Source organism: Ambystoma mexicanum, chromosome 8 (genome assembly GCF_040938575.1).
Source record: "Ambystoma mexicanum isolate Mex_15411 chromosome 8, UKY_AmexF1_1, whole genome shotgun sequence".
NCBI classification, from domain to species: Eukaryota; Metazoa; Chordata; class Amphibia; order Caudata; family Ambystomatidae; genus Ambystoma; species Ambystoma mexicanum.
Window position 1 is genome coordinate 800,881,827 of NC_090929.1, and position 144,179 is coordinate 801,026,005.

Sequence of the window (144,179 nt, forward strand, 5' to 3'; positions counted from 1 at the left end):
TGGTTGTTGGGCTCAGGGCTGGCTGACCTAGATGGATTCACTCTGCAAGGTAGAATATTGCAAATATGATGACTAATCACGTGCAGCCGTTAAGCTAACCTAAGAGCAAAACGCACATTCTGACAATCACCGATCCAGAGATGGGGCTGTATGTGGATGTTACACATTTAGTAGATGAAAAAAACAAAGATCCTGGGAGAACAGGAATGTCAGGTTTGAAGGTTTGGGTGCAGGGTATGAGGACGTTGATGGAGGAGAATGAGGTAGAAGTTAGACTGAGTTGGGTCTGAAGGCTACGAGTGAAGGGGAGGACAGTACATTCAAGTACGAAGGGAGTGAAGTCAAAGTCAAGTCAAGGGTACAGGCCTGCGTCTGAGAGAGAGAGGGCCCCCCGAGTGTGCAGAAGGGGCACCACAGGGTGGAGAGTAACAACTAAGAGGGGAGAGCTATCAAAGTGGAGCCAGCAATGAAAGTGGTTATTAACATAACCGGGAGGTTGGGGGGGGGATTTTACAATAGCAGGCAGGCGTCCACTTAATAGCAGATGACTGTGCGCAAAGTGAATCGTCCGTCTGACATTATTTTAGACAGTTCACTTGACTGAAACACAAGTGCCATATAATAACACACACCATCACCTGCTTCTACCTGTCGCGCCTTGAAACATTTGTGTATGGCGCCTTATGAATGCCATATCATAGCATATCACATGCTCGTCCATTTAAATATAGCCAGTGAACGCCATGTGGCATTTAAACCTTGCGAATGCTATGGTTTGACTCATGATGAGGGACAGTCAGGGTGGCAGGGATGGGGAGACAAGCCCTGTGGGAGGCGCTCAGTAAGGGGAAGGGTCCAATCTGGAAAGCATGGCGTGCCAATGCAATAAGGGAAGGGTAGGGCCAAAAAATCAGACTGCTCGTGCTCTGCTGACCAGGGACATGAGGCCTGCTGGGGAAATCTGGTTAGTTGGTATCAAGGCAACCATCTTCAATGGGACTGCTTTGTCCAGGATGCCAAGATTGAGATTTGCAGGAGGCTTAAGTAGACAGAGCAGCAAGAGTGTGGCGAGGGATAGCGGAAAAATCGTAATAGTGCCCTAGGTGAGCATGGACCAATAAAGGTGGTTCTCTTCATTCACATCTGCTCTCTGGTACCTGTGTGCAGCAAGGGCTAAGCCAACCGCACATGCAAATGGACAAAGTTCTGTACTGTTTTTAGAGAGGATGTCACCCCCTTCCTTAGGGAGTAGAGGAAGATGTCCCATTTATGTGAGAATGGGTGGAGCCAAGGAGCCCTTCTCTGGGTCACATGCTGGGCTGTAATTACTTGCCATCCCATCCATTTCTTTGGAGGTTGAGCCGTGCCTCACAGTAGCTTCTCAAAGCCAACCCCTACACTTTCTAAGTTTGCTGCTCAATATCTGCATTCAAGACACAACAAACACAAATAATAGGATGTTAAAAGCAGTCTATTCAATGTACATGGTGATTGCTTGTTTAACCAACTGTAGAATTAGGATAATCATTCACAACAAGCTGCATGCCCACAACAAAGAATTACTAAACGCACAGCTAGTCTTAAAGTAGGCCAGAAGATGTCCATTGTCAGGTATAAACTGTTCAGTAAATTCTAGCTTTTAAAAACTCACATGCATCACTTTACATTCTGATACTTGTAGGATTACACGTTACTGGGAAAAAAGAAAACACTACACAGAGGAAATAAAATGACACATTAAAAGCCAGGACCTGCAAAAACAATCAATTGCAGAGCTCTGAAAGGTCAATGGATGAGTTTAGGTAAGTGGGTAGTAGTTTAAATTCCAATAAACCTAGTAACGTTGACAAATTGTCTTCCTTAGCAGATTACTACTGTGAGTGAATTTAACCCAAGGGACCAGGCCGAAGTAAAGGAAGTTATGATGCTAGATGGGTCCCCAGTCATTACCATTTCACATCCTGGCATGGTACCAGCTTCTGAAACAAATCCTGTCTGTGTCTGGGAAGGTGTTCGGGGGGTATGATTCTCCTAGCACCCTCTACATGGCTTTGCCCTTGTGCTAGGTACACCACATGCTAAACAGGGCCGATATTGCCTAGGTGCGACTTCACACACTGGTGCCACATCCTGTTGATGTGGATTCTGAATGCTCATTATTCCATCACTATTTTTTTTCGGACTTGCGCCCATCCATGCATAGCTCTCAACTCACACGCTTTTGGCGGGTGTCACCCGCCTTGCAAAGAGCTGACTCACCCGCCAATCCTCCTGCACGCCCATTCATTTCAATGGGCTCTCACCCGCCAAAAACAAATTCGGGTGTTTTCACCCGCCTTTGCGAAAGAAATGGTTGAGACCTATGTCCATGCAGCCTTCACACCCTCCACGTGAGAGGAAAACAATGGGTCCTGCAGGTGAAGGAGAAAGGAGTGCAGGGAGACAGAAGCTCCTGGTACTAGAGGATGCACATGGCAGTGTGTTAAATAGGCACAAGATGCCACAGAGTGGCTAATAACACTAGCGAAGCCACATGGTCTCACACAGTGGCCCACAATAACACATTTTGCCACAGACCAAAAAGAGCCTGCCTAACATTACACCTTCATCGCTGAAACAGTGCTGAGGACGTAGCCATACTGCCCACCTCGATCAGGCACAGGGTGGACTGGCCTATAGGGAACTCTGGAGATTTCCTGGTAGGCCTCTACACACTGGGCCTCTTTTGTCTGGTAAACTATTTTATTTCCAAATGTTCTCATAGGAAGAGGGCTGGGCTTGCTGAAAATGTGTAATATGGAGCCACTTTGAAAAATGTTTCCAGGGTCTGTTGGTTCACAGTCCACCCCTGACCAGGCATCCACTGTAATGTCCTCTAGTGGTCCAAAGCAGGGTAAAACAATCTAGGCCCAGAGGGAACAAATTAAGCTTCTGTGAGGCACCAAGGGAGCAACCTTCTGTGAGGCACCAAGGGAGCAAACCAAGCATACAATCAGCCAGCAAAAAATAAAATAAACGCAGAGATTGTATCTCGATGTGGTCAATATATGCAAAAAGGCAATGACTTACATATTTTCGACTTTGCCTTGTCTTTAGAAGGTGCTTCCCTACGATCACAATTAACAATAAAGAATCTATTTAACCCAAAAATACCAACAAGGTTGACACTTCACTACACTACAATGCACTGATCTATATTTATTCATCTGCACAAATTACAATTTTTTCGGGAAGCTACAGCACTAGTCTCGAATGATGATCCCAGGAAGCGCAAATCAGACTTCATTTTTCCTAGGACAGGGGTCCTCAAACTGAGGGGCTGCCCCCTCCCCTAGTGGTGAATCAAAGGGTGTCCAGGGGGGTGCCCAGACTAAAAAGGAATTAAGGTGACTGTTTTAATGTTAAAAAGGATTAAGGTGACTTGTTTTAATAGAAAATATAACCAGTAGAAAATCTGTTTATATTTTAGTGAGTGCTCCCCTGGACATCCTTTGGGCACATTAAAGGGGGTGGGGGAGGCAAACCCTAGGCAAGGTTCCCAGTAACAATATTTTTACTCATAGAGGGATTTGGTTTGAAAAAGTTTGAATACCACTGGCCTAGGGACACAATCTATTTCCACGCTAAAACTAAATCTTCCACCAGCCCTGCGTCTAGTTACTGCCAGCCTTCATCGTGCATGATGATGTCATAGCACGCACACTACACACCTCTTATATCACGAGTCTTTCATCATCAGTAAACAGGGAAGTGGAATCGCCACAAGCATTACGTGGTTGCTGCAGCTGCCATTGTAAGTACGCATCTTATGTTGTGCCTAAAATATTGTACTCCATGCAATCATGTGGGAATTGTTCGGAGGTGCAGAGTGCCGACAACTCAAGGTATTACCACCACAGGCTTGAACCAGTCCCACTAAAGAGAATGATTGCTAAACATGACCCCCCACGCTACCAATGTGGGCCAACCACAGGCTGTGCTTCTGGAAGTTTCTATACTGGGCAATGCTGCAGGGCCTCCCCAAGCGAGGCAGGGTAACTGCTGATACTATCAGCAGGCCATGGAGAGGGGCAGCCCAATCTCTCCCCCTCATCTGCTCCTCTCCTCCTCCCTGGCTGCAGAGATACGCAGTCTGTGCAACACAAAGCTGTGGAAGGGTGAGGTGTGAACCATCACCCACCCCCTTCCTCCAGGCAGCAAGGTGCTAAGCACCAAGGAAACCAACAGTCATGCAGGGCCCAGGTTCAAAGACCTGCCCCCTCCAGGGGGCCAGACAGTTGGCTATCTGGCCGGGGGCTGGAACACAGCAGCCCCCACCATTATACATAACAAAGACTCAAGTCCTCCCTGGGTCTTATAAATACGGAGCAGCATGCTCCAAGAAAACACATCATTTTGTGGACCCTGAACGGGGACCCAAACTAACAGGAGGTGCACTGTTGACTCAGCGCCCTCCAACCTTTGCTTCTTTAGCAATCTCCTGAAGTGTGTTGCATCCGCAGCGTCTATTTCTACTTTGAACATTGCACTGTTCAAAATCTACGCACGCCCAGGCAGGGAGTGGCGAACACTGAAACAAAGGGAATCTCTGAGTTGCCTTGGATGTGCGGAACGAAGGCAGGACTCCAGCCCGGGCGAAGGAAGGAGAGAATGGCAGAGCAGCCCGGCGTAGGCGGTGTTTGCTGCAACTGTCAGTTTCAGGTAAGCCGCCACGCCAGGGTTTGTTTGCGAGGGAGAAAAGAAAATGCTATTGTTTTTAACACGTGCACTAAGGTAAACAAATCCACGGGCAGCCGCTGCCAGCAGACGCGGAACGCGTGCTACGCGTCAATTACATTAGAAATCTTGCAGTATTAAAAAACAGGCGGCAGGGAAACCCTGTTTTCGGGAAAACGAAAGCACGAAGGAGCCTGAACTTACAAAAATGCAATTTCTCTCGCATATTTAAGCATTCTACAGACAACGTTTTGTTATAACAGCAATTTCGCCATTTTCACAGCCCATTCTACGGGCTCACGCGCAACGAGTCTCAGAGGCAGCAAAGCCTCGTGGTACTCCAGAAATAGAAACCTGGGCACAAAGAAAAAGTTATTTCACTTTAATCACGAGAATAATGCTGTTTTGTTGGCAAAAGTCAAATACATTTTCTGTACAACGCACGAACAGTTACCCAAGACGGGTAACAGCTCCAGCAAAGCCCATTAAGCAAAGCCACAAATAATATAAACATTATAGGGGCGCATGTTAGGCGGTACAATAGAACAACAAGTGGAGAGCTCAATTTTGACATCTGTGCAGAGCCTGCTGACACAGGTTTGGATCCCTGCAGGGCCAAAACCCAGCTTTAACTGTTTTTTCTTTAATCAAACAGGCGGAAAAGAACATGGGTCCCAAACAGAAATCACAGGTACAAGCAACACCGGCTCAAAAACCCAAATCACCTCACCTACGGGCAGCCATCGAGGCAGCCGAGCACTACAGTTGGGCATGGGTCAGGGAGAACATGTACGGCCTACCAGGGACAGGGACACCCATACCTCCCAACCAAGATGACGTCACAACACCATCAAAAAGAAGGAAAGTGACAGAAGGCACTAGAAAAAGGTTACAAAAAATTGGCAAAACTATGTGAGAACATGGCAGAGATGCAACAATTGATGCGTGAAATAAGGGGGGAACAAATATCCCACACAGGTGAAAAGGGACCCACAAATCCCAGCATGCCCTTAGAACCGGTCATAACAGTGAGCACACCCCCCCACACCAGCAACAATCCCAACAACAGCCCCAGCCACACCAGTAACACAGGTCCCAACAACGCCGACAGCTGCCAGCACAGCTGCACCTACTGCAACCACAGCAGATCAAACAGGAGCTCTGAAAGCATGGGCAACTCCCAGAACAGAACCTCTGAGACAGACAGGGCAAAGCAAAAGCAACCCAACAGACCTAGTAATGATCTGCAATGCACAATTAGATCTAAAATTAAAATCCTTTCAGGCAGAAATTCTGAATAGATATAAAAGATGTCTCGCATGGAATATTGACACCTCAATGAAAGAGACCATATGGGCCAAAGAGTTCATTGAAATCTTTTCACTCATAGAAGCCCAATGCAAAGGAAAATATGCTTTTAGGGACCCCAAAAAGATAGAAGAGAAAGCCATAGCCAGAAACGCCCAGGTAGAACAGAATTGGGACAACTGGCTATAAGCCTTTGCCATCCTCGCACCAGACTGCCAGCCAAAAATACGAAAGAGTAGCACCAACCATCCCGTTTCAACCACATTGTTGGCTCCAGGCGAAACCCCCATCAACCTGAACAATTTTAGAATAAAACTCATGAATTACCCAGACAGGGAAACCAGCGAAGCAATTCGGCAGGGCTTCAACGAAGGCTTCATCATACCTTTTAGGGGCACAGGGTCACAGAACATTCCACTGAACCTAAAATCAGCCTCTGAAACAACCTCTGAATTGTGGAGAGCAAAGTCAAGAAAGAACTACTATTAGGCAGGGTTGCAGGACCCTGGGACCACATGCCCCTCAAAGAGAACATAATATCACCATTAGGACTAGTCCCCAAAAAGTGAACCTCGGAAAATGCGGTTAACTCACCACTTATCCTACCCCAAAGGCCAATCCCTAAACGACGGCATTCCACACACGGAATCTGCAGTAACCTACACACACTTCCAGGGGTCGGTAAGACTCATACAGGAATGTGGCAGGAATGCCCTGATGGCCAAACTGGACATCGAATCCACTTTCAGATTACTACCAGTCCATCCAGACTCCCAACAATGGTTAGGTTTTACGTTTAACAACAAATTCTATGTAGACAGATGTCTCCCCATGGGATGCGCAGTATCCTGCGCCATATTTGAACAATTCAGCTCCTTTTTTCAATGGGCATTCCAAAAACAAAGGCCAGGGACCAAAGTAGTACACTACCTCGATGATTTCATGGTAATGGGGCCAGCAAATTCTGAAGAATGCAACAAGGCCACGGAAAACCTGGCAAGAATGGCCACACACTGGGGCATACCTCTAGCAAAAGAGAAAACAACCAAACCAGCCACCAACATTACTTTCCTGGGCATCGAAATAGACTCTGCACAGGGTTTATGCAAGATCCTGAAACAAAAAATAACAGAACTCCTGGAAAAATACAAGGCCTGACAACAAGAGATAAGGGCACAGTTAAAGAAATTCAATCATTAGCAGGCAGTCTCAATTTCGCTGTCAGAATAATCCCCCAAGGGAGGGTATTCTCCAGAAGTCTGGAGCTAAACACTAAGTCCTACAGTAAGCCCCACTTGCACATCCGGCTAGGCACGGAGGTGAAACAAGATCTGAAAATTTGGGGTAACTTCATTAAAAATTTCAGTGGGACCTCACTTTGGCAGACACCGTTGAACACATGAACAAAAGGGTCCTTTTCACCGATGCAGCCGGAAGCAAGGGGTTTGGAGCCATACTAGACTCAGAATGGGTGGCAGGACACTGGCCCAACTCATGGCAACAAGCAGGGTGGACTAAGAATATCACCATCTGTTAAGATGGATTTCTTTTTTTTTTTTATCCTTTTTTAACAACACTTTATTAGTTTTCTCATAAACAACAATAATAAGAGAAACAATGTTTCACAGACAGTATAAGCATGAAATGTACAAACTGACAAGATTATCTTAAACAGTTAATTTCAAGCAGAGAACCAACCATAGTGAAACATAACCATCAAAAAGAACCACAACCACACAAGACAAGACAAGACAAGAAAAAAAAAACAGAAAAAAAAAAACGGGGGAACCCCACTCTCTACACCTCGAATACCATTACCGCCAAAACAATGCCATCTCCCCATCAGCCATACAAGGCCATAAAAGGACCCCACAATCTCAAATAATCTTCATCCTTATCTTTATTATGGAATGAAACCTTGTCATACTGTGCCAACACATGTAATTCTGTCAGCCACTCATCAACATTAGGTTTCTTGATTTCCAAACCCTGAGTATTAACTTAATAGCCACCATAATGGCCCTATCAATCCAGCAAGAATGTCTCGCAATTCGACCACTCCTATCTTTACGGGAAAGTAAGATGACATTCACTGCCGACCTCCGCAAAACCACATCAAAAATCAAATCAATTCTATCAATCACTGCCGTCCAAAACTCCAGCACTCTCGGGCAATCCCACAGTAAATGCACTAAAGTACCTCTATCCCTGTTACAACTCCAACACAAATCATCCGGTCGGAGCCCCAATCTAAACATCCTAACAGGTGTCCAATACACCTTCCCAATAATTTTTTGTCGTATTAACCGTAAGCCCATATCAGGACCCAAGTGCAAATTAACCTTTAGAATGTATTTCCAATCCAACTCAGAAATCTCATCCAGGACATCATCAGACCAAATATTTCTTAATCTAGACCATGCCTCCCGAAGTTTCTCATTAATAGGCATAAATTGCATATAAGTACGCACTCCATATTCCGGACCTTCCAATAAGGTAGCAATCTCCGGTTTATTTCCAATAGAACCATCAGCCAAAACCAATCTACAAGTTATCAAATTTTCAAAAGCCAAGTATCTATTCAATTCACTTTGCCTCAAACCATACCTATTCACTAATGCCTCAAAACTCAACAACCTATCCCCATCCAATACATCTGCCAATTTCAGGATACCATTATTAATCCAACTAAGCCAACTCAAACATTTATTATCAATCTGCAAAGCAGCATTGTACCATATAGAAGCATCTCTACTGAATCCATAACTCATATCATTATCCCGAAACCACTCCCCAATTACTTGTCTAGTAGCCACAACCGGGCGCAACTTCAATCTCTTAATCGGCAATTTATCCATACTATATATGGATCTCAAGTCAAAAGGAGCACAAACGCCCCTTTCCATACGCAACCAAATTGATTCATTCACCACTCTATCCCTAAAGTAATATGAGCTTTTTTTAAGTACAAACGCTTTATAGTATTTCATCAAATCAGGGAATCCAAAACCTCCATCTTCAACTTTTTGTACTAGCATGTATTTCGGAACCCGAGGCCTCTTACCAGAACCCCACAAGAAAGAAGAAAAAAGTTTCTCAATCTTAAGTAACTGCTTCTTATACAACAACAACGGGATGGACTGGATAACATGCAAGATTTTTGGCAAAAGAACCATTTTAATTGCATTGATCTTTGCCCACAGGTTCAGAGTCAATCTCTCCCATCTCCTAATCAATAATGACATTTGCGCATTCACCAAATCCAGATTATATTGCTGTAATTTCCTCAAGTCCCCAATAATATGAATTCCTAGATATTTAACCCCCTCTGGAGACCATTTACAATTCCATGAGCTCAAAACCGTATTCACACGCCGACCAGACAAAGGAAAAACCTCAGTTTTGTCCCAATTCACCTTGTGTCCTGACAATTCACCCACTTCTTGAAACATTGATTTTATTACATCTCCACACACTTCCGGATTCGATAACATAAGGAGCATATCATCAGCATACGATAGAACTTTCACTTCAATCTTCCCAACATTAATACCTTTAATAATCTCACATTGTCTAAGATAAGTAACAAGAGGTAACAAATCAAAAGAGTAACAAATCAAACAAAAAAGGTGACAACGGACAGCCTTGCCTCGTGCCCCTTAACAACTGAAATGGATCCGAAACCACCCCATTAACCAACACCCGGGCCTTAACATCATTATGAATACAATCTACCATCCTCATAAAAATCGTGCCAAAACCCATTTTCAGTAAAGTGAATTCTAGACATTTCCAGTTTACCCTATCAAAGGCTTTTTCAGCATCAAAAAAACCTATGACTTCATTTGTGTCCTTCCCAAATCGGTCATCAACCACATTTAACACGGTTCGAATATTGTCATTACCATATCTCCATGGAATGAAACCCACCTGTGACCCATCAACTAGATCTCTCATACATAAACCCAATCTGTTAGCCCAAATTTTTGTGAAAATTTTAAGGTCCACATTTAGCATTGAGATAGGCCTGTAATTCCCACATCTAGTGTGATCTTTATTAGGTTTTGGGATCACCACAATCATTGCCTCTTTCATGGAATCACACATCATACCCGATACAACAAAATCATTATAAAGGTCACACAAAACAGGTGCCAATTGAACATCAAATTTTTTATAAAATTCCGAGACAATACCATCTGGACCCGGCGATTTTCCATCATTCATTTGCGATATAGCCAAACTAACCTCAGCAACCTCGATTGCAGCATCAAGAGAGGTACGTTTTTCCAGAGTCAGGCTTGAGAGTGAAATTTTCTCAAAAAATGTGTCCACTCTATCAGAAGTCGGGTCACAATCTTCTCCATACAATGCCTCATAATAACCTTTGAAGTATCTACAAATATCGCCATTTCTATTTAAAGTAACACCCCCATCAGTTTGGATAGAAGAAAAACATGAATCAGACACCATCTCCCTAAGCTTATACGCCAATAGTTTGCCATTACGATCACCCGATTCCCAGGGCTTCTGTTTCGAATAAAACAAACTCTTACTTGCCAAGTTTTGAATGTGGGTCTCCAATTCCGCCTCCACTTACGCAATTTCAGTTTGGATTGTCCTGAACCGTTAGTAGCACAGACCCTCTGCAAATTTTTTATCTCTGCCTCCAAATCACTAATCAAATGTTGTTTTTTTTTCTTCACATGGGCAGCTCTACTAATCAATTCACCCATCAAAACCGCCTTAAAACAGTCCCAAACAGACTTAATACTGGCCGAGTTTCTTAGGATCTATCTCCTTTGAATCTGCCAAATGCTGCTTAAGCTCAGGGGAAGAAGATGCAAAAATATGTTCCAGCATGACAAGACTTATTATACCTTCAAAGGTAGAAACCTTATAACCTTCGACCCAGCCAGTCAAGTTTTTTAAGAATTCAGTTACATAAGATACCCAAGTACCACCTTCTTTTTTCTTATACTCTCTGAATTTTTTTAAGTATTGGGCAGGAGTCTTTCCAAACTTAAAAATGAGAGTCTGCTTCAACATTGAAAAATCTGCTCTCTCAGCTTTCGACATTTCCATAATGGCACTGCAGCCAGAATGGGGCAGTCTGCTAAGTAACCAGGCAATTTTATCAGCATTGTCAACTTGTTGAACTTCACATGCATACTCAAATGTATTCAGCCAGTCCATAATGTCATTCTTTTCCTCATACACACTGAGCAGATCTTTTGGAAACCTTGGATGAGAGGAGGCCCCAGACCCATGTCCAGGACCCTTGGATCCATTGGCAACTTGAAGCTTGGCCAGTTCCATCTGGTGATCCCTGTCTTTCTGTTTTTCTGCTTGTTCGATTTTTAGTTTGTCCATATTGAAATCAAGCTCCTTCTGCCTAAACAGCAGTTCTTGCTTCTTGAATTCAAGTATGGCCTCCCCATCAGCACTGGCAGAGGAAACATTGGACATTTCATCTTCCCTGTACTCATGGTCGCTGTGGACCAGTGCAGCGGCAGAACTGTCAGTTCTACCAGTGAGAGCAGCCCCACCTCCTTCTGCACTGTCCTTTGAAGCTATAGCACTAAGCTGAGCTTCTTGCCATGCCATGATTCTTTGGATCATTTCCATTTTGGTGCCTTGAGAGGAGACACCTCTCTCAGCACACATCTTTTTCAATGTTTCGGATTTGGAAGCATTTCAAGTTAACAAGGTACTTGTTTCCATACTGTTAGATAGGACTATGGCTTTTAAAAAGTTATACTATGATAATTCACTATGTGTCCTGGTAGGAATAACTTGAAATGCCTTCGCTCGTGCGCAACACTGGATATCTTCAGTCCTATCCCACCGCTGTACACCAATTTGTTAAGATGGATTTCTGAACTCGGTCCTGGAGGGGCAGAGGTTCAGAAGGCCAGCCTAGTTTCTTGGAACAGGGTAACCTCTGGACAAGCCAGACCAATCAGGGTAGCGATGGCGGCGTTCAAGACTAAGTCTCAAGAGGGGTGAGGGTGACTGAAAGACCTCAATGAGCACACAAAGGAAGGACGCTTACAAATTACTCCAGACAGGTGATATATTAAAAATATAGACACATTTATTACAAGGCCTTTGTAACATCGACCATAGCAAAGAATCACATTAATACTAAAGTAAACCAACACATCACAATCAATACAATATATATACAAGACCGAGGGGTATAAGGAGTTATGAGCACGTAATATGTAGATGGGGAGGAAAACAGGCAGTGCAAGTAATCATTAGTCCCAGTTCGACATCAGAAATACACCTAACTAGGAGGAAGTCCGAGCCCTATGAAGAGAGGAGCCTTATGCTCAAAAGTACCTGCACGCGCTTGTGCCAATGGACAAAGTAGGGTCTCTTCAAGGGTCTCAGGCAGTTCAGGAAGGTCAATGAAGTGATGCAGAACAAGTCCCCACTACTCAAGCCAGGCCTTTACTTGTGGACAGAGGCAGGGTGAGAGTGCGGGATAGAGTCGCTATTTCGCAACAGCGGTAGAAAAGAAACGGGCTCATGCGTGAGGGGCCACCGGTTGGGGTATGGACTACTCACCAGTCCCCGATGCAGGCAGACCCAGACTTCTCCAGTTCAGTTCACGTTGCTGGCAGGTTCAGCTGCGATGATCAGGACGTCTCGACACCGTGTAGATTCTGTGTAGCAGGATGCAGGGTCGAGGGTGTCCCAAAGGCAGCGGACGTGCACAGGTTGTTGCCACAGCAGGGCAACACGGCAACCGCGTTTACTCTGGTCCGGCGCACTCGTCTCACTTCAGACCTGGGAATGCCAAGTGTACGAAATTCGGTGTGAGGGTGCCGTGGACGCAGAGCAAGCAGTAGACTAAGTTTTGAGGGCTTCCCTGAAACGGTGGCGGTGACAGAGCAAAGCGTCCTGCGTAAGCTGGTCAGCCCACTGGTTGGCCCAGGGACACTTCCGAAGAGGCTTACTTGCAGGGTTTGATGAAGGTGCCGGGAATAGTTGATCCCACTATTCCAATGGGTCGAAGCGCCTTCGCAGACCTTCTAGGACGATCAGATGCAGAGGGGTCTCGCAGGATGACAGCGGCTCAGGGTGCCAAACCTTCAGCGGGTCACCAGTGGTTCTTCGACTCAGCTTCTTGTTGCAGGATACTTGGCTCATTATCCATTGTTCAGTGTGAACTCCGGAGATCGACATGGTAGTGGTGTTTTCAGCCTCCTCTTATCCAGAGTTCCCTTCGCGCCAAAACGGAGACGACCCAATGGGAGATCTGCTCACAAACACTCACACCATACGTGGACCTATCACGGACCACGGTGGTCCCAGGCTTTCAGGACACTCCAGACTCTCTGGCACCCAGGATGTGTATTGGGAACAGACATCCCAGCCCACATCCTTGTCATGGGCGCTACTCCCGAGGGGCCAGGACTGGCCCAGCGCCCTCGGAAGCAGACCCGTCTTCCACTACTCCGGACCCAGCAGACCCCTACAGGGGCCCTTTGGACCGTGTCCTGGCGCCTTTGGCGCCAGGCTCATGAAGGGTTTCAGTCCCGGCGCCATAGGCGCCGGGCTCATATTGATAAACAGTGTAATAATGCTTGGGTGGACTTACCTGAGGCAGACCATGCTGCATATTTACCCAGAACAATCCAGTCTGGTTGAAGTCCCCAGCCATCAGGGCTGGGAGGAACTATTCCCTCCATTCAGGAACTCTTTTCTTACCTGGGTGGAACCGGTGGAAGAACACACACTGGAAGCACTTCTCTGCTATTTAAACCACGCCCGATGGAAAACACGTGCTTCGCGTTATTCTGCAGCAGCAGCAGGACGCTCACCGAGTCGGCTCCTGCATTCCAGGTCCAGAGTCATCTTCAGCTTCCGCGCAGCAACCTGTGGATGAAGAAAGACACAGAACAATACTTACCAGATCCCGGAATCCAGTCACCGGCAAAACCTGCAAAGAATAAACATAAGGTTAGAAAAGTGCAACTCGCTCGCAGCCGCGCCCGCTTACCTGATCCATCCGTGATTGCAACGGAGCTAACCGCGGCCTTCTCTTCGGCAGCTTCTCTGCACCTGAAAGGCAAAGGACATAATTAAAAAGGGGTTCGGGTGAAGGCAGTCGCATTCATCTTAACTTACCAGTTTTTGCACGCGCAGAAGCGGCCGCATCAACCGCAGCATCTGAAAACTAGAAAAAGGACATTATTAGAGGTGCCATTAAAAGCGGCCAACGAACATTATACTTACGTGCATCGGCACGTGCAGTGGCAACGGATATAAAGCCCGCAGCATCCCGGCACCTGAAAACTAGAAAAAAGACATTATTAGAGGTGCCATTAAAAGCGGCCAACGAACATTATACTTACGTGCATCGGCACGTGCAGCGGCAACGGAAAACTACGCCCACAGCATCCCGAGGCCTGAAACAAAGGAAAAGGGACATTATTGAGGTGCCCATCTTTTAAAGCCTAAAGACTACAGTATACTTACAGGCATCCGCTCGTGCAGTAACGGCGGCATCGCTCTTCGGCATCCCAGCACCAGTGCCACAACTAAGGCCGCAAAAGACTTGAGCCTCAACACTGAACTCATCCAGTGACGTAACTGGAATCCACGCACCCCTCCACCAGACGCAGGATGGAGAGCTCAGCATTTATACGCCTAAAGTGAGAGCTCGCCGAGACAAGTAGAAAGCTAGGCTGTGGGAGAAACTGGCGATTGGTGGGAGAAGGAATCCCATCAAACGGTGATTAACCCTTTTTCTTCCACCTGCAGAAAACTTACCCTGCAAGTCAGACATTCGATAAGAGGAAGCCCAGTCCTGAGAGTCGTCCGAGCTCTACGCTTCTCAATTGAAGAAACGATAGCAGCCCAGCCGGGATCAGCGCCTACGTGGGAATCAGGTGAGCGTTACAGAACGCGAAGCCCACCAATAACCTCCTACCCAGGCGCTATGGAAACTTCCGACACAGACCAACTGGCCCAGTTATTAGGGGAATTAAGAGCTGAAGTTCATGCTGCCCGCCAGGAAACGAATGCCCTTAGGAGGGAATTGATAATATCAAAAGAACAAACTGATGATCTCGCCAGACAGTTATTACAGACACAAGCAGGGCAAACCCCGCTACCTAATTCAGGAGGGAGCTATATCCCAGCAGCTTCAGCCAATCCTGTTCAAATCAACCTACCCGGAAATGTGCCATTGGCACCGCCTGAACGCTTCTCTGGTGACCCTAAAAGGTTTGCGGTGTTTATAAATCAATGCCGATTGCACTTTCTTTGTAGACCTGCAGCCTTTCCGACTGACCAGACTAAGGTAGCCTTTATGCTTTCGTATCTTAGCGGCAGTGCCGCTGATTGGTCGATCCCTCTGGTTACACAGGATGACCCGATCCTTCGTGATTTCCCGACCTTCCAGGCAAATATGTAAAGACTTTTTGCAAGGCATTTCCAGGGGCAGGCCCTGGACAACGAACTCCTTTCCCTACGACAGGGCAATCAAGATCTTTTGGCCTACATTGCATCATTCAATAGGCTAATCGTGGAAACCAGATGGCCTGAGGACAAAAGAATCACGCTTTTTCACAGGGGTTTGCGTGGCGAACTCAAAGACGTCCTTGCCCAGGTAGTGAATCCTCCTCAGGATTGTTCAGAGTACATTGATTTGGTGGTCCAATTGGATCACAGACTACAAAACAGAAAGGCGGATCGATCCAGGTTTGAAACACGAGTGTTCCCTAAGCCTCAAAGTCACACCAAAGGAGTTGAAGCCGTCGAACCTATGCAAATTGGGGTTGTAAAGGGTCCCCTAACCCAGAAAGAACGCGACAGGAGACGACAAATGCAACTATGTCTCTATTGTGGAAATTCAGGACATTTTCTTCGAGATTGCCCGGTGAAACCACCTAAGAAGACAGTGGGAGCTTCTGATAAGAGTTCTGAAAAGCCTGAGCCGGGAAACGACCTCGCCCGACAAGTGTAGAGGTCCGCTTGCCGAGCGTAAAAACCAGTTCTTTGACCTCGCACTTCATAATGCCAATGGTCCTCGTAAACCCAGAGCAACCGGATCGTTTGCATGCAATTAAGGCATACATTGATAGCGGTTGGAAATTATGTGGACCGCGAATTGGCTTCCAGGATGAACTTACCTCTTTGTCCAAAGGTGGTTAAAGACGTCATTACCACGGTGGATGGGACGGAAATCGCCTCTGGACCAGTGACCCATACCACTACTGAAGTGACGATACTAGGCCAAGACGGGCATCAGGAGGTAATTGTGTTCGACGTGATCAAGGCTCCTCAATTCCAAGTAATTCTAGGGATTCCTTGGTTGGAGAAACACAATCCTCAGATTGATTGGCGAGCAAAGACGATAAAGTTCCCAGAGTGCACACCAACTTGTTATCCACGACCCAACATTGGCCTAGCGTCAGTAACGGCTGACGGTCCACAATTACCTCTAGAGTATCGAGAGTTCCAAGATGTTTTTCAAAAGGAACAGGCTAACACCTTGCCACCCCACAGATCATATGATTGTCAGATAGATTTGCTACCCGGTGCAACTCCCCCTTGCAGTAGGATTTACGCCCTTACCGAGCCTGAGAACCTTCATCTGCGACAGTATTTAGACCAGTACCTGGCCAATGGCTTTATCCGTCCGTCGAAGTCCCCTGCATCCTCGGCTCTGTTCTTCGTACCAAAAAAAGAAGGTGACCTCAGAACCTGTATAGATTATCATGCTCTGAACCAGATAACAGTAAAAAACCGGTACCCCTTACCTCTGATCCCGGAACTCCTTGACCAGGTAAAAAACGCCTGTATTTATACTAAGCTTGATCTCCGGGGAGCTTATCACTTGGTACGGGTCAAGGAAGGAGATGAATGGAAGACGGCCTTTCGCACTAAGTATGGGCTATTTGAATACCAAGTGATGCCCTTTGGACTATGCAATGCACCTGCCGCCTTCCAATATTTTATGAATGATGTCCTCAGAGAGCTCATTTATGTCTGCGTTGTCGTCTACATAGATGACATTCTTGTGTACTCATCTTCAGAAGCTGACCATCGAAATCATGTTAGGGCGGTCCTTGAAAAACTTCGCCAACATAAACTTTTTGCCAAGCTCGAAAAATGTGTTTTTCATGTCACTGAGGTCGAATTTTTGGGATTTATTCTGACACCCAAAGGAGTCCACATGGACTCGAGAAAAGTAGACACTATCCTCAAATGGCCGTCTCCTACTTCCGTGAAAGGCGTTCAAAGCATGCTAGGCTTTGCCAATTTTTACTGTAGATTTATTCCAGAGTTTTCATGAGTGGTACAACCCATCATCGCCCTCTTAAGAAAAAATAAACGCTTTGAATGGTCCGCAGAAGCAGAACAAGCCTTCCAAGAGCTAAAGGCTAAATTCACCTCGGCGCCAATACTGAAACACCCACGCCCGGACCTCCCTTACATCGTTGAAACTGACGCCTCCAGCTTAGCAATGGGAGCAGTCCTATCACAAAGAGATCCAGAGACTAACCAACTGCATCCTGTGGCATTCTGGTCTCAGAAGTTCTCGGCGCCTGAGATCAACTACACCATCACAGACAAAGAGCTTCTAGCGATTAAATCAGCCTTTAAGGCATGGCGGCATTATCTCCTCGGGGCCAGACACACTGTCACAGTGATCACCGATCATCGAAATCTGCAGTATCTGAAAACCGCCAAGGCTCAATCCTCCAGACAGCTTCGCTGGGCTCTATTCTTTGCTGAATTTGACTTTGTGATCACTTATCGCCCCGGCAACAAGAACGGCAAAGCGGATGCTCTTTCCCGAATTGGAATGGGAGATAACGTTGCCAATCCAGAACCTGTACCAATAATTCCTGAACAAAGGATCGTGGGTCTGATTTCTTCACAATCCATTGAGGATATTGAAGAAAAAACTAAACAACTTGTAACCTCACCAGACTTACTGAACTGGTTACAAAAAGGAAAAGATTTCACCGTAAGCAATGACTTGCCTTATTTCCAAGGACGATTGTTCCTACCACACGCCGATTTACAAAGACAGGTAATCTCCTGCTATCATGAGTCATTAATTGAGGGTCACCCTGGCATTGCCAAAACCACAGAAAAGGTGAAGAGACACTTCTGGTGGCCTTCGTGGAGAAAAGACATAAAGGAATTCATGATGTCCTGCGGTGTGTGCGCTCAAAACAAGGGTCAGAAGAAGAGGCCGGCTGGTCTTCTGCAACCATTAGACATCCCACCGTGTCCCTGGCATACCCTTTCCATGGACTTCATCACAGACTTACCCTCCTGTTCCGGGTACAACACCATTCTTGTTATTGTGGACCTGTTTTCTAAAATGGCCCACTTCATTCCGCTAAAAGGCTTACCTTCAGCATCAGTCCTAGCCAAAGTATTTCTTGAAAACATTGTCCGGCTACACGGCTTCCCGTCAGTACTAATCTCAGATAGGGGGAGCCAGTTTATTTCCCACTTTTGGCGTAGCTGTTGTCGATTAGCTCAAATCGATGTAAGACTTTCGACCAGCCATCATCCCCAGACCTACGGGCAAACCGAGAGAACAAACCAGACTCTCGAGCAATATTTACGATGCATGCTACAACAGTCGGAGAGTAACTGGAAGGACATCTTTTGGATAGCTGAATATGCTTACAACAATTCAGTTCATTCGGGTACCGGGAAGAGTCCCTTCTACATCTTGTATGGGATTCATCCTCGAACCTCCAACCTTGATCCACCTCAAGATCTTGGAACACCCGCCGTGGATCAATTGCACACCGTTATTACCCAAGCTTTTAAGGAAGCGACTGCACATCTACAACAAGCTAAAGAGAGGTGCAAAAAAGGAGCAGATCAACACCGAAGCAATGCCCCTCAATACCAGGTTGGGGATCAAGTCTGGCTGTCCACCAAACATTTATCGCTTAAAGGGCCTCGCACCTTCAACCCCAAATACCTGGGACCATATCCAATTGCGGCCATAATTAATCCAGTGGCCGTTAAATTAGAATTGCCAACCCATATGAGAATACATCCTGTATTTCCCGTATCTCTATTGAAACCCATGCAACCTGGAACCAGATTGACCAATCCTCCAGAGCCCATTCAAGTGAATGGGGAGCCCGAATTTGAAGTAAAAGACATTTTGGACTCTAAAATCATCAGATCGAAGCTATTCTACCTAATCGACTGGAAAGGCTACGGACCTCAGGAAAGGTCATGGGAACCCTATGACCACGTCCATGCTCCTCGTCTAGTCCAGAAATTTCACCGAACCTTTCCCGATAAACCAAAACCCCCGGGGAGGACAAGTTCGGGAGGGGCCTTGAGGGGGGGTGCTGTCATGGGCGCTACTCCTGAGGGGCCAGGACTGGCCCAGCGCCCTCGGAAGCAGACCCGTCTTCCACTACTCCGGACCCAGCAGACCCCTACAGGGGCCCTTTGGACCGTGTCCTGGCGCCTTTGGCGCCAGGCTCATGAAGGGTTTCATGCGCCGGGCTCATATTGATAAACAGTGTAATAATGCTTGGGTGGACTTACCTGAGGCAGACCATGCTGCATATTTACCTAGAACAATCCAGTCTGGTTGAAGTCCCCAGCCATCAGGGCTGGGAGGAACTATTCCCTCCATTCAGGAACTCTTTTCTTACCTGGGTGGAACCGGTGGAAGAACACACACTGGAAGCACTTCTCTGCTATTTAAACCACGCCCGATGGAAAACACGTGCTTCGCGTTATTCTGCAGCAGCAGCAGGACGCTCACCGAGTCGGCTCCTGCATTCCAGGTCCAGAGTCATCTTCAGCTTCCGCGCAGCAACCTGTGGATGAAGAAAGACACAGAACAATACTTACCAGATCCCGGAATCCAGTCACCGGCAAAACTGCAAAGAATAAACATAAGGTTAGAAAAGTGCAACTCGCTCGCAGCCGCGCCCGCTTACCTGATCCATCCGTGATTGCAACGGAGCTAACCGCGGCCTTCTCTTCGGCAGCTTCTCTGCACCTGAAAGGCAAAGGACATAATTAAAAAGGGGTTCGGGTGAAGGCAGTCGCATTCATCTTAACTTACCAGTTTTTGCACGCGCAGAAGTGGCCGCATCAACCGCAGCATCCCGGCACCTGAAAACTAGAAAAAGGACATTATTAGAGGTGCCATTAAAAGCGGCCAACGAACATTATACTTACGTGCATCGGCACGTGCAGTGGCAACGGATATAAAGCCCGCAGCATCCCGGCACCTGAAAACTAGAAAAAGGACATTATTAGAGGTGCCATTAAAAGCGGCCAACGAACATTATACTTACGTGCATCGGCACGTGCAGCGGCAACGGAAAACTACGCCCACAGCATCCCGAGGCCTGAAACAAAGGAAAAGGGACATTATTGAGGTGCCCATCTTTTAAAGCCTAAAGACTACAGTATACTTACAGGCATCCGCTCGTGCAGTAACGGCGGCATCGCTCTTCGGCATCCCAGCACCAGTGCCACAACTAAGGCCGCAAAAGACTTGAGCCTCAACACTGAACTCATCCAGTGACGTAACTGGAATCCACGCACCCCTGCACCAGACGCAGGATGGAGAGCTCAGCATTTATACGCCTAAGGTGAGAGCTCGCCGAGACAAGTAGAAAGCTAGGCTGTGGGAGAAACTGGCGATTGGTGGGAGAAGGAATCCCATCAAACGGTGATTAACCCTTTTTCTTCCACCTGCAGAAAACTTACCCTGCAAGTCAGACATTCGATAAGAGGAAGCCCAGTCCTGAGAGTCGTCCGAGCTCTACGCTTCTCAATTGAAGAAACGATAGCAGCCCAGCCGGGATCAGCGCCTCCGTGGGAATCAGGTGAGCGTTACAATCCTGGAGGCACACACAAGGCATGCAGAAGCCCGCAAAAGCGCTGAGTTTCGCAGGAAAGTGCATGAGCAAATAAGGACGTACCCGGGTCGGCTCGACCTGGGGAAGGTGAAGGGGCAAGACGGTCAGAGGACAGGACAAATAACCTTGTGGCATGGCTATTTTGGAGCCAGGCCACTCATTTGTGCCAAATGCGGTAAGCGCGGATAACATGGCAGAAAAAGGGTTCAAAACACAAGAGAAACGATAGCTGCCACCAGTCCTGTCCGTGACACACTTGCACAGTTCATAATAAGTCCAGCGAGAGGTTCTAGGGCCTTTGGAATGACTAGAGACCCAAGAGCGTGGTAAAGTAAGTTACAGTGCACTCTTGTTTCATGTTGCACAAAAGCTGCAACATGAGGAAAGGACTAAGGGAAACAAAGTCTCCCAGTACTGACTGTTTTAAGGGCATGTCAGTTTCCCCATAAGAATTGAGCGAAAGTCCAGAGGAGTGCGGCGGAAGGCTGCGCTTCTCTGACAAAGTCTAGATCAGGGTGTAAAACAGCAGCAATACGTTTGGGGGTTGCCACATGGAGGGAAAATTACATATCATATGAAATCTTTCCTAACACCCTCCTAGAAATATTTCCCATTTGGCTAACATTACACATCTGGGGCAGGCAGCTAGCTTACACAGAACTCTTGTTCTGGTGCGACAACATGGCGGTAGTGGGCTCCATAAACAGAAGGTCGACCAAATGCCCTTTAGTACTGAAAGTCCTATGAGCCATCACAGCAGTCACACTGCAAGGAAACATTGTGGTCAAAGCAAAGCACATCTCGGGGGTGGATAATAACATTGCAGATGCTTTATCTCGCTTTCAGTGGCCAGGATTTCGGGAGCTAGCGCCTCACGCCCAACCACAGATGACGCCAATACCAGCGGAATGCTGGGCAATAATGGGAAAGCAAAATTAACGGCATCAACGCCAGCGCCAGAGAGCACAGGCCGGGATGCCCACCAAGAAACAGGCATCTCAGAAACGGGTGCCAGCAACACAACGGCATCAACACCAGTGCCAGAGAGCCCAGGCCGGGATGTCCAACAAGTATCAGGCACAACAAAAACGTATGCCAACAACTCCTTAGGCTTCCTCACAGAGATGGCAGAAAAAGCACTGGCAAGCACCACCGCGGCGCAATACAGTAAGTGCTTACAAACAGTATTTAAAGCCACAGGCGTTAACCATGTAGAATTAATAACGATCAAAGAAATAGAAATATTTTTTAAATGGGCACATGTACAGGGCTTTAAGAGAGACTGGGCAAAAAGACACCTAGTTGCAATTTCATATTTCTCAAAAATACGTGGGGATTCAGATCCCACCCAGAACACCCTCATTTCTTACGCTACGAAGGATTGGGGTAGAATAGAGGGCCCCCAGGCAGACACCCACCGCCCCCTGGATTTCACCAAACTGGTACAAATTGCAAACCAGCTTGATGCCATATGCTGGCATCCCTACGAGATACTATTATTCAAAACAGCCTTTTTTTCTGGCATACTTCGGGGCTTTTCGTGTTGGAGAGCTCATCGCCTCCAGCATCAAGGCCACCAACGGCCTGGGGGTAATGGAGGTCATGGTCAGGAAGGAGAGCATCAGCATAGAAATCCAACAATCTAAAACCGGGGCCAAAAGCACCATCAGCATCTGTTGCACTGATAAAGCATCAAACTGCCCTGTATGCATCACCACCTCTATTATACACAAAGGCCCATGGTAGGGGGGAGGTTTCTAATCCACAAGGATACCTCGGCACGAAGCCGCTACCAATTCAAGGGGGTACTGATGAAAGCAATCAGCAAAGCCGGGTGGGACCCCAAGGGTTTTGGCACCCACTCTTTCAGAATAAGCGCTGCCACTGCAGCTTAGCGAGGAGGCTTAGCACCTCAACAACTGAAAAATATAGGGGGATGGAAGTCAGATTGCTACAAAAGATACATCAGACCACAGCTAATATAGCTTTTCCTCCCTCCCTCTTATTCCCCCCCCCCCACAGAAACACCAGGCGAAGGGAGGAACCCCCTCCTATCAGCATGGATAGTCGGCCACTCATTTATCTTCAGGACGGGCCGATGGGCAGAAGAGACCAAAGAAAGGCCACCCTTCAGAAACACCATTGCTTCATGGTGGGGATACAGAGGCCTACGATGGGCCGAGATCCACGAAACACTAGCTGAGCTGGTCACATACAGAGACCCGCCAGAATTTCTGGTCTTCCACCTAGGGGGCAATGACCTGGTTTCCATTGGAAGGAGAATTTTATTTGAGGACATTTGCTCCTTACTAGCAGGCATTTCACACAACTGGAGGGGAACAGAATATACTTTTCGGCCATCTTACCCAGAAAGACATTGGCCCTCATTACGACCCTTGCGGAAATCGAAAAACGATGGCGGAAATGCAATACCGCCATCGAATAGCGCTCGGTGCGACTATGACCCGTCACCGCAAAGTACGAAGCCATTAGCGACACCGTAGTGAACGCCAACGCTAACTGCACCAAGCACGCGCGCGCGCGCCATGCCAAACCGCAAACACCACCATGGTGCAACGGTACGCCAATTCCGACCCTAGCGGACATGTACCTAACGCCATCAGGCATGGCGGAATGTACCATTCCGCCATGGCGAGAAGTACGGCATCGCGAATCAACCGTAAACGGCCCCACTGAGTGCCTGTGCACCGCTCCCTGCCCACAAAGTACAACTCCCTGTAGGTGCAATGAAGTCACAATGCAACCATTGAAATGTACAAAGCACCCATGCATGCCAACGAACAAAAGCAACACAAGAGGGGCCAATGGGAGCTGCAGGTCACAGATGGCACGAATACAGAAGCCATCCCAATGGACATGACCACAGTCCCCCACCAAGAAACGCACGCAAACACAGGCACCTGTGCCCAGCAACATTCCGAAAATCACATCATTCCACCAGTCCACCTGGCTGACCGGCATCTGTTACACAAAACCCAATCCCCCGCCCCTGAGCATGACAACATTCAAACTGTCATATAGGCAGCCCCCATCCCTGACCTCACGGGCTCAGTAGGCAAACGCGCCCAGTACAGTACCACGCAACTAAACCCCGAAGCTGGAACCCAATGCAGATCTCCTCACAATACATCGCCCCCCAAATAGGCATATGCCACATCACTTGCAAAGAAAAACGCTACACGGGCCAAATCAGAATAGCAATTTATGCACATCAAAGACACCAAGCCCATACAGCCATCAGGCCATGAACTCCAAAACACTAATCACCATTGTGGGCTGCATCCGCAAGAAATGACCAGCCACTACTTGTGTGTCGCCCTGTACCCCCATGGTACACAGAGCCACATTCACGTACGAAAAGGCAACATGGAAGCGCACAGAACCGCAGGGCTGTCCCAATGGGGAGGCACTAGTCCAGCTGAAAGGCCGAAATGTTGCTCCGAGACACCAGTACTGCGTAAGGGCATGTGGGCCATTGGCGATCGTCCCATAAGATCGTAATGCTGCTCCACCGATTAACACAAAGCAGCAGGTGTCGGGAGTAAAATCCATCTGCAGGAGTGGCATACAGATGGCAGTGGCAAAAGGGGAGGAGATACCTGTCAACCAGAAGAAAAGAAAAAGAACAGAATGGCCATCAGAACTACATTCGAACAACTCACTTCAATGATCACACGAAATCCACAGCCATATGCATGCTAGCCCACTCAAAAGGATCATCACCACCCCAAAACCACTTGCGACTCATAACCATCTATATCGAGGTGCAAACACCATCACTAACGAGTGTACCTGTGCATGCGTCTGTCAAAACAGAATCCATCAGATGGGAATGTCAACGTGCATGGACACAAGTGTCTGAGGGCGCCTCGAGACAGGGAGGGCTCAACAAGGCCAGATAGACGATGGTCCCACTATGGCAGGCCTGCATCACATAGCGTAGGGGAGGCGGATAGATCCCAAGAAGCCCTGTACATGGCAAACTCTGTATCAAATCACCTGCCCATGCATCCATTCATCATTCCCTCATCCCGGGATCAAAACGCCTGAATAATTACTCACATGACATTAGAAACATCCATTGAGTCTGTGCGTTATGCAGCCTGCAAAATCCACAGTGCCCCAGCCCGTATTTCCAGTGTCGTGAAGTAACATGTATTTTGGAACGGCCGGCCTCATCGCCCACGTAGCTAATGCGCATCCCAAACTATTCATACCAATCATTGCTCCCTCGCCATGGGCCCTGTCTCAAGGACATTGAACAATAGAACGTTATATTTGCAGTCAGACCTGTGGGCATCTCCTCGCCGCCAGCTGATAACCGAAAGCGCCGCCCTTCGAATTCCTCATTTGCAACATCACGTCGAAAAGGCATCTGTGGCCGTTTGAAATCCCTAATTATTCCATCGAGTGCGGATGTGTGTGAAAATGGCAACTGCCTTCACCCACGAATGGGACGCCCCGCCCGTCGTTGCAACTCGGTACAGTGATGCATGAGGGCCCACCGTTACTCGAGTACTACGTTCCACCGACCCTTCACAAGTCTGTTCGCGACTGCACAGATGGAATGGGAAACAATGGGACCATAGCCGAATGAACATAACAACCAATCCAACACGCCCATCGGGTACAAATACATGATAGCAATAGCAAGATACCATTCCCCGAATTGCAGCGTTGTGCGCGTGACGTGCTCGGCCAAAGGGGAGAGCAGTTTGTACAGGTGGAATGAATCACCACAGGTGGAGGCCATACAGCCTGAAAACACATGAATTGCACAGCCAGTCTCCTCCCACAACCACACCGAAATGCTACCGGCAGGACTCGCGATGTTGGCCCTGGGGGACCTGATAGCGCTGCAAGTGCTCCAACTCCAAGAGGAAGACGAACACCAACTACAACCGGCCGCACGGAGGAGACGCAGGAGGAGGAGGAGGGCAAGGCAGGGCCAGCAAGGCCCACCAGCACAGCCACTACCACCACGCAGGCAGCCCGCAATCCCACGCCTCCGAGCACATCCGTTCAACCTCACTGATGAGCAGATCCACACCCTCTACCGTTTGGACCGGGACACCATAGCCGCCATTGTGGACATGACACAGGCTGACCTTGTCAGCATGATAGATAGCCCAACCGCCATCCCACCCCTACTGAAGGTGGTGTCTGTACTCCACTTCCTGGCCACAGGCACCTACCAGCACACAGTCGGACAGTTGCATGGCATTTCTCAGCCACTGTTCTCACGGACACTATTGCAAGTGCTCGATGCCCTCCTGCAGCACGCAGACGACTACATCTGCCTACCACGCTCGGAGCAGGAAATTACAAACACGAAAGTGGGATTCCATGCACTTGGCGGCATACCGGGTTGCATAGATGCCATCGACTGCACCCATGTGGAATTGGTCGTCCCACATGCCATGGAGGCCCAGTACCGCAACCGAAAACAATTTCATTCCCTGAATGTGCAAATGGTGTGTGACTCCAACAGGATCATTACACATTGTTGTGCCCGATTCCCTGGATCAACCCATGATTCTATGGTCTTGAGGAACTCTACAATACCACGCTACATGGAGCGACACGCAGGGAACAGATCCTGGCTACTCGGTGAGTCTCATTACATGCATGATGATGTGGGGTATGTGAATTGGCAATGACCTGGCAGGAAGGGGGGGGGTGTGCGTACGTATCAATGGCATTCCACATCATACGTTTCTCGTCCACATACAGGTGATGCTGGATATCCACTGAAGAGATGGCTCCTCACACCAGTCCGGAACCCACGGGACCAGCATGAGGAGGACTACAACCATGCCCACTCACGTACCCGTGTAGTCATAGAACAGGCATTCGGCCTACTGAAGGGCCGTTTCCGCTGCCTCAGCAGGTCTGGCGGGGCACTCCTGTACCGCCATGAGAAGGTTGCAAAGATGGTGATGGCATGTGTCATGCTCCACAACATGTGCGTACGTAGAAATGTGCCCATGCCCCCTGACGCAGAACTGCAAGCACCTGATGATGGTCATGATGAGGGTGGGGATGTGGCAGCACCTCATGGAGTCTGCGAGGCACCGGAGGCCCGTGACATTCGTCAGCATCTCATTGATGTATGCTTCTAGCACTCACGCCTGGTGGCTGATACATGGACACGGGACTCGTGGCACTGCGTGTGTCTGGGACATGCACAATATGGACTGTACGCCTATGATGGCCTAGTACACAAAGATCAATGTCCACACATCTCATTGGTTGATCGTGCACTTTTTATGGCATATGTGATGTCATGTTGAACACCCTATCGACCCGCCACCCAAGTGAGCCCTACACACCCCCTCCACCCCCCTACCTCCCCCCCGAACACCAGTGTCCAAAGATGCTCATTGTCAGTGGGCTGTCGCTATTGCAGGCCCCCTCTGCGGGTATCAGGGGCACCCCTGCCTGTGGAGCGCAGGTTCCTTCCAGATCTACGTTGGGGGCTGCCCTGGACGGAGCTTGCAACGGATGATGTGTCTGCCTGCTCACGTCCATGCATGTCCCTAAGGGTTTGCGAGAGCTCAGTGAGCACACGGCGCACTGCGGCAAGTTCGGCACATACGTCCTTGGCCGTCGCATGCAGTTCCCCCCTGAGGCTCTCGGTGCTTCTCTCCATTTGGACTCTCAGGCTCTCGGTGCTACTCTCGATTTGTGCCCTAAGTGTCTCAGTTGATGTTTCTATGTCTGCCTTAGTGCCCCCACATTCATCAGCATGGTCCTTGAGGAGCGTGGCCAGTTGCTGCTGTTGTTCGATCAACTGGTCGAGGGACTGTTGCCTCTGCTGGGCCAAGGCCATTTGCGGGGGTGTCACGGAGGGGCTGTTGTCCTCATGTTGCATTGCCACAGGGCTTGTGGGGGATGGCCAGTCGTCGTCTTGTGGGTGCCCCTGCGTGGTATCCTCATGTTGTACGGGATGGGACAGACAGGGGGATTGGGACAGGTCATGGATGGATCTGACTTCGGCATCCCCGTTTTCTGTGTCGGAGCATGCTGCCATCAATGGGGTGTCACCTATGGTGCTGCTGCCACCGGAGGCAGTGCCTTCTGTGGCATCCATTGGGGGGACCTGTGGTGGTGGTGTTGTGGGCATGCTGGCTGCTGGGGTGCCTGTTGATGTTCCCTCCTCTGTGCTGGCACCTGATTTGTGCTGCTGCCGTGTCTTGATGCGTGCAGCTGAGGTGGAGGGTCTCTGGCCGTTGGTCTTGGCCCTCTTTGCAGATGTGCTGGTAGGGGTGTCCTGTAGCTCGTCGCTTGGATCGGACCCTGTGGTGGAGTAGAGGAGGGCGAGGGTTATTGGTGGGTCTGTGGGAATTGGAATTGCATTGTGTCACATGCATTGGGGTGGTACCTGAGGGTGATTTGGGCCGGGCCCTTGGAGGTGCTTTGATTTGTGTGTGGAGTGAGGGTGCAGTTGTTTGGCAGCCTGCAGTTAGGGTGTGCCTGCTGCACGTGTAGTGCGTGTATTAGGGGTTTTTAATTATTTATGTATTTATTGTGGGTTTTAACGTGCGCTATCAGGCCGATGTGTGTGGACGTTCTCCTGGACATGTGTTTCTGTTGCACTATGTGGACGCATGGTACTTCACATGGATGGACTGTGTGGATTTGGCATAGTTTTTCCTGGCCCACCTACCTGTATCTTCGGATGTCTGCACTCCTTTCTCCATCCCTCCGACTCCCTCTATGCTCTCCATTCCGATGGTGGAGGCACAGATTTCTTCCCAGGGGGTCAACTTGATGGGTGATTCAGGACCTCCCCCGGTGGCTGTGGCAATGTTGCGGTTGGCAGAGAGTATGCTGCGGACGCGTATCCGCAGGTCGTCCCATCGCTTGCGGCATTGCTGTGGGGTGCGGGGTGCGGTCCCCACCGCACTTACCCGCTGTGCCACCAGAGCCCATATGGCCTTCTTGTTTGCAAGTGCCGTCCTGGTCATTTGCGTGGAGAAGACGACGGCAGCATTCTCCTGGAGGGTCTCTGTTAGCACGGTGAGTTCCTCACGGGAGAAGTGGACCTGCCGCTTGCGGTCGCACGCTTTCTTCGCTACTTTTCCCATTTTTCTTGGTTTCGCTAGGGTGGTTGACGGGTTGGGGTGTGTTTCAGGGTAGTGATTTTAGTGGTTGCGTGGTTTTAGTGTATTTATAGGTGTACGCCGGGATGTTTCCCGTTCCGGGCCCATGTTTTAACTTCCGTTTCCGTATATTTCCGGCCACCGTACTTTCCGGTAGGCGCACACTGCGGTGACCGCTAAGAGGGGTGGCGGTATTGCACCTGGGGCGCCGTACGGCGGCGGTGTGGGCCGTTTTGGGGTCATTTCCGCCATCGCGGACTTTGCACTTCCGCCATGCCGTGGTGCTCGTGCCCGATGGGTCGGAATGGGCCGCACTTTGCTCCTTCGTGCAATGGCGGAAACACTATTTACGCTGTGGCGCTCCGGTCAGTCGCTTTCCGCCAGGGTCGTAATGAGGGCCATTGCAAGGGGCCAACTGTTACAAATCTATACACATTTCCAGGAGAAAACTCAACAGGGGGCTAGCAAAATTCTGTACAGCAAATGGACTGGGTTTCATAAAACACCTGGCCATTACACTGGGTAACCCGGACCTGTTTCACAAGGACGGCATCCATTTATCAAACCAGGGCATGGAGCATTTCTTTCGAGAAATCACAGCAACCCTAGCCTCCAAGGGTTGTCACTAGGAGATACTTTTGGGGGAACGCGGTCAGCCAACAACCAGCTCACGTGTGGCGGCACGGGCCAGAGGGGGTAACCCCAGGACCCGGTGCCCAAAAGTATGTTACTATTATGATATGTGATTATTGTTATCTCCATAACCATATCTGTATAATAAAAACCTACGGCCTTTTATTGCCAACACTTGCAACAATGTGTGAGCCAACTTTATTCTGGGTGAGGGTATGGGTTCGGCCAACAATTATGCATGCATATGGGTTCAGCAGTTATGGGCAATGCTGCAGGGCCTCCCCAAGCGAGGCTGGGTAACTACTGTTACCATCAGCAGGCCACGCAGAGGGGCAGCCCAATCTCTCCCCCTAATCTGCTCCTCTCCTCCTCCCTGGCTGCAGAGACACGCAGTCTGTGCAACACAAAGCTGAGGAAGGGTGAGGTGTGAACCATCACCTCACCCCCTTCCTCCAGGCAGCAAGGTGCTAAGCACCAAGGAAACCAACAGTCAGGCAGGGCTCAGGATCAATGACCTGCCCCCTCCAGGGGGCCAGACAGTTGGCTATCCGGCCGGGGGCTGGAACACAGCAGCCCCCACCACTATACATAACAAATACTCAGGGCCTCTCTGGGTCTTATAAATACGGAGCAGCATGCTCTAAGAAAACACATCAGTTTGTGGACCCTGAACGGGGATCCAAACTAACAGGAGGTGCACTGTTGACTCAATGCCCTCCAACCTTTGCTTCTTTACCACAGAACCCTCCCACCCTACAAACAAGGGAGAAGAACAAAGGAAAAAGAAGAACAGGGCACTGTTCGGTGCCCACACAACAAGTCGTGGGACATGAGAAGGCGGCACAGGCCAGAGGGGGTAACCTCAGGACCCGGTGCCCAAAAGTATGTTACTATTATGATATGTGATTATTGTTATCTCCATAACCATATCTGTATAATAAAAACCTACGGCCTTTTATTGCCAACACTTGCAACAATGTGTGAGCCAACTTTATTCTGGTTGAGGGTATGGGTTCGGCCAACAATTATGCATGCATATGGGTTCAGCAGTTATGCACAGTTATATCGGCCTGGCTTCTAACGGCAGATCGATATCGCTGTAGGGATTCTCGCCATGACTCCCCAGGGGGACCTGACCATAGCACGGAACAGTGTGTGCTCAAAAGAAGTTGTTAAAAAGATGGAATTCGGTGGCTGGTGATCTTGTTCCTAAACTGCTGTGTTCATGGGTGTCATAAATAGTATGCTTGCCGTGCCAATGTTTTCATAAGTTTAAACCGCAAGTTGTACACTCAGTCCCTTATGTGCATGCAGGTCTGGGAGGAATAAGCGACAAAGAAGAAAACCATTGCAAGACTGGTCAAAGAAACAATGCCTAGTCAGCATGAAGTCTCACGAAAAGAAATGACGGCAACTTTTTAATGAGGCCGTCCCTTCCTGCTTCTCCTGCTCTTGGGCTGACTCCCCCGTTCCTTTTCCCCATTACTTGATCGCTGCCTTACCAATATCCATCTGTCGAAGACATGAGCAATGTGACATGCTTTTCCGGGAATTTAGACTAAATTGGTGACACACATAGAGTTAGGGGTGGGAGGGCCCATTAGCTGAGCACGAATCACCCTGATTTCATGCTGGAAGATGGCGGGAAGCAGTGAAAGGGACACAATGAAATTGTTATTGATTAACTTTTTAGTTTTGCAAGTCCTTCTAACCGGCCCCATAGATGCTCCGAGAAAGCTTCAGATTTGGCATCATCCTCAGTGCTCTAGAGGAACTACTCCGTCAACTGAACCAATACCGACGACACCTACCTTAGCTGCCTGGCACCGGTGCATATGCCGCAGCCAGCATGGGGCTCGGTCCTGGAGTTGGACGGCAGCCTCACAGGGGTGTGGGGGCGCGGTGACACGGCTGTGGGGTCACACAGGAGTAGATGGTGGCGACTGGCGTCGTCGGACTCGTCGCTCGTGGCAGCTCGCTGTTCAGTGTCTGCAGGCACGGGGCTGGGCGTGACCTGCTACTGGCTTCATCTGCGCAAGTGCGCATGCAGGGAAAGACCCAGGGCATGTGCGTTTGTGCCTGGGCGGTGGCTTGGCTCCCTGCTGCGCAAGCGCAGACTGTCATCATGAGGCAGCACGAGTAGCAGCCCAGGGCCAGGAGGCAGCTATGTTCAAATTGTGTCACTCATATTTTTTTAAATTCAAATCACGAACAAACGTTGCTGCCCTGCCGCCTGGCCTGCCTGCATGCGTCTACCTTGCTGTGTATGTGCACAGTGCCACCCACCAGCCTTTCCAGCACTGCAGGCAGCAGACATTTTTTCGGGATGTTCGGACCCGGGGCTAGCCTTTGCTTGTAGCCCCGTGATCTTCATCCGGGGCTACAAGCAAATGATCGAGGGCTATAGCCCCTCTAGCCCCCCCAGCGATGCCCCTGCTTAGTCCCGCCTTCCTTTTGATATGGTTTTGATATAAAGTGAATATACATTTTATATAAAAATATCAAATATGATATTGATTTGATATAAATATATATTTTATATAAAGTGGGTATAAAACGGTTATCAAAATGTTTTGATAGGATGTTGCTTTGATTTGATATACAGAAAATATACATTTTATATAAAAATGTGTATTAACATTAGAGCAGCGGTTGGTGGTGCTGCCTAGTCGATTATGGAGGGCGAAGTGAGCTCTGAAGACAGAGACTGTAAACTTAGGGTTTGGCAGAGTGACACAGCGATGACGTTGGAGAGGGGTTTGGCCTTTAATGTTCCATGAACCGTATATACATTTTATGAATAGTATAGATGATGCCATGATTTTATAATTTTAAGGCACGGGTTAGAGAGTTAGCTTCAACGGCTTGTAACATTTAACTGGATATAGCGTTGATATAAAATGATTGAGCTATAAATAGGTCTGGGCTGGTTCTAAGGCTATGATGTGCAAGGGGAGGGGTTTACAACGCAGCTATGTAGCCTTTGTGGTAGGCCCAGAAAACATGTGGTCTCTTTAAACTTTTCAAGGGTTATTGGGTGTGATATTTAGGAAACAGTGATTATGAACAGCTACAGTTGCAACGAGGAAAAATACCATCAGGAATCCCTGAGGGTTTTGAGGATAGTCATGCTTTTGATTGTTTTACAGTGTATGATGGGAAGGAAGATGCTAAGGATTTGATGGCCATCTATGAACCCGAAGAGTTTTGGGATGACAATGTGGTTTTAGAGCAACAATTTGCATACGATGTAGGCTCAGAAGACAGGGACTGTGAATCTTTGGCTCTGCAGGTGGATGCCTCCAGAGGAGCGTCAAGTTGTAGCAGAGACTATTCATATTTACTGTGCTTGCTGTTCAAATCAACTTGAAAACCCAGGGCCTTGTGATAATAGCCTATTTTAGGACTGTGTTTCACTAATAGAGACCAATAGCATTAAAGACAATGGACCTCATTCCTAGTATGGCTATAACCCTGCCGGTGCTACCGGCAGGTTGCCACCGGACATGGAATAATTTACTGGTGCCTGACCTTCCGGTGCCACCGGCTCATTACAAGTCCGGCGGCTGCAAAGTCAGAGGCCGGTATATTTGTTAATCCCCATTCCTGGAATGGGGACACGGGTGCACCGGCAATGTTAGCAACGGTGCCAGTGCTCCCGTGAAGAGTCTGCCTACCGTGGCTGCTGTGCCCGGCAGGGTCAGACTTGTTGGGCACAGCGGCTCCGGCACGCAGACTCAGAGTTTGCCGATCTGGAAACAAGGGTGCCGGTGAGCTTACTGGCACCCTTGTTTCCGGATTGGCAAACTCATAATGAGGCACAAAGTTATTATTCATTGTGCTTGCTGTTCAAAACAAATTCAAAACCCAGGGGATTGTGATAACAGTCTGTGTAAGGAATGTATTTCGCTAATGGAGACCGATAGAGACACAACGGCTCTCTTTCGTGTTGATATTCGGGATACCCCAGCTTTACGGCCATAGTGGCAGGGACGTGTTTTAAACAACACTTTTACAGATCGTGCTATGGACATAAAACTGATGATCCCCAGCAGGATGCTCATGAATGTCTAAAGATAACTCATGCAGATAATATGGTATGTAAAAAATGTCTAAGCTGCGGCTTGGAATTAGCTAAAGCACCGTAATAACGGCAGCCACCAATATTGCAAAAGATGTCATGGGAAGCGTGACAACAGCTGTTGCACAGCGCCTCGCCAAACAGAAAAAGGAGAGCCAGGACGGATCTGGTCTCTTTTATAAACCACAGAGAAGTGTTTAGAGGAAGAGGTCACCATCTCTGCTGCGCGGCCCCCGGAAACGCACCAATAAAAGAAGATCAAAAGCCTGACGCGGACAGCAGAGTTAGAAGCAAGTTATTCCTAAAACACACACAGTGGGTGATATCTTTTAAAGAACAATGGCCTTCTTGCACAGGCTGGATCTCTTCACCGTACCCCCGACCCAGACCAGCATCGATAACGCTGCTTCATCTAACTGGAAAAATAACAAAGGTGGATGGACACGACATAGCGGCTACCGCATGCGTGGGTACGATTGCCTATCCCATAGCCACCATATTCAGTCAAGTGCACGTGACGCTGGGCGATCAAGATGTACTTAAACCAAGCTCTCAATACATCAGAAAGTCTGGGGGGGTTCAGTGAGTACCTGAAATTTTTTTTTGGAGCAATCGCAATCAAAATGATCAAATGGTGGCCAGATTCGATAAAAAGACGCTACCTAATTATTGGCAAATAATAATAAGAAACCTTTTTTAACTATGGTTTACGGTACACTAGAAGGCAGTATTAAAGAAAAAATAACTTCCAGAAGTGTTTTTTTGTTTGAGGAAAGTAGTGAGTGAGTTAAGGGACGGTCTCTTCTCTATCCCCTACCGTAGATAGGTGGCACAACAGCCCTCACTAGGGACATTTTACATCACTTAGGGGTAGTTAGTTTCTTCTAATAGGGTAATTTAGTGAGCTGTAGGCCACTATAGATACAAATCTCCACTGACCTTTTTCCTGTTTTCTGATTTTAAAACATTTTATATTTGCAAAAATATAAAAAAATAAAGACACACTTAATACAGATAGAATGGAAATTATACCACAAACATGTCAATACAGAAAAAGAAAAGAAATGTATTAATTCAGACAAAGATGAGGCTTGCATTAATCGGATAACCATTTAGGGGGGTTGTGTCCCTGGCAAGGTTGTCTAGATGCTCTGAAGGTATGGATGCCGGGGTGTCGTAGATTTGTGAGGGGGTAGTTTAAGATTCCTTAAACCAACTGGTATTCCACCCCTCTTTGGGGCTGGGGGAACAGGTCGCTGTTCATAGGGGTATCTATAGGGCTGTGTTGTTGGTGAGAAGTAGCGGGGGAGCCAGTTTTAAGCCACTCCAGAATGCATCGTTGGGCGACGTTACCCACAACGGGTGTCGGGATATTTAAATCAGGACTGCTTGCATAAACTCGCTCCAGCAGATGGGGGCATTTATTATAGATGTGGGGTGTTGATTTGTAACACCCCGTACTAGTTGGTGCAGATTCAAGCCCCTTACAATCCTGCCTCTGTTTATAAACCTGCCCCTATTGGTTCATGCGGCCACATCCTTTACAAGTTTCATTTTATGTAGCAAAAGTTCCACTTTAGGTTTACAGCGTTGGTTAAGAGTATTCACCACACCTGCCACTACTAGATCTGCCCAATGTGGAGCCTGCACACTGCTAGGTTCTTCTGGCTGGAGGCATGCATAAAGTTTGTTTTCTCTGCATGGCAGCGTGGCCGTGGTTTAAATATTTATGCAAAATATCCATATATTAGGCCGCTTTATCATGCACCGGTAAAGCAGGTCTCGAGCTGCATGGTGGCAACTTTCAGTATATCCCAATCCACTGGGGTGTGAGTGTCATCTGACTTTCTAACTGACGTTTGTCTACCAAAAACATTTTGTGGGTGTATTCCATCACTGGTCCCCGTGCAAGCTGTTGATTAGCGGTATGGCTATACCTATCAAAGATCTTAGAAATCTGCAAGCCTGAGAGACGACTTTTCTTTTAGCCCTTAGCGATATCTGCTTATTGACCCATTTTTTGATGACATATGTTTTCTTTTTCAACACACTTATTTGACGATCTCTTAGGGGGATATGCCCCTTTAAAGTGTTCTGTGCAATCTCCACAATCGTGGCCACCAGATCGTCACAAGCTGCAACTAGATTGGCCTTGCGTTGTTCAGAAGTAGCATATACAAGCATTTTAAGCAGCATAATGTTTCTCTGTATGCGTGTCAACATGATGAAAGCACGACTCGCTACTAACACTGTATTGCGATTAAGGTTTTTTTAAAATTTCTTTTTAGGAGTATAAACAGCGGGTAGCCCCAGCAAAAATATATCAGTGCGCATTCTATAATCCTCTAGAGATGTTGTTTTTAAATCAATCAGAAGATATCCGTAGGGCTTACTGGTCACGTTTTCAAAAAGCCTCCATAAAGAAATGCATTTTGGACGGATAGCGTTTAGTGTTATAGATCTGTTCTGTATGATTTGACCAATGCTTAGATTGCAGTGATGGGAATATTGAGCAAAGGCTTTTTCTAGCTCGGCGCTCTGTCCCATCGTCCTCGATAATCATATTGACCATGCTCGGAGGCAATAAACAATCATCATTGAGACTGTTGGGCATACCCTCACCAAACTGTTGTTGCAAGGGGGTATAAAGAGGTTGCGAGCAATTGTGCAACCAAACAATATAATTGGGGAATATGAGTCATTGCGGTGTGGGGTGTGCAGTCATAATATCGAAAACGAAAAATCGAAAGTCAAAATCTCGAAAACAATAACGTCGAAGAAAAAAAAAGTCAAATAATGTTTTTTATTTTTATTTACATTTATTTTTTGGCACTAGCAGGTAAAAAAAGGTAAAAAAAAAAAAAGGGGGAGGGCTTGGGGGGGGAACCCCCCATTTCGAAAAAAAAACGTACGTTTCGAAGTTTTTGTTTTCGATGTTATCACTATAAACTGCGGTGTGGGCAGTTTCTACAAGTTTTCTGACAACATAACTCTTGCCGCATCTAGAAGGCCCTGCCAGCACACACGAGAATAGATGTTGTAGCCTGGTATCCATAACGACAAATACTTGAGGGTTAACAAACCATGTACAGATATCTACATGTGAACCCCCATGGGCGTGGTTAAATCACAGCAGAGGTCAGCCTTTCAACCTTCTGGGGGGTTGCTAAAACAAACACTGCTATATCTGCACATCTGTATTCAGTGTTTAAGCGCTATGTGAAAACCTACAAATGAAATACATGGCCTTTTCTAGCTAACCTAGAAGCAGGAAATAAAAATGTGTTCCAGTTTTATATATTTTCTTAAACAATAGACCTCTTAAAGATTTTATCAACCCCCAGCCATAGTGTATCACACGCAACATACCGTTAGATGCTGTAATAAATCGTCCAACATATAGAGGTCCCATCCCAACCCCCCTGTACAACAATAGATGTCCATTTGTCAGACACATCCAAGACACCTGCTGCCGAGGCCCCTTGATAAATCTGAAAAACAACTCCACTGCGCCAGATATTTTATCGGCCCTTACTGGGGCTGCAACCTATCACTGCCCCAGTTGATAAATCAGAAAAGCTCATCTCTGTTTTGTTGGGGCCCCCATATCCATCGGCCCTTGCGGTAGCTGCAATCAGTTATGCCCATTGCCGCATCTGCAAAACAACTCAATTTTGTTGGGGCCCCCAATCCATCGGCCCTTGCTGAAACTGCAATCCGTTCATGACCATTGCTGATCCAGTGAAAACATGCAACCCCATTCTCGGGCCCTCACAACATCCAGGATTTATTAAATTAGATGCACAAATCTCCATAAATCCAGCGGGTGACGCTTGTTGGCTGGCACAGCCCATTTCTTCGGGGTCTGCACGCTGTGCCATCCAGCTGCTATATATAGATATATAATCAGAATATAACATCTTTTACACATTAGGAAGCAGCACATTACAATATTCACCAACACTATTCAACTGTAGCAATACTCAGCATATTAAAATGTCAGCATCAACATCTGAATTCCGATGTAACAGCAAAGCACATGGCCCCTATAACATTTAAATTTAAATTTAAATCCATTTATTTTTTTTTTAAATGTGGCTACAGCACTTTATCAAAGGTGTGATCTCTGACACATACTCAAACCCTGTCATGCCCGGCCTGCCAGACTATAAATTCACAAAGCCCTGCACAATATTCTATGAAACACAGAAAAAGTTAAAACTGTATTTTAATTTGCTAGCACACAATATCACACATCTAACTCACAATGAACAAAGCACAAATTGCAGCTTCCACATGTAAAAGCGAATCCCAACACTCTGAGCTTCCCTAGAACACAGAGAATAAACATATTTTGTTCCACTTTTTGCCACTTTGCATGCAAAGTAAAATGAAATGTAATGCCTACTTGTAACTACAGAATAAATCCAACACAATCTAGAACATGATGTGACATAATCCTAAAAACTTAAAAGAAGCCAGTTTTCACACATTACCAAACACCTCTTTGTAAATAAAACCAAATATCCATATACATGTAACAGCCCGACAGTTGCACCCTTAAAAAATGTCATTCACTACAGCACTTTGCGCAAATAAATCTTGGCTGCACCATTTCCGCAACATGTGTGATCTTCGACAAAAAACTCAAATACTAACTTTACATTGCATGCATTTGAATACAATCTGAATATTTCACACGCTTGAAATATTTTACCAAGTTTATCGGCACTGGTCATTCCTAAAGGATAAATGTTGCTATATTACATTACTGACTTTGTCGCCTCGCTATAGTCATGCCCCTTGTAACAGGAACAAACAGTAAATCTGCAAAGTTTGGAAAAATAGCGTGGTATTACAGGCCATTTAGCGCTGCACCATCAAGACCCATAAATAAATATTAAGATTTATTGGCGTGTGAATTATAAAATACATTTTCAAACTTGCACAGTGTTTGAAGTCATGCGATCCGCACTCACCGCTGAAGATTACATTTTGTTGTAAAATGTCATCTCTGCAGGGTGTCAGGTTATAAACTTGAAAGGCTTACATTTTCAGCAATACTTAAATCCATCCAGCCATTTTGTGTACTTAGAGAAATATAGGCTTAAATAATTGTACAGGGGTATTATGTAGGAATTTTACCCCCTCTATAATTTGGACCTCATACTTCCCGAGATTGAATATTCAAGTGCTGATTGATTGTGTGACACTTCATAACCACTTACAAACGCCTCTACATATTATCCTGGCCAACATGTATATTCACAGAACACAGGCTACCTACCACCTTTGAGTGCCCTTTAAACACTACAATATATTTAACTAGCCTGCCTAAAGAAAAGTGTGCAATATCGGTGAAATACAGTATCACACAAGTCTACAAACACCTTTTAAATAAAGGTGTTATTAAGCCTTCAACAGTAAAAGGCCAAAAAAAGCTGTACATTTTTAAACATGTCATTAAAATGCAGAGTTGTTTAATTTGAAAGTAAATACAACTCACCTTTTTCTGAATGTTGATATGAATAAAAGACCATGCATGTTTTCAATAAAAAGCCTTGAAGAGGTTACCAGAGCCACAGTCAAATCCAGTTAAACCCAGATGACAAAGTTTCCTTGCAGCATTACAATACGATGTTCCAGTCAATTAGTCGCGCAGCAGTAAATATACTGTGCCGGAGCTCTGCCAGACTTCCCAAGTCCATGCAAATGGATAGATACCCCTGTGCAATGAAGATTCCCCCTGCTAATAGCGCAGGGAGCTCTTCATTCTATTAAAGACAAGGAGGCGAGCATTATGCATCATCATCTTTTATTTATTCTACTCTCCAGCAGTTTCAACAAACAATAACATGTTTTAATCTTTCCATTTGAAATAACTTTTAAAAAAATGTTTTTTTAAACTTCATATCCTATCAGTCTTAGGTCCCTGTAACCCCAGTGTCCTGGTCATGTGACCTAGTCCTTCCTCTTCCTGTGATCCTGCTCTTCTTTGACTGCTTCCAACTGCAATCTAAACAAAACTGAACTTGCAACTTGATCAACAGAGGCTCTGAACTTTTGGGCTTTGCCGAGTCGATCTCTCGCATTCCAACCTGCGATTTCGGTCAACGTGACTCGTTCACTTCCTGTACAGTCTCAGCCGTTCTTCTGTTCGTCTCCTAATGGCAGAAACAACAGTACATGTTAGGGCGGCGGATACACACCCTGTTCTGGGAAGAATTAATGCAAATTAATCTGAATACATCATAGCATTATTTATCCATCAGTACTTTAGCCCTCCCGTGTATTTAGGGCGGGAAATTAATGCTCGCCTCCTTGTCTTTAATAGAATCAAGAGCTCCCTGCACTATTAGCAGGGGAAATCTTCATTCTATGTCAAGACGGAGGCCGGCATTATGCTTGTTCAAAGCTTCTTACCATAGCTTCTGCTAATGTGTTAATTGGTCTAAAATAAAACGTTCTAAATGTAGTATCACTAGCCCAATCCGCTGCTTTCAGAATATCTTGCAAAGTCGCGCCTTGCCTCAGTGCTTTTGACGCCATTGCGCCTCGAACTGAATGTGCCCCAAATTTTGACATATCTATTCCTGCCAGTCTCATAATCTCTGTAACCCACCTGGCTATGGTGGCTGTCGGTACTCCTTTATGCAGTTTCCTGTGCGCTATCAGCAACTGAGTCGTCCCCATCGGTCTCAACTCAGCTGTCTTATTCACATATTATCTTATGCACGTGGCCATGCACCACTTCGGATGCTCTTGCATATATGGATAAGTTATCGTGGAGGATTCTGTCTTTGTTCTCCTGGCCAGATGGAAAGTCACTCCGTCTGGTCCATATACCATCCTATCCACTTCTAACGCTCTGACGTCGCTACTCGCCTACATGATACCATACATAGCAGCATCACTGGTTTTCCAGAAAGTCTGTCTAAAGGCAGATATCTATTGCTGGGCCAGTCTGCTAGTAACTGAAAAACGACTGTCACGTCCCATAAGGACTTGTATCTTGGTTGTGGCGGCTTCCTAAATCTTATTCCTTTTTTAGAAGTCCGGTTACTGCTACATTCTCTCCCACTGGGACTCCTTCGATGGGCGTGTGACCTGCTGATATCGAGGATCTATACACTCCTATTTTTCTATAGGCGTTCCCATCTTGTAGGAGCTCTGCTAAGAAATTCAGTATTTCTACTAAAGGAGCAGAACCGGGATGAAAACCTCACCTTTTGCACCATCTCGTCCCTCTGTTCCAAGCTGCATCGTAGCTCCTTCTAGTTGAACGGGCCTGTGACTCAGCGATGAGGCTCGCAGCCTGTGCCGAAATTCCTGGGAGATTCCAGCGTCTCCTGCTATCCTGCACGCCATCAGTGGCAGTGTCCCCTTCACTCTCAGATGGTCCCAACTGGGTCAGTGAGAAGGTTTTCTCTTTGAAGTAGCATTCTCGGATAATCGGATATTAGCTCCATGAGGGCTGGAAACCATACTTGTGACTTCCATATTGGAACTACTATTATCCGATTCGCTGCTTCTCTGCGTACTTTCGTTAACACTCTGCTTATCAGTACGAAAGGAGGAAATGCGTAGAGCATCTCTCCTCTCCAATCCTGCAGGAAAGCATCTACCCCCGCTGCTGCTGGGTTCAGGTTCTAGCTGAAGAATCTGTCTTTCTGCACGTTCAGTCTGGACGCAAACAGATCTGTGTGAACTGGTCCCCAGAGCCCTTCTATCTGACGAAAGATCTTTCTGTCCAGCATCCAGTCGCTGGAGTCTGTTAGGTGTCTGGAGTTCCAGTCCGCTACTACATTCAGCGAGCCTGGTAAAAATTCTGCTACCACTGAGGTTCCTGACTCTAGGCAGGAGTGCCAAATGTCCTTGGCTATTTCTGCTAATAATCTGGACTTCGTCCCTCCTAAATGATTGATGTACCTGACTGCTGAAATGTTGTCCATTTTCAGCAGAATACATGAATTCACTTTGTCTTTTGTGAAACCCTTGATCGCAAATGTACCGGCTAACTAGCACTGGTGTTTAAAACTGGTAAGGCTCTTTATGTGCATAGGCCTTAAATACCAGGAAACAACAAAGGCCTGAACAGACTGTCGGGTTTTTTCAAAAACTTGTGATGTCTGCAACTATTATGTAAGTAAACAGATCATCAGAGGCATGAGTCCATTTCATGTCTTAGGAAGGTCGACCGGTTTCATTGACTGTGATGGCTGAGGTCTTCTTCATCAGGTTGATAGAAAGGCTGAAGGTATAGGGGACCTTGCTCCCTCAGTAGATTACTCCTTATGCCTACTGCAGTGCTCCATTGTCCTAAAGGAGAGAAAACAGGGAGGGAAAACAAACACAGAGGGGAAGGGGCTTAAATAAATTAGGTGTATAGCCCCTTCTAAGAGAATTCTAATCATTAATTACCAGTTCCAAAGGGGGGGGGGGCGCTGTTGAGCAGCCTGAAAATGGCCACCTAGCCGTGGAGCTCCGTGTGGCTGGGACATGTAATCCGGCAACATCAATGGATTGCTTTATTTTTGCTACACTGCGCTGGCCCTGATTGAAGCCTATATCGTGCCACACACTCTGCTGCTTTTTCGGCCGGAATCGGGCTCTGGGAACCCCGCCATCCTGTCTTGGAGCTTCGGCCCGCTCTTTTGTGTGAGTCTCGGCGCTGCCAGAGGCCCGGCGGGACCTGCCTCCGTTGAAGCTCCCTGCCGCCTGGCTGCGGGTCACGGGGGCGGCACCCGTAGTGGCCGATGCTGGCAGGTGACGACGTGTGAACCTTACGGCCATCTCAGTGTGCGGGGGCCTCCCCTGCCTCTCTCACACAACTCCAGAGGACCAGAGCAACACCCGGGCGGGTGCTGGCACCTACCCCACCCCCTCGCCTCGACATTGCGGCCCCGCTCCGCCACTCGCGAGGACTGGAGCCCTTTGGCCAGGGAGCACTGCTGGCTGGCTGCACCTGGGGCCCTGAAGCGGCCGCGGGATCCAGCGTTGTTAGGAAAGATTTCGTAATTGTAGGTAATTTTCCTTCCATGTGGCAACCCCTAAACTTTTTGCTGTTGTTTTTCACCTTGTTCTTGACTTTGCCAGAGAAGTGCAGCCTTCTGCCGCACTCCTCTGGGCTTTCGCTCCTTTCTTACGGGGAAACTGACATGCCCTTAAGACAGTCAGTACCGGGGAACGTTGTTTCCCGTAGTTTCTTTTATCATGTTGCGGCTTTAGTGCAACATGACACAAGAGGGCACTGTAAGCTAAGTTACCGCTCTCTTGGGTCTCTAGCCTTCTACAGGCCCTAGATACTCGTTTAGGATTGTATTTGATCGGTGCAAGTAATTCAGGGACGGGAATGGTGGCAGCGATCGTTTTCTTGTGTTTTGAGCTCCTTTTGGCGTTCTAAGCGCGTTTCTCGCGCTTAACCCAAAATGGTGGCCTGGCTCCCAAAATGGCCAGACCACGAGGCTCCTTTGTCCTGTCCGCTGACCGTCTTGCTCCCTTCACCTTCCCCAGGTCGAGCCGACCCGGGGCTTTCCTTATTTGGGCATGTACTTTCCCGCGAAACACGGATGCTTTCGCAGGCTTCTACATGTCTTGTGTGTGCCTCCAGGATGTGGGCTGGGATGTCTGGTCCCAATACACATCCTGGGTGCCAGAGAGTCTAGGGTGGTGTGAATGCCTGGGACCACCGTGGTCCGTGATTGGTCCACGAATGGTGTGAGTGTTGATGAGCGGATCTCCCATTGGGTCCCCTCCGTTTTGGCGCGAAGGGAACCGTGGATAAGAGGGGGCTGGAAACACCACTACCATGTCGATCTCCTGAGTTCTCACGAACGAAGGAATACAGGAGCCAAGTATCCTGCAACCAAGAGGCTGGACCGAGGAATCGCTGGTGACCCGCTGAAGGGCTCCTCCTCTGCACTGCTGTCGCCTTGTGAAACCCTTTTCACCTTTGATCGAACTAGAAGGCCTGTACTGGTACTTCGACCCTTGGAATAGCGGGGACAGCTATTCTCGGCATCTTCACCATCTCCTGCCAGTAAGCCTTCGGAAGCGTCTCTGGGCCATCCAGTTGACTGACCAGCTTACACAGGAGTCTTGCTCTGTAACCGCCGCCAGGTTGTGTAGTATTTCGAGTCCTTGTCACTCTCACACGCTTCGTACACTTGGCGTTCCCAGGTCGGAAGTGAGTAGTGTACATTTGGCTCAGATACACACGGCCGCTCCGTTGCCCTGCTGTGGTAACAAACTGTGCAGGTTTCTTCGATTGGGACGTCTTTTTACTCAACACGACGACAAGGCGTTCCCTGCTCTTCTGAACCTGCCAGCTGCTGAAACTGACGTGGAGAAGCCTGGGTCTGCTTGCATCGGGGACCGGTGAGTAGCATAGCTAGGATCTGGTCGCCCTCCTGCAGGAGCCCATTGCTTTTCCCCGCTGTGTAAAACAGCACCCTTGTACGTACTCGCGCTCTGCTTCTGCCCCCTGTGGAGGCTGCGCTTGAGTCGCGGAACTTGTTCTTCTTCTTTTGTGCACTAAACTGAACTGCCTGACTTCCTTCGAAGAGTTTCTCCTTTTGCCGTTGGCACCAGCGCGTGCAGGTACTTTGAGCACAAGGCTCCACTCTTCGCAGGGTTCGGACTTCCATCTAGTTAGGTGCCTCTGAAGGCGAACTGAGTCTAAGCATTGTATCGCACTGCCTGTTTTCCTTCCCTTTCAGGTGGACTACACATTTCGTGCATATAACACTTGCGACTGTCGTATTTGTATATATATTGTGTTGATATGGTATGTGTTGGTTTAATATTGTGATATTGTGATTTTCTCGCTACGGTCATTGTTTTAAAGGCCTTAAAATAAATGTGTATATATTTTTTATATAACAACTGTTTGGAGTAGTTTGTAAGTGATCTGGCTTTGTGTGCTCATTGCGGGCTTTCAGTCACCCTCACCCCTCTTGAGACCTAGTCTTGACCGCCGCGATCGCTACCTTGATTGGTCTGGCTCGTCCAGAGGTTACCCTGTTCCAAGTAATTAGGTTGGCCTTCTGAACTTCTGCGCCACCAGGACAGAGTTCAGAAATCCGTCTTAACAAATTGGTGTACAGCGGTGGGATACGACTGAAGGTATCCAGTGTTGCGCACGAACTAGGGCATTTCAGGTTATTCCAACCAGGACACGTAGTGAATTGTTGTAGTATAACTTTAAAAAAGGCCATAGTCCTATCTAACAGTATGGAAACAAATACCTTGTTAACTTTAAATGCTTCCAAATCAGAAACATTGAAGAAGATGTGTGCGGAGAGAGGTGTTTCCTCTCAAGGCACGAAATTGGAAATGATCCAAAGAATCGTGGCGTGGCAAGAAGCGCAGCTTGACGCTATAACTTCTGAGGACAGTGCGGAAGGTGGTGGGGCTGCTCTCACTGGCAGAACCGACGGTTCTGCCGCTGCACTGATCCATCGCGACCACGAGGACAGGGAGGACGAGATGTCTAATGTTTCCTCTGCCAGTGCTGATGGGGAGGCTATGCTTGAATTCAAGAAGCAAGAGCTGCGGTTTAGGAAGCAGGAGCTTGAATTCAGCATAGCCAAACTAAAAATCGAACAGGCAAAAAAACAAAAAGACAGGGATCACCAGTTGGAACTGGCCAAGCTTCAGGTTGCAAATGGGTCCAAGGGTCCTGGACATGGGTCTGGGGCCTCCTCTCATCCACGGTTTCCGAAAGATCTGCTCAGTGTGTATGAAGAAAGGAATGACATTATGGACTGGCTGAATGCGTTTGAGTATGCATGCGAAGTTCAACAAGTTGACAATGCTGATAAGATTGCCTGGTTACTCAGCAGACTGCCCCATTCTGGCTGTAGTGCCATCATGGAAATGTCGAAGGCTGAGCGAGCTGATTTCGCAATGTTAAAGCAAACTCTCATTTTAAAGTTTGGGAAGACTCCGGCCCAATATTTGAAACGTTTCAGAGAAGAAAAAGGAAGGTGGTACTTGGGTATCTTATGTCACTGAATCCTTGAAAAACTTAACTGGCTGGGTCGAAGGTTATAAGGTTTCTACCTTCGAAGGCATGATAAATCTTGTCATGCTGGAACACATTTTTGCTTCTTCTTCCCCGGAGCTTAAGCAGCATTTGGCCGATTCGAAGGAGATAGATCCTAAGAAGCTGGCCATTGCAGCCGACTTATGGGTGTCACATCGAGTGTCCCATAAGGACAAAACATATCCTGGTAAGCAGGAGGAAGGGAAAAAGTCCAAAGATATGGAGGGTGGGGAATCTGCTAAAACTTCTTCTCATAAGGGCCACAAAAAGAAAAATAAGGGTAAGACACAAGAGAACTCACAGGGCAGTGGAGGTCAGCCTCCGAAACAGAACTCTGGTTACAATAAGCCTCCCTATGTAAACAGACCCAATGGATCGTGTTTTGCTTGTGGAGCAACTGACCACGTGAAGGGGGATCCCCGTTGTAAGGTTAGACCTTTGGGGGTCCACTCCGCTAATCTGGCCTTCTCCTCCTACGAGGAAGAAGAGATTACAGGAGCATCCTTCTCCTCAGACTCATTTCCCAGCGGGATAGAGGCTGAGGTAGTTTTAGTGTCCCTGGGTTCCTGGGAGCCTAAAGTCGCAGAGGCTTATGCTAGGATTCCGGATAATACCAAGCACTACTTTAAAGACAGTGTGCTGATCAATGGAGTAGATACTCCAGCTCTTAGGGATAGTGGGTGCAGTCGCACTGTAGTGGATTCTACCTTGGTAGACTCAGAGGAAGCTGCCAGAGCTACTCTGATGCCCACTAAGTTGGCTGACGGCCCCCTCCGTATGTTTCCAGTAATACCTGTAAATCTTACTTTAAATGGTACAGCAGTCAGGATTCCAGTGAGCATTCAGAGAAACGTCCCGGGAAAGGTCTTGTTAGGTAATGATCTCAGAGCTTTAGGGCTCGTAGGAGACACTGCCGAAAGACCCTACACACGGTCTCAAGCACGGGCAGCATTGGCCAAGTCCAATACGCCGCCCCAGCCGAAGGGGAAACCCAAGGCGAAAGGAGTCGACAAGTCACGACGAGGGAAAGAGAATATTCCCCCGAGCTCACCTACCACTGCGGTGGAGGAAGTTGGTCAATCGCCCGGGCCTGACGAGGAGGTGGCGATGCCTGAAGTATTCGACCCCAACGATCATCCTGAACTAAAAGACTTGTTAGTTGAAGGAGGTCCTGATAGGGACGAATTCAGTAAAGGCCAACGTGAGTGCCCATCTCTGGAAGGCCTAAGGAGACAGGCCTGCTCCCAGCTTGAGGGTGAACCTCCTGGGACGCATAGGATTTATTGGGAAGGTGGACTCCTGTATAGTGAGCCCACAGAGTCTACAGAAGGAGACCATAGGAGGTTGGTGGTTCCCCTTGCTGTTAGGCCCTTCCTCCTGCAGTTGGCGCATGAAGTTCCCCTTGCTGGTCACCTTGGTATGAAGAGGACCAAGCAAAGGTTATCCATGCACTTCTACTGGCCCAAGATGGGGGTGCAAGTAGAAAGTCACTGCAGGAGTTGTGCCTCCTGCCAGTTGTCTGGTAAGGTTGGCGCGACAATCCAAGCTCCGTTGGTACCGCTCCCAGTTGTGGGGGTACCATTTGAAAGGGTAGGGATCGACATCGTTGGTCCCCTTGACCCGCAAACATCCTCGGGCAATAGGTTTATCCTGGTGCTGGTCGACCATGCAACCAGGTATCCTGAGGCCATCCCATTGAAAACTGTAACTGCCAAGTCAGTTGCAAAAGCTTTACTCGGCATATTTACTAGGGTTGGCTTCCCTAAAGAAGTTGTGTCGGATCGTGGCAGCAACTTTATGTCGAAGTATATGCAGGCTATGTGGAAAGAATGTGGGGTCACCTACAAGTTCTCTTCTGCATACCACCCCCAGACCAATGGTCTGGTGGAACGTTTCAACAGAACGTTAAAAAGCATGATTGGGGCTCTGGAGGAGCCTCAGAGAAGAAAATGGGATCTTCTGTTACCATGCTTACTGTTTGCCTACCGAGAGGTACCACAGGAGGGTGTTGGCTTCAGCCCCTTCGAACTTCTGTTCGGTCATCCCGTACGGGGACCCTTAGCCATCGTCAAAGAGGGATGGGAGATGCCCACTCCCCCTGTTACTACCAACGTAGTTGATTATGTGCTAGGGCTCAGAAAACGGATGGTACTTCTGATGGGCATGGCTAGTGATAAATTGAAGGCAGGGCAAGCGCTGGTGAAACATTGGTACGACCAGAAAGCTTCCCTCATCAACTTTACACCTGGTCAGCAAGTCGTGATCATGAATCCCATAAGGCCTCGAGCTTTACAGGACAAATGGTCAGGCCCTTACACAGTGGTGGAGCCCCTGGGTGAGGTTAACTATTTAGTGGACATTGGAAGGCCTGGACAGGCTCCAAAAGTGTTTCACATGAATAGGCTGAAGGCTTTCGTCCCAAGAGTCGAAATCGCAGCACTGCTACTGGCTTCAGACGTTGAGGAAGAGGAGTCTGAACCTCTCCCCGACCTGTTCCAAAGCGGTCCTTCAGATAGCTCCTTTGAGGGTGTCCGAGTGGCCCCTCACCTGACTTCTGATCAGCAGGCTGAGGTGAAAAGTTTGCTTAGGCAGTTTTCCCCCCTGTTTTCACAGTCGCCTGGTTTGACACCTTGGTGCAAACATAACATTGACACAGGAGACAGTGTACCTACCAAAAGTAGGGGATACAGGATGTCAGACAAAGTATGGTCTTATATTAAGACCGAGGTCAACAAGATGTTAGACCTTGGGGTGATTGAACCCTCTAGTAGTCCTTGGTCCAGCCCTGTGGTTTTGGTTCCAAAGGCAGGCACTTCTGAATTGAGGTTCTGCGTGGATTACAGGGCTCTGAATGCTGTCACCAAGACAGATGCACCCCCCTTGCCTCGAACAGATGAGCTGGTAGATACTTTGGGTGCCTCCAAGTACCTCAGCACGTTTGACCTCACTGCGGGCTATTGGCAAATAGCTTTAGCAGAACATGCCAAGGAGAAGACAGCATTTTCTACGCCAGACGGCCTTTACCAATTCCGGGTAATGCCGTTCGGGTTGAAGAATGCACCTGCCACTTTCCAGAGGCTTGTGAATCATGTGTTGAATGGGTTGGACGAATTCTGTCTCGCATATCTGGACGATATAGCAGTTTTCAGTGCCACCTGGGAAGACCATGTGAAACACCTCGGGATTGTGCTCCAGGCTCTTCAGAAAGCACACCTGACCATAAAGGCTAGTAAATGCCAGATTGGACAAGGCTCAGTGGTTTACCTTGGACATGAAGTAGGTGGAGGGAGGATACAGCCTCTTCCCAGTAAAGTACAAGCAGTACAAGACTGGCCTACCCCCACTACGCAAACCCAAGTGAGAGCCTTCTTAGGACTCACGGGGTATTACCGCAATTTTGTGGCAGACTATGGCACCATAGCTGCCCCTCTGACTGCCCTCACAACTCCGAAGAAACCCAAGAAGGTAACTTGGACCGACGAGTGTGAGAAGGCCTTCAATGGCTTAAAAGACTCCTTGTGCCAGGCCCCTGTCCTCAGGGCCCCTGATTATCAAAGACCTTTTATCGTGCAGACGGACGCCTCTGACACTGGGATAGGAGCTGTACTATCACAAGTAGATGAGAAGGGTAAGGAACACCCTATCGGTTTTATTAGTCGCCATCTTAAGGACAGAGAGCTCAGATGGTCCACGGTAGAGAAAGAATGTTTCTCTGTTGTGTGGGCCCTAAGGAAGCTGAGGCCCTACCTCTATGGGACCCACTTCACTGTGCAAACTGACCATAAGCCGTTAAAGTGGCTAATGAACATGAAGGGGGAGAATCCAAAGTTGCTTAGGTGGTCCATAAGTCTCCAAGGCTTCGACTTCACTATTGAGCATAGGCCAGGTGTCCAACATAGCAATGCTGATGGGTTGTCCAGAATGTTTAACTGACCTGAACAAGAGACTCGTCCAGGGGCAGATTAGTTCCCCCTGTCCATAGTCTGGGAGGGGCGAGTGTTAGGAAAGATTTCGTAATTGTAGGTAATTTTCCTTCCATGTGGCAACCCCTAAACTTTTTGCTGTTGTTTTTCACCTTCTTCTTGACTTTGCCAGAGAAGTGCAGCCTTCTGCCGCACTCCTCTGGGCTTTCGCTCTTTTCTTACGGGGAAACTGACATGCCCTTAAGACAGTCAGTACCGGGGAACGTTGTTTCCCGTAGTTTCTTTTATCATGTTGCGGCTTTAGTGCAACATGACACAAGAGGGCACTGTAAGCTAAGTTACCGCTCTCTTGGGTCTCTAGCCTTCTACAGGCCCTAGATACTCGTTTAGGATTGTATTTGATCGGTGCAAGTAATTCAGGGACGGGAATGGTGGCAGCGATCGTTTTCTTGTGTTTTGAGCTCCTTTTGGCGTTCTAAGTGCGTTTCTCGCGCTTAACCCAAAATGGTGACCTGGCTCCCAAAATGGCCAGACCACGAGACTCCTTTGTCCTGTCCGCTGACCGTCTTGCTCCCTTCACCTTCCCCAGGTCGAGCCGACCCGGGGCTTTCCTTATTTGGGCATGTACTTTCCCGCGAAACACGGATGCTTTCGCGGGCTTCTACATGTCTTGTGTGTGCCTCCAGGATGTGGGCTGGGATGTCTGGTCCCAATACACATCCTGGGTGCCAGAGAGTCTAGGGTGGTGTGAATGCCTGGGACCACCGTGGTCCGTGATTGGTCCACGAATGGTGTGAGTGTTGATGAGCGGATCTCCCATTGGGTCCCCTCCGTTTTGGCGCGAAGGGAACCGTGGATAAGAGGGGGCTGGAAACACCACTACCATGTCGATCTCCTGAGTTCTCACGAACGAAGGAATACAGGAGCCAAGTATCTTGCAACCAAGAGGCTGGACCGAGGAATCGCTGGTGACCCGCTGAAGGACTCCTCCTCTGCACTGCTGTCGCCTTGTGAAACCCTTTTCACCTTTGATCGAACCAGAAGGCCTGTACTGGTACTTCGACCCTTGGAATAGCGGGGACAGCTATTCTCGGCATCTTCACCATCTCCTGCCAGTAAGCCTTCGGAAGCGTCTCTGGGCCATCCAGTTGACTGACCAGCTTACACGGGAGTCTTGCTCTGTAACCGCCGCCAGGTTGTGTAGTATTTCGAGTCCTTGTCACTCTCACACGCTTCGTACACTTGGCGTTCCCAGGTCGGAAGTGAGTAGTGTACATTTGGCTCAGATACACACGGCCGCTCCGTTGCCCTGCTGTGGTAACAAACTGTGCAGGTTTCTTCGATTGGGACGTCTTTTTACTCAACACGACGACGAGGCGTTCCCTGCTCTTCTGAACCTGCCAGCTGCTGAAACTGACGCGGAGAAGCCTGGGTCTGCTTGCATCGGGGACCGGTGAGTAGCATAGCTAGGATCTGGTCGCCCTCCTGCAGGAGCCCATTGCTTTTCCCCGCTGTGTAAAACAGCACCCTTGTCCGTACTCGCGCTCTGCTTCTGCCCCCTGTGGAGGCTGCGCTTGAGTCGCGGAACTTGTTCTTCTTCTTTTGTGCACTAAACTGAACTGCCTGACTTCCTTCGAAGAGTTTCTCCTTTTGCCCGTTGGCACCAGCGCGTGCAGGTACTTTGAGCACAAGGCTCCACTCTTCGCAGGGTTCGGACTTCCATCTAGTTAGGTGCCTCTGAAGGCGAACTGAGTCTAAGCATTGTATCGCACTGCCTGTTTTCCTTCCCTTTCAGGTGGACTACACATTTCGTGCATATAACGCTTGCGACTGTCGTATTTGTATATATATTGTGTTGATATGGTATGTGTTGGTTTAATATTGTGATATTGTGATTTTCTCGCTACGGTCATTGTTTTAAAGGCCTTAAAATAAATGTGTATATATTTTTTATATAACAACTGTTTGGAGTAGTTTGTAAGTGATCTTGCTTTGTGTGCTCATTGCGGGCTTTCAGTCACCCTCACCCCTCTTGAGACCTAGTCTTGACCGCCGCGATCGCTACCTTGATTGGTCTGGCTCGTCCAGAGGTTACCCTGTTCCAAGTAATTAGGTTGGCCTTCTGAACTTCTGCGCCACCAGGACAGAGTTCAGAAATCCGTCTTAACAAGCGTGATCCGGTACCCGGCGGTCCGCCTCCCAGCGCCTGCGGCCCAGGTAAAGAGCTGGGTTGCGGTGAGACTAGCCCACTTTGAAACTCTGCACTTCCCTGCCTCAGCGCGCATCCCGCGGCTGCGGGTGCCTCTTCAGCCAGCCTGCCCACACTGCCTGCACTACGGCCCACTCCTTGGGCCCACGTGGTCATTAGGAACTGCGGCAGGCATGGGCGAACTATGCCACCAGCCCCACCCGGCTGCAATTCACTGGACTGGGGGCTCCATCTCCCACGCCCCCTCTTACATGCTACGAACTGCCCTGGAGGGCATCATATTACACTTGAGCCCTGACACTTGAATCCAGGCCCCATGCACATTTGTCACAGGCGGGTGACCACAGACTCCCGGCCCTGGCCAGTGCCACTCTCGGCCATCCACTGGCAACGCTTTACTTGGCAGAGGCCATCCTGCCTACTCCATTTGGCCTAACTCCACACTCGCAGCGCCCTGAGGCGGCTCCCCCCCAACTCTTGCACCTTTCACGCTGGGGGGCCACGCTGTCCGCTATTGTCATCTTGCCCATGCGGCAGCCTGGTTGCTGCCTAAACTACGGATACGGCAGCGGTGTAGCCGCCCATCACTACCCTCGCTCGACCGGGATGTCCTGCTGCGACTGGAGAGCGGCCCCTCCATTACATCCCTCCTCCTCATAATACATCTGACCTGACCTGCTGGGATCCCCCTCATCACGAGTACGATGCCCAATAAATCCAGGGGGTCGAACAAGGTGGGTGCCATGGATAAATTTGCTAAAGTGACTCCGCATGCGGACCAGGGCGCTGCATCATCCGCCCAGGAAGATCCTGAATCTGAGCTCCCCCCTGGAGCAACAGCCCCAGACCTCACTGCCACGATGGAATCGATGGCCAAAAACTTCGCCTCGTTCCATGAAAAACTGGACGACATCAATGCCAACGTCGCTTCCCTTAAATCCCGAGTTGACCAGGCGGGAATAAGAATAACCGAGGCCGAAAACAGAATTGGGGCTAACGAAGATCAGCTTCACACCTTGCAAGATGCTGTGGCCACCCTAACCCGCGACATGAAGGTGGTGAAATCGAAGTGCGATGACCTTGAATCCCGCTCGCGCAGGAACAACCTGCGCATAATTGGGGTCCCCGAAAATGCCCTGAAGGGGCGCATGGAGTTGGCAGTTGAAAATCTGCTTACAGACCTATTGGGGATCCCTGCACTATCCCCTTCTTTACGGTCGAGCGGGCTCACCGGGCCCTGTCCCTGCGTCCCAGGCTGGGCGACTTCCCTAGACCCATCATCGCCAGGATTCTCAATTATAGAGACCTGGACCTCATCCTGCACCTGTCACGCGAAAGGGTGATTTACGCCTCGACTCAAACACCATCCGGATATTCCCTGACTTCTCTGTCGGGGTGCAGCAGGAGAGACATCAATTCCTCAGAGTCAAGAAACTGCTAAGGGAGCGTAACGTCCCATATGCCATCCACTTCCCAGCCAGGCTCAAAATCACCTTCAAAGAAAAGCTGTTCTTTTTCACGGTGCCTGATGAGGCGGTCAAATTTATAGAGTAACAGATACCGCTGCCGAATCCCACTGGCAATCCTATTGTTGATGACTGATCTCAGGCCACGTTGTATCATGACTGCTTGTTCACCATGGCTTGTCTTTCCATGTGCTGATAGAAATATAGCCTTAAGGGCTCACCAGTATACATGTGTTGAATACCTATCACCTATGCTTTACTTACCACCGGAGACCGGGGGCGGCTCACAGCCGTGCAGTCTGGCCTGTCACTACTGAATGCTCCAACTGATGGGCTGCTGGCCCGCTTGTATCTACAGGCCTGGACGTGGTGTGCACGGCGTGGCGGGCCTCTCCCCACAGCCAGCTATCGCAGCTCACTCAGTATCTCTGCTATTTGTTTATCATTGCTTGTTCCTCATGTGTTGATGGTAATACAGCCTTTTGGCCTCACGTGTGAGCACACATTAATCACTGGTGCTGAGTACCTATGTATGGTTCATATATGTCGCGCAAGACACCGCTGATAATCTTATGTCATTTATGTTTCTTATAGAGCCCACCACACGGCAACAGCGCACCCCACTGCGATTGCAATGTCTAAATTTGTTGATTTGGAATTGGGTGTTGGCCCTGGTTGGGCCAATGGGTCGGCAGGCTCACGTTGGGCACCGCCTGTTCTTCACCTTTTCGTGGGACCTGTTTGTATTTATGGGTGGGGGGAGGTGGGTAACACTGCCTGCTTGGATGGGGTGGTGCGGGAGGGGGGCGGAAGGAGTCGTTTGTGTGTTATGGAAAATGGCAGAGGCGGATTGGCAGACCACAGTGCATTGGGGGGCCCCTGTGAGAGCAACCCCCGCCCTGGATTTACCTTACGACAACGTTGGTGGGATGTTACCTAGATTATTGACATGCCTGTAGCAGTGATGTCCTGGAATGTGCGGGGTCTGAGCAATTACATCAAGGCTCGTAGAATCATGGCATATGCCAACAGACACGGCTGTGACATACTGTTCGTGCAGGAGACTCATTCAATGGGACCCTTGATCAAAAGTATGGCCCCAACATGGGGTCCACACAGATATTTTACGTCATACTCCACACGCGCCAGAGGGATGGTGACGATGATCCATAAAGCGCTCAAGTTTGTTCTTCACAAGAGTTATGTAGACCCAGAGGGAAGATACACAGTATTGCATTGCGATATAGCCAACAGGGAGTACTTGCTGGTGAATACTTACGGCCCTAATGTTGACTCTCCCAAATTTGTTGATCAGGTGCTATCCATATTGCTAGGATACGTTGGGGTACAGATCATTTGGGGGGGACATGAACTTTATATTGGATACCGCGATGGATAGGACTGGCACGGCACCTAGGCCCCTGTCAGGCGCAGCACGCAGATTGCTCACCCACAGTGCGACACTTGACATCCATGACGCATGGAGAGCACTACACCCGCAAGAGCGCAAGTTCACTTACTATTCTTCAGTACACGACAGTTCATCTAGGATAGACATGTTTCTGTTGTCCGGTTCATTGCTGGGCAGGGTAGCAGAGTCACGGATACTAGCGCGCACACTGTCTGATCACTCACCTATTCTGATAACCCTAGACCTGGGAATTCGTGCCCCTTCTATCACCACATGGCGATTCAAATCATCTGCCCTGCAGGACATTGTATTTAAAGCGGACATCCTCACCGACATCCAGACCTATTTTGAACACAACACCCCCCAGTTCACCACCCTGGGGATCCGCTGGGACGCTTTCAAAGCCTTCATCAGGGGTGCATCCATTTCTAGAGAGTCAGGAGTTTTCAAAACTATTAGAGCTGCCTTGTCCCGCACATAAACTAAATTGCGAGACCTGGAACGTGCCCACCCGGCCTCGGTTGACCCGAGCATCCTCTCCCAGATCAGTGAGGAGCTCAAAATCTTCAATGAACAAGCCACCAGGGAAGTCCAGTACTTCAGCCGCCCACAAGCAGCTCGGAGGTACGGCGAGGGGGACAGGCCCGGGAAAACGCTGGCTGCGTTGGCAAGGGGGGAGTGGGGCCAATCCCAAATAACCTGCGTCAAGGACGGACAGGGGATCACACAGTGGTCTGACCAGCAAATCCTTGAAGTCTTCACAGACTTCTACTCGGACCTATATTCTCAGCCCCCCGAACATAGTGACTCCCAGATGCGTGGGAACAGATACCCACCAACCGTGTCTCCCCCACCATGAGAGACCAATTAGATTCCCCTTTTACACTGAATGAAATAGTGGAGGCTATATCCAGTCTCCCTAAAGGAAAGGCGCCGGGCCCCCACGGGCTAACGGCTGAATTTTATCAAGAGCATGTGGCAATCTTAGCCCCCGAGCTGCTTGGGGTATGGAATGAGTCGCTCAAGCTAGGTTCCCTTCCCCCGACATTACGCAAGGCCGTCATTACGGTCCTGCTCAAGCCTGGTAAACCTAGCAACGAATGCGGATCCTACCGGCCCCAGTCATTGATGAATCTGGATACTAAAATATTTGCTAAGGTGATCGCTGCCCGTTTCCTGCCTGTCATGGCCTATATGGTGCATGATGACCAGTCGGGTTTTGTCCCCGGGACATCCACGTCCCACAATATCAGAAGGCTCCTGAACGTTATGGCACAAATCGATCAGGGGGTGAGTGCAGTCGCTGTCACACTGGATGCTCAGAAGGCCTTCGACATGGTGTCCTGGAGGTACATATGGCTCGTCCTTGAGACCATGGGCATAGGACCCAGGATGATCGAATACATCAAGTTGTTATACACCTCCCCGGTTGCCAGGGTCTGAGTTAACTCCCAAACCTCTCCTCTGTTGCCTCTTTCCAAAGGCACCCGCCAGGGATCCCCGTTCTCCCCGATCCTGTTTGCCCTCGCCATCGAGCCTATGGCAGACTATGTCAGGGAGCGCCACTCACGTAAAGGGATACGGCTGCAGGATACCCCCGAAATTATCTCTCTCTATGCAGATGACGTATTGCTGTTCGTCAGAGACCCCAATATCCACCTCTACTCAATCCCCCGGGACATCACGCGTATCGGCACATATTCTGGTTTCACAATCAATTATACCAAATCTGAACTCTTCCCCTTCACAAACTCCACAGCACAACCAGCCACCGAGTACCCCCTCCGCTGGTCCCCCGACGGGATTAAATACCTGGGTATCCAGATGTCCCTGACCAAAGACGCCCTCCTAGTTAACAACTACCGGGCTGTGGCAGAACTAGCGGAAGCCAGGATAGCGCGTTGGCACCCCCTCCCGTTATCTCTAGCAGGGAGACTATCACTGGTAAAAATGATACTGCTCCCTAAACTACTGTATATATTCAATAATGTTCCTGTCTGGCCCGGTAAGAAATATTTTACAGACCTACATAAGTCATGTGCTCAGTTTCTGTGGCACTCAGGGGCGGTGCGTAAAAAATGGCTTGCTATGACACTTCCCTACGAAAAAGGTGGTTTCACCGCCCCTGATTTGCTGCGGTACTGGATCGCAGCGCAGGCACAGTTCGGCCTCCTACTGGTATCCTGGCACCCCCCCACGTCCTCATGTCAAGTTGGAGGCCCTCGCGGCATCTGGCACCAATGTAATGTCCCTAATACTGCATCGACGATACGAGCCAGAATATGCTATTGACCCGGTCCGAGCCACTGGCAGGCCTGGGGACGGATATTCGCTGCTGGTGCTGAGGAACACCCATACTACAAGTGGCTCCCCGCTTGGCGTTTCCCCGGACTGGAACCTACATATGACGTAGCTCTAGCACGACACTGGCAGGCCCTGGGCTACTTAGCCCTGACTGACTTCTACCCGGACGGGCAGTTCATATCACCGCAGACCTGGAAGCCGGGCCACACGGGGTCACCGTTGGAGCTTCTACAATTCTATAGGCTCCGAGCGGCCTTCCGAGGTGCCTGGCCGGGGTTCCCCTCTGAACCCCCCGATTCCCCTGGGATTTCTTATATCGCCAAATCAGGCGGGGCCCGCGGGGTAGTATCTTCTCTATACAAACTCCTCATAAATACTACCTCACCACAGCCTTCCGGGGCCCGGGACGACTGGGGATCCGAACTGGAGCTGGAACTCACCGACCAGCTGTGGACGAAAATGTGCTCCCACACCAATAGAGTCTCATTGAACTTTCACTACCGCACTATTCAGTACAAACTGTTGAATAGGTTATACTACACCCCACGCAAAGTCTCTAAGTTTGCTCGCTCCGATCCACGTCTCTGTCCTCGCTGTAACGCAGATGATGCGGGCCACTTACGTATGTTCTGGGACTGCCCGAGGTTGGCTTCATTCTGGGACGGGGTCCTGAAAACTTTGTCTGAAATCTGTGACACTGTTATAGAACCTGACCCACTGGGGGTACTGTTTGGGGCATGGGGGGCTGAGGGAGCTAGAAGTGCTGCTAAATTCTTAAACGTGAGCTGCATAATTGCTAAAAAGTGTGTGTTACAGAGCTGGAAGTCCTCCTCCCCCCCAACATCCCAGAAATGGCTGAACTTATTGACATGGTCTCGGAACTGCGAGGAGGAGTACCTCAGTATCCTCCCGGCCCGCTCTCGGCCAAAAAATATCTGGACTGCTTTCAATAGCTATCTCAACATCCTAGATACACCCTCATCTGCAGACAACTCATCGTGTTCATCTCTATAGAGTTCTACAGCTCTTGTCACTTCATGAGGTTGCATTTCCGACTGTTTGTCTTTTTTTTCTGTTAACTGTTCATATGTACCACTGTATTCAGGTAATTATGTATTATGTTCCTATTGGCTGCTCTGATGTATGTGTAAGCTATCTACCTCTGCCAACAAAAATAAAAGTTTAAATTTTTTTTTTTTTACCAGTTCCAAAGAATCTGTATGTGTATTATTTGGGCTTATTATTAAATAAGATATAGCCTAGGCCAAAGGGGACCATATGTGTCTCCTTATTGTGCCTTGCTACTTACAAAAAAATGAGGGGGGGGCGAGGGTATGTGCAGGGGAAAAAACACAGGTGGGGGATGTGTTCTAAGGCCACCCACTGTAGTTAATGCTGCAAGCTCCCATGCAGTGATTCGGCGGTGCAGGGTGTGGTCTATCCGTAATGCACCAGACAAACCAGAAAACCCCAAGAAGTGGGTTATCTTACCACATGAGGACTGCTCCGGCCCTGCTGGTTCTGGTCGGGCTCTCTCATGCAGAGAATGCCTAGTAATGGGTAAGCAGTATGTTGCAAACTACCAAAAATCCCAATCATGCAGATTCTGTAGACACAGAGGCTGAGTGTGGCTTACCGGCATTGTGCTATTACTGGGCGCGGTATGTTGGAAGAAGTACTGTGCAGCAAGCGCGGTGTGCTGAACTGCCTAGTAGTCCATGTAAGGGAATTTCAGTAAGTCCTTCCTAGAAAAACCATAGGACAGTGTCTGAGGCATCGGAGTCTTAATCAAAATGCGAGAAAGTCGCCCTCGATGTAGTTCCCTTACCGGTGTACTGCTGCTGGGTGTCAAGCCATTCTTCGTAATGCTAACTGCGCATTGTATTTAATCGGCAATGCGGCCATCTTAAATGTGGATGGATATGCATGTTAGAAAGGAACTCTATGGTACATGCGCCATTTTGGATGAAGTCGTGCACAAAGTCCGGCAGCCATCTTGGATTGGGACACGAGTTCTATGTCTCAATATGGCTCTTAATGATCGTGCTAGTCCTGCAAATTGGCGGGGATGATAATGCAAATTGCGTAATGATATTTTCATAATACCAATGGACTAGCGCTGCAAATAAAGGTAGTGTAAACCTAGAGTCGTTGGAGTTGCACTATTTCAGAACAGATTCTAAAATGAGGGGTGCAGGTTGGAAAATAAGGATTTAGAAAATTCCAAAAATGCAACTGAAAAAGCCACAATGTCAAAATGTAACCACCACTCTAGCTCTGTTCTGGACTCTTGGTCTAGGAGTACTAGCTGGTGATAGCGAAGGCCCTGCTGAAGGTGTCTTATCTTCAGCCGCTGAAGCGCTCGATCGTGTAGGGGCCCTGGAAATATCGCTTGTATTGATGCTGCTAGCATGCCTACTACTCGCGCAATTGTTCACAGCGATATAACTGTTCTGCCGAGGCAGTTCCTTATTACTCTTTTTATGTCTCAAATCTTTCTGTTCGGCAGCTCTAGGGTTGCTGCTTTGGTGTCTAGGACGAAACCTAGGAACTCTATCCTCTTCGTTGGTTTCATCTGTGACTTCTCTCGGTTCACTAGGAAACCTAGGGAGGTCAGGAGATTTGCTACCCAGCTGGTCTGGTAGCGGAGCGTATCTTCGCTGCTTGCCATTAGCAGGATGTCATCTAGGTATACAATGATCCGTATCCCTTTCTCTGTGATCGCTGCTGCTACTGGCTTCATAAGTTTCGTAAACGCCCAGGGCGCTGATGCCAGTGCAAATGGCATTGTCGCAAATTGCCATAATTGCCCGTCCCAGTCGAATGCTAGAAAGGGACGGTAATCTGTTTGCACAGGTATCGTAAGGTAGTCATCTTTCAGATCCATCCTCGCGAGCCAGACGCCTTGTCTGAGTGTGTCTCTTAATTGGTGGGTACCTTCCATCTTGAAATGTAGACCACCCAGTTGTTCATGTCTTATACATTTATAACTGGTCTCACTTGAACCAGAAACATATTGCTTATGAATTTCGGTGCTTCGCACGGTTCGATTGCTTGCTTTTCTGCCAGTCTCAGTAGCTCTGCGTGTAGCAAGTCTTTCTCTGCTAGTGCTGACACTATTGGTCGGGGAGCTTGGTATTGGGTTGGGGTCTGAGTAAACTCTATGCGCAAGCCTTTGGCTGTCTGCAACACCCAAGCGTCCTTGGAAAGCACCAGTTCTCCCAGAACTTCGCTGTCCTCCCCCCTAATCTAATGGCGGGTATGCGGACACTCGCCTGCGGGGAAGTTTTGTCCTCTTCCCTGGCCTCTGCTTTGCCTTCCTCTGGGGAAACAACCTCTTGGTGGAAAGAAAGTGTCTGGCTGTTTGTTCTCCCAGTACTGGGCTCTGTTCGATTGAGGCCTTCTGGGCATCTGGTAGCAACCGGTCGCTCGGCCTCTGTACCGCCGGTCCCACCAAAAACTCTTCCAGGGAAGGTCTTTTTTATGGAGGCCTGCGCCTTTTCCAGGGAGGTATAGGTCCCAACGAATCTCCCCATTTCTTTCCCAAAGGTCTCTCCGACCAACAGCCCTTGTGCTGCTTCGCCTGCTTCATATGAGGACAAATCCCCTAACTTGGGGTCTATTTTTAGCAGTAGCCCCCGTCTGCGCTTGGACGATATGGCGCAATTGGCATTCTCTAATAAGCATACCCCTCTCTGTGCCCAGTTCGCTAGCGCTTCTGGGTCCACTTCTTCACCAGTGTCTTTCGCTCGCTCCGTCAGGTCCATGATTTTAGCTAGTGGACCGGCTAGATCCAGGACATTTTCCTGACAACTCCGCCATGAGCGGCCGATCCCTTTCCTGGGATCCCTGTTAGACTTGGCGACATAGACCAACATCTTAGGGTCCAGTTCCGGCGCTTCTACCACTTTAACTGGTATTTCTGGCTTTGTGCACTCCGCCCTCATTCTTTGCCTCACCTCCTTCTCCAGCGCTTTGCGCAGTATTTGAGTCATGTATTTTGTGGGTTCCGGATGTCCTCTGGCTAAAACATATCTGAAGACTCCTCGTCTTCTAAGTTATTGAGCTTTCTCAGCTTTTTCTTTGTGGAGGCAAACTTCCCTCATCCTCTTCTTTATCGGCTTCCTCTTGCGAGGAGGTTGGGGATTCTGCAGGTTCCTCTTCAGGGAACACCTCTTCTGTGTCACCCATATTCTCTTCCCCTGGGTAGGGGGTCGTGAGGCTCGGCACGACCGACTTACTCATGAGGACTTCTTTCAGCCTATTAAAAGCGTTGGTAGCCTCTCGGGCTCTTGAATCTGCCCCTTCTGGTTGGCCCAGGGGGTCAGAAGAGTTCTTGCTCTTTCGGCCCTTAGTACACCGCTGTGGGTCCTCTGGCGCGACCCTTGTGGACGTGCTTGTCTGTGTTATGGTGCTTTTATCTTTTTGGCTCAGAAATAATTAAATTGTCTCTAGTCTGAGCCACTACCTCTATGAGTGAGTCCCCCAGCACCTCTTTGAAGCTATGGGCCAGGTCCTCTGGGTAAATGGCCTCTTGATCCTCCTCACTCCATTCAAACTCAGCCATACTCTGTGCTAGTAGGTGCCTAATAGTACCCTCTCAGGTCTAGTGGCACGTCCACTGACTCACTCTGTGTTAGTAGAGGCTGCACCTGATCTGCTAAAGCAGCTTCTTGTCAAGCAGTGCAGGGCACTGTGTTCACTTGGGATTGTGTAAACTGTGAACTGCTCCGGTGATTATATCTATTTCCAATCTGCTCCGGAGTGTCTGGAGCTCTCGTACGTGTTTTTCGGACTTGTCACATATGGGAGACTGGGACGCAATGCCCGCAAATCGCTCGTCCCCTCCTCTCCAAAGGAGGGGGGTCTGCGCTCCTCCAATCACTCTGCCAGCTTTTCCGGCATTAGGCCCCGCCCCCACGTCGGTGGGGGCTGCTCTTAAGGCTCTGCGCGAGCCGATCTCTCACGCTTGGGTGGGGGCGCCTCACTCGCTCGCGACTCACGCATGCAAAGAGAAATGATGCCAGCAAACCCCTGAGGTGCTGAAAGTGCAGCACGGGGCCGCCAAGTGTTTATCCTGCAATATTTCTACTCCAACGCTGCGCGGTCCCTGCGCTTTGTCATAGTATCCATCCCCCAATATCCAATGTGGATTGATGGCCTACTGTTAGCATACAACATTAAATCACTAATAAAACACCTCCACAACGCTGTCTCTTTGTGCAGCAAATTCAAAAGCGTACTTATCTCTGGAGAGCAGGAAAAGAAGAGGAGGATCACAGAAAGAGGAAGGACTAGGTCACATGACCAGGACAGTGGAGTTACAGGGACCTAAGACTGATGGGATATGAGGTTTAAAAAAAAAAAAGTTCTTTCAAATGGAAAGATTTAAAATTGCTATTGTTTGTTGAAACTGAGAGTAGAATAAAAAGAAGGTGAAGCATAATGCTCGCCTCCGTCTTGACATAAAATCAGAAGCCTTCTTTTAAGAGATAAAAACACAACCTCTGCCTCTCTCAATAGTTTTCTTATCAACAGAACCAGGTTTCCAGAACTTTTGTATTTTGTGCTTACTTTGTAAAAATTGGGGTTTGTAACAAAACTAAAGTTACCTAACACCTTCTGGCCATTCATAGATAACAATATTGTGTATTTCAGGACCCCTCCCGTATAGTCTTTGGAGCTCGCCAGGCATTATTAGGCCTGTCAGCTGTGTTTTCTGCTGCACTAAGTGAACATTTAAAAGTCTTGAGCTTGGCAGATAAAAACCCCTCCCCAACCGCAGCCACTTGTTTCACAGCTGATCAGTGCAGTCATTTCTCTCTGGCACACATGGCATGCCCGACAGCCCTTTTAAACAGCATTCATTCTAAGAGGACCGTGCTTTGTGTTCATTTTAGAAAGAAACCACGCATTGTTAAAGACAATAGTCTGTGTTTTTTGTATAGGACTGGTGAAGTCAAAGTTTAGTGGTGAGTGTTGATGCTATATCAACTTGCTTTAACAAACTTGGTCAACATCTCTGTGTTAAAATGCCCCTGCAAGTTATTAAGAAACAATCATTGCCCAACTCCAATATTTTTGTGCCTTTTGTATTATCACTGTGGACCACACTTCGCCTTTAAAGCAAATTCACATGTGGTTATTTTGGGCTGCCAGCCTCTATTTAGAGTCTATATAAAATCTACATTCAAGTTTAATGTTACTAGGTGATGGAGCTAGCTGAACTCTAGAGGGTCTCATAATGAGGCCCACTGTATATCAAAATAATATCAAAGCTTTCCGATATCACATTTTTTTGGCCCAACTTTATATACAAAATGTATATTAATTGTATATAAAAAGATACATTTATATACATTTGTATATAAAAATGTACATTTGTATATACATTTTTATATTAAAAAATAGTAAAGTTATATTGTTATATACATTTTTTATAAAAAGATATCACCATTTTTTATATAATTTTTTGTTATAAAATGTATATTAACTGTATATCAAATCGATGTCAACGTGTGATGTTACACGCTAATGAAGCTAACTTAATAATTTTAATAACTGTGTCATTAAAATTATAAAATCATACCATCATCTATACTAGATATGAAATGTATATACGCTTCAAATAACATTAAAGGCCAAACCCCTCTGTGACGTCATCACTGCATCACTCTGCACAACCCTAAGTTCACAGTCCCTGTCTTCAGAGCTCACTTCGTCCTCCATAGTCGACCAGGCAGTACCACCAACCGTTGCTCCAATGTAATAGACATTTTTATATGAAATGGATATTCACTTTATATCAAATCATCCTATCAAAACATTTTGATAACCGTTGTATGCCCACTTTATATAAAATGTACATTGTATATCAAATCGATATCATTTTGATATCAAATGTATATTCACTTTATATCAAAATCCTATCTAAATGAAGGCGGGACTAAGGACATAAGCAAGCAGTGATCCCACTTGTCAAAATTTTGATGTGCATGAAAGGTGGCCCTATACACTACTGGAGACTTTTAAATGGAAGAATTTGGTAGTGTCCAAATATGGGGACACATGAAACCTAAATCCTTTTGTAGGCAGGAAGGACTCTGGCCCAGCCCAGCACACCATCGGCAATTGCCGCTAGCATCAGGACACGCAGACAACAGCAGCATCCCACTGTCATCGGTGAGAAGGTGGATCCAACAGGCCACAGAATAGCATTCTCCAGCCTGGGCAGTCCCTGACGGTACCAGGTTGGCCTTGACCACCACCAGAACATTGCATGTTGCCTGAGAGCCGATTTCATCAGAACCGCAAGCCAGCTTAGTTATGATCATATCTATACATTGTTTTCATTATTTTTTTATTTCGACTTTTGTTCTTCACACATGAGCATCTATATCTATACATTTTGATTGGTCAGGGTTACCCCGTAAAGTTTCATGCTCAATTTGGTGGGAGAGAAAGGGAGATGGTGGTTTCCTTTCAAATTATAGTTTGTTTTTGGGTAGACTGCCACTACCTGGGTGGGATCTGACCTCAAAGAGCAGAAAAGCACAAGACATTAATAGGAGGAGTCATCCTATAATCACAGGAATTGACAACCCTGCATGAACACTGAGTGATCTTACCCAAGGAGACTGCATTGGTGTGATAGGATATTGCCTGTCATTATGCTTAGGGTACGCTGATCCGCACCCCACTCACCTATGGATTTGGTGAAGAAGGCACAGAAAGGGGACTTATGAACTATAAATAGTGCACTTTTGTGTATGTTAGCACATCATCCTTGAGTGACATTGTGGCTGGCGGCGGAGATGGAGAAGCGGGGGAATAGCCAAACCAGTCAGAAGATGTATCTGTGCGCGGAGGGGAAATGTCCCTATGAGGTGAAGGGTCCTGAGGAAGCGAGATATCCCTTGTTAGTGGTAAACCATTTGGCCTCTTCATGGGTGGCTTTCTTGAGACTTGCGAGGAGGGTTTCTTCAGAAACACCATTTCCATGTCATCACTAGTAGGTGGCACCAAGACTGCTTTGGGATTTTTTGTACAGTTTTTTTCTGGGACTTCATGCACATTTTTTGACTGTCATCGTTGAAGGTTTGGATGTTGAGACACTCATAGCTAAAAACGTCAACATTGAGGCTTCACCCAACCTGTTCGGTGGCGAGGAGGCCAAACCAACCGGCTGTTCGGATGGGTGCAACAGGAAATATACAAACTTTGAGTTGCCCCCCTCACCCCCCGAGCCGTATGGCGAAGCTTGCCAGTCCAGAAGGCCAGGAAAAAAGGCCCCACAAGGAGCTCTCTGCAGCTCTCCTCTGCTTCCTGTTGCTATACCAGAAAGGTAAGCTGCCTACTAATGTGCACGGTCCTGTCTCGTCATTGATCGAAAGGAAAACTCATGTTACACTGTGTTGTAATGTAGACCATGCTACACCACACCCAATCTGGTTTTTACCCGTCCCCCAGCCAATTTCTATGACAAGCATAGCTGTGCCCCCGTCACCGCATCCCACTCCCCCATGCCCACACACCCCAATTCAACCGAAACTCAACACCCATCACCATCCCTGTGCTACCACGAAAGGCACTGCACATCCTATCAACTTAATCTCATCCTCACCTGCACAACTAGCCACGGGCAGCACATCCACACACACTGTCTTCCGTGTGACTCTGCAACATCACAAGCAAGTTCTTCCTGCAGGAGCCTTCACCCCTCACCCCACCCCTGCTAACATACCGCAGCTACTCACCTAGCTGTTCACTGCTCTGCCCCCAGGCCTGCACAAAAAGCTCAAAACCACAGACTGGCAATGCTGTAGGCCTGTACTAAAAACACTCTCTGCCCCTCATGCCCAAGAATCACATCTTCCAGAAACCGGCTACTTGGCCTGCGCACTCAAGCCTCAGCCCCTCAAAACACCCTCACTAGTCTCACCAAGCCTGGCAAAACCAAGCCTCACATTGGTGCCTCACCCAACCACACCACAGGTACAAGCGCCATTCACCCCCTTGGCTACCAAACCCTCATGCAAAACACAGAGGCACATCACTCACACCACATGAAACAAACCAGCCAATCTATAAAACACCATTGCAGTATGCCTCATCCTACGATCACCCGGTAAGCAGCCCTCCACCCTTACTCACACAAGCCGCGGCTCTTCCCTAGCCACTTCCGCCCACACTCATCTAAAGAGCATTGTCTCCTTGCCCAAATTAAAAAAAGTTTACAGAACTTCCACATACATCAACCCAGTATGATAAACCTGAAGGTGCCTCACTGTCTAGTCCCTGGGGATCTGTCATCCAGGTGGTCAAGACACGGCCATTGCTTTTGGATTTAGTTCCTGGGGGTGGCACAGTGTGGGAGGATCACCTGGATCGGGGGTCCTTGGGGAGTGGCAGTGGGACACTGACGGGTGAGACCTGATAACCCCCTTCCTTAGACACCTTTTCCCCATCCTACCACGTAGGATATTCCAAAACACTGCTCCCCCCCTTTTCCAACACAAACACTTTCACACAACATGGAAGACAACAGACTAACACCAGAGCCATTTACCTGGCATGTCCCATTAAAAGGGTCAGGCAATGTCTGGCAATTGACCAGAATCATCTCAAACAACTGACGGCCCTTTCACTTCCCCACAGGGATGAAAGGCGGAGCACAAGAGCAGAGGACGAGCAAGGCAGACAGCACGACGGGAGAGCCAGTTCCGTACGGCAATTCAAGAGGAGGCGAAAGACGGCACGACTCCAGAGGGGACACCAGGGGGAGAAGTGTCCTTGCCCTTATCGACAGAGACCCGTAAAGCTTCAAAAGAAGGAATCGTAAGGCCAGGAATGTGACGCTGGAAATGCATCGGAGGGACAGGGCCTCCGTGTCCTTGTCCTTTACTGCTTTTTATCGTGTGTACTGTCGTGTTTTCCGTGCAGGAGTTCATGTGGGACTCCTGGCGGAGCAGCTCTCTCTCTTTTGGTTTGGTGAACGGACCCGTGGGATACCCTTATGCCACCCATGGGTGGGGGGTACAACCCTGTGCCCCTAGTGTATGTTTTTGGGCACCTGTGGGTGGCCCGCCGAGCAGGGTATGGGCTGGTGGCAGCTCCATGCTGAATTTGACAGGTGCGCGGAGTATCCTCCATTTTGGGATACCCCGGCTCTGCCATTGCGATCAGTTGATTCCTGATGGAAAACTTTCTATTACCTATTACCTTGTTTTCCCAAAGTCCTGGGAAGCCCTGAATCTGTCCCTTCCCCCTGACTGGCTGTTGGATGGAAGTACCATATATGGTGTTGTTGTGAAGGCCCGGCCAGAGTAGCTGGAGCCTTCCCAGTGATGTATGTTGTGGGTACCTCCAGTGGGTGGGACCCGGGTGAATAGAGTGTGTGACGAATATGCATTCTGTGTTGTGGATGTCTAGTATCTGGTGGTTGACACAATGACTGAGACAGCCCTGCCCGAAACCGGTATGAATGCAGTTAGGAGTGTTGAATTGCTCGGTACTTGTCCCAATACACATAACTTGTTGTGAGTGTCTCGAGAGAAGTGAATGGCCTAAATACCTTGTGTGCCTGATTGGCTGCCTGCCTGCATGAATGCCCTTAGTCGTGATTGGATGCTTGAGTGTGACCCAGCGGAATGAATGGGAGATCGACAGTATATCTGGGGACCTGTCACTGCTAGGAATCGTGTTCAGAAGCTGAAGTCCACTACGACGAGTAACTGGAGTAACTGAAGCTTGACCTTGAAGCCCCGCTGGACGAGAAGAAGTGCTGTTGCTCTCCTTCACAATCTGAAAGCTGCTGTGTCTCCAAGGAATGACCCAGAGAGGACCTGGTAAGGCGCCCTCTTCCAGAGCTATGAGGGACCATCGTGCACCAGCTGATCTTTGCCAAAGCTCCCTGTCAGACAGACCTTCGACAGGCTGCCGACCCGAGACGGGGACTGGCGCGGAATCTCAAAGAGAAGCACCCGGACTGTTGTCCGCCACTGTCGATGACCGCCGTCGCCGACCGGAGCCGCCATGCTCCCGTTTGCCTAAGAACTTCAATTGATCATCGGACGCTCTCGTCTGCATCGTCGCCCGCTTTATCCCGCTGGAGAAGGCCCGACCGTCGACGTGCCGAGGAGCATCCGCCGGTGGGTTTCCCGCCACCTAAAGACCACAGAGACGCCGACGACTTGACGCCCTTGCTGGGCCACAGTTCTTCATCATCTCTTTGTGGTCCAGAACTATCGTCACCGAGGTGCCCCGCACGCCTCTTCCTTGCAGGACACCAACGCTCCGTCGTCGACGAGCACCGCTAGGAATGAAGCTGCCACTTCACCGCCGTAGTTCAACCAGTTCTACGTCGGACGTTCGACGACCCGTGACTCCTGCCTTAAAGGGAGGGCACTCAAGAAGGGCCATTGATTCCCCGACACTGAACGCCGAGTTCCTCGACGCCTCTCGACGATCTGTGGCTTCTGCTTTAAAGGGAGTCACTCAAGAAGGATCGGTCGACACATCTTTGGAGAACTCTACTCCACCAGGTACATTGGGGGGGGGGTAAAACCTTAATAGGAGGAAATAAGACTATTGAACAATATATGGACTGGGCTTGTGCTATATATCTTTATTTTACAGGTTGCCCAGGTGGGGGGATCTCCACACAGAACTGTGTCTAGGTAACGGGGCCAGTATTCTGCCAATTGTGTCAACCATCTTGCTTTCCCTCCTCTCTCTATTGGATGGTTTCCACGTTATTGATCTGTGTGACATTTTAACTGTACAGTTGATGCACTTTAATGAGATTTGATAACATTGGTGGTACCACTTTAGAATTGTATATATTTATCATTGTTGATTTCCGAGTACAAAGTGCGTTATTGTGATCGTGTACATACCTTTGAATATTAATTATATAAAGACTGTGTTTTCAGTAATACAGTGTGTGGACATTCCTTTGTGGGGGTTCGGGGACTACACTGTACTTAAGAACCAGCCTGCATCACCTCCTGAGAAGCTAGGCCTTGATTGCTTGTCCATTGCTACCGTAATAGAGAACCTTGGCTGGGGTCTTCTGTGCCTCTCCTCTACCATATAGAGAGCAGAAGTACAGACACCCCCTACCAGTCCTTTACACTGGTGGCAGCGGTGGGATGCTTATGGTTTTAAGAATCAGTGTATAACCGTGCCACTTACAAAATATCTGCACTTTATTAAATTAAGGTTTGGTTGTGTACAAAATAACTGCATTACAAGCAACAGAGTCTATTGCAAATGGTAAATTGACTAGGATGAGCTTAGAGGCTTTCCAGAGTGCTTGTGAAGCCAGGGAGTTAGACTTCGTGGATAAGTCTAGGGCGGAGCTGATAGCTGCACTGGTGGACTACCAGACCGATGGTGAAACTCTTGATGAGGGGGGAATGCAACCAATGAGGACTCTGCCCCTTGGGTTTCTTCTGAATCTGTTTCTGGGAATGCCACCATTTCTGCTGCCTCTGTTCCGAACCCCAGCAATTCCTTGGAGCTTGAGTTATTAAGGATGAAATTGGCCTTTGAATATCGCAAGTTGGAAATAGATGCTGAGCTTAAGAAAGAGGAGTTGGCGCAACAAGTGGAGCTCAAGAATAGGGATCTTGAACTCAAGAACAAGGACCCTGAACTCAAGAACAAGGACCCTGAATGTCAGAGTATCCAGCTCGAGAAAGCTAGAGTGGAGACTTCAGTGAAACCCAGCGAGAGTGTCAGGTCCCCAGCAACTAAATTCATGAAAGATTTGGTTGGTGTATTTGTGGAGGGTTCTGATATCCTCCAATGGATTGAAGCGTTTGAGATGGCTTGTGCAATTCATGATGTTGACAAAAGAGATTGGGCTAAGTGTTTGTTAAGCAGAGTGCCTCAGACTTGGTATGACTGTATTCTGAAGCTGAGTATGGAAGAAAGGGGTCAGTATGAGTGTATGAAATCTGCTTTGATTGCCAAGTTTGGCAAGACACCTACCCAATACCTTAAACGGTTCAGGGATTTTAAGAAAAGAGAGAATGTGTCTTGGGTTGACTGAGTGAGTGCTGCACACATGAATATGATGGGGTGGATTGAGGGTTACAAGGTGAAAACTTTTGTTGAATTGTCCCACCTGTTGTTTTTTGAGAATTTTTCTGAAGCCTGTTCACCGGAGCTGCGTCAGTATGTTGCTGACCAGAACATTTTGGATCCCTTTAAGCTGGCTAGGCTGGCTGACAAGTGGGTCTCCCACCGGGTGTCCCCTAAGGACTCCAGTGGGAAGGACAAGGACAAAGAAAAGGGGGCCTCTCAGAAAGCTGAGTAGTCCCAAAAGCAGTCACAGTCGGGTAAACCTAAACCCTCCTCTCCGAAGACCCAAAAATCTAGTGGGGATAAGTCATCTGTGGGTGGGAATAAGAGTAGTGGTCCACCTGCTGCAAAGCAGGCTCCCAGTGGTTCCAGTACCGTACCCCGCACTCCCGGCACTTGTTGGGACTGTGGGACTCTGGATCATAAGAGGGGTGACTCCAAGTGTAAAGGTAAGGCACTTGGAGTACAGGCTGTCAGCCTGACCTACCCTTACCCCATGTCTGAGGTGGAGGCCACTGTCCTGCCCTCCTCTACAGGGATCACCTTTGGTGCCCCTGTAGAGATTTCCTTAGTGTCCCTTGGGGCCTGGGACCAGTACGCAGAACTACTGGCGACTATCCCACAGAACACCCGTAGATTTTTCAGAAGTGTCCTCCTGAATGGCCAGCCTGGTTTGAGAGACACTGGGGCAAGCATGACAGTGGTGGACAGGACCCTGCTCAAGCCAGAGGACTATATAGGTGCTCCTCTGAGAACCACCAGGTTAGCTGGTGGGCCTCCCAAATTATCGCCTGTAGCCTTAGTCACACTCGTAATTGGAGACAAGACAGCAAAGCTTCCTGTCCTGGTTCAGGACAATGTCCCTGCTAACATTCTGTTAGGTAACGATCTAGTAGAGTTGGGATTGATCGTGGATGGTCTTCCCCTGACTGCTGCTGCGGTCACTAGGTCACAGGTGACACCGGGTCTGGCTGTGAGTCAGGTACCCGAGCCAAAGGCGCGGCCTAAGGCAAGACGAAGGAAGAGCAAGAAGGCCACCTCTGTGGAGGGAGCTCCTTCTCTTCCTGCTGTTCCTACAGCACCCATTGGGATCCATGCTCCGGACGGGCTGGGTCCAGTGGTAAGCCCCGTCTCAACTCCTGTGGGAGAAGAGCCAGAAGACTCTCCTGTGGGAGAGGTTCTCAACCCAGAAGATCATCCCGATCTTCAATGCTTGTTAGCTGAAGGGGGACCCTCCCGGGCAGACTTCTGTAAAGGACAGAGAGAGTGCCACTCTCTCGAGGGTCTGAGGAAACAGGCCCTGTCCCAGGCACAAGGAGAAGTGCCTAGGACATTCCGGATTTATTGGGAGGGTGGGCTCCTTGTTAGTGAGCCCACTAAGCCTGAACCTGGTGCCCTCAAGAGGTTGGTGGTACCCCAGGTCTACAGGCCCTTCCTACTGCAGTTGGCGCATGAGGTGCCCTTGGCTGGTCATCTTGGTACCAAGAAGACTAAGCAGAGGCTCTCTGCCCATTTCTACTGGCCCCGGATGGGAGTAGAAGTGGAGTCCCACTGCAGGACCCGCCCAACTTGTCAGTTGTCTGGCAAGACTGGAGGCAGTGTCATTGCCCCACTGCAGCCATTGCCAGTGGTTGGAACACCATTTGAGAGGGTGGGCATCGACATTGTCGGCCCCCTTCACCCTCCCACATCAGGTGGACATCGGTTCCTCCTGGTTTTGGTAGATCATGCCACCAGGTACCCTGAGGCTATACCCCTTCGGACTGTAACTGCCAAGGTGGTTGCCAGGGCGCTCCTGGGCATTTTCACCCATGTTGGATTCCCCAAGGATGTTGTCTCTGACAGAGGATCCAACTTCATGTCTAGTTACATGAAGACCATGTGGAAAGAGTGCGGAGTAACCTATAAATTCTCCACCTCTTACCACCCCCAGACCAATGGTCTGGTTGAGAGATTTAATACAACTCTCAAAGGCATGATAGGTGCTTTGAAAGAGCCCCTAATGAGGAAATGGGATCTCCTCCTGCCATGCCTGCTGTTTGCTTACAGAGAGGTACCTCAAGAGGGTGTTGGTTTCAGCCCCTTTGAGTTACTCTTTGGACATCCCGATTTGCTGTATGGCAACCCTCAGGATGGCTCAGTGGAGGGAGTGCAGCTCTCTCCATATTTGACAACCGAACAGCAGAGGGCCTGCAGGACTTTGCTCCAGCAGTATGCCTCTCTGTTTTCGCTGACGCCAGGCCTTACACCGTGGTGTAAGCACGAGATTGACACTGGTGACAGTGTGCCTGTCAAGAGCAGAAGCTAACGAATGTCAGATACGGTTAAGAACCACATCCAGGCTGAGGTCGCCAAGATGTTGGATCTGGGTGTTATTGAACCCTCAACCAGTCCCTGGTCCAGTCCCGTGGTCCTTGTCCCCTAGGCAAGTTCCCAGGCAGGTACCAAGGATTGGAGGATCTGTGTGGACTACCGAGGAGTCAATGCCGTCACCAAAACTGACGCGCACCCATTGCCCAGGGCTGATGAGCTCGTGGACACCATAGGTGCTGCCAAATTTGTGAACACCTTTGACCTCACCTCAGGCTATTGGCAAATAGCTCTGACGGACCATGCCAAGGAAAAGACGGCCCTCTCAACACCAGAGGGACTCTACCAGTTTAGGGTCATGCCTTTCGGGTTGAAGAATGCCCCTGCCACCTTCCAGAGATTGGTCAATCATGCTCTCAGTGGGCTGGAAGCCTTTTGTGTGGCTTATTTAGACAACATTGCCATCTACAGTTCCACGTGGGAAGAGCACTTGAGACATCTGGGTAGGGTGTTGCAAGCCTTGAAAAGGGCTAACCTCACTATCAAGGCCACCAAGTGCCAGATAGCTCAGGGGAAAGTCACGTATCTTGGTCATGAGGTAGGAGGGGGTCAAATCCAACCTCTCCCCAGTAAGGTACAGGATGTACAGGACTGGGAGACTCCCACTACTCAAACCCAAGTGGGAGCCTTTTTGGGCCTCACTGGGTATTATCGCAATTTCATGGCGGACTATGGAACCATAGCTGCACCACTGACAGCTCTGACTTCACCCAAACAGCCTAGGAAGGTTAATTGGACTGAGGACTGTCAGAGGGCCTTTGATGGCTTGAAAGGAAGTCTGTGTAGGGCACCTGTGTTGTGTGCGCCTGACTACAGTCGACCCTTTATCGTCCAGACGGATGCCTGCAACACCGGAATTGGAGCTGTCTTGTCCCAGTTAGATGACAAATGGAGAGAACATCATATCATATGCATCAGTAGACAACTCAAGGGTAGAGAACTTAGGTTGGCTACTGTTGAAAAGGAATGTTTTAGTATAGTTTGTAGCCTTAGGCGTTTTAGGCCCTACCTTACGGGGTCTACCTTCAAGGTCCAAACAACTCATAAGCCCCTGAAGTGGCTTATGCAGATGAAGGGTGAGAACCCGAAACTGCTCAGGTGGTCCATTAGCCTGCAAGGGCTAGACTTCACCATAGAGCACAGACCAGGGAAGAGTCACGATAATGCAGATGGCCTTTCCAGAAGGTATGTTGACCGTCTGGATGAGGGTGTCTATCCCATGGGAGATTAGGCACCCTCCACCTCAGTCTGGGGGGGGCGACTGTGATGCTGGAAATGCATCGGAGGGACAGGGCCTCCGTACCCTTGTCCTTTACTGCTTTTTATCGTGTGTTCTGTCGTGTTTTCCACGCAGGAGTTCATGTGGGACTCCTGGCGGTGCAGCTCTCTCTCTTTTGATTTGGTGAACGGACCCGTGGGATACCCTTATGGCATCCATGGGTGGGGGGTACAACCCTGTGCCCCTAGTGTATGTTTTTGGGCACCTGTGGGTGGCCCGGAGAGCAGGGTATGGGCTGGTGGCAGCTCCATGCTGAATTTGACAGGTGCGCAGAGTATCCTCCATTTTGGGATACCCCGGCCCTGCCATTGGGATCAGTTGATTCCTGATAGAAAACAAGATGGCCCCTGTGGCCTCTTATTTTCTATGACCTATTACCTTGTTTTCCCAAAGTCCTGGGAAGCCCTAACCCTGTCCCTTCCCCCTGACTGGCTGTTGGATGGAAGTGCCATATATGGTGTTGTTGTGAAGGCCCGGCCAGACTAGCTGGAGCCTTCCCAGTGATGTATGTTGTGGGTACCTCCTGTGGGTGGGAGCTGGGTGAATAGAGTGTGTGACGAATATACATTCTGTGTTGTGGATGTCCAGTATCTGGTGGTTGACACAATGACTGAGACAGCCCTGCCCGAAACTGGTATGAATGCAGTTTGGAGTGTTGAATGGCTCGGTACTTGTCCAATACACATAACTTGTTGTGAGTGTCTGGAGAGAAGTGAATGGCCTGAATACCTTGTGTGCCTGATTGGCTGCATGCCTGCATGGATGCCCTTAGTCGTGATTGGATGCATGAGTGTGACCCAGCGGAATGAATGGGAGATCAACAGTATATCTGGGGACCTCTCACTGCTAGGAATCGTGTTCAGAAGCTGAAGTCCACTACGACGAGTAACTGGAGTAACTGAAGCTTAACCTTGAAGCCCCGCTGGACGAGAAGAAGTGCTGTTGCTCTCCTTCACAATCTGAAAGCTGCTGTGTCTCCAAGGACTGACCCGGAGAGGACCTGGTAAGGCGCCCTCTTCCCGAGCTACGAGGGACCATCGTGCACCAGGTGATCTTTGCCAAAGCTCCCTGGTAGACAGACCTTCGACAGGCTGCTGACCCGAGACGGGGACTGCCGCGGAATCTCAAAGAGAAGCACCCGGACTGTTGTCCGCCACTGTCGACGACTGCCGTCGCCGACCGGAGCCGCCGTGCTCCCGTTTGCCTAAGAACTTCAATTGATCATCGGACGCTCTCGTCTGCATCGTCGCCCGCTTTATCCCTCTGGAGAAGTCCTGACCGTCGATGCCCCGAGGAGCATCCGCCGGTGGGTTTCCCGCCACCGAAAGACCACAGAGACGCAGACGACTCGACGCCCTTGCTGGGCCACAGTTCTTCATCATCTCTTTGCGGTCCAGAACTATCGTCACCGAGGTGCCCCGCACGCCTCTTCCTTGCAGGACGCCAACGCTCCATCGTCGACGAGCACCGCTAGGGACGAAGCTGCCACTTCACCACCGTAGTTCAACCTGTTCTCCGTCGGACGTTCGACGACCCGTGACTCCTGCCTTAAAGGGAGGGCACTCAAGAAGGGCCGTCGATTCCCCGACACCGAACGCCGAGTTCCTCGACGCCTCTCGACGATCCGTGGCTCCTGCTTTAAAGGGAGTCACTCAAGAAGAATCGGTCGACGTATCTTCGGAGAACTCTACTCCACCAGGTACATTGGGGTAAAACCTTAATAGGAGGAAATAAGACTATTGAACGATATATGGACTGGGCTTGTGCTATATATCTTTATTTTACAGGTTGCCCAGGTGGGGGGATCTCCACACAGAACTGTGTCTAGGTAACGGGGCCAGTATTCTGCCAATTGTGTCAACCATCTTGCTTACCCTCCTCTCTCTATTGGATGGTTTCCACGTTATTGATCTGTGTGACATTTTAACCGTACAGTTGCTGCACTTTAATGAGATTTGATAACATTGGTGGTACCACTTTAGAATTGTATATATTTATCATTGTTGATTTCCGAGTACAAAGTGCGTTATTGTGATCGTGTACATACCTTTGAATATTAATTATATAAAGACTGTGTTTTCAGTAATACAATGTGTGGACATTCCTTTGTGGGGGTTCGGGGACTACACTGTACTTAAGAACCAGCCTGCATCACCTCCTGAGAAGCTAGGCCTTGATTGCTCGTCCATTGCTACCGTAATAGAGAATCTTGGCTGGGGTCTTCCGTGCCTCTCCTCTACCATATAGAGAGCAGAAGTACAGACAACCCCTACCAGTCCTTTACAAGGAACAATAGCCTGCATGTGTTCCACCAGATGTCAACAGTACCCGGGGGCCTCCTCCACTGACAGCCAAGCAGGAGAGAGAAGTATGGCCCCCTGGTAATGGCGTTCACTTTACCAGTGAGAAAGCCATGCCGTTCATCACAATCGGTGAGTCGAGGGGGAGAACCGATAAAGAAACCAAATTGTGCTGAGCAGAAGTAGCGAGAGGCTATTTGAACTTTGAATATAAAGAACTCTTAAGAGAACAGGGGAAAACCAGCAGAGCAGAGTCAGGCACCATGTGGTGCGTCTTCGTGGTGATTAGCCTATTGTGAAACTACAGGTACCAGAAAGCCTTAAGAGAAAGGCGAGACAAGGGGTCAGAGTGGTCATACTGGGTCATGCAAAATCCTGTGTACCGGCAAAAGTCTTTGACCAGCAGATGAACGTGAAGCGAGAGGGAAGTGAAGCCCGCTTGGTAAAGTGAATGCATGAACTGTCTATCAGAAAGGTTGGCGAGAGTGAACCCGGAAGAGTGAGGCCGACTCTCAGGTATAAACCCTGGAGATTTGTTCAAAAGGACATAAATATTCATGAAACGGGAAATTGCAAGACAAGGAGAAGTCAACTATCCTGCTTGTCATTTGGGGGTCAGAGCCTGGCCCGAGGGTGATCCAGGGGTGAAAAGTTGTCACCCAAAGTTCATGGACAAAAGGAACTGTTTGGTTAAATTGAGGAATACGATTTGTGTGATGCTGGCAATGTATCGTAGGGACAGGGCCCCCGTATCCTTGTCCTTTATTGCTTTTTATCATGTGTTCTGACTTGTTTTCCACTTAGGAGTTCAGGTGGGACTCCTGGCGGTGCGGCTTATCCTGTATTTGGTTTGGAGAACAGACCCTTGCGTGGGGTGGGACCTGGATGAATGGAGTGTGTGATGAATACGCATTCTGTGTTATGGGTGTCTAGTATCTGGTGTTTGACACAATGACTGAGACAACCCTGCCCGAAACTGGTATGAATGCAGTGAGTAGTGTTGAATGGCAGAGTGCTTGTCCGAATCCACATTCTGTGTTGTGAGTGTCTGGATGGAAAAGAATCGGCTGAATGCACTGTGCGCCTGATTGGCTGACTGATGGCCTGAATGCCCTTCTGAGTCATTGGTTTCCAGAGTGTGACCCAGCAGAGTGAATGGGAGATCAACAGTATATCTGGGGGCCTCTCACTGCTGGAAATCGTTCAGAAGCTGAAGTTGATACTTGATGCTTACTCTCGAAGCCGAGCCGGAAGAAGAAGGTGAATCGCTGTTCCCTTCCGTGTAATCTGAAAGCTGCTGTGTCTTCAAGAACTGATCCAAGAGAGGACCTGGTAAGGAGACCTCTCCCTGAGCTACGAGGGACCATCGTGCACCAGCTGATCTTTGCCAAAGCTCCCTGGTAGACAGACCTACAAAAGGCTGCCGACTGGAGAAGGGGACCGCCGAGGAGAACAAAGGGAAGCACCAGACAGCCGTCCACCGTCGACGACCGCCGTCGACGACCGGAGCCCCCATGCTCCCTTTGCCTAAGAACATTTGATCCAAAGACTAACTTGTTCATCACCGTCGACTGCTTTCATCCTGCTGGAAAATGTCAAGGTCGTCGACGACCGAGGAGAATCCGCCAGTGGGTTTACCGCCACCCGAAGACCTCAGAGACACCGACAAAGCTACTGAAGCCAGCCATGGTCTCGTCCTATTTGCCGATGCCAGACGCCGACGACTCAACGCCCTTGCTGGGCCAAAGTTCTTCACTAACTCTTTGCGGCAACAAACTATCATCGTCCAGGTGCACCGCACGCCTCCCATGTTGCAGGATGTTTTCAATCACTAGTTAACGAGCACTGCAGGGACCGAAGCTGCTGCCTCAACGACAACGTTCACCTTTTCTTCATCTCGGAAGTTCGACGACCCGTGGCTCCTGCTTGAAAGGGAGTGCACTCAAGAAGGGCCTGTCGATTCCCAGACGAAGAACTCTACAACACAAGGTACATTTGGGTTGCAGAGCTATAGAAGAAGATAAGACTTTAATAGACAATATAAGGAGTTGGCTTGTAGTGCATATTCATTTACAGGTTCCCCAGATGGGGGGATCCTCACACGGAACTGTGTCTAGGTAACGGGGCCAGTATTCTGCCAATTGTCTAACCAACTTACCTTCCTCCTAAATCTATGGTTAATATCATTTTACTGTATTGATTCGTATGCTATTTGAACTGAGTACAGTTAATGCATTTTAATGGAATCAGAGTAATAGTGGTACCACCTAGGACTGTATATATTTACGATTTTAAAATTGTCAGAGCACAAAGTGTATTATCGTGATTGTGTATATCACTGTGAACCTTATTTAAATAAAGACTGTGTTTTAACTAATACAGTGTGTGGACATTCCTTTGTGGGTGCTTGGGGACTACACTGCACTTATGGACCAGCCCGCATCACCTCCTGAGAAGCTAGGCCTTGATTGCTCGACCATAGGTACCCTATAGAGAATCTTGGCTGGGGTCCTCTGTGCCTCTCCTCTGCCATATAGAGAGCAGGAGTACAGACACCCCACTCCAGTGGTTGCTTTACACTGCTGGCAGCGGTGGGACGCTTATGGTTTTAAGAATCAGTGTGTAACCTTGCCACTTACAAAATATCTACAGTTTGTTAAATTGAGGTTTAGTTTTGTACAAGATAGCTACATTACAAGCAATGGAATCTATTGCAAATGGTAAATTGACTCGGATGAGCTTAGAGGCTCTCCAGAGTGCTTGCGAAGCCAGGGAATTAGACTCTATGGATAGTCTAGGGCTGAGCTGATAGCTGCCCTGGTGGACTTCCAGACTGATTGTGAAGCTCTTGAAGGGGGGAATGCAACCAATGAGGACTCTGCCCCTGGGGTTGTTACTGAATCTGATTGTGGGAATGCCACCATTCCTGTTGCCTCTGTTCTGACCACCAGCGATGTTTCTTCAGGGAATGCCCTGGAACTTGAGTTATTAAGGATGACGTTAGCCTTTGAATACAAAAAGTGGGAAATAGAAACAGAGCATAAGAAAGAGGAGTTGGCACAACAAGCAGTGCCTTAAGTGGCACTACAAATCGAGCCGGGGCTCATTGAGGGGGCGTGGCCTAACAGCGGGGGTCTTGATGGCCCGTTATGCCACGGCCCCCTTGACGAGCCCCGGCTCAATGGGCTACTGCCACCCCTGCCAGGCAGCCTTTTGTAGAGATTAGCACCCTCTCCCCTGTGGGGGAGAGGGTGCTGACCTCTGCATTTATTTTGTGTAGGCTTGCCTGGCAAGGGACAGCGCCTGCCTATTCAGCCTTAATGGTGGTGCTGCCCCTCGCCAGCTGGGGAGGGCCAGCACCACCATTAAGGCTGAAAGGGTGAGGCCACTGGAATCAGAGGCCTTTTTCCTAAATACTGAAACTCCCGCAAATCCGCGGGAGCTCCAGTATTTAGAAAGCAAGGCCTCTGCTTCCAGCGGCCTCACGTCTCTCCGTAATGGTGGCGCCAGCCGACGGGAATCTCTTGATTAAAGGGATGCCTCGCAGGTGCGGCGCCACCATTATGGCTGAACGGCATTTTTTTCTGTAGCCTGAAGCTCTCGCACACGAGCGAGAGCTTCAGGCTGTAGAAAAAAATGCCTTTTCGTGTGGTGGCCGGGGCTGTCAGGGGAGATTACTGGGCCCCGGCAGGGCCCCGCCTCAAAACGAAATTTCGGAGACTGCCGGGGCTCAGCCCCGGCAGGCCCCGGCCCACTTAAAGCCCTGACAACAAGTGATCCTTAAAGTCAGGGATCTGGAACTAAAGGATAGGGATTGTGTACTCAAAGAAGACAAGAACCTTGAACTAAAGAACAAGGACACTGAGTGTCAGAAAATCCAGCTAGAGAAAGCTAGAGTGGAGACTTCAGCGAAACCAGTTGAGAGTGTCAGGTCCCCAGCCACCAAGTTTATGAAAGATTTGATGGGTGTGTATGGGGAGGGTTCTGATATCCTCCAATGGATCGAAGTGTTTGAGATGGCTTGTGCAATTCATCATGTCGATAAAAGAGAGTGGGCTAATTGTTTGTTAAGCAAAGTGCCTTAGACTGGATATGACTGTATTCTGAAACTGAGTGTGGAAGAAAGGGGTCAGTATGAGTGCATGAAGTCTGCTTTGATTGCCAAGTTTGGCAAGACACCTATCCAATACCTTAAAAGGTTCAGGGAATTAAAAAAACAAGAGAATGTGTCTTTGATTGACAGGGTGAGTGCTGCTCACATGAACATGATGGGGTGGATTGATGGTTACAACGTGAAAACGTTTGTTGAATTGTCACACCTTTTGTTTTTTGAACATTTTTCTGAAGCCTGTTCACCAGAGCTGCGTCAGTACGTTGCTGACCAGAACATTTTGGTTCCCTTTAAGCTGGTCAGGCTGGCTGACAAGTGGGTCTAAGGACTCCAGTGGGAAAGACAAGGACAAGGACAAAGAAAAGGGGACCTCTTAGAAAGTTGAGGAGTCCCAAAAGCAGTCACAGTTGAATGAGCCAAAACCGTCCTTTCCTAAGATCCAAAAATCTAGTGGGGATAAGTCCTATGTGGGTGGGAGTAAGAGTAGTGGTCCACCCGCTGCCAAGCAGGCTCTCAGTGGTTCCAGTACCGTACCCAGCACTCCTGGCACATGTTGGGAATGTCGGACTCTGGATTACAAGAAGGGTGACCCCAAGTGTAAAGGTAAGGCACTTGGAGTCCAGGCTGTCAGCCTGAGCTACCCTTACCCCATGCCTAAGGTGGAGGCCGCTGCCCTCCCCTCCTCTACAGGAATCACATTTGGTGCTCCCGTAGAGATTTCCCTAGTGTCCCTTGAGGCCTGGGACCAGTACGCTGAAGTACTGGCGACAATCCCACAGAACACCCGTAAGTTTTTTAGAAGTGTCCTCTTAAATGGCCAGCCTTCTACTGGTTTGAGAGACACTGGGGCAAGCATGACACAGGTGGACAGGACCCTGCTCAAGCCAGAGGACTTTGTAGGTGCTCCTCTGAGAACTACCAGGTTACCTGGTGGGCCTCCCAAATTATCGCCTGTAGCCTAAGTCAACATCACGATTGGAGACAAGACAGCAAAGCTTCCTGTCCTGGTTCAGGATGTTAGGGAGAATTCTCCAGAATGGCTTATTTCCCTTACCTATTGAGTCCCTCAGCAGCTTTGTGGATTTCTAGGATTTTTTTTTTTTCACCTGGTATGAGTGTGAGCCTTTTTTCCCACTCTTACATGTGTTTTGCTGTGTGTTCAGGGATATGGAGTCTCACCAACTCCATAAGCATCATCGTTTTACTGTGTGTCACACAGCACCTTTAGTGCAGTGACACAGGGTTGTCTTTTCAGACTTCCCACTTTAAACTCCATTTTCTGGGGCTGACTACTGTCCCCCAGAACATGTAAAGTTGCCATTGACTTTACTAGTCTTTTTAAATTTACAGACCCAGTACACCCTATCTTCCAATAGAGTACTGGAGGGGTTAATAGTTATCCCCTTTTGTCTTATTCTCATGGAACATTAGTTTGTTTCCCTTTCTCTAAGATTTGGCTAGTGGCAGTGGTATCTACCCTTTTTCTTCTACCGCGAGCTATGAAAATAGCCTCGGTACTGTTAGAGGCTATGGTGGTAGCCTCAAACTCTAACGCCGGCGGACCCCTTTTATTTTTATTTGGTTCCGGTGAGGTTTATTTGCCATTTATTTTTGTAAAAGTCTTTGTTGTGTTTTATTCTGTGCAACAAACCAGGTTTGGTTCCTTTGTTCGCTGTCCTTTGGCGGGCTTCTGCACAGAAGCCCTCCTTAGGCGCCTGAGTGCTTGGGTGGGCAGAATGTGAGGGAGGGGTTTTAGGCCCCCTTCACAGGGTCTCCTTGGAGACCCATGTCGCACTCTAGTTTGATTGGCTAGGTGGCTGTCCTGCCAGGACAGCCACTCTGCTGTGTGATTGACAGCACGGCTGTGTGAATGGGGGATTTGGCGCATAAAAAGCTGGTCTCTGGGACTGGAAGGCAGACTCGCCACTTGATCGAGAGAGCCACCGAGAAGCTGAAGGAAGACGACTGCTGCAATTACTGGATATCCCGGTGAAGCCCTGCTGCAGGTCCGAATCGCCTGAAACTTCGATGACAGAGGAGATCTGTAAAGAGTCTTCTCCCCTTGAGCTTGGTGGAACCAACCAGCTCACCAAACATCAAACTCCAGCCTTCCTCTCCTGGTCGAATTTGCTGCGCATCGCTGCAGTGAACCGGATAGCCAGGGAGAACGAGACCTGTTTGTGTTTTGAGGAGCATACCATTTATTCAAAATTTTGCTCCGCTGCTGGCTTCTTCCGTGGGCAGTGCAGGGCCCTCCATATGTCCTCCTTCTTGTCACCTTGACTGAAGCTTCAGGAACCGTGAGCCTGCAGGAACTGCCAGGAACAACTGCCTCAGCTACAGCATTCTTCTGCTTTTAAGATACTGTGCAAATCCGGTCGTTCGTTCCGTCCAACCACAGTGAAAGTGTTTGAAATCTTTCGCTTCTCCGAAGGCTTGTCCTTCTCTTTTCTTCTGAATAACTTTTCCTTCGACCAACTTCGTTTTGAACTCTTGACAAAAACTTAACCGCGAACTACATTGAACTGTTTGATCCTCTACAAAGACTCTGAACCATTAACATTGGCCCAGGCCTATTGATTTGAATCCTAGTTGTAGTAAGCCTTTTCTAGATTGCCCTGCCTATCACTTGTTGGTGTTGTTGATTTTGAATAACCCTGCCTTTCCTCCCCTTTTAAATTGCTGGAGTGCCATTTTGTTCACACTTCATTTGGAGCTTAACTTGTCCAGAATTGATTGGGTGTTGTTGTAGTGTATTAAGATTGTGATTTTCTGCTGCTTTATAATAGTGATCTGTTTTATAACTGATGGTGTAAATAAATGTATATTCTTTTACTCAGAAACCTTGACTCAGTGTTGAATGTGGTAATTGTTGTCCTTTGTGTATCTCTTGTACTGCTCACTTTACTCTTGAGATAAGTCTGGCTGCTCAGCCATCACTAACACTTTACTGTGTAGTACAAGCTTGTACCAAAGGTGAAATTGTACTGACACTTGTAGTCTTAATTGTGTGTGGTGTTCCCAAAGGGTACTGCATATGATTCTGCCTAACACAGGATAACGTGTCTGCTAACATTTTGTTAGGAAACAATTTGGTAAAAATGGGGATGATCTCGGATGGTCTACCCATGGCTGCTGGGGCTGTCACCCGATCGTAGATCACACTGGGTCCGGCTGCGAGTCCGGTACCCTCGCCGATGGCGAAACCCAGGGCACAACGACGAAGGATGAGCAAGAAGGTTGCCTCTGCGAAAGGGACCCCTTCTCTTCCTGCTGCTCCTGCAGCACCCACTGGGATTCATGCTCCGGACGGGCTGGGTCCAGTGGTAAACCCAAACTCAACTCCTGAGGGAGAAGAGGCAGAAGACCCTCCTGTGGGAGAGGTGCTCAACCTGAAGGACCACCCCGACCTTCAGTGCCTGCTGGCTGAAGGGGGACCCTCCCGGGCAGACTTCTGCAAGGGTCAGAGAGAGTGCCACTCTCTTGATGGTCTGTGGAAACAGGCCCTGTCCCAGGCACAAGGAGAAGTGTCTAGGACATTCTGGATCTATTGGGAGGGTGAGCTCCTTGTTAGTGAGCCCACTATGCCTGAACCTGGTGCCCTCAAGAGGTTGGTGGTACCCCAGGTTTACAGGCCCTTCTTGCTGTAGTTGGCGCATGAGGTGCCCTTAGCTGGTCATCTTGGTACCAAGAAGACTAAGCAGAGGCTCTCTGCCCATTTCTACTGGCGCCGGATGGGAGTAGAAGTGGAGTCTCACTGCAGGACCTGCCCAACTTGTCAGTTGTCTGGCAAGACTGGAGGCAGTGTCATTGCCCTACTGCAGCCGTTGCCAGTGGGTGGCACACCGTTTGAGAGGGTTGGCATCGACATTGTCGGTCTCCTTGACCCTCCCACTTGAGGCTATACCCCTTCAGACTATTACTGCCAAGGTGGTTGCCAGGGCTCTCCTGGGCATTTTCACCCATGTTGGATTCCCGAAGGAGGTTGTCTCTGAAAGAGGATCCAACTTCATGCCGAGTTACATGAAAACCATGTGGAAAGAGTGTGGGGTAAACTACAAGTTATCCACCTCTTACCAACCCCAGACCAATGGTCTGGTCGAGAGATTTAATAAAACTCTCAAGGGCATGTTAGGCGCTTTGGAAGAGCCCCTAAGGAGGAAATGGGATCTCCTCCTGCCATGCCTGCTGTTTGCTTACAGAGCGGTACCTGAAGAGGGTGTTGGTTTCATCCCCTTTGAGTTACTCTTTGGTCATCCAGGGAAGCGGCCCCTTGCCTTAATCCGAGAAGGTTTGGAAGCAACCCCTCCAGGTCCTACCAAGCAAGTGGTGGACTATGTGTTAGGCCTCAGACGGAGGATGACACAAATGATGGGTCAGGCGACAGCAAATCTCAAGGCCAGCCAGGAACTGAATATATACTGGCATGACCTTAAAGCCTTGCAAGTGGATTGGACTCCAGGACAGGAGATCCTTGTGATGGAGCCTACCAAGCCTAGAGCTGCACCCTTCAGGATAATCTCCAAGATGGGCGAGGTCAATTATCTAGTCGATCTGGGAGTCCCTGGGATAGCCCCTCAGGTATTCCATGTTAAAAGACTCAAGCCTTTCCATAGGCGAGCCAAGGTCTCATGTCTCTTAATGGCTTCAGAGCAAGAAGAGGACGAAAGTGATCTCCTTCCTGATTTGCTGCATAGCAACCCTCAGGATGGCTCAGTGGAGGGAGTGCATCTTTCTCCAGATCTGACGACAGAGCAGCAGAGGGTCTGCAGGGCTTTGCTACGGCAGTATGCCTCTCTGTTCTCACTGACACCAGACCTTACACCGTGGTGTAGGCACGAAATTGACACTGGTGACAGTGTGCCTGTCAAAAGCAGGTGCTACCGTATGTCAGAATAAGTCAAGAACCACATCCAGGCTGAGGTCGCCAAGATGTTGGATCGGGGTGTTATTGAACCCTCAACCAGTCCCTGGTCCAGTCCAGTGGTCCTTGTCCCCAAGGCAAGTTCCCAGGCAGGTACCAAGGATTGGAGATTCTGTGTGGACTACAGAAGAATCAATGCCATCACCAAAACTGACGTGCACCCATTGCCCAGGGCTGATGAGCTTGTGGACACTATAGGTGCTACCAAATTTATGAGCACCTTCGACCTTACCTCAGGCTATTGGCATATAGCTCTGACGGACCCTGCCAAGGAAAAGACTGCTTTCTCAACACCTGAGGGGCTCTACCAGGTTAGAGTCATGCCTTTTGCTTTGAAGAATGCACCTGCCACTTTCCAACATTTAGTCAATCATGCACTCAGTGGGATGGAGGCCTTTCGTGTGGCCTACTTATACGAGATTGCCGTCTACAGTTCCACTTGGGAGGAGCACTTGACTCACTTGGATAAAGTGTTGCAGGCCTTGAAAAGGGCTAACCTCACTATCAAGGCCACCAAGTGCCAGATAGCTCAGGGAAAAGTCACGCATCTTGGTCATGAGGTAGGAGGGGGTCAAATCCAACCTCTCCAGGATGCACAGGACTGGGAGACTCCCACTACTCAAACCTAGGTGAGATCCATTTTGGGCCTCACTGGGTATTATCGCAACTTCATGGCAGACTATGGAACTATAGCTGCACCGCTGACAGCTCTGACTTCGCCAAACAACCAAGGAAGGTTAATTGGACTGAAGACTGTCAGATGGCCTTCAATGGATTGAAAGAAAGTCTGTGTAGGGCACCTGTGTTGTGTGTGCCTGATTACAGCAAGCCCTTTATCGTTCAAACTGACGCCTGCGACACCGGAATATGAGCTGCCTTGTCCCAGTTAGATGACAAAGGAAGAGAACATTCGATCATATTCATTAGTAGACAACTCAAGGGTAGAGAACTTAGATGGGCTATGGTTGAAAAGGAATGTTTTAGTATAGTTTGGAGCTCTAGGCGTTTTAGGCCTTACCTTACGGGGTCTACCTTCAAGGTCCAAACAGACCATAAGCCCCTGAAGTGGCTTATGCAGATGAAGGGCGAAAACCTGAAACTGCTCAGGTGGTCCATTAGCCTGCAAGGGCTAGACTTCACCATAGAGCATAGACCAGGGAAGAGTCATGATAATGCAGATGGCCTTTCCAGAAGGTATGTTGACCATCTGGATGAGGGTTTCTATCTCGTGGGAGATTAGGCACCCTAACCTCAGTCTGGGGGGGTGGGGCAACTGTGATGCTGGAAATGCATCGGAGAGACAGGGCCTCTGAATCCTTGTCCTTTATTGCTTTTTTTTTTACCAACTTTATTTAAGTTTTGGAGCACATAGACATGCATACATTAATAATAAGCCGATCAATAGCATATATGTAATACTTCTTACATGTCGCTTCCTCATTACCTCTACTTGGGGTTTCAGCACATTTCAATGCCAGTGCTCATTTATGATAACAATAAAGGAAAGGAATAAAAGAATAACATAAATGTTGAACTCCCCCTTGCCCCCCCCCAAAAAGTATCTCCCCAACTTAAGGTGAAGAAGTGGTTTGATCTGTTTTATTATTTCAGTTAGAGGGATCCTTTCAAGTTCAGTATTCGATTCCATCAGATAACAGGTATTGCACGGAGCAGTCTGGGCTTGAAGTACATCTGCTCTTTGTCGTTTGTGAATTCATGCAGTGGTAGCCAAATGTTCAGATATTTGGAATAAGAGCCGTGGGCCAAAGCAGTCACTTTCTCCATGGCCATCACCCCCCATAGCCGCATCCACCACATGGCCACCACTGGCCCATCTTTAGATTTCCATGCCTGGGCGATTGTAATTCTGGCTGCACTCAACATATGCGTAATTAAGGTGGCCGTCGGCCCTGAGTTTGCATAGCAACCCTCCACTGCTTCTCCCAAGAGCACCACTAGCGGGTCAAGAGGGAGCTCCACACCAGTTATATCCTTAATGTGACTTAGGATCTCTTTCCAGTAGGTTTCTGTTAATGGGCAGGACCACCACATATGTATAAGGTCCCCAAGTTGTCCACAATTCCTCCAACATTCAGGCGGGTATTCTGGATTAATGGCATGCATGCGTGTAGGCGTCATATACCACCGAAGACAAAGTTTATATGCTGCTTCCTTGATCAAGGTGCATTTAGAACTCTTCGCGGCTCTGTCAAATTCGGCCCCATGTGTCCCAGTCAATTGATCTTCCCAGATCCGCTTCCCATTTCCGCATATAAGTGAGATTCTCTTCTGGGTCCCCTTCTCCCACTAGGCGATATAATCTAGTTATTCCCTTATCTGGGTGGCCTTCCTGTATGGTTAACTCCACTCCTGTAAGGTTCCTAGCTGCCCCTTCTTTCACCCTCGCATTTGACACCCAGTGTCTGAGTTGAATATAGTGGAATCGTTCCTGTTCCGGGATATTGAATCTGGTTTTGTATTCTTCAAATGTTAGGGGTATCCCGTTTGCGTAGAGATCTCCCAAGACCATGGTGCCCTCCCTGCCACCCCAGTTAGCCCAGAAGTTAGCATGTGTTCCTGGGGTAAATTCTGGGTTGTAAGCTACTGGTGTAAGAGCCCCCCCCTTTGATCTTCTTGTTTCTCAGGATCCTGTCCCAGTACCACAGGGTAGTTCTGGTTGATTCCAACAGTTGGCCCCCTTTTTCCCTATGTCGTGTGGCGAGGAAGCCGATACCTCCCAGGGCTATCTTAGTTGCTAATCTTTCGAGTATCACCCACTGGTTCGGTGCCTCCCCTGCAGACCATTGCAGCATAGGAGCTATCTGTGCTGCCCACAAGTACCTACGGAGGTCCGGAACCCCCAATCCCCCCAGGACCTGCGACCTAAATAATACTTTCTTGGGAACTCTCGGTCCCCCCCCCAGATGAAATTCATCACCTCTTTCTGTAGTGTTTGGATGGCTGGGTTTGGGATTCGTATTGGAAGAGCGCCGACTACATATAAGAATTTAGGAAGTAGGGTCATCTTAACTGCTGGAATGTGTGCTAACCAGGACAGTTCCTGTAGTTGCCAACGTTTTAATTCTTTCGCCAATGTTTTCAGGAGGTCTGGGATATTAGCTTCGTATAACCTGTCATATTTTGGGGTCAGTTGAATTCCAAGATATTTAACTGCCTTGTGTTCCCATTTCAGGGGGTATTGGTTTTCCAAAATCGGGATTTGCTCCGGCCTCTCTGTAATATTAAGAGCTTTAGATTTGGGATAGTTAATGTGGAACCCAGAGACATTGGCAAATTTCTTCAGTAGATGTATGGCTGCTGGTAGAGAATTCGCGGTATCTTTTAAGAACAAGAGAATGTCATCTGCGTAAAGTGCCACCTTCTGCGGACCTATATTGCCCACTTCAACCCCTTGGATATCTGGATGGCTACGAATTTGGCATGCAAACGGCTCCATAGCCATAGCAAAGACCAGGGGCGATAATGGGCATCCCTGTCTCGTGCCTCTCTGGATGGGGATGCTCCCTGTGAGTTTTCCATTAATCAATAGCTTAGTGGATGGGTCAGTGAAATTGGCCATTACCATGCGAATAAAGAGCGGGCCACACCCGAATTTTTCAAGAGTCAGGCGTAGGAAGCCCCAGTGTAAACTATCAAAAGCTCTGGTGGTGTCCAGGGCTGCCACTGAAAATTTCTGGCTTGTCCTCCGTCCCCAGTCGATTACATTTATGGCCCTGCGGATATTATCGTATGTGTGTCGCCCCCTCACAAACCCAACTTGATCTGAGTGAATTATTTCGGGTAATATCATTGCCAGTCTCCGGGCCAATATCATGGAATATATCTTTGCATCTCCATTTAGTAGGGAGATCGGATGGTAGCTAGCACAGTCCAATGGGTCCCTGTCTGGTTTCAACAATAATACTGTGGTTGCTGGTCTCATATCTCCAGATGTGCGCCCCTTATCTCTAATAAAATTAAATAGGCAGGTAAGGGGACCTATCAGCGTGGTTGTAAAGGTTTTATAATATGCATTGCTGAGGCCATCTGGGCCTGGTGTTTTATGCCCTTTCAGTGCCTTTATAGCGTCTCCTACCTCTTCCTCCGTTATGGGGCCTTCCAATTGCTGTCTATCCATCTCACTAATTTGTGGTAAGTCTATCTGGTCTAGGAATGCAATCTGCTCCTCCTCCTTTAAGTTTTCTTTTTTTAAGTTATTGGTGTAATATGAGATCAGGACCTCCTCTATTTCTCCTTCTCCCCTCACTACTTCCCCGTGGCCATTATGAAGTTGAGTTATTCGATTCCTAAGGGTCTGGTGTCTCAATTTGGCAGCAAGCAACCGATTAGCTTTGCCCCGTGTATGTAATAAAATTGTTTAGTTTGTACCAGAAGGCGTGCTGCGTCATCTGCTAGGTGAGTTTCTAAGGCCGCTCTGGCTTTTTTCAAATCCCGCCAAGCCTTCTGGGAACCTCTGTCCCTATAGACCACCTCTGCCTCATGTATTTTGGCTTCCATGTTGTGCCTTACCCTCTCCCGACTTTTAATGTAATTCGAGGTTTGCGTAATGAATTCCCCCCTTATTACCGCCTTGCTGGCATCCTAAATGGTTGACCAATCCATTCCCGGGGTCTTGTTTCCCCGGAAATAGTTCTGCAGGGTTTGTTCAATACTTGTCCGGACCAGTTGGTCCTTCAATATTACCTCATTCAGTCGCCAGGGTTTGTGAGACCGTTGTTGTGAGCAAGCCAATTCTACATTCAAGAGCACCGGGGCATGGTCTGAGAGGCAACGCACCCCAATTTCTAAGCCTGTGACTTGTGGGACAACTGTTTCGGAGATAAGTATCATATCGATATGGGAGTAACCCCTGTGTACCGCTGAGTAGTGGGTATATGCCCTCTTCTGTGGGTTAAAGAAACGCCAGGATTCTAAAAGGTGCAGTTCTCTAAGAAATTTCGCCAGGGCTTGTCTAAATGTGTGATCATTAGGGGTAGTCGGTAGAGCCTTATCCATTGTTGCATCCATCACCCCATTAAAGTCACCTCCGATCAAAAATTTTCCTATTCCCCATTGTGCTATTTTGGGCAGCAAGTCAAGTATAAAGTGGTCTTTTTTTATTTGGGGGCATAGATCGAGATCAAAGTCACCAGCTGGCCCAACAGTTTCCCCCCCAACATCAGGAAACGCCCATCTGGATCTTTTTTAACAAATCTTCTCTCAAATTTTACATTTTCTGCTATTAAAATACCCACTCCCCGTTTTTAGTTCCACTAGAAGCTAGATATTGTATAGGGAAGGCTCTGTGTCTCAGCCTCAGCTCATCTTCAGGAAGCAGATGTGTCTCCTGCAACCATACCACCGAGGCGTGCATATCAACCAGTCTAGTCAGCATGGACTTCCGCTTAATTGGGGAGTTGAGCCCCTGAACATTCAGCGACACAAGTGTTAATTCAGTCATTATCGTATATTAGCCCTTAGACCCTTTCTTTATGATCCAACTGAACATTGTTGTAGATATAGCATGTATGTCATTCACTTCTTCACCAAAGAATAGAAAGTATGAATACCCATTCTCCCCCCGAACTTTTAAATTAAAATTTTCAAATAACTGTCTGAGCATAGTATGTTCACACTAAATCACCGGGTTCCACTCACCCGGGAAATTTGGGTTCCGGTTCCCCCCCACCCTTTTCCTTTCTCTACCTCATTGTATTCATTCCTTTTTTTTTTCCCCGTAAAGTGAGCTTGCTTCGGGCAATAAAGTCAATGCATAGGCAAGTTCAGTTGCAGAGCCCATCCTTCTCTTTAGAGATTCCCGTATATCAGATTTTAAGTGAATGGTCGCACATCGCGAATATTCAGCCGTTCAGGTGGGCTCAGAAGGTTTCTGTTCTTTGTTACGTCCCCGCGGACGGGAGTGTCTCAGATTCCTTTGGCCCATCCCATGTCTGCCTTCTGATTCTCCGCTCTGGGATGGGGACTCCTCGTTGTCAGTGAAGTTGCCTCCTTCGTCTTCTTGCATGAGGTCCGCCATCTCTTCCTCTTTAGAAATAGAATGCCGCTTGCCCTTCAATTCAAACCGGAGGCAAGTTGGGTGCCCCCATCGGTATCGCACGCCCTCAGTACTCAGCCAGTCTGTGACTACCCTCAGTTTCTTTCTCTTGGCAAGCGTTGCTTGGGCCAGATCCTGAAATAATTGAATCGGAATTGAACGGAACCTGATGGGTTCTTTTTTCCAGGCTGCCCGCATAATGTCCTCCTTCAGTGTGTACAGATGTATCCGGGTTAGAACATCAGGAGTCAGGTTCCTATTGAGTTGAAATGTGGAGTATACTCTGTGCGTCCGATCGAGCACTATTTCTTTATTTTCTTCTTCTGTGTCCAAGATGTGACGGAACAGGTCAATCACGTATTGCTGTAGGTCAGAGTCCGGTATCGATTTCGGAATTCCACGAATTCATATGTTGTTTCGCCTAGATCTATTTTCAGCGTCTTCTTGCTTGCTCTGCATTTGTTCCAACTGCTGTTCTAATTCCGTGACTCTACTTGCCAAAACATTGTGATCATGACCCTGCTTAGTTATCACCGATTCTATTTCGTCAACTCTCTTTTCCACGGCCAGGACTCCTTTATTGAGGTCTGCGATGGACTTAGCTAGGCTGGTTGCACTTTCTTTTATATCTTTTTTGAGTTCCAACAGCACCTCTAGTAGGTCCGATTTCCGGATAGGTGGATCTTCAGAGTCTTTTGCCCCCTCCGGAGGGGGATTGTGCACTTGGGCCGTCGCTTGCAGTTGATTGCGTTTCTGGGAGTCCGCTGTCTGCAGCATGGCTTTGATATCACCAGAGCCCTGACCTTTACCTTTTGTCATTTGTTTGGTCATCCTGGGCTACATGCAGTATTTTGTTGTCTCTTAAACTGTGGCCCGGAAAATCGCAGATGATGAGCTTTCAGTGGGGCAATCAACTTCTTGCTTCCTTGTGAGTTATGAAGGTCCCGGTGTACTTCTATGTCCGATCATTTTGCCCGCTCCCATGCCATGCCATTTTGCCCGTTCCCATGCCGTATTTGGTGCTGTCCGTGTCTCCTCATGTGTTCCCCCCCTTCGGGGTCAGACCAAGCTTTCGTATCAGGGTATGGTGGCGTGACACGGGAACCACAAAAGCATTATTCAGATTGGTTATTCGGAGCTCTCATGCTTGCCCGCCTGCATAGCCGGAATGTTGTCAGGGACCCCCAGGTAGGGTGGGTGCCCCGCACCGTAGCCAATTCCTCCCTCAGTTGGTCTGCTCACCTCCAGTCTCCGTCTCCGTCGCTCAACATGGAGCTGCTGCTTCGATCTAGTCCTGCCAGGCTCCGAAGTGTGTGGGCTCTCGTCACTGTGGCGGGCCGGGGGAGGAAGGGTGGGGAGGAAGCCACAGGTCGCCCAACTTGCCTTCGCGGACGCCGAGTTGTTGGGTCGTCTGTGGTTCCAAGAGGCGATCACCGACACTCAGGATTCCGCTGTACCGCCGTCCGGCGCTGTATTCCTGGAGTCCCGCAGTCCTCCTCACCAGGCGAGGACCTCGGAAGCCGCCATCTTGGGCAATCACTGCTGCAAGCGAATCGGGTCTCTATATAGTGCTCAGCTGCTTTGGTCGTTACCTTTCTTGCCAGCATCTGTTCGCCTCTCTCCGCCTCACAGTCTCAGGAGAGCCGGTCTCTCAATGCGTCCAGACTATTGCATCCTCTCCCCGTCTGGGAGATCTTCTCTGGGTCCGGTGGTACGAAATTGCTCCACAGGGACATAGAGGCAGGATGGCGCCAGCAGTCCTCGGTCCAGTATCAAAGTCGCATGCCCCTGATCCGAGCGACCTAGAGGCGAGTGTTCCGACGCTTCCGGGGACCTACCCGGCTGAATTCGTTCCGTACCAATGTCCTCATTCACAGCCTGCAGCTGAGTCACAGGCGTCGCAGGGAAGACACCCAGTCCCGTCCGCCATCTTGTTTTGGGCTTCCAAATTTAAAACTTCATTTTCTTCGTCAAATGAGGTTCAATGCTCGCCCAAATCGCAGCTTCTGTTCACCAAGGCTTCTGACATCCGCTAGGGTGTTTTAAGGGGTCGGGTACTTATTTTTAGGGGGTTTAGAGGTCTCGGGAAGGGAAGGAAGCATGGAGCTCACTGAGGAGGCATCCGATGGTGCCCTCGGCTGGCCCCTTTATTGCTTTTTATCATGTGTTCTGACTTGTGTTCCACAGAGGAGTTCTGCTGGGACTCCTGGTGATGTGGCTCTTCCTGTATTTGCTTTGGTGAACATACCCTTGGGATACCCTTATGGCACCCATGGGTGGGAGTACGGCCCTGTACTCCTAGAGTGTTTCTGGGCACCTGTGTGTGACCCACAGAGCAGGGTACGGGCTGGTGGCAGCTCTGTGCTGAATTACCAGGTGCCCTGAGTATCTTCCATTTTGGGATGGCCAGGCCCTGTCATTGGAATCAGTGGATTCCTGGTGGAGACAAGATGGCCCCCATGGCCTCTTGCCTTCCATCGCCTGTTACTGGATTCCCGAAGTCCCTGGAAGCACTGTCTCTGTCCCTTCCCATGACTGGCTGTTGGGTGGAAGTTCCATATATGGTATTGTGGAGAAGTCCAGGGCAGACTGGCTCGAGCCTTTCCAACGACCGTATGTTGTTGGTACGCCCGTGGGGTCGGACCTGGGTGAATGGAGTGTGTGACGAATACACATTCTGTGTTATGGGTGTCTAGTATCTGGTATTTGACACAATGACTGAGAATGGTATGAATGCAGTGTGGAGTGCTGAATGGCTGGGTGCTTGTCCGAATCCACATTCCGTGTTGTGAGTGTCTGGATGGAGAAGAATGGCCTGAATGCACTGTGAGCCCGATTGGCTGCCTGCCTGCCTGAATGCCCTTCTGAGTGATTGGTTGCGTGAGCGTGACACAGAAGAGTGAATGAGAGACCAACAGCATATCTGGGGACCTCTCACTGATGGCAATCGTTCAGAAGCTTTAGTCGAAACTTAATGCTTATCTTGAAGCCCAGCTAGAAGAAGAAGGAGCTCTAGGGGACGCGTTCGTAGTAGACTGGGATTTTCCACTTCTATACGCTTTTCCCCCAGTCCCTGTCATTCCTCAAATGATCAGGAAGTTGAGAAGATTCCGGAAAGCCACGATCTTAATTGCCCCGGATTGGGCCAGGAGAACGTGGTACCCGGACCTTTTGGACATGTCCATCTGCCCTCCGATTCGTCTTCCGCAAAGAGAGGATCTTCTCTCGCAGAAGGGAGGTCATGTTCTCCATCCAGACATCAGAACCCTCAACCTTCACGCTTGGTTTCTGAAAGGTTGAGATACAAGGATTGGGATCTCCCGGATGACGTCATGGAGGTGTTGCTTTCAGCTAGAAGGCCAGCAACAAAGACTTTATACCGCTGCCGTTGGAACAAATTTTGCAGCTGGTGTAGAGAAAAGAATATTGAAGCCTTTTCATGCAATACACCAATGGTGTTATCTTTTTTGCTATATTTGGCAAATTCAGGTCTTCAAGTTGGCACAATCAAGGGTTCCCTCGCAGCGTTGTCAATCTTCAAGCTCACTGTGGAGGAGCCTTCATATTTCAAATTACCCCAGGTAATCCAATTTCTGAAAGGGTTAACTAATGTTTATCACCCAAAGCCTTTCCAAGTTCCATTGTGGGACCTAAATCTAGTCTTACATTTTCTGATGGGTACTCCTTTTGAACCACTCCATTCTTGTTCATTAAGATTTCTCACTCTTAAAAAAGTCTTCCTAGTGGCTCTAACATCTGCCAGAAGAGTGAGTGAATTACAAGCTCTATCTTGCAAACCTCCTCATACAATCTTTCATAAAGACAAGGTTGTCTTACAAGTGAAGCCTAATTTTCTCCCAAACGTGGTCTCCGAATTCCACATTACTCGGAAAATAACTTTACCTTCATTCTATCCTCCTTCGCACCCAGGGAAAGAGGAAGAGAGGTTACGTAGGCTGGGTCCAAGGCATGCCTTGAGTTTTTATATCAACAGACTTGCTAGGATAAGGCAAGCAGACCAACTGTTTGTAGGTTATGCAGGACACAAATTAGGATTGTCAATCACGAAACAGACCATTTCAAGATGGATTATTTTAACCATTCTAGAATGCTATAAGTTGGCAGGGAAAGAACCCCCTCAACATCTTAGGGCTCCTTCAACCAGGGGTATCGCAGCCTCTTCGGCTCTCGAAAAAGGGGTTCCGATTCGGGACATATGTGCGGCTGCCACATGGTCGTCCGCACATACCTTTACAAAATTTTACAGCCTGGATTGCTCCTCTAGCCGGGAGACAAGATTTGGAAAAGCTGTGTTACATTCTGTACATTCTTAAAGGGAAATATTCCAATTTTACTCCCACCTCCTCTTTTAGACCACTGCTATGGGAGTCTATCAAAGATAAGGACTACGTCGGAGGACACAATCCCTTCGAAGAACAAGTTACTTCTTACCTTGTAACGTTCTTTCGATGGGATGTTCCTCCGACATATTCCTTATCGCCCCTCCCATCCATCCCTGCAGTAAAACTTCCCTTGTAGTTGCAGCTTACGCTCCTTCAAGGTCAATAAACAATTCATGCACAGCTCATTTCAAGCTTTGAAACGGAGCAAGGGACGCTGCGCGAGTCTATTTATACGCACAATGACATCGGCGCCGAGACGGAGGCTGTCGAGGGACACCAACTCGAGGGATGTCGACGCGCAGCGCCCTCTACTGAAAACATTTCCGAGGCCAGCAAGCTGGAATGGATAACATCAAAGATAAGGAATACATCGGAGGAACATCCCATCGAAAGAACGTTACAAGGTAAGAAGTAACTTGTTCTTCTACCGGTTCCAGCCGTTCCATCCATTCCATCCATCCATTCCATCTGTCCATCCCAAAATTCCATCTATACCATCAGTCCATTCCATTTATTCTGTCCATCCGTTCTATCCATTCCATCTATCCATTCCATCCAGGCCATTGATCGCATCTGGTCAATCCATCCATTCCATCCATTCCACCCATCCATTTAATCTATTCCATCCCATCAATTCCATCAGTCCATTCTATCCATCCATTCCATTCTATCTATCCATTCCATCTATCCATTCCATCCATTATGTCCATCCATTCCATTCCATCCAGGCCATCTATCGATTCCATCTATCCATTCCATCCATCCCATCCATCCCATCTGTTCCAGCCATCCATTCCATCCATCCCATCTATTCCATTTGTTCCATCCATTCCATCAATCCGTTCCATCCATCCATTCCATCCATCAATCCGTTCCATCCGTACCATCAGTTCTATCTATCCATACCATCAGTCCTATCTATCCATTCCATCCATCCAACCATCCATTCCATCCACCCGTTCCAACCGTTCCAGCCGTTCCATACATTCTATTCATTCCATCTATTCCATCCGTCCATTCATTCCATTCTAACCATCTATTCCATCTATCTATTCCATCCATCCATTCCATCCATTCTATCGATTCCATCACTTCCATCCATTCCATTTACTTCCACATACATCCATCCCATCACTTCGTTCCATCCAATTCTAATCCAAATCCATCCAATACCATCAAATTCCATCCAGTCTATCCATCCATTCTATCCTTCTATTTCACCAATCCATCCATTCCATTATTTATATAAAGAGCTGTGTTATCACTAACATAGTATGTAGAAATTGCTTTGTGGGTGCTTGGGGACTACACTGTACTTAATTACCAGCCCGCATCACCTCCTGAGAGGTTAAGCCTTGATTGCTCGTCCAGGTTTTACCATATAGAGAATCTTGGCTGGGGTGCTCTGTGCTTCTACTCTGCCATATAGAGGCCAGCAGTACAGAAACCGCCCTCCAATCTTTACACGCTCCTATCATGTTAGTCACTAAACGTGACCGTTACTGGAGATTCTGCATAGACTTCCGTCAAGTCAATACCATCTCGGACTTCGATGCCTAGCCCATGCCACGCATTGATGATCTAATTGATAAACTCGGAACAACCACCTATTTATCCACTCTAGATTTGACAAGAGGGTACTGGCAAGTCCCTGTATATGGGCCAGATATGTAAAAAAAGATGTTCTCAACCCCTTTTGGACTAATCCAGTTTAAAGTCCTCCGCTTTGGCCTACAAAGTGCACCAGCCGCTTTCCAATGCCTCATGGATAGGATCCTACAGCCCTACTCTGATTTCTGTGGAGTTTATATTGATGATATCGTCATTTATAGTAAAACATGGGAGGACCATCTCTTCCACCTTTGAAAGTCCTCAGAAATGCTGGCCTAACTGCTAATCCAGCTAAGTGCAGATTGGCCCAATCAGCTGTAAAATATTTTGGCTTCTTCGTTGTGCAACCCCAACATGCAAAGGTGAAAGCCGTCTTAGATACACCAACCCCTAAAACCAAAAGAGACCGTAGACCTTTCCTCGGATTAATAGGGTATTACCATAAATTCATCCCAAATTTTTCAGATAAAATAGCTTGACTGACCGATAAATTTAAGAATGCCGAACCCCCAGAAAATTCATTGTAATGACGAAACCAAGATTTGCTATAACATGCTGTAACAAACCCTGTGTTAGAATCTGATCTTAAAGGTAGTCTACTTCTGAAAGGAGTTTGTCTTACAGACGGATGCCTCCCTTACAGAGTTCGGAGCCGTCTTATGCCAGATCTGTGACTGTCTAGAACATCCCATACTATACACCAGTTGCAAGTTATTCCCATGTGAAAAAAACGACTCTGTGGTAGAACTAGAGGCTCTAGCCATCAAATGGGCTATTATCCATCTCAGATACTACCTGTTGGAATGGAAGTTTACACTTGTCACCAATCACTCACCCCTAGTTTGGATTAGCCAACGTAAAGAGTCCAACCATCGGGGGCATACCCTATTGTTTCACAGTGGAACACTGAAAAGGAAAGGACCAGGATAATGTGGATTTTCTTTCCCGGTTCCCCTGTGATACAAATGTGGCTACGTCGCATGGAGGAAGGGTATGTGAGAAAGCTGAAGGCGTCTCCCTGTCTAGTCCCTGGGGATCTGTCATGCAGGTGGCCAGGACACGGCCATCGCTTTTGGAGCCAATTTCTGGGGCTGGACCATTGCGCGAGGATCACCTGAATGGGAGTCCTTGGGGAGTGGGACACTGATAGGTGAGAGGCAGTATCCCCCTTCCTTAAAACTCTTTTTACCCATCTTACCATGTAGGATATTCCAAAACACTGCCCCCCCTTTTCCGACACAAACACTTTCACACAACACGGAAGACAACGGACTAACACCAGAGCCGTTTACCTGACATGTCCCATTACAAGGGTCAGGAAAAGTCAGGCAACTGACCAGAATCACACACACCTGATGGCCCTTTCCCTTCCCCACAGGGATAAAAGGTGGAGCACAAGAGCACAGGACGACCAAGGCAGACAGCACAAAGTGAGAGCCAGTTCCTTTCGGCAGTTCAAGAGGAGGCGAAAGACAGCACGAGTCGAGAGGAGTCCAGGGGGAGAAGTGACCTTGTCCTTATCGACAGAAACCCCTAAAGCTTCAAAAGAAGGAATCGTAAGGGCACGAACAATAGCCGGTGTGTGTTGCACCAGATGTCAACGGTACCCAGGCGCCACCTCCGCGGACAGCCAAGCAGGAACGAGACGTATGGCCCCCTGGTACCGGCCTTGACTCTACAGGCGAGAAAGCCATGCCGTTCGTCACAATCAGTAAGTTGAGGGGGAGAACCGATAAAGAAACCGAATTGTGCTAAGCAGAAGTAGTGAGAAGCTACTTGAACTTTGAATATAGCTAACAGTTAAGAGAACAGGGGAAAACCAGCAGAGCAGAGGCAGGCACCACGTGGGTGCATGCTCGTGGTGATCACCCTATTGTGAAACTACAAGTACCAGAAAGCCTTGGGAGGAAGGCAAGACAAGGGGTCAAAGTGGTCATACAGGGGTCATGCAAAATCCTCTGTACTGTCGAAAGTCTTTGACCAGCAGATGATCGTGAAGCGAGAGGAAAGTGAATCCCGCTTGGTAAAGTGAATGCATGAACTGTATATTAGAAAGATTGGCTAGAGTGAACCCGGAAGCAGGAGGCCGACTAGCAGGGATAAACCCTGGAGATTTGTTCAAAAAGACATTAAGATTCATGAAACAGGAAATTGCAAGACATCGAAAATTAAACTATCCTGCTTGTCATTTGGGGGTCCGAGCCTGCCCTAGGAGATCCAGGGGTGAAAAGTTATCACGCAAAGTTCATGGACTGTTTGGTTAAATTGTGGAATACGATTTGTAAGAGGTCTGCGCCCAGAAGAGGGGGACCAAGGGGTGAAGCATCACCCAAAGCATTTGTAGAACAGAACTGTATGTTCGTTTTGTTGAAACTGTCAGGCCCTTAAGGGCATGAGACTTTTTATTGGAAAGAGACTTTAAGCAATCAGAGAACTTGATAGCTGGAGCGGAACTGTCAGCTAGTGCTGGGGAAAGCTTGAGTGTGTGCTGTGCTCAGGAGACCCACCGGTATGGTATAGGTCTGGTTGCCATTGCTGGTGGTTTGCTCCTGGTTGTGCTTGTTTGGGTGGAGTTGCTCTTGGGTGGTCTATCTCTTCATCGAGTAGTCTGATTAGATTGATGGCAGGGTAGTTTGATTTTGTTTCATTCTGGTTGGTGAGGTGTGTCGGTGCCTGTCCTTTGCTCCAGTCTTTGGTGATGTTGGGTGTGTTGAAGTTAATGGATTCAAGTTTGTCCCTGATTCTTGTTGGTGTATTGTCCATTGTGTTCTCCGGGTTGGGGTGATTTGTTTTTTGGAATGCTGGATTCGGCATCCTATTGGGGGCTACATTTATTTTGCTTCTTGAATGTGGGTTTGTTGTTGATTGTCTGTTTTCACTTGAAAAGGAGTCATATTTGAAGAGGTAGCAAGAGATATAGGGCCTCATTATAAGTTTGGCGGTAGCCTTGCCGGTAAAACCGGCAGGCTGCCGCCAAGCTTGCGAAAATTTCCGGCGCCCGCGAATGGGCAATTACCGGGTCATAACGGCCCTTCCGGACCCGGTAATTGCCCATTCGCGGGCGCCGGAATGGAATGCTTCCCATTCCCATTTGAGCCCCATAGGGCTCAATGGGAATGGGGAGGTCAGCTGCACCAGCACCATTCAGAATAGTTCTGGTCCATCCGACATGCTGTGCTTGCGGGTGCCGTTCCGCCTCCGACCTGGCGGGTGAAAAGGCCCCCGTGAGCAGAACTCGTAGTTTGCCGGTCCGGTAACTTATAATGAGGCCCATAGTCTGTGTTTGCTCTGTTCTTTGTCTGTATCCTTAGTCTGTTCGGCTTTGGTTTTACCAGGTTTTTTGGAGTTGTGAAATCTTGCTGATCAGCACCTTTCATGTGCAGCTAAGGTTTCCTTCTTCTTTCTGTTTCCCATTCTAGCTTCTTTGTCTTTCTTGTGGTGAGGCATGGTGTTTTTAGTTTGGGTTGTGTTTTTTGGAGCAGGTCTCCTCTTTGGAATTGGTTTGCTTCCTGGTGCCTGGGATTGATTCTTCACTATGTGTAGTTTAATTTCAGGATGGGGTGTAGGTTTTGTGGTTAGATGTTACTTGTAGTGATAACGTTTGGGTTGTCGAACCAGCGGCGTGAGCCATTGTGGTTCAGTCATTTACTGGCTTTCCTTTATGACTCTGAATGGTTTTTGTGTCCTTTGGGGGTTGTGGTGGTCCGGGTGTGAGGTGCTTGTTGTAGGGCGCAGCACTGTTCCGTTCCATGGCTTGTTGATGGTGACTTGCAGAGTACTGCTCAGGGTCACTTTGTATGGTTGGGTTTTGGGTTGGTTATGGTGAGGAACACAGTTCAGCATTTCTAACTGAGACTAACTTTGGTGGAAGGCCTTTGTGGCTGGCTGTGGGGCATAGTTCCATTCAGTACTGTTAGGGAGAATTCTCCTATAAGGCTAATTTCCCAAACCTAGTGAGTCCCCCAGCAGCTTTGCTGGATTTTTGGGGTTTGTTTTTTTCTCCTGCTAAGAGTGAGACTCTTTTACTCCCACTCTTAGACATGATTTGAGGTATGTCTCTATTTGTGTGATTTTGGGCTATGGGGTCTTTTACTCCATAGGGCATCATCTGTTTTTTGTGTATGTGTTACAGAGCACCCTCAGTGCAGTAACACAGGGGTGACATAGTGACCCTCAAACATAGACTCCATACCCTGGGACTGACTACTGTCTCCCAGGGCATGTAAAGTCACCATTGACTTTACTAGTCTTAAATTGTGAACAGAACCAGTACAAACCATCATATTGTGGAAGTACTGGAAGGGGTTAATTATATTGCCCCTGGGTCTGTTTTCAAGGGGGCACTGTCCAGTCCCCCCTTGTCGAGTTTCTGGCTGGTGGCAGTGGTTACCACGCAAAATATTCCACTGCAATATTCTCTATGGGATTTTCCCATTGATTTTAAACGCACCACTTTTTGGTGCAATGTTAAAGATACCGCCGGTTTATTTATTTAATATTAAACCAACGGTTGGGTCTTTTTGCCAGAACTCTTTTCTAAAATGGCGTTCGTGTCTGTCTCTGTAACTCTAACCAAGGTCGAGTCCTTTGTTCCACTTTTTGGCGGGCTTCTCCACAGAAGCCCTCCAAATGGTGCCACTCTGTCTGGGTTCCACAGGATGTGTGGGGAGGGGAATTGGCACCCTGGACTGCGTTGCCTTAGCAACTCAAGTCGCAGTGTGTTCTGATTGGGCCAGTGGTGAGCCGCCCGGCTCACCACTTAGCATGTTTGAGTGACAGCTGGGCTGTTGAATGGGGGTTTTTTTGCATAAAAGCAGGGCCTTTGGGACTGGAACGTCAGAAGTCGCCACAGGACCTAAGAATCCGAAGAGGGAAGAAGCTGAGCCATCTGCAATGACGACACCACCGGTGGACCCCTGCTGCACCAAACTCACCACTTTCCCAACGACAAGAGAAGATCTTCTGCTGGATGAGCTGGTGGGACCAACCAGTTCGCCCTTTTCGCCTTCCAAAGACATCTCTTGGTCGAATCGCCCGTGCCAAGCACCCCGGCAGCTGGATAGCCAAGCTTCACCACTTTGACCGCGAATAAAAGGAACGCACCTTTTTATCGACGAACTCCGCGGCTGGTTTCATCCCTGTGCAGTGCAACGACTCCACGTTTCCTCCTCGATGAGATCCTCTCTTCCCCTGGTCGAAACAATGAACTGCAACCACTGCCAGGAACAACTGCCACCGCTGGAGCTTCTTCTCTCTTTAAGATACTGGGCCTCATTACGACCCAGGCGGTAAGTTACCGCCTGGGTCGTACCTTTACCACCATGGCGTAAACTACGTTTACGCCATGCTGGTTGGCGGACTTACCGCCCCATTCCGAGGTGAGTGGGGCGGCAAGTCCCCATTAACCCATTTACCCTTCCCCATTCCCATTTTTGCCCCATAGGGCATAATGGGAGTGGGGAAGGCGTTAATTACGCCACCGTAAATTACGGTGGCGTAATTAACAACAAGGTCCCTTAGCGCCATGGATTTTAACACCTGCTAAAAGCAGGTGTTAAGTCCTCCATGGCGCTAAGGGACCTCGGAATCAGGCGGTAAGGGTCGGCGCTGTTTACGCCGCCGTAAACCCCTTACCGCCTGGGTCCTAATGAGGCCCACTGTGTCCTTCCTGGCCTCCCTTTCTTCGGTTTGCCCAAGGTTACCCTTAAATCCTTGGCTTTCCAACTAGGTTGGCCCCAGACCTTCTAACTTTACCTTCTTGAATCGCCCCAACCTCTTTTGAACATTCTGCAAAGACTTTTACTGCATTTTAAACCGTGTGATCCTGGGCACATTTCGCTTTGCTCCATTTAAAGTGGGCCTGGCCTATGAACTTTGGCTCTACAGTGTATACTGCCTTTTTTCCCTTGCTGAGAACTCCTAAAAGTGTTGGGACCTGTTTTATTTCTATGCTCTGCCTTTTTCTCTCCCTTTAACTGAACTATTGGAGTGCCATTAGGTTACGGCTCACATCTGTTTTAACAAATCGTGGTGTTTTAACTCTGACTTGTCTGACTTGTCTGATAGTTATCAAGGGAGGTGTGTATACTTTACCTGACTGTTTTAACTTGCTTTTGATTTAGAGTGCTAGTATATTGCCTAAAGTGTGTTTTTAATAAATAATTATATACTTTTTATACAAAGCTCTGGTCAGTGTTTGTTTGCTCTACTGTGTTTGTAGCCCTATTGTGTATACTCTATATAGTGCCTTACTCTTCTTGAGCGAGGTCTGACTGCTCAGCCGCAGCTACCAGGTAAATCTGGGTGGTGCAGACTGCTACCAATTGGGTTTACTGCTTACTCATGTAGTCTTAATCTTTTTGCAGTGTTCCCCAAGGGAACTGCACAGGATTCTGCCTAACAAGTACCTATTAATTGAGGAGGACACAGGGTTGGCTACGGGCAGAGAGGTTTGGACTCTGTGGCTAACTATCGGTTACAGTGGGGGATACACTCAAATTCGAAACATAGCAGTAGTGGGGAGCAACTAGAATTGGGACACTGGAGTAATTGGGAAACACCTTTATTGGAGCATAGCAGTGGGGAAACCCCTAGAGTTGGAACACAGCAGGAGGGGGAATCCCTAGAAATTGGCGCACAGCAGTATTGGGAGAAAACCTAGAATTGAAACATAGCAGCAATGGGGAAACACCTACAATTGGAACATAGCAGTAATGGGGAAAAACACCTGCATTTGAAACACAGCGGTAATGGGTAACACCTAGAAATGGAACACATCAGTAGTGTGGAGCACCTAGAATTGGGACACAGGCGTAGTGGGCAAACTCCTAAATTAAAGAGACAGCAGTGGTGGAGAAACACCTATATTCAAAACACAGCAGTAGTGGGGAAACACCTAGAATTGAAACACAGCAGTAATGGGGAAACATCTAGAATTGGAGCACAGCAGTAATGGGGAAGCACCTAGAATTGGAGCACAGCAGTAGAGGGGGCCACCTAGAATTGGAACACCGCAGTAGTGGGAAAACACCTAGATTTGAAACACATCAGTAAAAGGGAAACAGCTATAATTGGAGCACAGCAGTCGAGAGGAAACACCTAGAATTGGAAGACAGCAGTAGAGGGGAAACACCTAGGGCCTCATTACAAGTCTGCCGGTCCAGAAACAAGTATGTTGGGTAGCTCACTGGCACCCTTGTTTCCAGAGCGGCAAACTATGAGTTTGCCTGCCGGGGCAGCTACACCCGTCAGGTCTGACCCTGTCGGGCGCAGCGGCCACGGTAGGCAGACTCTTCACGTAAGCGGTGGCACTGTTAGCAATGGTGCCGGTGCTTCAGAGTCACCACTCCCATAGAGTCCTATGCAACTCTATGGGAATGGAGACTAACATTTTCCCGGTCCGCCAGATTTGTAATTTCCCAGTGGCACCAGGAAGTCAGGCACGGTAGAATGTTATGAGCCTGGCATTAACCCGCCGGAAGCACCGGCAGGGTTACCACCGGACTCGTAATGAGGTCCCTAGAATTGGAACGGAGCAGTAGTGGGAATAACACCTAGATTTGAAACACAACAATAATGGGGGAAAGCCTAGAATTGGAACACAGCAGTATTGGGGGAAAACAACTATATTTGAAAAACAGCAATAATGGGGAAACACCTAGAACTAGAGCACAGCAGTAGAGAGGAAACACCTAGAATTGGGATGCAGCAGTGATGGGGAAACACCTAGAATTGGAACACAGCAGTAGTGGGGAAACACCTAGATTTGAAACATCAGTGAAGGCGAAACACCTACAAGTGGAAAACAGCAGTAGTGGGGAAAAACACCTAGATTTGAAAGACAACAGGAATGGGGAAACCCCAAGAATTGGAGCACAGCAGTAGTAGGAAAAACACCTAGTGTATCATTACGAGGTAGGCAGTAAGGGGTTAACGGTGCCGGTAAAGGTGCCGAAGCTGTCAACCCCTTACCGCCTCATTATGAGTTCTGCTCGCGGAACCCGCTAAGGACGCCTGGTTTTACCAGGCAGCCTTAGCGGGTCCCGTGAGCAGGCCAGCATGTTAACAACGGGCCCGTTATTAACGGGCCCGTTGTTAGCATGCTCCCCATTCCCATTGAGCCCTATGGGGGCTCAAATGGGAATGGGGATGTACAGGGTCTGGGTTCCTTGAATGAGGAATTACCGGGCCCTCCAAGGTCGGAATGGCCCTGTAATTCCTCATTCAAAGAACCCGGACCCGGTACCCAGTAAGGGGGTTACTATGCCGCTAATAGCGGCATGGTTACCTCCTACCTCCTAATGACCCCCCCCTAGATTTGAAACACAGCACCAGAAAGTCAGGCACGGTAAATTGTTATGAGCCCGGGAGAAACTCGCCAGAAGCACCTGCAGGGTTACCACCGGACTCGTAATGAGGGGAACGAAGCAGTAGTGGGGAAACACCTAGATTTTAAACAGCAGTGACGGCGAAACACCTATAAGTGGAAAACAGCAGAAGTGGGGAAAAACACCTAGATTTGAAACACAACAGTAATGGGGAAACACCAAGAATTGGAGCACAGCAGTAGTAGGAAAAACACCTAGATTTGAAACACAGCTGTAATAGGGAAATACCTATAGTTGGAGCACAGCAGTAGAGTGGAAACACCTAGAATTGGAACACGACAGTCGTGGGGAAAACAGCTACATTTGAAACACAGCAGTAAAGGAGAAATACCTAGAATTGAGCACAGCAGTAGAGAGGAAACACCTAGATTTGAAACACAGCAGAAAAGCAGCACATGAGAAACACCAAGGGGGTCATTACGACCTTGGAGGTAACCATGCCGCAATTTGCCTAGCTAGTACTGCTTGACACCCGGAGCACCGAAAATTCCACCCGATCAAAGACTTTTTCAAGGGACATCCCTGACATGACTTCTAATCTCCCAGTGGCACCGGGAAGTCAGGCACGGTAAAATGTTACGAGCCCGGCAGAAACTGTCATGACCCTTGCCCCTGGCCCTCACTGGCAAGTCAGCCTTCCAGTCAGGGCCAGGTCAAAGGCCTTAAAGCCTCATCCAAGACTCTCTTGGAGTCAGTCCTGGCGCCTTTGGTGCCAGGCTCATAACCATCATGAAGACCAACATTAGAATGGGACTATTTACTTGGGACCATTTAACTTGGGGAGGTTCAGCCTACATGGAGGCACACACATAGCTCAGTTACAAGGAACTGAGCTATGCGGTCTAGTCTTTTGGGTGTGGCAGGCCTGGGACTACTTTACCTGGACTACTTTGGGTGTGGCAGGCCTGGGACTATTTTACCTGGACTACTTTACCTGAGACTATTTAAACCGCACCCAAACAGCAGAACATGCTTTGCGTTATTCTGCTGTGGGCCTATCTTCAATCCATCGCCGACTTCAGTTCCACTCACCTGAAGGTACAAACTCCATCATCTGGCACCGCATGCATCTTGGAATATCATAACCTGGAAAGAGGAGAAAGAAAGACAGCATTAAGAAAGACAGCATTATTAAGCGTTTACTCACATTTCCTTCCGAATGAAGAAAGCCACACAATTCTTACCTGGGTAGTCATCTCCTGGTCAGTATCATTGCTGCAACATTACGGCGCTCGGCGAGGAACATCGCAACCTGCAAGGAGAGAAAAGACACACGTTAACAATATAAAAGGCGAAACAGGGCTGCGCATCGTGCAATACTCACCGGACAGCATTGCGCACATCGCGCTTTCGCCCACCGGCCCTTGCTCATCTTCAAACTGCATGACAACACCAAAATACCTTTCCATACCTAAAAGGAAAGAAGCAAGACATTATTATTCGAACTAAGAGGAGCATAAGAACTGCATATAAAGACTGTAAAGCAGCAAACCTACGAAGTCGGAGCAGGCCTGCATTCCCACAGGGGGGCGTGCACCAGTGAAGTAACTTGGTCGCTGCTCGCCCCCCACATCTACGTGCTCCTGCCACAAGGAGCAGGACGGAGAATCCACCTTTTACAATATTAAGGTGAGGAGAAGGCCCAAGGGAGAGGAAGGAGTTGAGGCCAAGGGAGGTGGGAAAACATAAAGACAATCTGGTATTGAATCCAGCTCTCCTATATTGCAGACCCATCTTTAACCAGAGGCCTTACCAAGGGACGGTAGAGGGTTCGAGAGTGCAAATCATCCAACCAGGGCTGGGTGGCGTCCCCCGTGGATACCAGGTGAGCGTAACAGCAACCCACCGGAAGCACCGGCAGGGTTACCACTGGACTTGTAATGAGGTCCCTAGAATTGGAACGCAGCAGTAGTGGGAATAACACCTAGATTTGATACACAACAATAATGGGGAAAAACCTAGAATTGGAACACAGCAGTAGTGGGGGAAAAACGTAGATTTGAAACACAGCAATAATGGGGAAACACCTAGAACTAGAGCACAGCAGTAGAGGGGAAACACCTAGAATTGGGATGCAGCAGTGATGGGGAAACACCTAGATTAAAACACAGCAGTAATGGGGAAACACCTAGAATTGAAACACAAGCGTAATGGGGAAGCATCGAGAATTGGAGCACAGCAGTAATGGGGAAACACCTAGCATTGGAGCACAGCAGTAGAGGAGAGCACCTAGAATTGGAACACTGCAGAAGTGGGAAAACACCTAGATTTGAAACACATCAGTGAAGGGGAAACAGCTAGAATTGGAGCACAGCAGTAGAGAGGAAACCCCTAGAATTGGAAGATAGCAGTAGAGGGGAAACACCTTGGGCCTCATTACAAGTTTGCCGGCCCAGAAACAAGGGTGTTGGTTAGCTCACCGGCACCGTTGTTTCCGGAGCGGCAAACTATGAGTTTGCCTGCCGGGGCTGCTACACCCGTCAGGTCTGACCCTGTCGGGCGCAGCGGCCACGGTAGGCAGACTCTTCATGTAAGCGGTGGCACCGTTAGCAATGGTGCCGGCGCTTCAGAGTCACCACTCCCATAGAGTCCTATGCAACTCTATGGGAATGGAGACTAACATTTACCCAGTCCGCCAGATTTGTAATTTCCCATTGGCACCAGGAAGTCAGGCACGGTAAAATGTTATGAGCCTGGCAGCAACCCGCCGGAAGCACCGGCAGGGTTACACCGGACTCGTAATGAGGTCCCTAGAATTGGAAAGCAGCAGTAGTGAGAATAACACCTAGATTTGAAACAGAAGAATAATGGGGGAAAGCCTAGAATTGTAACACAGCAGTATTGGGGGAAAACAACTAGATTTGAAACACAGCAATAATGGGGAAACACCTAGAACTAGAGCACAGCATTAGAGAGGAAACACCTAGAATTGGGATACAGCAGTGATGGGGAAACACCTAGAATTGGAACACAGCAGTAGTGGGGAAACACCTAGATTTGACACAGCAGTGAAGGTGAAACACCTACAAGTGGAAAACAGCAGTAGTGGGGAAAAACACCTAGATTTGAAAGACAACAGTAATGGGGAAACCCCAAGAATTGGAGCACAGCAGTAGTAGGAAAAACACCTAGTGGATCATCACGAGGTAGGCAGTAAGGGGTTAACGGTGCTGGTAAAGGTGCCGAAGCCGTCAACCCCTTACCGCCTCATTATGAGTTCTGCTCGCGGGACTCGCTAAGGACGCCTGGTTTTACCAGGCGGCCTTAGCGGGTTCCGTGAGCAGCCCAGCATGCTAACAACAGGCCCGTTATTATTGGGCCCGTTGTTCGCATGCTCCCCATTCCCATTGAGCCCTATGGGGGCTCGAATGGGAATGGGGATGTACAGGGTCTGGGTTCCTTGAATGAGGAATTACCAGGCCCTCCAAGGTCGGAATGGCCCTGTAATTCCTCATTCAAGGAACCCGGACCCGGTACCCACTAAGGGGGTAGCTATGCCGCTAATAGCGGCATGGTTACCTCCTACCTCGTAATTACCCCCCCTAGATTTGAAACACAGCACCGGAGAGTCAGGCACGGTAAAATGTTACGAGCCTGGGAGCAACCCGCCAGAAGCACCTGCAGGGTTACCACCGGACTCGTAATGAGGTCCCTAAAATTGGAACGAAGCAGTAGTGGGGAAACACCTAGATTTTAAACAGCAGCGACGGCGAAACACTTATACGTGGAAAAAAGCAGTAGTGGTGAAAACACCTAGATTTGAAACACAACAGTAATGGGGAAACACCAAGAATTGGAGCACAGCAGTATTAGGAAAAACACTTAGATTTGAAACACAGCTGTAATAGGGAAATATCTAGAATTGGAGCACAGCAGTAGAGAGGAAACACCTAGATTTGAAACACAGCAGAAAAGCAGCACATGGGAAACACCAAGGGGGTCATTACGACCTTGGAGGTAACCATGCCGCAATTTGCCTAGCTAGTACTGCTTGACACCCGGAGCACCTAAAATTCCATCCGATCAAAGAATTTTTCAAGGGACATCCCTGACATGACATCTGACCACTATTTCCCACCAAAGAATATGCTGGTTCGCTTTGTGCAGACAAAGGTCTGCCAGTGGGTTTCCTGCTACCAAAAACCAACAACGTCCCGAGTGTCCAACCTTGGTGAGCTTCCGTAGTTTAGTCCACAGGTCGAGTCCAGGTCACCATGAAGCTATCTAGAGGTCCGTGCTGCAGCTGCAGCACCAAAGAACCAAAAGTCAGTAAACCGCGAAATCCTGAAACCCGACCCCTACTTCTTCCACTGCACCTGTCATCACCAAAAGGCATCCGAGGTCCCCAAGGGTCTTATCGTCTTCAGCCAGGCCTTCTTGGTTGAAATGCTTAGTGATAAATGTGTGTGCCACAATGGTGCAGAATATAGCTCAGTGTGTTAAGTACTCATTGCAGAGGTCTTTGTTTATATGCAAGATCACAAAACCAAATTCCAGCAAGGCCAACTCATCCTTTCCTATGTCTGAAGTTGGTAAACCTGCATGTATACGTACTTTGTTTTGTAGAACAACAGGCACTATTATCATTAATGTACCTGAACCAGAAAGCAGTTGCTATAGAGACCAACATAGCTCAGTATCGCAAAGGTCCAGAAATGGGTTTGTTCAGATGGGGGGTTGTAAAACCTAGGCAGCCACCTCCAAAGATGAGCATAAAGTGTTAGTCCGGAGAGGTGATTAGGTATTAAAATTCAGGATTGTGGAACCAAAGCATTCATGCTGGTTTTCTGGCTTTGCCAGCAGTCAATATAGTGATCCTGTACAAATCATCTCACTGACAGTACTGTGCTGTGTCTGTGAAAAGCTTTACCTTCTTACATACTTGTTGCATTGTTTAGCCCATTACCTGATCTTTCTATTTATGTTGGCCTTTTGAATGAGAGGGGTTCTAGGCAGAACAGACCCCTGGCAAGGATAATTTAAGGTTGGCTTATTTGACACAAAAATACGGTTTGCTTTTTGTACAGTTCAAAGGTTTTTCTGCACATTTTTAAATACCAATTTCACATGCCTGTGTTTTGTGTGTAGTTAAAGCTTCCAAATACGAAAGAGAAACTCAGATGAAATCTTTTAAGATCACATTGGTTAGTATGCTGGTACTTGTATACTTTACTTGATTATATGAAGCTAGAATGCTTCCCAATTTGAATAATGTTGCTTCTATAATTTTTTGTTTTTAAAAATTGTCATGTTGGGTTATGTGACTTTTGTACTTTCCCAGTCTGTTCTACACAATTTGATTCTTTTAGTTCATGGGAAGAACTGGAAAAGAAAGTGGTAAAGTGCAAACATTGCAGAGTGGGGGCGAATCCCAGCTTCACCTCTTAAACCATGTGTGATCCTGGGAATCTCATTTAATCTCGTATTGCCTAATCTGTCAAACTTTCCAGTGACTAGTCCCTTGAAAATTGTCAGACTTTCAGAGTGATTTTGTTCTCAGGGTATGATTGTCAAAAAAGCCTCACTCATGATTTCATTGCCTATAGTGTTGCTTCCTTTAAAACAATAGTGAACATTGATATATTGATATGCTGCACACCAAAGCCACATGTTTCTTTGCTCTCTAATGGCAACACTACTTGAAAATCATGTCCCTCGTCTAATCTGTCATTTTGGATACAAACACCTTCCTGGTAGCTTCTGATGTTCATCCTATATCTATGCTATGGTATGTGCAGCTTTCTCCTTGTTTCCATTTGGTATCCTGTATCCATGCTTGAGCACTTTTGAGTTCTGTGAGGCAGCTAATGAGTGCTATATCTTTTCTGGATTGTGTGCACCTTTTTCGCATGATCAGTGCCCTACATTCATACGACGGCCGATATACCTTCCCTGTGGCTGCTATTTTTATTTATTTATTGAATATTTATAAGGCACCTGTAGCAAATGGTGTTTTCAAGCGCCACAAGAGAAAAAGGGGGTTGTGGGGAACAGGGGAGATAATAACAATAGTGATCCTACTAGAAATTGTGACATTCGGATTGTGCAAGTGAAGTAACAAGAAGTGCAAAAGGGGGCCAGGAGGGGAACTACATACAATGCAGGGGGGGAGAGGGGCCCATGGGCTAGGCAAGTGCAGAGGGGAACCCAGGGCATGGTAAATGCCAGGGGATTCCAGGTGTGGACCACTGTCTAAGTGTTACGCTCACCTGATTCCCACAGGGGCGTCGATCTGGACTGGCCCGCTGTTGCTTCCACCAGAGTAACAAGTAGAGCCGAGATGACAGACTGGACAGACCCACTTAGCTTTGTTTGTTGGACTCGTACGAATATCTTTCTGCAATGGAGAAGGGGAATTAACCTCCCGTAATCTGAGCGTTAACCCGCCTTCCCACTCCCCTTGTCTGCCCACAGAACACTCCTGAAGTCCCCTCTTAATCTCACCTGATGATTTGGAAAGATGAGCTCTCCATCCTGCGTCGAGCGCAGGGGCGCGTAGACGACCAGTTACTTCACTGGCGTGGAGGAATTGGCGAGTTCCAGTATTGACTCTAAATCCAATCGTTCGTAAGAGTTCAAAAGTCTGATCTTCACTCTGCCAGATTCCTTCCAGGTTGCAGATTTAAACCACTAGAAGAGTTCCAAGCGGCAATTGGTAAGATCCTGGTAAGTCTATTGTGGTTCTCCCCTTTGGGGCCGGGGTACAGCGATGATGCAGAATTAACTGCGCCGACCCGAAATGAGGTGAGTACCCCCCTGTGGTAAATCAGGTAAGTCTTTGGGGTTAGGTTGTAATGTCCTTGTTTTCCCCTTAGGGACCGGGGTGCGGCGGTGATGTAGAATTGACTGCGCCGACCCGAGATGAGGTGAGTACCCCCCTGTGGTAATCAGGTAAGTCTTTGGGGGTAGGTTATATTGTCCTTGTTTTCCCCTTAGGGGCCGGGGTGCGGCGGTGATGCAGGATTGACTGCGCCGACCCGAGATGAGGTGAGTACCCCCCTGTGGTAATCAGGTAAGTCTTTGGGGGTGGTTTGTATTGCCCTTGCTCACCTATTTGTTCTTGTCTCCCCCAGGTGTTGAAGAATGGTCTGGAGATGCTGGGTTCGCGATGGAGTAAAGGAATGTATCCCCGGATGGTGAGTTCAGCGCGGCGCTGCGAGGCACTGTGAAGGCTTCTCTCTTCCAGATCGACGATATGCTGGATCAAGGATTCAGGTAAGGGTTTTGTTCTGATCTCTTCTCCTTCTCCTTTTCTTGTTCCAGGTGTTCCAGGGCTGAAGCGGGCGTGGCTGAAGACTGGAGCTGCTGAAAACACGGTGAGCGTTACGCTGCAGAACGCAGAATAACGCGAAGCACGTGTGGCTGTCCGGGTGTGGCTTAAATAGCCTTGGAAGAAGTTCCAGGTAAGTATTCTTCCACAGCCCCACCCGAGAGGAAAGGAGTCCCTGAGGTAAAATAGTCCCTCTAAGCCTCATTTGGCTTGTGGCTTTGTGCAGCATGGTCTGCATCAGGTAGGTATGCAGCATGATCTGCATCAGGTAAGTTTTCTGTAATGAGCCTGGCGCCCATGGCGCCAGGACTGACTTTATTCTTATGAGCCTGGCGCCATAGGCGCCAGGACTGTAGCCAAATAGCCCCTAACTGGGGTTTTTGGGCATGCTTCAAGGGCATGATGCCTGCTTCCGGGGTTGCTGGGCCTGGTCTGGCTTTCCGGGGGCAGGCATCGTGACACTAAGTGCAAGGACAGGGGTAGACTCCGAAGGGATGATCAACCCACCAGGCTAGTCAGGGAAGGGGACCCAGGAAGGGCAGTGCTGGTTTGGGGGAGTGCTGGTAGGACTGGTCAAGGAGCTCCTGGTAACCTGAAAGACTCATAAGGTAACAGGCTGCCAGCCGCAGCGGCAGATGGGGACATTAGCAAGGGAGCTCGAAAGGAAAGGAGGTAGAAAAAAGCAGGGTCTTGAGTAGTTTCCGGAACTTAAGGAGGTCCGGCTTAGGTCTGAAAGGGGCCAGGAGGCCATTCCAAAGGGAGGCACCTGCCAAATGGAGAGATCTCCCCCCCCCCCACTCTCTGCTTGGAAAAACGTCTAATCTGCAGAGAGTTGGAGCATGAGAACCAAAGGTCTCTAGCACAGAGGTATTTAGGGAGAGGGTGTTGGAGAGTGAGGGAAGCCCCATAAATCCTTGTGGATGATGCAGAGGGTCTTTAATTTGCTCCTTGCCACCACCGGGAACAAGTGGAGAGATTTTAGGGCTTGAGAGATGCTGTCCCTGGGCTTGAGGCCAAGGAAAAGTCTTTGTCACGACCCAAAGCCCCCCTGGCCTACCCATGGGCCAGGGGGAGCCTTGACCTCAGTCTCCACTAAATCCCGACCTAGGCCTTCTTGGGGCCAGTCCTGGCACCTTTGGCGCCAGGCTCATACTTAATAATGAGTTTGTGCTTGGGAACTACTTTTTGTTACTGTCATTCAATGTGGAAGCATCCACAGAATCAGGCTTCTTGGAACCTGGCTTGCAGAAGGATGGTTTGGGTGTGGCACCTTGGAACTCTTTTACCTGGACTTCTTTCTTGAAGCTATTTAAACCATGCCCGACTGGACTGACACGCTTCGCGTTAGTTTGCAATTCTGCAACGTGACGCTCACTGCATTCAGCTTCAGCCACGAACCTCGGATAAACAGCATCTGCAGAAAAAGAAAGAAGACATTGTTAGAAAAGGTTGCAGCTTACCTGAATTCCATCATTAGCGGTCCTCAGCTCTTCCGACCGGCATCCTGGAACCAGCGCTCCTTCGGATCGATGGACCTGCAGAAAGGGAAAGACAAGGCATTAGACATTTTACACAATTAACGAACTCCGCCAAAAGGCTTACCTTCCCACTCGCACTTCATTCCGAAACATCTCTGGAATTCTACACTACGGCGGAGCACCGCGACCTGTGAAGACAAAAGATAACAGGTTAGCAAAGGCAAGGCACCTTAGTGCTGCGTTAAGCGCCAACTCGCCGTGTCTAGGCGCTCCCAAAACGCTAATACTTACCAGCGAACCCAGAATCCAATCTTTGCCACAAATTGGACTTCCACGTACCTAAGGAAGAGAAAAAAGACATTGTTAATTCCAGAAAGGCATGCTAGGACAGCAAAACATCATAGCAATAAGACCTACTTGAAAGACTCACGTCGGGCCGGCATCAGTGAAGTAACTCGACCGCCGCAGCACTCAAAGCACCACGCGCCCCTGCTGAGACAGCAGGACGGAGAACCCGCCAACATCAAGAACAAGGTGAGAGGAAGCCCAGAGGGACCGCAGACATGCCGGGTGGTGGGAGGCTGTTAATCCCAGTTACCCGGTCCTAAACATTGTTTACCTGTTTTTCTGGCAGGATTCTTCCGCTGGTCACTACTGGGCATCGCAGGGAGGGATACCTGGACACCGATTGCTGGGTGGCGTCCCCGTGGAATCAGGTGAGCGTAACAGAACGCAAAGCCTCCAAACTAAAATCCACCTGGGCACCATGGAAACCTCAGAACTAGACCAATTGGCCCAACTGATAGGAGAATTACACGCCGAGGTTCATTCTGCCCGTCAGGAGACTAATGCTAATTGTGACTAAGGAGCGCACAGAAGAACTTAGCAGACAATACTTGCAATCACAGGCAGGCCAGACACCTCTGCCGGGAGGCAATCCAACGATGCAGAACCCTACACTGCCTTCCGCTTCTTCAACTCCGATGAAAATTACTCTACCAGGAGCAGTTCCCTTAGCCCCACCGGAACAATTTACAGGTGATCCACGGAAATATGCCTCTTTCATGACTCAATGCCGCCTTCACTTTCTTTGCAGGCCAGGAGCATTTCCAAATGACCAAGCTCGGGTGGCCTTTGTTCTATCGTATTTGAGCGGTAGCGCAGCAGATTGGTCAGTACCATTAGTGACCCATGATGATCCTATATTACATGACTTTGGGGGATTTCAGAGGGAGATGGAGAAGCTATTTGCCCATCACACTCGAGAACAAGCAGTGGACAATGAACTCCTTTCCCTCCGACAGGGAAATCAGGATTTGGTTACGTACATCGCAACTTTCAACAGACTGGTCGCTGAAGCTAGGTGGCCTGAAAACAAGAGAACCACGTTGTTTCATCGGGGGGTTAAGGGGAGAGTTAAAAGACGTTCTAGCTAAAGTAGTGGACCCCCCTCGAGACTGTTCGGAGTTCATAAACTTAGTCGTGCAATTAGATCATCGGCTGCAAGACTGAAAAGCAGATCGCTCCAAAATGGATCCACAAGCAGTATATGTTCGGTCAAGAAACAATGTAACTCGTGCACAAGAAAACCCTCTGGAGCCCATGCAACTTGGGGGAGTGCGACCCCCATTAACCAAACAAGAGCGAGACAAAAGAAGGCAGCAACAACTATGCCTGTACTGTGGAAAATCAGGACACTTTCTGAAGGACTGCCCAGTAAAAACCCCTAGGAAGGTCGTCAGGGCCACTGAGAAAGATGAGTAAAAAGAACCTAAGTCGGAAAACTACCCAGCTCGACAAACGTAGAGGTCAGTTTGTCGAGTGAGAGAAAGGAGCCACCGACCTCACACTTTACAATACCAGTGATCCTAATCAACAGCCAACGGCCCTCAAGAATGCATGCCATTGAGGCTCACATCGACATTGCGGCAGTCGGAAATTATATTGATCAGGATCTGGTTGCAGAGACGGGACTCTCCTTATGTTCCAAGCCGACTACTGATAAGGTGACTACAGTTGATGGAACTGAAATTGCTTCCGGATCCGTTACCCAATGCACAGCTGAAAAAACATTGCTGTGTCAGGATGGGCATAGAGAACTCATTTCGTTTGACATCATCAAAGCGCCTCAATTTCGTCTTATACTAGGGATGCCATGGTTAGTCGCTCATAATCCTTTGATTAACTGGCGAGACAGGAAGTTAACCTTCCCCGGTGACTGTTCTCTAACCTGTTATTACCAAGAACAGAAGACAGCTTACAGTAGTTCACAACTCCCCGAACAACGACATCTGTCTTGGGTGCAATCAGTAATCTGCTTGAGGAATACTGCGATTTCCAGGATGTATTCCCGAAGGACCAGGCAAATACCCTGCTACCCCACAGGCCCTATGACTGTCAAATCGACCTTGTCCCCGGTGCCCAAGTCACCTGTGGGAGAATCTATGCTCTAACTGAACCCGAAAACCTTCACCTGAAGTCCTATTTAGACCAATACCTCGCAAACGGATTCATCCGTCTGTCGAAGTCCCCTGCAGCCAGTCCTTTGTTCTTCGTACCGAAAAAAGAAGGGGACTTAAGGACCTGTATTGACTACCGCGCATTGAACCAGATCACTGTAAAGAACCGTTACCCTTTGCCACTCATTCCGGAAATGCTGGACCAGGTCAAAGATGCTCAGATTTACACCAAATTGGACCTTCGGGGAGCATATCACCTGGTTCGGGTCAGAAGCGGTGAAAAATGGAAAACTGCTTTCCATACTAAATATGGTTTGTTCGAATATCAAGTCATGCTCTTTGGGTTATGTAACGCGCCAGCAGCATTCAAATACTTCATGAATGATGTCCTGAGAGAGCTAATTGATGTCTGCACCTTAGTGTACATTGATGACATCCAGGAGTACTCAACTTCCAAACAAGACCATGTCAAACATGTCCGTTCAGTCCTCGCCAAACTCTGTGAACATTGTTTATTTGCCAAGATGGAAAAGTGCCATTTTCACGTAACCGAAGTAGAGTTTCTAGGCTTCATTCTTACTCCCAGAGGCATCAGGATGGACCTACACAAAGTTGACGCCGTTCTGAAATGCCCATCACCAACGTCTGTAAAAGGAGTACAAAGCATGTTAGGCTTTGCGAACTTTTATCGCCGGTTTATACCAGACTTCTCCCAAATCCTACACCCAAACACCGCATTACTGCAAAAAAAAAAAAACATTCGCCTGGACTGAAGACGCAGAAAAGGCTTTTCAGGAACTAAAAAAAAGATTCACCTCAGCACCAATCCTGCGACATCCACGTCCAGACCTCCCGTACATCGTGGAAACGGACGCTTCCAGTATAGCAATGGAAGCTGTCCTCTCTCAAAAGGATCCCGAAACTGGCCAGCTACATCTCGTGGCCTTCTGGTCAAAGAAGTTCTCACACCCAGAAATAAATTATGCAATAACAGACAAAGAACTGTTGGCAATCAAGTCCGCCTTTAAAGCCTGGCGCCACTACCTTCTGAGAGTCAGACACACCATTACAGTAATCACTGACCATCGAAACCTGCAATATCTTAAGACAGCCAAAGCCCAATCTTCACGCCAGCTGCGATGGGCTCTCTTCTTCGCCGAATATGATTTTGTCATAAAGTTTCGACCCGGCGTCAAGAATGGAAAGGCTTGTGTGGCCGGCGAGCACGGCATGAAGACGTGATCTTCTGGTGCTCCTGGGGCCGCCAGCTGTATCCTGCAATATCCTGCGGATTTTGATTGTGGTAATCCAAGAAAATGTCAGCTATCGATTGCAGACATCCTGGACATGGAATCGCTGAAGTTCTGTAGCAAATCGGTGAAGGAAACTGGAAATAAACGTGATTGTACAGAAAGGAAAAGACGGCAACGCGACTGAAACAAGATGGCCGCTGAGCGCGATTGTACGGCCGGCGCGAGAGTTACCATCAACTGAAAAGGCGCCGGAGAGGGGAAAGTACGCCGTACAACAGTGAGCCGACAGGGAGAAGCATTGCCGTTGACCCGACGACAGGAATCACCCTCCCATACTGCCAGTGACTCTGCCAGAACTAGATCGGGAAAACAGTGCCGCGGAGCGGGGGAACCCACCCCAGCAAAGCCCGCGACACACGGGAGCGGGTGCTGTGCTTGAAGGACGGAATGACTGAAGGCGCTCCGTGGTGTGGGGACTGCAGCTGATAACACCGGCACGGAGCCTGCGTGCCTCCCCTTCCCAAGGGCTCCCCCCCTGCACGGAGAGGTGAAGATACGCTGTGCAGCGGTGTTCCGACAGGGAGAAGCATAACTGTCGATCAGACAGCGGGTGACACCCTCCCACCCCGCCGGTGACTGCATCACAACTGGGTCCGGAAAACGGTGCTGCGGGGTGGGGGAGTCCACCCAGGCAAAGCCTGTGATACGCCACGGTAAGCGCTGTGCTTGGAAGCCGGAACGATTGCAGGTGCGCCGTGGTACGGGAAGGGCCTGTTGGGACTGCCGCTGACGATACCGACACAGAGCCTGCGTGCCTCCCCCCTAGGGGCTCCCCCCCCCTGCACCCTGCTGGAGCACGAGGGTCTCGACCGTTGCAGAGGGGCAGCCACGGTGGAGGGAGGCGCCCAACCCAGCATAACCCTACCGCTTTGCCCTCAGAAGCCCTGAACGACGGTGGGAAGACGTCTCCCCGTCCAACGCGGTTCACGCCCTGATAGATACGCACCTGTGGAGCCGTAACACTGAGCCGCCTGAGAGTAGTGGAACGGGATCATTGTTGGACCGATCCCCTACACGACCCAATGCAGCAAAAAGTGCTGTAGCCCGGAGACATTAACCATAAGCAGACAGGGAACAAACTACACCCCCCGATGCCCTAGGGAACGCAGCCCTAGCGCTAAAATAAAGGCACCAGTCCTGCACAGCACTGCATGTCCTGGTATAACCTGGTGTGATACCAGAAGCAACCCTCTGCTAGAAAGCAAAGGAGAAAACAGGCAACGGACACTGACCTGAAGTGGAAACGCAGCAGATAAACCCCTTCTGACCCACTATCTCACTCCTCGCTATGTTGCCATAGGGCCCGGAGAAGACACAGCACACATTTGTGACACGTCGAGAGCCGACCTTCAGTGAAACTCCTGGCAGGGGGATTGCCCCAGCAAATCCGGCGCTGCACTACTCAGATCCTTAGTGCAGCGAAGGCGGACCACGTGGAGGTTACGGGAGCTCCATGCCACGGGGAGCGCCTGCTGTGCCCCATCGAGTTGCCGGGTGACCTGCGGCTCTTAAACACCTATCCAGAACTCATACAGGAGGTAAGGTGAGGGGGAGTTGGGATACAACTGAAATAAACAGTGCGGCCCCCAACGCGAAAAAAACAATAGCTCATCCCCCGACAGCAGGCCATCCTACATAGAGAACCAAACTAAGTCACGAATATACAGCACTGCATAACCGTGCAACTGTCACCTGAACTATGTGCACTGCAAAGCGAGACGTGATCTGGCTGCAATGCCGCACCTGCCTTACCAGCTGTGAATCATAAAGGGGAAAAGTTAGTACTGACACAGCACAGCACAGATACACGGCAGAGGTGGTACTGAACCCGCAAGTTATAGGCACAAAGGGCATCCATCAGAGACACGGCACGAAGAAGTGTTGATAACACCTGAACCACTAACACCAGACGAGTGAACCATCGCACAGCGGCCACTCACACCACAAACTACTCGAACAGTCCACAACGTAGGGCGTGTCTCACTAGTGAAGTTAAAACGTGCCTGGCAACTGCTAAAAACAAAGGCAATACAAGCCGGAGGGGAAAGATCAGCTTCAAGATGGGCAAGGAGAAAATAAAGAAACCAGGGACTCAGAGTACCATGGAGCAGTACACAACACCGGCCCCGCCGCCCTCAGCAGATCAAGCCAGAACAGATAACATGCATGAACCCTCAGAAAACATATCACTCAGAGATGTGATGAATGCTATCTCCAGCTCACGTACATCCATGGAAGTCAAAATGGATAGCATTAATACCGATGTGTCCCTGCTACGTCATGACCTTCAAAAACTGGCAGCCCGGACGGGTGAAACCAAGACTCGCATTTCAGTGGCGGAGGATGAGCTACGAGGTTTGAGTCAACAAATGAGCAGTGCAATGGCGCGCATCAAAGTACTGGAGGAGAGAGTGGAGGAAGGAGAGGGCCGCTCGAGAAGAAACAACATACGGATCCTTGGCCTACCTGAAAAAAAAAGCATGGAGCTCTTCCTGGAACAGCTGCTTGCAGACCTGTTTGCCCCAAAATCCCTGTCCAAATTCTTCTCCATTGAGCGCGCTCACAGAGTACCAATGGGCAGACCAATCCCGGGGGCGCCACCAAGAACTGTGATCGCTAGGTTTCTCAACTACAGAGATCGGGATGCGGTGCTCCAAATGGCCAGGGTGAACAGCGCAATCACATGTAACGGCTCTAAAATAGCATTCTTTCCTGACTTCACGAAGGAAGTACAAAAAGCAAGACAAACATTTGACCCACTGAAAAAACGCCTCCAGGCACTGAATGTGAAATACGGCTTGTTATTCCCAGCCCAACTAAAGATATATCACGGCGGCACAACGGTGCATTTCACAGATCCAAGGGAAGCTTGGAGCTGGGCAGAACGTAACCTAGGAGAGGACTGGAACCAGCGTAGGAGGCAAGAAAATAGAAGAAATAGACCTCGACCGGATAGACCACCAGATGACCCACCACAACAGCAACCCGAAGAAGAAATGCCTCCAGACAACGACGACTAGCAGCGGAGACAGATTATGCAGACATCAGGATCCATACCCTACCCGCCTAACTAGGAAATAAACTACATAAGGAAGCTGGCGGCCCCGTGGTGGGACCTGGGAAAGACTCTTCCTTGGAACTCACTTAGAAGTTATTTTGTATTTGAGTTACTATGGGGTGACAGATGCTTCAGTTGGGGGTGAAGTATAGGGAGGGGGGAGTTGGGTATGTGTTGTTATGTTTAAAGGATGGACAAACTCAATGGAACATCAAAGTAGTCGAGACACAGGCTGTGGAGCGATATGGGCCATTGTCCTCTGCCGTGGTACGCATGTACATAATGGCCAGTACCCGAAGAACATTCTTGTCACTTTACCCACGAACGCTTAAATGAGCTCACAAGTCACTAAAACTCGGACTTTAAAACTCCTCACCTGGAACGTAAATGATCTAGGAAGCAGTCTGAAGAGACGATTAGTGCGGCAATTTCTCATTAGACATAGCCCAGACATAGCTTTCTTAACTGAAACCCACCTAGCCGGCACAACCAATGCACTGTTTAAACGATCCAACTACCGCACGGCAATACAAGCGGGAGTCACGATGGGAGCTAGGGGGGGTAATAATCCTGATACATAAAAGGCTTCCTTTCACCATCATGAACACAACTCAAGACACTGGAGGCAGGTGCACGCATGTCACGGGCACGCTCTGGAACAAAACGATTTCCCTACTGGCGATCTATGCCCCACCTACACTGCAAGCCACGTTGATAGAAGACATAACACCATTGCTCACGATGGACACAGCAGACATCCTAATCCTGGGGGGAGATTTTAACGATGTAATGGATAATGTGCAAGATTGCACACATCTACGCAGTAGAGACCCGTATCGTCGAACTAACCTAGCCAACTTTGTCGAAGCTTTTGGAATCAGAGATGTGTGGCGGGATCTCCACCCAGAAAGCAATGAATACTCCTACCATTCTGGGGTACATGCATCTTTGTCACGCCTGGACTATTTTTTTGAACCAGCATCAATAATACATACAGCGACACAGGCTTTATACCTCCCAAGAGGCATCTCGGATCATTCCCCCTTGCTCATGTCCATTGAAACGTGCAAACCAATCCCACCTCCAGTATGGAGGTTGAACAATTACCATCTGGGATCCCCAGAGCTAGTAGAAAGACTACAGAATGCTAGCACAACATACTTCGAATTAAACAAAGGAACTGTGGACTCCCCCATCACTCTGTGGGAAGCTTACAAAACTATGATTCGTGGGGAGATTATTTCCTGGACCTCGGCACAAAAGAAGGCACACCTTGAATCAATAAGGGAAGCAGAATCAAACGTCAAACTAGCGGAGGAAACGCACCTAACCCAAGACACCCCCGACACGAGTAGAGCCCTGATCCTAGCTCAGAAAAAGCTACAAAACATTGCGTTGGACAATGCTAGAGAGGCACACGGAGCAATGAGAGCCAGAATCTACGAAACAGGAGACAAAGCTGGAAAGATGCTAGCGTGGCTTGAGCGGAGGGATGAGGGACACAACCAAGTAAGAGCGATTAGAGCACGAAACGCTGAAACAAGATCAACAGACGCAGACATTGCAGAAGAATTTGCTAAATATTATGAGAAATTATACAGTGCACCTGAGTTCCCCACTGACATTTCTGTGTTGGAAAAGATCGTCCTCCCCTCTCTCACTGCGGAACAAGCGGACATGCTGGAAATGGAAATCACAGAAGACGAGATAGTGGCAGCTATGGCGCACCTCCAATCCGGAAAGACACCTGGTCCGAATGGCTTCCCCATTGAAACTTGGAAGAAGATAGGCGGAACCGAAGTGGCCCCACACTTACTTAAGCTGTTTGTACATGCCCGAGATGAAGGTAGTCTACCAGCAGATTTAAGGAAGGCGACAATAATTGTGCTGCCCAAAGCAGACAAACCCCTGGACGATTGCAGCTCCTATCGACCAATATCTCTGATTAATAGCGAAACAAAGATACTGGCGAAACTACTAGCTACACGTCTACAACAGGTCATAACATCCCTGATACACCCAGATCAATGTGGTTTTATGCCCGGCAGATCCACGAGGATGAACATACGCAGACTTCACCTGGCCATTGAGCGCGCCCAGACCCTGGATGCCCCTGTGGGCGTACTCGCAGTGGACTTTGAGAAAGCCTTCGACTCGGTCCACTGGGAGACGCTCTGGGCAATTATGCATAAAATGGGGATCGGCGAACGTTTCCTGACCTGGATCCAACTGCTGTATGAGGCGCCGATGGCTGAAGTAAGGGTAAACGGTTGGATGTCGCGATCCTTCGCACTGGGGAAAGGGACACGACAAGGCTGTCCACTGTCGGCCCTCCTTTTCGCACTGGCCATGGAGCCACTAGCCCAATGGCTGCGAGATACGCGAACCTGGGACGGCATCCCTGGAGGATCAGAATGGGAAGACAGAGTCTCACTATATGCGGACAACCTACTGATATACTTCCAACAACCTAAAAAAGCATGTCCAGTGGTAACACAGCTACTGCAGGAATACGGCACCTTCAGTGGTCTGAGGGTGAACCGATCCAAATCTACATTGTTCGCACTGAATCATCTAGGAAACGAGACCCCTGAGCCCTGCCCATACAAAGTCGCGCATTAACAGTTTCGATATCTGGGTGTCCGGATTACAAGAAATCTCAACGATTATACACTAAATAACCTACAGCCTATCACGGAAAGGTTCACAAGGGATGTGCAACATTGGAAATCCTTATCCTTGACCCTTCTACGGCGTGCTGCACTGTTCAAGATGCTAACACTTCCGCGGTATTTGTACGTACTACAGAATGCTCCACTACATATACCGAACAAGACGTTCCAAGAGATAGATCGTGCACTTAGGCAACTCCTGTGGGGAGGTGGGCACCCAAGAATAGCCCTTCAAACATTACAAAGGTCAATTTGGGAAGGAGGTATCGGCCTACCAAGACTACAGACATACTATTGGGCCAGCCAGATGGCGGTAATAAACAATGCTTTACACGCCAACCCAACACTACCACATGTGAGAGCGTCCCCCCCATGCATCTGTACCCGGCAACACGTAGAGCAGCTCTCAGTGACATGACCTCACACATACCACGCATCTGGGCAGAGTCACATACCTTTATAGGCTGGGGGGATAAAATCACTCCACTACAGCCACTATGGAATAATAGGAACCTCCCTGAAGTGACTAAACTGCCGAAATGGCCGGCGTGGAAGAGACACGGTATAGAAAAAGTGCAGGACATTATGGAGGAGGGAGTCATGAAACCTTTTGATGAATTAGCCTTGACCTTCGACCTTCCGGAAACAGAGAGATACCACTATACACAGCTTCGGCATGCTCTGCAGCAACACCTCCCCGCCCTCTCTGACATGGCAGACTCTACCCCACTGGAACGGAACATAGTGGTAGACCATATTCCAGCCAAAGTCACTACTGTTATGTATAGTGTCATCACCTCCTTTGCCACACCAGAATTGGAGCGACTGAAGTTGAAGTGGGAGGCTGAAGTGGGAGAAATTATGTCTGAAGATTGGGTCCAGATCCTAATGTACCCCAGGGAAGTCACCATATCAGCAAGATTACCCCTAGTACAACTTAAGATACTACACAGGATCTATTATCCAAGAGTAGCCCTGTACCAATGGGGCAAAATAGCTGAACCCAACTGTCTGCGATGCCGGGAGGAGGGTGGAACCTTCTATACTGTGGGAATGCCCAGTGATCCGTCAATACTGGCAGCAATGCTGCGATGTACTGTCGAGGGTTCTGAACCAGTCGATACCCAGAGATCCCAAACTCTTGATACTAGGTGTGGACAGCGAGATAGATTTGTCAAAATATGAGAAACTTTGCCTCATGACTACAACAGCAATATGCAAAAGAAACATAGCACGCCTATGGGGAGCAGCGGAACCCCCGCAAGTGGAGCAGTGGATAACTGATGTAGAAATCTGCATCGCGATAGAAAGGAGGGTCTACAGAGCCAGAGGCTTCCCTGAAAAAGCAGACAAGATATGGCAGCGCTGGGAAGACATGATATGAACCATTGTGCCGTTGACATCATAGACTAAAGAGTGAGGACAATGCCCTCCGAAGATCTGCTAGCCTACCAAACCACATTATACTGTGTATCAGAGACTACATGAAAACATCCAGTATGTGTTCCATATGAGTGTTTGTTCTCCATCCAACGTTACCTTTAACGCTGTTATGAGTATTACTGTTGTTGTGTAGACGCTGGCCCTAGACAATCCAGCGGGTGTATGTTTAAAAATCAATAAAGTGTGTTATTAAAAAACAAAGAATGGAAAGGCTGACGCACTTTCTCGTACTGACACTAATGACTTGGTTTATACGGCTCCAGATCCAGTCCCCATCATGCCAGTAGACAAGCTCTTAGGCCTTACTACTGCCTTAACCCACACAGAACTGAAAAAAGAAATTCAACAGAGCATGAATCCAGATGCCTACCTTGCGGGCAAGCGCAAGGAGAACAGTATTCCGTCCAAGACCAATTACCATTCTTCAAGAATCACTTATACATACCCACCAAGAACTTACAACAACAGGTTATTTCAAGTTACCATGACTCCCTAATCGAGGGACACCCCGGAATTACCAAAACCTTAGCCAAGGTTAAACAGAACTTCTGGTGGCCTACCTGGCGAAGAGATATCATCCCATACATTCAGTCTTGTGGAATCTGCGCACAGGATAAATCGCAAAAACACAAACCATCTGGCCTTCTGAAACCTTTGGACATTACTCCAGCACCATGGCACACTCTTTCCCTCGATTTCATCACTGAGCTACCTACCAGTCAAGGGTTTAACACCATTCTTGTAGTTGTCGACCTATTCTCAAAAATGGCTCACTTTATTCCACTCAAGGGTCTTCCAGATGCATCCACGTTAGCCAAGGTATTTCTGGACAATATTGTTAAATTACATGGCTTTCCGTCAGTCCTGATCTCCGATCGAGGTAGTCAGTTTGTTTCTAACTTTTGGAGGAAGTGCTGTGCTATGGCACAAATTAACGTTCGGCTATCCAATAGCCATCACCCTCAAACAGACGGCCAGACCAAAAGGACCAACCAGACCATAGAGCAGTATCTGCGGTGTATGTTACATCACAAGCTAAGAGACTGGAAAGACTTGCTATGGCTAGCCGAGAACACTTATAACAACTCCTTACATTCCAGCACGGGACAAACGCCTTTATACTCTTTATGGCAGACACCCGCATACCTCGGAATTGGACCTCTCAACCAGATTAGAAATGCCCGCGGTAGTAACCCTTCACACCAACATCACTCAAGCTTTTAAAAAGGCCAAAGAACATCTAACGCACGCCAAAGACAAATAGAAACAATTCACTGACCAACACAGGACTACGGCCCCCACTTATCAAGTAGGAGACAAGGTCTGGTTAGCAACCAGATTTATGCCCATCAAAGGAACCCGGACCTTTCAACCCAAGTATGTGGGTCCCTATACTATCAGGGCAATTATCAATCCAGCGGCCGTCAAATTAGATTTGCCATCCAATCTACTTATCCACCCAGTATTCCATGTGTCCCTGGTAAAACCGATGCAACCAGGCACACGTATTGGAACGGCACCTAAACCCATTCTTGTCGACGGGGAACCAGAATTTGAAATTAAAGGTATACTGGATTCTAAGTACTCTAGGGGCAAGCTCTACTATCTAATAGATTGGAAGGGTTTTGGAACCCAAGATAGATCCTGGGAACCCAGCAAAAATGTTCACGCACCACGTCTAATCAAAAGGTACCATCGAAACTTCCCGACTAAACCTGGACCGGACAGAAGGAACACCTTGAGAGGGGCCTTGGGGGGGGAGTGCTGTCACGACCCTCACCCCGAAGCCCCCCTGGCCTACCCATGGGCCAGAGGGAGCCTTGACCCCAGTCTCCACTAAATCCCAACCTAGGCCTTCTTGGGGCCAGTCCTGGCGGCTTTGGCGCCAGGCTCATACTTAATAATGAGTTTGTGCTTGGGAACTACTTTTTGTTACTGTCATTCAATGTGGAAGCATCCACAGAATCCGGCTTCTTGGAACCTGGCTTGCAGAAGGATGGTTTGGGTGTGGCACCTTGGAACTCTTTTACCTGGACTTCTTTCTTGAAGCTATTTAAACCACGCCCGACTGGACTGACACACTTCGCGTTAGTTTGCAATTCTGCAACGTGACGCTCACCACGTTCAGCTTCAGCCACGAACCTCGGATAAACAGCATCTGCAGAAAAAGAAAGAAGACATCGTTAGAAAAGGTTGCAGCTTACCTGAATTCCATCATTAGAGGTCCTCAGCTCTTCCGACCAATATCCTGGAACCAGCGCTCCTTCGGATCGACAGACCTGCAGAAAGGGAAAGACAAGGCATTAGACATTTTACACAATTAACGAACTCTGCCAAAAGGCTTACCTTCCCACTCGCACTTCATTCCGCAACATCTCTGGAATTCTACACTCTGGCGGAGCACCGCGACCTGTGAAGACAAAAGATAACAGGTTAGCAAAGGCAAGGCACCTTAGCGCTGCGTTAAGCGCCAACTCGCCGCGTCTAGGCGCTCCAAAAAGCTAATACTTACCAGCGAACCCCGGAACCAATCTTCGCCACGAATTGGACTTCCACATACCTAAGGAAGAGAAAAAAGACATTGTTAATTCCAGAAAGGCATGCTAGGACAGCAAAACATCATAGCAATAAGACCTACCTGAAAGAATCACATCGGGCTGGCATCAGTGAAGTAACTCGACCGCCATAGCCCGAAAAGCACCATGCGCCCCTGCCGAGACAGCAGGACAGAGAACCCGCCAACATCAAGAACAAGGTGAGAGGAAGCCCAGATGGACCGCAGACATACCGGGTGGTGGGAGGCTGTTAATCCCAGTTACCCGGTCCTAAACATTGTTTACCTGTATTTCTGGCAGGATTCTTCCGCTGGTCACTACTGGGCATCGCAGGGAGGGATACCTGGACACTGATTGCTGGGTGTCGTCCCCGTGGAATCAGGTGAGCGTAACAGACTTGCAGTCCTATTCTGGATTAGTCGAAGGGGGCAAAGGGAGGAAAGAGGCAGGTTGAGGAAGAGGCTGTTGCAGTAGTCCAGCCTAGAGAGGACCAGAGCTCTAGAGACATTGAGTTCGGAAAGGTGAGGAAGGGGACAATGCCTCTGAGGAGGTGAAGCTGAAAGTGGATCTTCTTGGCAAGGTCCGTGATGTGAGGGGAGAAGGAGAAAGAGGAGTCGAAGATGACACCAAGGTTTTTGGCCCCACAGGATGGTGAGGGGAGATGACCCAAGGAGGGCGGCCAGAGAGTGGGAGAGAAACAGGGAGCAGGGGTCCCAATGAAATGGATCTTGGTCTTACAGGCATTAAGACAGAGATTGTTGGCAGTGCACCATGCCTGAATAGCAGTCAGACAGTCAGGCATGAGAGAGGATGAAGAGGAGGCATTGGATGGAAGCTTGAGGGAGAGCTGTGTGTCATCAGCATAACACTGGAAGTAAAGAGAGAAGGGGGAGATCAAGTGGGCCAGAGGGGCAAGGTATGTGTTGAAGAGCCACGGCAATAGGATAGAGTCGCCGATGGAGGAGAGGAAAGGGTCCAGTTGCACCTGTGAAGGTCGATTAGATAGGAAGGAAGTCAGCCAATCCAGTGTCAGTTCCATGACACCACAGGTATCACATGAGGATGGAATGATTGACCGTGTCAAATACAGAGGAAAGATTGAGGAGAACGAGAACAGGAGAGTTAGAGTCCAAATTTGAGAGCAGGTCATCACAGGTGTTCAGGAGAGCAGTTTCCGCGCCTCTCGATGCTCGGAAGCCAGACTAGTGGTCCTGGAGGCAGCCAACAGATTCAGTGTGGCGGAGCAGTTGGGAAATGACCAACTTCTCCAAGAGTTTACCATGGAAGGGTTAGTGGAGATAGGGCGATAGTTAGCTGGACAGGAAGGGTCGGCAGATGGCTTTTTTAGGAGAGAGTGCACAAGGGAGTGCTTGAAGGGCAGTGGAGAGGAGCCAGGGGAAAAGGAGTGGTTACAAAAGTCAGCCAAGGCAGGAGCGAGAGAGGAAATATTGTCCTTGATAATTCAGGGGCAGCAGGTGAGCACTTGTTTGGAGGAGACTTTCATAGAGCAGACAATTTTAGAAACCTCATCTGGTGCTATGGGCAAGAACGATGAGAGTGTGTGGGTGGGAGAGGGTGAGGCCAAGGGCAGACTGAGAGCATGTGGGGGGTGGGTAGGGATGCAGGTAGAACAGAGTGAGGACCGGATGTCCTGAGTTTTGGTTGTGAAATGGGAGGCAAGTGCATAACAGAGGCCCTGGTATGGAAGAGGAGAAGTGGAGACTGCAGATGGATTGGCGAGTTCCTAACAGATTTTGAACAATTCAGTCGTATTGTTGTTGGCCCCAGAGATGCAGGCTTGGACATGGGCCCTCTTCTTGGAGTGGATGAAGAGACAGTATTGCCTTTGGAGCAAGTGTCAGGCCAGTTTGTCAATGGATGTGCATCAAGTCTGCCACTTCCGTTCAGCTACTCTGGACTTTCGTTTCAGTGAGGCTAGGTCGGTAATAATACCAGCTTTTGCATTTGGAGGCAGGCTTCATGCAGATCCTCATGCCAAGGGAAAGGGTGTCAAGCGTATTGGAGATTGAGAGGTGAAGGTTAGCGAGGCCTATGTCAGCGGGAGAGTGAATAGCAGGGCTAGGAGGGGGATGAAAGTGGTAGCAAAACCAGCGACTGACACTCGCTTCATCGGTGGAGAAGGAGACTGGCAGTGCGGGCAGCAGCTTAGCCGGGGGGCCCAGAAGCTCCAGGTGAGAGGAGAGCATGGTCAGACCAGGAGAGAGTTGAAGAGAGCGGGTTAGAGATAGAGATGTCTGATGAGATGAGCGCATCCAAGGTTTGTCCGGCTGAGTGGGTTGGTCCAGAATGGGAAGAATGGTGGGGAAAGAGAGAGGTTGAGGAAGAGCATAGTGGCCACTTCAGGAGAGTCAAGATGGATGTTGAAGTCACCAAGGAGGAGAATCATGGAGGTAGACGTCAGGAGAGAAGAGGTGAGGTCAGCCCATTTAGAAAGGAAAAGGGAGATCGGGCCAGGGGGTCTACAGATGGTTGCGAGAGTGAGCAAGAAGGTAGGGGAGACACCATGTCTGCAGACGAGGTATTCATAGGAAGAGTAGGATTGAGTATTATAGTAGCAGGAAACCATCCAAGAAAGATCAGGGCCACGCCGCATCCAGACCGGTTGGGCTTGGGGAGGATCTCATAGCCCTCAGGAAGAAGAGTGTCAAGAGCAGTGACAGAGTTGGCATTGAACCACATCTCGGTAAGGGTGAGGTGTTGAGGTCAAAGTCTTCAAGAAGGAGACAGCTATCAGAGGAGTGTTTAACAGCACAGAGAGCATTGGGGGTAGATAAGTGAAGCTGGTTGCCACCTTTGAAGGTCTTCAGAGGAGGAGTACCGGTGTGTGGTACACCCGTCGGTACTGGCGAAGAGGCCACCGGGGGAAGGCGGAAGGGGTAGTGGCAGGACAAGGCAGGAAGTTAATGAGAGATGGAAGACACTGATCAAGAAGTAGGTTGGATTGAGAACCCTGAGCCATGACATTGCCATTGTGATAGACATTAATGATGCATCTAGATTATGTGAAGTGTGCCAAGAGAACGTCCCACCTTGTTTCACCATTAATACGAAGAAAAAGGGGAGAGGATGGTGACCATATGCGGAGTCTATAGGTCAGGAGAAGGGACAGTGAAGAGGATGTCAGTAATAGTCTGCCTGGAGGAAGCGTTAACATAGGTATCAGCAAGGGGCAGTCCTGGGTTGGAGACCAGGAGTGCTTTTTTAAATTTCTTCCTTCCAGACTTCAAAAGAGAGGTAGGAAAGGTGATAGAATAGCAATTAGAATAGATAGGAGGGATAAAGAGCACGATATGTACAGGGGGGAGAGCAGATGAAGGGACTGCACAATGCACAAGGAAATCACCAGGTGGCCTAGAAGCAAGTCAGGTGAAAAAGAGTCAGATCCAGTAGGAGAAACAGTGAATGAGGGGGGTGCCTAGGTTACAGAAGGCAGCAGTGAACAAGAACAATTCACAAACATGGGGGCGCAGCCGCCAATACGGAGAACATCCGAGATGGTAATCAAGGTGAGGCATGAAGGCCTAACAATTGACAGGCAGTATTATACAGATGTAACTCTGATATAATTGTGCTCAGGTAGATAAGCCTAGTATCATTGCAAGGGCCAGGGGTTAGAAAAAAGGGATATGATTTAACAAGATGCAGTAATGCGAATAAGGCTGCGAGATTTAGAACACAGATAGATTTGAAGAAGAATATAATCCAAAAGCAGCATTTAAAAAGGACACAGCAGATTTTTTAAAACACAAAACTAGATGTAAAAATCCAGAGATACAACTGAGAGGCAGGCAATCAGGTGGAGCCAATGGGTCCATAAAAATAGCCCAACATACAGCTGATGCAGGATTACTAAGATTGGCATTCAGAGTAAAGGCTGAAAAAGGCCTCAGGTGGTTACAAACCATGGAGGTAGCAGAATGACATAGAGGTGAAACTTGATACAGGGTACAGCAAGTATGCAAGAAAGTGAGAGCAGATCCATACACAGTAACACAGGGCAGGCAGATGGGACAGTAGATGCACACAAAAGTTGATATGAATGCTGGCCTTACAGTCGGTGGCGAGATACCCACTTAGTGAGACAGGTTGGAGGCAGTTCGTAGGCAGCAGTCCAGACACAATAGTGAGTTAGCAAGAGAGTTCAAGTAGAGGCTAGTGAAGGAAGGAACGTAGGTGAGCCACAGTTGTCAAGTGGGAATGTAAGAGGGGCACAAGGTTGCCAGAGAACTGTGGCTCAGTCGGTCTACATGAGGGTTCACGGGGGGGCAGGGGTTCCCTGTACACATCAGCACACTGAGGCTGTTCAAGTGAAGGGTGGCACACCAATGCTGAGAATCAGCCTGGCTTGATTTGCTATATGGAGGGGAGCTTACCAGTGTGGGCATGTTGCGGGTTTATGCATTTGTAGTATGAGGTCTTACTGGAACTCCACATGTGCAGGGACAAAGGCGGCATGGTGTCTAATCCAGGCCAGCGAGGAGGCCGGAGACCCACCCATGCCAGGACAGGCCCGGACAGGGTAAGTTGTAGCCCTTCGAGGGGGGCGGCGTTCGCCTGCCGGCTCCTGGGCCTTGTCCTGATAAGTGAAAAACAATGACCAATCAGGTGGCACGATGTTCACTGGAAGAGTGCCTCAGCACCCATCACTCAGCCTGGCAGGCATGTTGCAGAAGGCCTGGGTAAATAGTATGTATGCTGTACTATTGGTGAAAATGCCATCCACAAGGTTGCTGGTGGGTAGGGGGGGCCAGGGAATGAGGTAACACCGAGATATCAGGCGGCGGAAACGCTGAAATTACCGGTGGGATACCAGGAAACTCGTAATGAGCCCCAGTGTCTCTCAGTATCAAAAGCTGAATACACAGGAGTCTTGCTGTCCAGTAAAGCATGTGTTAGAAAATACATAGGAAAGCAAATAACCCTCTATTTCCTCAGGAAGCGCCACGCTTACCAGCAGCTGAGAGGCTTACTGGTATTCTGACATTCCTTACACTGATAAAGGGTGAAACATCCATGTAGGCTGATTTTCCTGGAGTTCCCATGGTGTGCGCAAGTGTTCAACATCGAAAGACCCCTTCCATTAGAGGGTCTGCATTAATTGAACGCTCTGTGAACAAACAAATTAGAGGAAAAGGTGAGAAGAAAATACTATAATAAAACATGGTTGAAAGGTTATTGGGCTCATTTGTTCATACCTTGTAGCTATTATATATTTCAACCTCCTCGCTGGCGAATTAGAGTGCAGGGAAGATTCCCTTTGTCCCTTTTCACAGCAGGATTTTGCCCCTTTTAGGAATCCCATTGGACAAATGCTTAAATTATTACAGTTAGACCCTTGCAGTAACTACAATAAAGGAAAAGATAGCACAAATCAAACATAATCATATCCCAAAATACAGTCCCTGCTGTAGACCCAGTGCTACAAAGTAGGAATTAGTGTCTGATGGGGCACTTTTTTACTATACTGCCAGGGTTTATTTAAACCAGAAACATCCACCTAATTCAAGATTATAAAAAGGGTCCCCTCCTTAGCTGGGCCTCTAGCTGTATGAGAGACTTTGAACATTTTTGGCTGCCGTGGCAATGTGGATTGTTGTCGCTCTGAAAGAAGAATGAATTCTGAATCCCATCTCAAATAGACTCAAACGCTATTGTTCATGTATCTATAATCCTCATTTCGACCATCATCCATACCAGTTCGTTTAGCAGCTTGGGGACTCATTACACTCTGAGATATCCAGTCTGGCTGTGAGCATAGTTGTATGACCAAGCGGGGCCACCCAGTATTCAGCCGAACTACAGAGCAGCTAGCAAATCCACAAAAAGCGCAGCTGCATCTGCTACAACAAACTGAAACCATAAAATCCAAAGTTACAGAGAGGCTAGAGTTCAGCCGCTGAGTCATGAAAGAAGGATCCTTGTGAAGGCAGGAAGGACCCTTCTCAGACTGGCACACCATAGGCACTGCTGCTGGAATGAGGACATGCAGACAACAGCAGCACCCCACTCTCATCAGTGAGAGGGTGGAGCTAACAGGCCACCGAAATAATTCCTCCAGCCAGGTACAACTTGAACACTCTTGTAAGCATCCCCGCCGGCCTATGAGTGTGGTAGCCCAGGACCCCCCACAGAAGACACAGAGTTACTGGCATCTGGTCCGGGCTCCGGGGTTGTGCACTGTCGTGCGTACACAGTGACGCCTCATTTATTGACGCAGCAGAGTTACATCACTCCATCGCGTTGCTTAAAGGGGCCCCACCATACTCCTCCTTTTTCATAACAACGAACAAAACAGAGTACACCCAAACAATTCACCCCCCTCGATTTGAATACTTACACACATATGTTATAACAAATTAACTTTTTGACACAGCACCTTCTTTATGTATCCAGCACATAGTCCTTAAATTGGGCGGGCCTGCTTCTTAGCTCTCGCTGAGGGTACCACCTGGTTCCTTCTCATCTTGACCTGCCATCATCTGCCAGCCGTGGATAGACAGGCTCTTGAAGGATCCATTTGTCGTTGGCTACCCGGCCTCTTCTTCGTTTCTAGTCCCCATGGTGGTTGGGCCAGACCACTCTCTCCTGCCTTTCTAAAGAAGCCTGAGTTCCTGGTTACTGCCACCTTGCCATCAAATGCAGTGAACTTGGACCCCTTCACTCCCACCACATCCATGGGCCGGGGCTCATAGGTCAGCAAATGTTTTCCTTTCGTTGTGTTGATTCCTCACCAACACCTTGTCTCCTGGTGACAGATGATGAGACTGCAAACCCCGCCGGATATTTTCATTCCTGGATCTCCTCTCTTCCACGACTCTCTCATCATCAATCTCAGCGGGCTGTCTCATCTTCAGGCCCAGCAACAAACCACAAGGGGATCTCCTGAATAGTGCCTCCACAGGGGCGACTCTGGTTGAGCAGTGGGGAGTCACTCTATATTTCCTCAAGAACTGGTATGGCGCCCTTTTCAGGCATTGGCCCTGGCCATGGGCAATGCGAAACACCTTGTTCAGGGTCCGCATAAACCGTTCTGCCTCTCCATTTGCCCTTGGCCATACCAGAGAAATGTTCCTGTGGTGTATTCCGTACTCCACCATGAATTTGCAAAACTGTCCCCAGAACGGTGGTCCGTTATCCGAACAGAGTTCCTTCGGGAATCCATGCGAGGCAAATACCTTCTCCATGATATGAACTATGTGCGCCAACGGCGTGGACTCCACAAATTCCACTTCCAGATATTGTGTCCACTGATCAATGAACACCAGAAAATGCATGTCCTGTCCTGTGGACCCGAAATCCATGTGTACCGTTGTGATGCTGGAAATGCATCAAAGGGACAGGGCCTGCGTATCCTTGTCCATTATTGCTTTTTATCATATGTTATGTCTTGTTTTCTGCACAGGAGTTCATGTGGGACTCCTGGCGGGGCAGCTCTTCCTCTTTTTTGTTTGGTGAACAGACTCTTGGGATACCCGTATGGCACCCATGGGTGGGAGTACAACCCTGTACTCCTAGTTTATGTTTTTGGGCACCTGTGTGTGGCCCACAGAGCATGGTACGGGCTGATGGCAGCTCTGTGCTGAATTGACAGATGCCCTGCGCATCTTCCCTGTCATTGGAATTAGTGGATTCCTGAAAAGAAACAAGATGGCCCCAGTGGCCTCTTGCTTTCTATCACCTGTTACCTTACTTTTCCCAAAGTCCCTGGATGCCCTGACTCTGTCCCTTCCCCCTGACTGGCTGTTGGGTGGAAGTTCCATACATGGTGTTGTGGGGCAGCCAAGGCCAGTACAGCTGGAGCCTTCCCAATGACTATATGTTGTGGGTACGCCCGTGGGGTGGGACCTGGGTGAATGGAGTGCGTGACAAATACACATTTCATGTATTGGGTGTCTAGTATCTGGTGTTTGACACAATGACTGAGACAGCCCTGCCCGAAACTGGTATGAATGCAATGTGTAGTGCTGAATGGCTGGGTACACATCCCGTGTTGGGAGTGTCTGGATGGAGAAGAATGGCCTGAATGCACTGGGAGCCGATTGGCTGCCTGTCTGCCTGAATACCCTTCTGAATGATTGGTTGCCTGAGTGTGATGCAGCAGAGTGAATGAGAGATCAGCAGTATATCTGGGGGCCTCTCACTGCTAGAAATCATTAAGAAGCTGAAATTGAAACTGATGATTAACTTTGAAGCCCACTGGAAGAAGAAGAACCGCTACTGCTGTCCTTCGCTAATCTGAAAGCTGCTGTGCCTTGAAGGAACTGATCCAAAAGAAGACCTTGCTAGGAGACCTCTTCCCGAGCTACGAGGGACCATCGTGCACCAGCTGATCTTTGCCAAAGCTCCTTGGACGTCAGACCCTCGAAAGGCTGCCGACCGGAGACGGGGACCGCCGCGGAATCACAAAGAGGAGCGTCTAGACATTGAAGTCCATCAGCGTCGACGACCGTCGACGCCGGCCGGAGCCGCAGTGCTCCCTTGCCTAAGAACATTGAAACATGGGCCGCTTGCTCATCCTCGTCGACCGCCTTCGTCCTGCTGGAGAAAATCAAGGCTGCCAGCGACCCAGGGGAATCCGCTGGTGGGTTTCCCACCACCCGAAGACCACAGAGATGCTGACAACTCGACGCCCTTGCTTTGCCAAGGTTCTTCATTGACTCCTTGCGGCACCGAACACTCGTCGTCGAGGTGCATCGCACGCCTCAGCCTGCGGGACGTTTTTGACTGATCGTCAATGAGCGCCGCAAGAACCGAAGCTACTGCCACAACGACAGTGTTCACCCTTTTTACTTGTGGGATCTCGACGATCGGTGGCTCCTGCCTTAAAGGGAGCCGCTCAAGAAGGATCTGTCGACGACCCAACGTCGAACTCTGCTATTACTGGTACATTGGGGTTGTAGCACTATTTAGAAGGAAGTAAGACTCTTCTGAACAACATATGGACTGGGCTTGTATGATATCTTTATTTACAGGTTGCACAGTTCGGGGGATCTCCACACAGTACTGTGTCTAGTATTAGGGGCCAGTATTCTGCCTATTGTTCAAACCTACTGCTTTTCCTCCTATGTCGATTGTTGGTTCTCTTTATTACTTGATTTGTGTGACATTTAAACTAAGTACAGTTGATGCACTTTAATGAAATCTAATAGTAATTGTGGTACCACGTAGAACTGTGTATATATTTGCCAGTGTAGAATAACTGAGCACAAAGTGAGTTATTGTGATTTTGTATATAACCTTGAACCTTAATTATATAAAGACAGTGTTGTCACTAATACAGTGTGTGGACATTCCTTTGTGGATGCTTGGGGACTACACTGTACTTAAGAACCAGCATGCATCACCTCCTGAGAGCTAGGCCTTGATTGCTTGCCAACGTTTTACCAAATAGAAAATCTTGGCTGGGGTCCTCTGTGCCTCTCCTCTGCCATATAGAGAGCAGGAGTACAGACACCCCCCTCCGGTGCTTAACAACCGCCTCCCAGGGACAACAACTTCTTGGCATGGACTCGATGCGCGGTTTCCATTGCACACGGGCCGCCGTGTGGCACCACACACAGCTCTTCACAAATTCGTCTACATAGCTTTCCAAGTTCGGGAACCACACCTTCAGTCTCAGGCGCGGCTTGGTTTTGGCGGCACCCTGGTGGCCCTAATGTGCCAGTTCAATTACCCTCAGAATCTTGATCCATGGAACCACCATTTTCGGCCCTCTGTGTAGTAGTCCTGACTCAGTGAAGGATAGCTCGACCCTGACCCTCCACAGTTGTTCGAGCATCACACAGGCCTTGTGGTTCCATTTATTCAGTCCTATAAGGGCCCCTTTCCATTCACCCTTGTGCAATGCTTCACAATGAAGGCGGAAAAACTCGTCCTTGTCTGATGCGTCGGCCAACTTCTGCACTGACATGGGGTTTGGAGTCGCTGACTCAACCAATAACTGTACAAACTCCTCCGTCTCGGCTTCCTATGTCTCGGGCCGACTGTCATTCTCCTCCCGATGCCTCGAGTGATAGTCTGCAGCATTATTTGACCCACAGTCAAAATACCAAGCACACTCCATATTCCAACAGGGCAAGCATCCAATGCTCAATCCGGGCAAGTGGTCTAGACGACGATCCAGCCATGATCGGAATGAGGGGCTTGTGGTCAATGACCACGGTTACTGGTCTCCCAAAATATATAACCTAAAATGCTGACACCCCACAACACTGCCAGAGCCTCTCTCTAAATCTGAGACTACCGTTGTTCTGTCTCAGACAGGGCTCTGCTTGCAAATGCCACCCATCTAATGTTGCCACCTGAATCATGTTGCGTCAACACTGCAAACAAACCAAACAGGCTTGCATCCACCACAATCTCTGACTCCAGGTTCGGATCAAAAAATGCCATGGTACCATTGGCTGTGAGCTCTTCCTTAATCTCGTAAAATGCTGCTGTTCCAGCGGGGTCCATTGCCACACCGTGTCCTTCTTCGTCAGGTTCTTCAGTGGCTGTGACAATGTGGCCAATTTCTTAATGAATCCCCCACAGTATGTCACCATTCCCAGGAAGCTACAGACTCCAACACTGTCTCGGGAGGTTTCGCCTCTTTGATGTCCTTCACCTTTCCGAGGTCCGGCGACACACCCCCTTCCTGGAATACAAACCCCCAAAGATCAATTCTCCTCCAGAAGAACTCACATTTGTCCTTGTGTAGCGTGAGTCCCAATGACTTGAATCTCTCCACGGTCTTGTTTAGCCTCTCCCTGTGTTGAATCTCTGACTTTGCAAAAACCAGAATGTTGTCACTGATATTCAAAACTCAGTCCAGATCAGCAAACACCCCTCTAATGATGTTCTGAAACACCTCACCGCAGATGAGATTGTTAGGCACAATTATATGCAGTACCCTTTGGGAACCTCACACACAATTAAGACTACAAGTGACAGTGCAAATTCACCTTTGGTACAAGCCTGTACTACACAGTAAAAGTGGTAGCAATGGCTGAGCAGCCAGACTTATCTCAAGAGCAAGTGAGCAGTATCAATAGTTACACAAAGGACAGCAATTACTATGATTCAAACAAACACGGACTCAAGGTTTCTGAGTAAAAGAATATACATTTACTTACACATCAGTTGTATAACATTTCACTAAAGTAAAGCAGTTTAAAAATCACACTCTTAATACACCACACCACTCCCAATAAGTTCCAGACAAGTTAAGCTCACAAATGAAGTGGGAGCAAAATGGCACTCCAGAAATTTAAAAGGGAGGGAAAGACAAAGTTAGGCAGAAATTGAACAGCGCCAACAGGTAAGTAAGCAGGGCAATCTAGAAAGAGGAACTACAGTGATGGAAACAAACCCAAAAGGCTTAGGGCCAAAGTCAATAGGACAAAAGTGTTTTGGTCAAGATCACACAGCTCAGGGTAGTTTGCGGTTAAGTCTTTGCCAAGAGTTCCGGACGAAGTTGGTCGGCAGAAAAGTTAGTTTAAAGAGTAGAGAAGGACAAGCCCTCGGATTGGAGAAAGATTACATACTTTCACCGCGGCTGAACGAAACGAACAACCGGATTTGCACCTACCTTTAAATGGAGAAGAAGCTGTAGCGGAGGCGGACATTCCTGGCAGTTCAAGCAGGCTCACGGTTCCTGAAGCGACTGTCAGACTGACATGAAGTAGGAAGACTGGAGGGTCCTGCACTGCCCAGGGAAGAAACCAGCAGCAGAGCAAAGCAACAAATAAAAGGTGCGCTCCTTAAAACCCAAGCAGGGTCTGACCTTCCTGGCTATCTGGCCCACTGTGGCTCTGTACAGCGAATTCGACCAGAGGAAGGAGTCCTGGCTTGCAGTTTGGGCGAACTGGTTGGTCTCACAGCTCAGGGCAAGAAGATTCCAGGAGGATCTTCTCTGTCGTTGGAGTTCGAGGATTCGGACCTGCAGCAGGGCTTCACCGGGCGGTTCAGTTGTGGTAGGGGTCCTCTTCTGTCAGCTCCTCGCCGGTTCTTCCGTTCCAGTGGCAACTCTGCCTTTCCAGACCCAGAGACCTACTTTTTATGCAGTTTTTCCCCATTCACACAGCCTGGCTGTGAATCACACAGCTGGGTGGCTGTCCCGCTGAGACAGTCACCACACCCAATCAGTTCAGAGCACGACATGGGTCTCCAAGGAGACCCTGTGCAGGGAGTCCTAAACCCTTCCCTGACATCTTGTCCCCCTAGACATACAGGCGCCTAAGGAGGGCTTCTGCAGCAAAAAGACGGTGAACAAAGGAACCAAACCTGGTTTGGCACGCAGAGTAAAACACGAGAAAGACATTTTCAAAAAGAAATGGCGAATAAACCCAGCCGGAACCTAAATAAAACATATATGGTCTAGCGAGTTTAAGTTCAAGGCTACCAAGATAGCCTACAACAATACCAAGGTTATTTAAGATAACCGCAATAGGAAAAATAGGGTAGTTACCACTGCCACCAGCCAAGTCTTGATGAAAAGGGAGCGAAACAATGCTCCAAGAGAAACGGACAAAAAGGGATAAGTAATAACCCTTTCCAGTACTCCATGTAAGATGATTTGTGCTGGGTCTGTGGATTTAAAAAGACTAATAAAGTCAATGGCAACTTTACATTTTCTGGGAGACAGTAGTCAGTCCCAGAAAATGGAGTCTGAGTTGGCAAGTCTAAAAGACAACCGTGTGTCACTGCACTGAAGGTGCTGTGTAACACACTGTAAACAGATGATGCCTGTGGAGTAGGTGAGGCTCAACAGTCTATGAACACAAAAATGTTGAACACACACAGCAAAACACATGTAAGAGTGGGAATTAAAGGCTCACACTCTTACCCGGTGACAAAAATAAATCCTAGAAATCCAGCAAAGCTGCTGAGGGACTCAGTAGGTAAGGGAAATTAGCCATTCTGGAGAATTCTCCCTAACAGAGACCCCAAACCTGAGTCTCTTGTATCGGTAGATGCCCCAGTGAGTCGTGAATTTCGTAATGTACCTTAACTCAGGGTGCAGGACCACTTGATGATACCCAGCCCTCAGATCCAGTTAAGAGAAGAACTTCACCCCCTGTAGGTCCTCTACAATGTCATCAATGGTGGGCGTCAGGTGCCGTTCTCTCTTAATGGTCTTATTTGGAAGGCGCATGTCAACGCAAATGCAAACTGAGTCTGGCTTTGTGGGCTTCCTTGCCACTACAATAGGAGAAACCCACAGGGTCGGTCCTTCCACCTTCTCAATAATGTCCAGCTGAACTAGGTAGTCTAGCTCCCAGTCGAACTGTTCTCTCAGATGAAACAGGATACTTCTTTGTTTTAGGGCCACTGGACGAATCGAGTCATCAATGTGAGGCTTCACAGGTTCACCCACCAACTTTCCAATTCCAACAAACACATCCACAAACTTCTCCAGAACAGCCTGGATGTCCTCAACATACCCCATAGTCAAGACTCAAAATGTTCAGTGCTTGCGCCTCAGCGCAGCTCAGCAATGTGTGTTCGTTGATGACAGTGATAAAAAATATTGCATTAATGGTGTTAATTCCATGATCAACTTTCAAGATGAATGCCCCTTTTAGCGGAATGGGTCTGTCCCCACCAAACGTGAAAATTCAAACCCTTGGCTGGGTAGTTCTGGAGGACTTGGCAGCGCCTCATAGTGTTTCAATGTCATCACATTAACAGAGGCGCCAGTTTCGACCAGCACAAGCACCTCAGACCCATTAACACTGACCACACATCTTGACTGCCTTCTCTTATTTGCCGTCAGGTTGCATACACTGGAGATGAAGAAGACATCTTTCTCCTCCTCATCCTCCTCAACACCTTGGTCCCTTTGATCCTCCACTTGATCCATCTGGGCCACATTCCGGTGACCCCTTTGTACAAATGAACCCATTCTGACAGGGCCCCTGTGCATTAACGCAGGGATTGGAGCATGGCACATGCACGGAAAATGGTTAGGAATGCCACACCTTCTGCATGTCTGTCCCATCACTGGGCACTTGGCCACGTGTGGAAGGTCATACCCACACAGCAGGCACGGTTCTGCCATGTCCGGTCCTTTTTCTTTGCGAGTACCCACACTCCTACTCACCATCCTGTCCCCTTGTTGTCACCCTACTGCACACACTTCGTCAATCTTTACAGTACATATTGCTGCATCCATTTTAGATGCAGTGTCTACCAACTCATGGGAGCGGCCCATCTCGAGAATGCATGCCAGGGTCAAACCAGGCTCTCTCAGCACCTGGCGTCCCATTTTGCCTGAGACACAGACTTGAATTAACTGCTGGCGTACCATGCTTTCTTCATCGCCCCACGCACACACGGATGCCAGCTGCTGCAGCCTGCCATGGAAAGTATCAAGGGTTTCATCATCCTTGTGTTTAGCTGTGCACATCACAAATCTTTCGTAGTCCAAATCGACTAACCGCATGAAATATTCTCTCAAAGAGTTTTTCGCTGCCACTTAAAAGTCATCGACTGGCTGCAATGTTTTAAATATTTTGTGCTCAGCTGAACCTGCAACGTAGACCAAAGTTGACACCTTTGGCTCGTCATTCACCTAACTCATGACTTTGAAGTACATCTCCAGGCGCTCTATCCATAGATTCCACCTTGGGCAAAGACTGGACGGTGCACCAGACACATCAAACTTCGGCATCTTAGCCAAAGACCCATGTTGTCTGGGCACCTGCACATCTGCCGGGGCTGCTGCCACCACCACAGGCCTATTTCCCTGACATCCATCCATGACTCTACCGTCACCAGTAGACCAATTTCCGGTTCAGTGCACGAGCACCCTCCAAATATCGAGGGTCGCAACTCAACAGCACGTGACCCTTTTAGTGCAGGCATACCACCCTTCACAGACTTCATCATGGGCAGAAAAATGTTCCCCACTCAATGGCGACATATGGAAGCCAAAACACTGTCCTCAAAACACTGTCCTCTCCTCCTCTAAGATGCGAGAGAACTAAAGAAAGCAAGAAGAAAAGAAGATGAAAAAAAGTACTTTTCTCTTTTTTGTCTTGAAAGGCCAATTTGCACCACACAGGTTCTCCAAAAACGATCTAAAGAGGCCCATGTGCACTCCCCAGGGGAGCCGCAGCCTCTAGATGGCAGGCGGTCCAGGTTATGCCCCACCTCCATATATGTAACGGCACTGCAGCCGATGCATGTCTCCTGACGTTGCTATGAACGCATGCAAGCATTGGCATTCACTGCCACCAGCCTAAACACGTAGGTCCTTGTCAGCGACCACCTTCGTCGCCATTGTTGTAGGCCGCCGGCCTATGAGTGCGGCAGCCCAGGACGCCCCACAGAAGACACAGAGACACTGGCATCTGGTCCAGGCTCCATGCATGCACTGCCGTTGGCATGCAGTGACACCCCATTTATTGACGCGGCAGAGTTACATCACTCTGTTGCATTGCTCTTAAAGGGGCACCACCATAAACACTATCAGAACATTGTATGCTACCTGAGAACCGGTATCATCAGAACCGTAAACCGGGGCTTATGAGCTGTTAGGCAGAATCACATGCAGTACCCTTTGGGAACACTACATGTAATTAAGACTACAAGTGTAAGTATAATTTCACCTTTGGTACAAGCCTGTACTACACAGTAAAGTGGTAGCGATGGCTGAGCAGCCAGGCTATCTCAAGAGTTGAGTGAGCAGTAGAACAAGTTACTCAAAGGACCAACTAATACAGTGGTTCAAACAAACACTCAAGGCTTCTTGGTAAAAGAATATACACTTATTTACACAGTCAGTTTGAAAACATTACACTATCAAGAGCAGCTCAATATCACACACTAATAAACCACAAATACACAACCGGTAAGTAAATGAACAAGTTTAGCTCCACTGAAGTGGGAGCAAAATGGCACTTCAGATACTTAAAATAGGGGTAAAAAGACAAGGTTATAAGAATTAATAGCACAAATGCATTCATAGGCAGGGCAAAGGGTTTCAGTAAACTACAACCAGCAATCCATCAATTCATCTCATAGTTAATGGTTCAGTCTTTGTATTGGATAGCACAGTTCTCGTAGTAAACGGTTAAGTCGTTGCCATGGTTTTTAGAAGAATTTGGCTAGGCAAAAAGTTAGACGAATGTTTAGGGAAGGACAAGCCTTCGAAGTCGGGACAGTTTCACAAACTTTCTCCATGGCCGGAAAGATTTCCAGACCGCGTTTGCACAGTACCTTTTTTTAGTGAAGAAAAGCTGTAGCTGAGGCAGTTGTTCCTGGCAGTTTGAGCAGATCT